General features: G+C 45.5%; 1 protein-coding gene across 1 annotated transcript; it reads right to left on the bottom strand.

The window, feature by feature from the left end:
• Positions 1 to 27,105: 27,105 nt before the first annotated feature.
• OSBP (oxysterol binding protein) lies at positions 27,106 to 140,379 on the bottom strand. The gene is made up of 14 exons (XM_073686137.1): positions 139,994 to 140,379; positions 128,973 to 129,181; positions 128,634 to 128,884; positions 125,333 to 125,525; positions 124,792 to 124,900; positions 103,057 to 103,108; positions 94,182 to 94,313; positions 56,526 to 56,771; positions 43,648 to 43,768; positions 43,453 to 43,556; positions 43,066 to 43,161; positions 42,730 to 42,899; positions 42,413 to 42,633; positions 27,106 to 28,039 (listed from the first exon to the last, which is right to left on the bottom strand). Exons 1-14 carry the CDS (start codon positions 140,281 to 140,283, stop codon positions 27,897 to 27,899), a joined length of 2,337 nt encoding a protein of 778 aa, XP_073542238.1. The 5' UTR covers positions 140,284 to 140,379; the 3' UTR covers positions 27,106 to 27,896.
• Between the last annotated feature and the right edge of the window lie 3,800 nt (positions 140,380 to 144,179).

The following is a 144,179-nucleotide window of genomic DNA, read 5'->3' as shown; positions in this document are numbered from 1 at the left end:
AATGATCCATGCTTAAGGTCTGTAGAAGAATTTTTTTCGGCTATGTGTCTATTATATGACAATCCTGATCGAATCTCATCTGCTGAGGCAGAACTCAGGCGTTTGAATCAGGGGTCAGGTGATGTTGAAAATTATTGCACACACTTTAAAAGATGGGCTTCAGAAGTCAAATGGAATGATCCTGCTCTGAAATGTCTATGTTACGGATCCGGGTGGTGGAACCTCTGTGCTGCGGTGCAAGGAGGAAACAGAGGGGTGTAACTAGGTATCAACTCGGACTGACCAAGGTCACACGGCGGCTCAATCGACTCCGTGAACCAGGGAAGGACCGAGCAGAGGGACCAGGTGCTACTCTGGGCCAGTCCTTGTATGAGAGCAGGTGACTCCCACGGGTCAGAAGGCAGGGACTGACCGGTACAGCAGATGAGCACGGCAGGCAGCCTGACGGGTGATCCGGGTAGACGGACTGGCAGACACCACGGGTAACTGGCAGGAGCCTCCAGGTAGGCAGGCTGGTAGGGACGGCAGGTAACAAGCAGGAGCCTCCAGGTAGGCTGGCTGGAGGACTGGACTGGTAGTCAGGCTGGCGGACTGGACTGGTAGTCAGGCTGGCGGACTGGACTGGTAGTCAGGCTGGCAGACTGGACTGGTAGTCAGGCTGGCAGACTGGACTGGTAGTCAAGCTGGCGGACTGGACTGGAAGTCAGACTAGCAGCGGGACCTGAGGGCTAAAGCAGAGTTTAGAACACAGAGCTACAACCTTGCATGGGCACCTCCATTTTGGAGGAGGTGCCTTTTATATGAGAAGTCCTCCGGCCATTGGCCGGGGACTCCTTAGGATGGCGCGCGCGGACCCTTTAAGAGGGAGGGAGCTCGCGCGCCCTAGAGCACAGTGCCCGGGAAGCTGCACGCGCCGGCAGCAGCAGCAGGAGAGCAGGAAGATGCTGGGACAGGAGCGCGGCGGTAAGGGGGATGGCGTCTCTGCCTGTCAGGGGGCAGAGACGCCGATGCTACAGTCTATTTCTTACTGGTCTGAGTGAAAGGGTTAAGGATTTGCTAATTGCATTCCCCGCACCTGAGACTCTGCAGGATGCCATGCAATTAGCTGTTTGTGAGGACAGGAGGCTGAGATTTAGACAGAATGAGGTAAAGACTCCTGTAATGCCAGGTCCTAGTCCCCAGAAAATCTGCTCTGACGGCGGAGAACCAATGGAGGTTGGGGCAAAGTCGCTCTCCTCTCAGGAAAGAGACCAGAGGTTCGCCGAGGGATTGTGTCTTTATTGTGGTAAAGCTGACCATTTGATTAAGAATTGTGAGCTTCGTTTAAGTAAAGAAAAAAAAAGAGGTCAGTCACGCCCGTATAGCTTGTTTACGCTCTGCAGGAGTATTTCTTTCAGGGAGTACTACTTTTCAGGAAAATATGACTGAATTTCAGGTATTTGTAGATTGTGTTCAACACTTAATGTGATTGATAAAGGGTTTTTGGAAAAACTTAATTGAGATCCAAACCTTTGTCACCACCTATTTCTGTGATTGCAATTGATAACACTCCCTTGAAATGTATTACTCACAAGGTTGCTGCATTTCCCCTCACTATCAATGGAGTTCACCAAGAAATTTTGGACATGGTTGTATTAGATAATTTACCCTCTCCGGTCGTTCTAAGTTTGCCTTGGTTAAAACTGCACAATCCTTTACTGGACTGGTCTACTAATGTGATTAAGTCTTGTAGTCCGAAGTGCTATGATAAATGTTGCAATGGTCGCATTGCAGCTGTGGAAAAAGGGGAATTACTGGTACCTATTCAAGATTTTTCGAGGTATTTTTCGGAGGAGTCGCAAGTTTTACTTCCTCACAGGGATTATGATTGCGCCATTGAATTTGTTCCGGGAGCTACTCTTCCCAAGAGTCGCTTGTTTAATCTGACTATCCCTGAAAGAAAGGCCTTGGAGGAGTACATACAGACTAGCCTGGCTCCTGGTCACATTAGACCTTCTGAGTCGCCTGTGGCAGTTGGATTGTTCTTTGTTAAAAAAAATGACGGGGGTTTACGTCCATGTCTGGATTTTCGTGAAATGAATAAGATTACCGTATGCAATTCCTGCATTGCCGTTAATTCCTAACTAATTGGTGGGGGCCAAGTGGTTCTCTAAAATTGATCTCCGGGGGGCATACAATTTGTTACGAGTGAAGGAGGGTGATGAATGGAAAACTGCTTTTAACACTCCGGAAGGTCATTTTGAGAATCTGGTGATGCCTTTTGGTCTTACCAATGCACCTGCATTTTTTCAGAACCTTATTAATGACATCTTGAGACCTTTGATTGGTAAGAATGTGATTGTGTATTTGGATGACATTTTGATTTATTCACCAGATCTAGAGTCCCATTGGCAGAGTGTACGTGAAGTTTTGCAGTTATTGAGTGATAATTCACTCTTTGCTAAGCTGGAGAAATGTGAGTTCGCTGTGCAGAAAATTAGTTTTTTGGGCTACATTGTCTCCAGCGAGGGCTTTGAGATAGACCCGGTGAAGGTTCAGGCTGTGCAGGAGTGGCCTAGGCCTATTGGTTTGAAATCTATACAGAGATTTTTGGGCTTTGCCAATTAATATAGGAAATTCATTAAGAATTTTTCTGTAATTGTTAAGCCTCTAACCGATCTCACCAGGAAAGGTGCGAATACGGTCCAGTGGACTACTGAGGCCATTGAAGCATTTAAGTATCTCAAAGAGCGGTTCAAGTTCTGCCCCTATCCTTATGCAGCCTGATGAGACCAAGCCTTTTTTGGTCGAGGTCGATGCTTCATCGGTGGAGGTCGGAGCAGTTTTGTCTCAGGAGAACAGGGATGGAGTACATTCTTGTGCCTTCTTTTCGAAAAAATTTTCGGAAACCGAACAGAATTATGATGTTGGAAATCAGGAGTTGCTGGCTATTAAACTTGCGTTTGAACATTGCCTTCATTTTTTTGGAAGGCGCTAGATTTCCTATTCAGGTGTTCACAGATCATAAGAATTTGATCTATCTGGATGCAGCCAAGCGCTTGAATGCCCGTCAAGCTAGGTGGCCACTTTTTTTTCTCGGTTTCATTTTTCTGTTACCTATATTCCTGGTACTAAGAATGTTAAAGCCGATGCTTTATCTCGCAGCTTCTCTCCTACGGTTGGTGCCGAGGAGGAGGAGAGCATTTTACAGAAAGGAGTTGTTGTGACGGCATTGGACTCCGCTTTGGAGAATGGGATTCTGAAAGCTCAAGATGATGCTCCATCTAACACTCCCCATGGGAGGTTGTTCGTGCCTAGAACCTTTAGGAGAGATTTGTTTGTGGAGTGTCGTGAGTCTCGGTTGGCAGGTCATCCAGGAATTTCGGAGACTAAAAGACTTATCAGTCGCAGTTTTTGGTGGCCTGGATGGCAGAAGGAAGTCATCAAGTGGGTGCGTCAATGTACGGTGTGTGCTAGTCAAAGGCTTCACATACTCACGCTGCGGGGTTGCTTTGCCCTCTGGAGGTTCCTAGTGCGCCTTGGATGCATCTCACAATGGATTTTATTACTGATCTTCCTGCGTCCGAGGGTTTTACTGTCATCTGGGTGGTCGTGGACCGTTTTAGTAAAATGTGTCATTTGGTTCCATTCATTATGTTGCCCTGCGCCAAAACACTCGCTAAAGCGTTTGTTAAAGAGATTGTCAAGCTTCATGGCGTTCCCACGGATATTGTTTCTGATAGAGGACCTCAGTTTGTGGCTCGCTTTTGGCGTGCTTTTTGTGACAGGTTGGGAGTCTATTTGTCATTTTCGTCTGGGTATTATCCTGAGTCTAATGGACAGACTGAAAGAAAGAACCAGGATGTTAAACAGTTTTTGCGTTGTTTTGTGGCAGACAATCAAGAGATGTGGTCTGAGTTTCTGCCTCTTGCAGAATTTGCTCTTAACAATCATCCTTCCTCCTCTGCTGGGTGTTCTCCTTTTTTTTGTTGTACTGGGAGACATCCGTCTTTTGGTTCGTTCTCCAAATTCGGGTCGGCGGTGCTGGAGGAGGAGAATTTTTCCGGTGATTTGGAGAGAGTTTGGACTAATGAACGTTGCAACCTTCAAGACGCTAACAAGAAGTTCAAGAAGTATTTTGACAAGAAACGTAAGGAGGTTTTGTTTACTGTGGGTGACATGGTTTGGTTGTCCTCGAAGAACCTGCGGTTGAGGATTCCCTCTAAAAAAATGGGTCCTAAGTTTGTGGGTCCATTTAAAGTGCTTCGGGTTGTTAACCCATCTGCAGTTAGGCTGGATGTCCCTACTTCCTGATAGATTAATCCTGTGTTTCATGTTTCCTTGTTGAAAAAGGCTGATGTATCAGATAGGGATTCCACTGTCACAGTTCCTCCTGTGGTGGTAGACGACGAATATGAAATTTCTCGTATCCTGAATTCTAGATGGCATAAAGGGAGATTACAGTATCTTGTCTCCTGGAAGGGTTTCGGTCCCGAAGATAGCTCCTGGGTAAGGGCAGATGATGTCTCTGCTCCTAGGCTTGTTAGAGCTTTCCACAGGAGGTTTCTGGATAGGCCTGGGCCTAGAGGATCCGGAGGTTCCTCATAAAAGAGGGGGTACTGTTAGAACCCTCCTGTTTGTTTTTTCCATCTTGTATTTTGCGGTCACGTGACCACCTGCCTTTATATTCCAGCTCCGCCCTTCTGGCTGTGCTGGACTTCAGTGTTGTTGACTGTTTTTCTATCCAGGTGCTTCTGTGCCTATCTCTGTCAGTTCGCTTGGTCCTTTCCCCTATCTTTCCTTAGTACATGTTGCAGATCATAACTGCTGTAGCGCACTTTCGGAAATGGGCACACACACGGCGTACTTTCACAAGCAGCTCAGGGTAGGTTTTGAGGAACTGCTGAACCACTAAGTTGAGCACATGAGCCAGGCATGGTACATTTGCAAGGTTGCCAAGCTTCAGAGCCTCCACTAGGTTACGGCCATTGTCACACATGACCATGTCTGGTTGTGGGATCAAGGGTGAGAGACACAGATCTGTCTTTTAACAACTCTGCAGTGGTTTGTCACCTAAGTAGATTAGCTTCAGCAGAGCCTGTTGCTGCAGTGCTTGATTGAATCAGGGCTCGCAATCCTCAGCGTCTGTAGCATGTGTTCCGTCCCAGGGTCCGACTGGGTTATGGCCTCCACAATATTCACCCAGCATGCCGTCAGTGAAATACAGTGTCCATGACCTCAAGCACTTGTCCACATGTCTGTGGTTAGGTGGACCTTCCCAGTAACTGCGTTGGTGAGGGCACGGGTAATGTTCTGGGACATGTGCTTGTGTAAGGTGGAGACTGCACACCAGGAGAAATAGTGGTAGCTGGGGACTGAGGGACAGCCGCCACCATGAGGTTGCAAAAAGCTTCAGTATCTACAAGCCTAAAAGGCAACATTTCCAGTGCAAGCAGTCTGGAAATGTGGCAGTTGAGTATTGTGGCCTGTGGGTGGGTGGCTGCGTATTTGCACTTGCGTTCTAAGGACAGGGGCAGGGACAACTGAAGGCTGCGATGGGACAAGGACATGGTTGCTGACTGTGGTGGTTGCAAGTGTGCAACGACAGGTGCAGGGTGGGAGGCATCTTTGCCTGCAGCATGGACAGGGGATTGGCATTCACAACAGTGGCACAGACAGTGGTGTCACCAGCAGAAACTGTTTCTGGACCCTGATGTTTGGCCCAGCTAGTCAGGTGCTTTGCTGTCATGTGCCTGAGCATGCTGGTGGTGGTCAGGCTGGTAGTTTTGCTGCCCCTGCTGATGCTGGCATGGCAAATGTTGCAAATGGCCTTTTTTGGGTTAACTGGACAGTCTTTAATAAAGAGCCAGACTTGGGAAGACCTAACAGTTGGACTGGCAGCTTCCCTCGTGTTGGTGTTCTGGGGAGCAGTTTCCCGCCTTGTGTCTGTGGCCACCTCACTGCTTCTTCCTGCCTGTTGAGGTACTAAGGCTCCCTCTCCCTTTGCGCTGCTGTCCTCGCTCTGCATGTCACCTCCCCGGGTTGGGTCAGTGACTTCATCGTCCACCACCTCATCTTCCACATAAGCACCCTAGTCCTCCTCCTGACTTTCTGGAAATTGTTTCTCATCATCATCATCATCCACCTCTTGCGACAGTAATTGCACTTTCCCACCATCGCCTACTTGTGACCATGGCTGCTCAAATATTTGGGCATCGCTACATGCAATCTCCTCATGTCCCACTTGAAGAGGGCAGGGCGAGAGGCCAGAATCTATAATTGGAAATGTGAACAGCTCTTCGGAGTATAAAAGTGTGGGATCACTTATCTCTGGGCACTTGGCATGGTGGAAGGAAGGAGGATGAGAGTGAGGATTATGTGGTCGAGATTCACGGCTACTGAGACTAGACAGTGTGGAAGACAGGGTGATGGTAGCAAACTGACTGGAAGCATTATCTACTATCCAACCAACAACCTTTTCACACTGATCTGGCTTCAAGAGTGGTGTTCCACGGCACTCCAGAAAGTGGGACAGGAAGCTAGGTCGACATGATATGGGTGTTTGTTGTGCTTCCGCAGCAGGCACAGTTTCACCATGCCCACGGCCTATGCATGCACCAACAGCATCATGTCCATTTCCCCTTCACTTACCACGCACTTTGCCCATTTTAAATGGAGTATAATATTTCACAACTTCCAAAATATTACAGCATTATTGCTGCAGTAATATTTGATCACTTCTTATAACCAAGTTTCTCTGCAATAGCAGTATAGCGATGCTATTGGTCAGTGGCCAAGTCTGGATATATGTTTTGAACGCACAACTGGCACACTTTAAATGGAGTATAATATTTCACAGCTTCCAAAAAATACAGGATTATTACCGCAGTAATATTTGACCACCTGAGATGATGGACAAGTTTCTCTGCTTGCACAACACAGCAATGCTTTTCAAATCAACCAAGTCTTGCCGTATGCGGTTAACAAGCAAATGGACCTGTATATGGTGTATTATATTGCTTTTCACAAAAATTATCAGAATTAACAGCAAAAAGATTATTATTAGCCGTGATATTTAGGGCTATTGATGTTAGAACCCTCCTGTTAGTTTTTGCTATCTTGTGTTTTGCGGTCACGTGACCACCTGCCTATATATTCCAGCTCCGCCCTTCTGGCTTTGCTGGACTTCAGTGTTGTTTAGACTGTCTCTCTAGCCAGGTGCTTCGGTGCCTATCTCTGTCAGTTCTTGGTCCTCTGGACCTTTAGTACTTTTTGTCCGTTTGTCTTTTTTGCTCTGCAACAACTTCTGTTTAGGAGGTGTCCCATTTTTGTCCCAGTCCTTAGTTCATTTAGGGACCCCTCCCTTGATTCTATAGGTCTCCGTTCAGACTAGCCGAGGACGAAGGCGGGTCTGTTCACAAGGAACAGGCAGCCCGCTACATCGTAGGGATTCAGCTTAGTCTTACTGTAGGGACAGCTTTCCCCTATCTTTCCTTAGTTTATGTTGCAGATCATAACAGTAAGTCCAGCCCAAAAAAAAATAAATAAAAGGAAAGAAATTCGGGGATCAGTATGGTTTCCATCCAGGAGTTGGCTCATCGCCTGCAGGGATTGTCTCTGGAGGTGGCCAAGCTTCAGCAACACGTGAGTAGCTGTCCTGGAGCGCATTTTGTCGAACCGAAGGTAGGACGGCCTGATGTTTTTTATGGTAAACAGCAAGATTTTTTTTCCTTTAAAAATGCTTGTTTGTTATATTTTCGTTTGAGACCAAGATCCTCTGGGAATGAATCACAGCGCATTGGTTTTATTATGTCACTGTTGCGCAATGAACCACAGGGGTGGGCCTTTTCTCTCCAACCTAATGATCCGTGTTTAAGTTCTGTTGAAGAATTTTTTTCTGCTATGGGGCTATTATATGACGATCCTGATCGAATCTCATCTGCTGAGTCAGAACTTAGACGTTTGAATCAGGGGTCAGATAATGTTGAAATTTATTGCACACACTTCAGAAGATGGGCCTCAGAAGTTAAATGGAATGATTCAGCGCTGAAATGTTTATTTCTTGCTGGTTTGAGTGAAAGGGTTAAGGATTTGCTAATTGCATTCCCTGCACCTGAGACTCTGCAGGAAGCTATGCAGTTAGCTGTTCGTGTTGACAGGAGACTGAGGTCCAGGGTCAATGATGTAAAAACTCCTGTAACTTCAGGTCCTAGTTCCCAGAAAATCTGCTCCTACAGCGGAGAACCAATGGAGGTTGGGGTGATGTCATTCCGCTCCCAGGAAAGAGATCGGAGATTCGCCGAAGGTTTGTGTCTTTATTGTGGAAAAAATGATCATTTGATTAAGTATTGCGAGCGTCGTTTAAGCAAAGAAAAAAAAAAGGAGAACACCCAGCAGAGGAGGATGTATGATTGTTAAGAGCAAATTTTGCGACAGGCAGAAACTCAGACCACACCTCTTGATTGTCTGCCACAAAACAACGCAAAAACTGTTCAACATCCTTGTGCCTTCTTTTCGAAAAAATTTTCGGAAACCGAACTGAATTGTGATGTTGGAAATCGGGAGTTGCTGGCTATTAAACTTGCGTTTGAACACTGGCGTCATTTTTTGGAAGGCGCTAGATTTCCTATTCAGGTTTTCACTGATCATAAGAATTTGATCTATCTGGATGCTGCCAAGCGCTTGAATATCCGTCAAGCTAGGTGGGCACTTTTTTTTTCTCGATTTCATTTTTCTGTTACCTATATCCCTGGTACTAAGAATGTTAAAGCCGATGCTTTATCTCGCAGCTTCTCTCCTACGGTTGGTGCCGAGGAGGAGGAGAGCATTTTGCAGAAAGGAGTTGTGGTGGCGGCATTGGACTCCGATTTGGAGAATGGGATTCTGAATGCTCAAGATGATGCTCCATCTAACACTCCCCATGGGAGGTTGTTCGTGCCTAGAGACTTTAGGAGAGATTTGTTTGTGCAGTGTCATGAGTCTCGGTTGGCAGGTCATCCAGGAGTTTCGGAGACTTAGAGACTTATCAGTCGCAGTTTTTGGTGGCCTGGATGGCAGAAGGAAGGCATCAAGTGGGTGCGTCAGTGTACTGTGTGTGCTAGGTCAAAGGCTTCACATACTCCTGCTGCGGGGTTGCTTTGCCCTCTGGAGGTTCCTAGTGCGCCTTGGACGCATCTCACTATGGATTTTATTACTGATCTTCCGGCGTCTGAGGGTTTTACTGTCATCTGGGTGGTCGTGGACCGTTTTAGTAAGATGTGTCTTTTGGTTCCATTCATTAAGTTGCCCTGCACCAAGACACTCGCTAAGGCGTTTGTTAAGGAGATTGTCAAACTCCATGGCGTTCCCATGGATATTGTTTCTCATAGAGGACCTCAGTTTGTGGCTCGCTTTTGGCGTGCTTTTTGTGACAGGTTGGGAGTTCATTTGTCATTTTCGTCTGGTTATCATCCTGAGTCTAATGGACAGACTGAAAGAAAGAACCAGGATGTTGAACAGTTTTTGCGTTGTTTTGTGGCAGACAATCAAGAGGTGTGGTCTGAGTTTCTGCCTCTCACAGAATTTGCTCTTAACAATCATACATCCTCCTCTGCTGGGTGTTCTCCTTTTTTTTGTTGTACTGGGAGACATCTGTCTTTTGGTTCGTTCTCCAAATTGGGGTTGGCGATGCCGGAGGAGGAGAATTTTTCCGGTGATTTGGAGAGAGTTTGGACTAATGTACGTTGCAACATGCAAGAGGCTAACAAGAAGTCCAAGAAGTATTTTGACAGGAAACGTAAAGAGGTTTTGTTTACTGTGGGTGACATGGTTTGGTTGTCCTCGAAGAACATGCGGTTGAGGATTCCCTCTAAAAAACTGGATCCTAAGTTTGTGGGTCCATTTAAAGTGCATCAGGTTGTTAACCTATCTGCTGTCAGGTTGGATGTCCCTACTTCCTGGAAGATTAATCCTGTGTTTCATGTTTCCTTGTTGAAAAAGGCTGATGTTTCTAATAGGGACGCCACTGTCACAGTTCCTCCTGTGGTGGAAGATGGCGAATATGAAATTTCTCGTATTTTGAATTCTAGATGGCATAGAGGGAAATTACAGTATTTTGTCTCCTGGAAGGGTTTCGGTCCCGAAGACAACTCCTGGGTAAGGAAGGATGATGTCTCTGCTCCTAGGCTTGTTAGAGCTTTCCACAGGAGGTTTCCTGATAGGCCTGGGCTTGGAGGATCCGGAGGATCCTCATAGAAGAGGGGGTACTGTTAGAACCCTCCTGTTAGTTTTTGCTATCTTGTGTTTTGCGGTCACGTGACCACCTGCCTATATATTCCAGCTCCGCCCTTCTGGCTTTGCTGGACTTCAGTGTTGTTTAGACTGTTTCTCTAGCCAGGTGCTTCGGTGCCTATCTCTGTCAGTTCTTGGTCCTCTGGACCTTTAGTACTTTTTGTCCGTTTGTCTTTTTTGCTCTGCAACAACTTCTGTTTAGGAGGTGTCCCATTTTTGTCCCAGTCCTTAGTTCATTTAGGGACCCCTCCCTTGATTCTATAGATCTCCGTTCAGACTAGCCGAGGACGAAGGCGGGTCTGTTCACAAGGAACAGGCAGCCCACTACATTGTAGGGATTCAGCTTAGTCTTACTGTAGGGACAGCTTTCCCCTATCTTTCCTTAGTTTATGTTGCAGATCATAACAATTGATACGCGTTCCAGCCGCTGAAAGAACATGCAATGAACCCTATTCTGTACTATACTAGCTCTGCACAAACTCTGCCTAACTACTGCTATCAGCAGTATTAATATTCATCAGAATGAGCCCTTACACGGACTGTTTGTGTAGATGAAATAAATAATAGTAGTGTAGAATCCCTGCCTAAACACAGCTAAAATTCTCTCCCTCGCTCAGAAGCAGCTCTCCCTACTATGCCTATTTCCGGGGTAGACTGTGATGAGTATAGGATCCCGGGTCTTATACAGATCAGATGATGCTATGCGGCCAGCCAATCACTGCAATGCCACTACCAACAAGGCTACGGCATTACAGTGACTGGCAGGCAATCCCTGCATGTTAACTGGCTGCCTAAAAAGTGCCAAACATGGGGGGCGGCGACTCAAGCTCCCGCCCGAACAGTCAAAAAATATTCGCCAGGTAACGAGTATCCCGAGCACTGTGATGCTCGGGCGAGTCACAAGTAGTGACGAGCATGCTCGCTCATCACTAGACATGAAAAGTTGTGACGGGAAGCAGTTCATTTAGTTTACTTATCGGGAACCCATCATCAGAAAATAAAGTATTGTTTAAACCAGGATTTTATATTCCATGTACTGTATTTTTTTATAATCATGCAATTTTCAGATGCCACTGAGTTTTTAAACTTATACAGGTGCATCTCACTAAATTGGAATATCATCAAAAAGTTAATTTGTTTCAGTTCTTCAATACAAAAAGTGAAACTCATATTATAGAGTCATTACAAACAGAGTGATCTATTTCAAGTGTTTATTTCTCATGACCAATACAATGCCAGAAGCGTCTTACCTGGGCCAAGTAGAAAAAGACCTGGACTGTTGCTCAGTTGTCCAAGGTGTTGTTTTCAGATGAAAGTAAATTTTGCATTTCATTTGGAAATCAAGGTCCCAGAGTCTGGAGGAAGAGTGGAGAGGCACACAATCCAAGCTGCTTGCGGTCTAGTGTGAAGTTTCCACAATCAGTGATGGTTTGGGGAGTCATGTCATCTGCTGGTGTAGGTCCACTGTGTTTTATCAAGACCAAAGTCAGCGCAGCCGTCTACCAGGAAATTTTAGAGCTCTTCATGCTTCCCTCTGCTGACAAGCTTTTTGGAGATGGAAATTTCATTCTCCAGCAGGACTTGGCACCTGTCCATACTGCCCAAAGTACCAATACCTGGTTTAAAAACAACAGTATCACTGTGCTTGATTGACCAGCAAACTCGCCTGACCTTAAACCCATAGAGAATCTATGGGGTATTGTCAAGAGGAAGATGAGAGACACCAGACTCAACAATGCAGATGAGCTGAAGGCTGCTATCAAAGCAACCTGGGCTTCCATAACACCTCAGCAGTGCCACAGGCTGATCGCCTCCATGCCGCACCGCATTGATGCAGTAATTGATGCAAAAGGAGCCCTGAGTACTGAGTGCATTTACTGAACATACAGTACAGACCAAAAGTTTGGACACACCTTCTCACTTAAAGATTTTTCTGTATTTTCATGACTTTGAAAATTGTACATTCACACTGAAGGCATCAAAACTATGAATTAACACATGTGGAATTATATACGTAACAAAAAAGTGTGAAACAACTGAAAATATGTTTTATATTCTAGGTTCTTCAAAGTAGCCACCTTTTGCTTTAATGACTGCTTTGCAGATGTGTGCACGTTGTGCGTTTGGAAGCCCAGGTACTGGATCTAAATGAGCAGCTGGCAACACTGAGATCCATTGACAATATGGAAAGGAGTCTCCTGCTCACTGAGCAGCTGCTCACTGGGGTAGATGTGGGGGAGGGTGGTAGTAGGGAGCTGCAGGACAGTGAGGCCGCTAGCTGGGTGACAGTTAGAAGGGGGGGTAGAGGGAAGAGTGCCAGGGAGGCTAGTCCTGATCTGGCACACCCCAATAAGTTTGCAAAGTTGGCAGATGAGGGGGATGGCGGTACAGGGGTAGCACTGCTGCAGCAAGTCATGTCTTCTGAAAGCCGGAGGCGTGTCAGCTCCAGTAAGGAGGGAAATAGGAGAGCACGGCAGGCCAGGCAGGTGCTGGTAGTGGGGGACTCAATTATTAGGGGAACAGATAGGGCAATCTGTCACAAAGACAGGGATCATCGAACAGTGTGCTGCCTACCTGGCGCTCGAGTCCGGCACATCGCTGATCGGGTTGACAGATTATTGGGAGGGGCTGGTGAGGACCCAGTGGTCATGGTGCACATTGGCACAAATGACAAAGTTAGAGGTAGGTGGAAGGTCCTTAAAGATGATTTCAGGAAATTAGGCTGCAAGCTGAAAGCAAGAACCTCCAAGGTGGTATTCTCTGAAATACTACCGGTACCATAAGCCACGCCAGAGAGGCAATGGGAGATTAGGGAGATAAATAAGTGGCTCAAGAACTGGTGTAGGAAGGAGGGATTTGGGTTCCTGGAGAACTGGGCCGACTTCTCAGTTGGCTACAGACTACGCTAGGGACCGGCTGCACCTCAATGGGGAGGGTGCAGCTGTGCTGGGGGAGAAAATGGCTAGAAGGTTGGAGGAGTGTTTAAACTAGGGATTGGGGGGGGAGGGTATTCATTTTATAGGTGGGGAAGATAGTGGAGATAGTGACCTGGGCACAAATAAAGAAATTGGGGGTGGGGTTAGAACAGTCAATAAAGTAAGAAGGAATAGAGGTACAGAGAGATACATAAAATGCATGTACACTAATGCCAGAAGCCTCACCAACAAAATGGAGGAATTAGAATTAATTTTGTTGGAAAATAATTATGACATGGTGGGGATATCTGAGACGTGGCTGGACGAGAGCCATGACTGGGCAGTTAATTTACAGGGCTATAGTCTGTTCAGAAATGACCGTACAAACAAGCGAGGGGGGGTGTGTGTTTATATGTAAAATCATCCTTAAAACCCATCTTGCGGGAGGATATATGTGAATCTAAAGGAAATGTAGAGTCCCTGTGGGTGGAGATAAGGGGAGGGGGAAAAAATAATAAATTACTGATAGGGGTTTGTTATAAGTCTCCAAAAAATAATGGAAGCAGCGGAGAATATCCTCGTAAAGCAAATAGATGAAGCAGCGACTCAAGGAGAAGTCATTATTATGGGGGACTTCAACTACCCTGAAATACATTGGGGGACAGAAACATGTAGTTCAAGCAAAGGTAAAAGGTTTTTGACAACTATGAGAGACAATTACCTTTCACAACTGGTTCAGGACCCAACAAGAAGGGGGGCTCTGCTAGACCTAATATTAACCAATAGGCCAGACCGCTTATCAAATATACGAGTTGGGGGTCACTTGGGTAATAGTGATCACAAAATAATACTTTTCATGTAACCTTTAATAAGATGTGTAGTAGAGGGGTAACAAGGACACTAAACTTCAGGAAGGCAAATTTCCAACGGTTGAGAGATGATCTTAGTGCAATAAACTGGGACGATATCCTGAGCCATAAAGCTACACAAAGCAAATGGGAGACATTTATTAGCATCCTGAATAGGACCTGTGCACAATATATACCCTATGGGAATAAACATGCTAGAAATAGGAGGAAACCACTATGGCTAAATAGAGCTGTAAGGGGTGCAATAAGTGACAAATAGAAAGCATTTAGAGAACTAAAGCAAGTAGGTAGTGATGAGGCATTAAATAAATATAGAAAATTAAATAAATTCTGTAAAAACCAAATCAAGGCAGCAAAGATTGAGGCAGAGAGAATCATTGCCAGAGAAAGTAAAAATAATCCCAAAATATTCTTTAACTACATAAATAGTAAAAAACTAAAAAATGATAGTGTTGGCCCCCTTAAAAAGAGTCTTGGTGAAATGGTGGATGAGGATGAGGAAAAAACAATATGCTAAATGATTTTTTTCAACCGTATTTATACAAGAAAATCGCATGACAGAAAACATGATCAGTGATAACAAAAATTCTCCATTAAATGTCACTTGCTTAACCCAGCAGGAAGTACGGCGGCGTCTAAAAATCACTAAAATTTACAAATCCCTGGGCCCGGATGGGATACACCCGCGAGTACTGCAGGAATTAAGTAATATATAGATAGACCATTATTTTTAATCTTAAAGATTCCAGCATAACAGGGTCTGTACCACACGACTGGCGTATAGCAAATGTGGTGCCAATATTTAAAAAGGGGACAAAAACTGAATTTGGAAATTATAGGCCAGTAAGCTTAACCTCTACTGTGGGTAAAATCCTGGAGGGTTTCCTAAGAGATGCTATACTAGAGTATATGAAGAAGAATAACCTCATGACCCAATATCAACATGGGTTTACGAGGGACCGTTCCTGTCAAACTAATCTGATCAGTTTTTATGAGGAGGCAAGTTCTGGACTGGACCAAGGAAATGCAGTGGATGTTGTGTATATGGACTTTTCAAAAGCTTTTGATATGGTTCCACACAAAAGGTTGATACATAAAATGAGAACAATGGGGATAGGGAAAATATATGTAAGTGGGTTAAGAATTGGCTCAGTGATAGGAAACAAAGGGTGGTTATTAATGGAAAACACTCAGACTGGGTCTCAGTTAATAGTGGGGTACCACAGGGGTCAGTATTGGGCCCCCTTCTTTTTAACATATTTATTAATGACCTTGTAGGGGGCATACAGAGTAATATTTCAATATTTGCAGATGACACTAAACTTTGCAGGGTAATCAATACAGAGGAGGACAATTTTATATTACAGGAGGACAATTTTATATTACAGGAGGATCTATGTAAACTAGAAGCTTGGGCTCATAAATGGCAAATAAGCTTTAATGGGGATAAATGTAAGGTAATGCACTTGGGCAGAGGAAATAAAATGTATAATTATATGCTTAATTGTAAAACACTGGGCAAAACTGTAACTGAAAAAGACCTGGGTGTATTGGTGGACGACAAGCTCACGTTTAGTGGCCAGTGTCAGCCAGCTGCTGCAAAGGCAAATAAAATAATAGGATGCATTAAAAGAGGCATAGATGCTCATGAGGAGAACATAATTTTACCTCTATACAAGTCATTAGTGCAACCACACTTAGAATACTGTGTACAGTTCTGGTCTCAGGTGTATAAGAAATACATAGCTGAACTAGAGCGGGTGCAGAGAAGAGCGACCAAGGTTACCAGAGGACTGGGGGGTCTGCAATACCAAGACAGGTTATTACACTTGGGGTTATTTACTGTCGAAAAATGAAGGCTTGGGGGTGATCTTATTACTATGTACAAGTATATGAGGGGACAGTACAGTCATGGCCAAAAGTTTTGAGAATGACACCAAAATTATATTTTCACATGATCTGCTGGCCTCTGGTTTTTATTAGTGTTTGTCTGATGTTTATATCACATACAGAAATATAATTGCAATCATATTATGAGTACCAATAGGTTATATTGACAGTTAGAATGAGTTAATGCAGCAAGTCAATATTTGCAGTGTTGCCCCTTCTTCTTCAAGACCTCTGTAATTCTCCCTGGCATGCTCTCAATCAACTTTTGGACCAAATCCTGACTGATAGCAGTCCATTCTTGCATAATCAATGCTTGCATTTTGCCAGAATTTGTTGGTTTTTGTTTGTCCACCCGTCTCTTGATGATTGACCACAAGTTCTCAATGGGATTAAGATCTGGGGAGTTTCCAGGCCATGGACCCAAAATCTCTGTTTTGTTCCATGAGCCATTTAGTTATCACCTTTGCTTTATGGCAAGCTAAACTGCTCTTGGACGGTTGGGAGAAGTTGCTCTTGGAAGACATTATGGTACCATTCTTTATTCATGGCTGGGTTTTTAGGCAAGACTGTGAGTGAGCCGATTCCCTTGGCTGAGAAGCAACCCCACACATGAATGGTTTCAGGATGCTTTACAGTTGGCATGAGACAAGACTGGTGGTAGCGCTCACCTCTTCTTCTCCGAATAAGCTGTTTTCCAGATGTCCCAAACAATCGAAAAGGGGATTCATCAGAGAAAATGACTTTGCCCCAGTCCTCAGCAGTCTACTCCCTGTACCTTTTGCAGAATATCAGTCGGTCCCTGATGTTTTTTCTGGAAAGAAGTGGCTTCTTTGCTGCCCTCCTTGAAACCAGCCCTTGCTCAAAGAGTCTCCACCTCACAGTGCGTGCAGAAGCACTCACACCAGCCTGCTGCCATTCCTGAGCAAGCTCGGCACTGCTGGTAGTCCGATCCCGCAGCTGAAACAGTTTTAAGATACGGTCCTGGTGCTTGCTGGTCTTTCTTGGGCGTCCTGGAGCCTTTTTGACAACAATGGAAGCTCTCTCCTTGAAGTTCTTGATGATGCGATAGATTGTTGACTGAGGTTCAATCTTTGTAGCTGCGATACTCTTCCCTGTTAGGCCATTTTTGTGCAGTGCAATGATGGCTGCACGTGTTTCTTTAGAGATAACCATGGTTAACTGAAGAGAAACAATGATACCAAGAACCAGCCTCCTTTTAAAGTGTCCAGTGATGTCATTCTTACTTAATCATACTTATTGATCGCCAACCCTGTCCTCATCAACACCAACACCTGTGTTAATGGATCAATCACTAAAACGATGTTAGCTGCTCCTTTTAAGGCAGGACTGCAATGATGTTGAAATGTGTTTTGGGGGTTAAAGTTCATTTTCTGGGCAAATATTGACTTTGCAAGTACAGTAATTGCTGTTAAGCTGATCACTCTTTGACATTCAGGAGTATATGCAAATTGCCATTACAAAAAATTAAGCAGTAAACTTTGGAAAAATTACTATTTGTCTCATTCTCAATACTTTTGGCCATGACTGTACAAAGACCTGTCTACTGATCTTTTTACTCTGAGGCTAGAGACGGGGACAAGGGGGCATCTTCTACATCTGGAGGAAAGAAGGTTTAATCATAATCACAGATGGGGATTCTTTACTGTAAGAGCAGTGAGACTATGGAACTCTCTGCCGCATGATGTTGTAATGAGTAATTCACTATTAAAATTTAAGAAGGGCATGGATGCCTTTCTTGAAAAGTATAATATTACAGGTTATATATACTAGATTCCTTGATAGGGCGTTGATCCAGGGAACTAGTCTGATTGTTGTATGGAGTCGGGAAGGAATTTTTTTCCCCAATGTGGAGCTTAGTGTTTGCCACATGGGGATTTTTTGCCTTCCTGTGGATCAACATGTTAGGCTATGGGTTGAACTAGATGGACTTAGTCTTCCTTCAACCTTCAAAACTATGTTACTATGTTACTTAAGCCGTTAACAATCCCCGGCAAGCATTAAAACGGCGATCTCTAAGAGGCCTTATCAAAAATAAGTAAATAGCGTCCTCAGGCACTGCAGTACACGAGTACTACAATGCAGGAGACCAGTGATCAAAGTAAAAAATATAGAAGTTCCACAGTGCGACTAATGGTGTTTTCTCATTGCATTCTAGACCCGTTCAGTGGCCCCGTTGGGGCTTAAGTCCAAAACCTCGCAAAAAGGTAGTTTGGACGTATGTGCCGATGAGGCCACAGACTACAATGGTGCCGGCGCTCTGATACACATCATTAAGGCGGACACTCAGACGGGGATTCGGAAGCACCCTAGGTGAAAGAGTAAAAAGAAATTATATAAAATATGTAAAACAAACAAAAAAAAAAGCGCACAAAAAAAATCATGAAAAGCCACTAAAATCGCAGCTTTTGCGCTAATAAAAAAACCAAAAAAACCCACATAGCTGGTATCACCACGTCCGGAAAGACCCGATCTATAAAATTGTGGTCTTAGTTATTTCGTACGGTGAACACCGTAAAAATTAAAAAAAAAAAAAAAAGAAGAAAGAGCGATCAAAAATTCATTAAAAAAAAAAAAAAAAAGCACTATAAATGAAAACGCCAAATCGACAAGCAAAAAAAAGGCTCTAATATGGCTCAATCAATTAATCGCTGTAATCAGGGCTCTGTAGTCGGTAAACCAAACCACAGACTGAGTCCTCAGTTTCCCTGACTTCTGACTCCACAGCACTGCCTCACTACTGAGCGTGTACATAAAGTGCAGCACAGATTCATCTCACCTAAAAGCAGAGATCCTTACATCAGGAACAGAACAGACATTTATAGGACATTTCATAACTTTCCCAAATTCTTATGAAAACATTTACAGTATATCCTGCATTGTACTACTGTACCAATTTATTATATATTTTAGGAGTCGTGTCGGTTCAGTTTATACCGACTTTAACTCCACCAAAATGGACACAGATTCCAACTCCACAGCCCTGGCTATAATGGTACTGGCCCGACAAACAAATCGGCCTTATCATTTTTACCACATGGTGAACCGAGCCAGTCTTTGTTAGGGGGAGGTCGGAATCGCATTTGTGGAATTTACATGGAAACCTCAAGGTAAGTGCTCAGTACTGAACACAAGAATGTGATCCCGGCCTTATGCTGGAAGCGATCAAAACTTATGTACCCTAAAACGCGGGCAACAAAAAAGCATAATTTATCCCGCACAAAAAGGTTTATCATCTATCACTGGAACTATAGGGGGTCTGAAGTTACTGGTAGAATAAAAACTATGGAAAAAAGGAACACCGCCTCAAATAAAATCCAGTGAAATCTGTGCTCCCAAATCCAGATGCACCCCCTCCTTGAGCCCTACTGTGCCTAAACCGCAGTAAGCGGACACACGTTTGGCATTATTGTAGTGGGAGAGAGCACTTCATTTACAGGGTGCATATCGCCAGAAACTGAAGGTGGGCACAATGTATGGGGGAAATACAATATATTGGGGTTCTACACTTTATAGGGGCACAATGTATGGGCTAAACTAAAATGTTATAGTTCCACATCCCAATGTTATAAAATTATGTGAGGCACTCCTGGGTTCAAAATACTCACTACAGATGAAATCCTTAAGCAGTGAAGTTTCCAATATGGGATCACTTGTGGAGGGTTTCTGTGATTTGGTATCTCAAGGGCTAAGGTAATAGAGCCTACAACCTATCCAAACGTAATCTGCGTTCTAAAAGCCAAGTAGTGCTCCTTCCCATCCGATCCCTGACGTTTATTCAAACATTAGTGTACAACCACATATGAGAAACCGCCACGTTCGGTAAAAATTGCATAACAAATTATGTGGTCCATTTTCTCTTATTACCTCTCATGTAAATTATAAATTGGGTGCTAAAACAGTATTTTAGTGGAAAAAATGCAACTTTCTGTTTTCATATCTAAATGTTATAAAGTTTTGTGAATCACCTGTAAGTTAAAAATGCTCAGTACACCCCTAGATGAATTCCTTGAGGGGGTCTAGTTTCCAAAATGGGGTCACTTTTTTGGGGGGGTTTCTGATGTTTTGGCATTTCAGGGGCTCAGCAAATGTGACATTGCATTCACAATCTATTTTAGACAAATCTACACTCCAAAAATCAAATAGCGCTCTTTCCTTTCCGAATCCTGCAGTGTGCCCAAACAGCAGTTTTTGATCACATATGGGTCATGTTCAGGAGAAATTGTGTAGCAAATTATGGGGACCTAAATTTACCACTAACAAAGTACAATGTGTCACGAAAAAATCTCAGAATCACTGGGATATGTTGAAGCGATCCAGGGTTACCATATGAAGTGACACTGGTCAGATTAAAAAAAATTGGCATTAAAAGGTCAAAATTGGCTCAGTCACTTAGAGGTTAAAGGGAAGTCTTCATAAGAAAATTATCTATTGTTCAAAAGATATATACAAGGACAAATACATATGCATAAAGTTTGGCGTGTCCCCTCTCTCCCAAATATCCTCGCTCACATCCACCGTCCTTACACACACTCTGTGTACTCCATCTACAGTTAGGTCCATATATATTTGGACAGACAACATTTTTCTAATTTTGGTTCTAGACATTACCACAATGAATTTTAAACAAAACAATTCAGATGCAGTTGAAGTTCAGACTTTCAGCTTTCATTTGAGGGTGTCCACATTAAAATTGGATGAAGGGTTTAGGAGTTTCAGCTCCTTAACATGTGCCACCCTGTTTTTTAAGGGACCAAAAGTAATTGGACAGATTAAATAATTGTAAATAAAATGTTCATTTCTAGTACTTGGTTGAAAACCCTTTGTTGGCAATGACTGCCTGAAGTCTTGAACTCATGGACATCACCAGACGCTGTGTTTCCTCCTTTTTGATGCTCTGCCAGGCCTTCACTGCGGTGGTTTTCAGTTAATGCTTGTTTGTGGGCCTTTCTGTCTGAAGTTTAGTCTTTAAAAAGTGAAATGCATGCTCAATTGGGTTGAGATCAGGTGACTGACTTGGCCATTCAAGAATATTCCACTTCTTTGCTTTAATAAACTCCTGGGTTGCTTTGGCTTTATGTTTTGGGTCATTGTCCATCTGTAGTATGAAACGACGACCAATCAGTTTGGCTGCATTTGGCTGGATCTGAGCACACAGTATGGCTCTGAATACATCAGAATTCATTCGGCTGCTTCTGTCCTGTGTCACATCATCAATAAACACTAGTGACCCAGTGCCACTGGCAGCCATGCATGCCCAAGCCATCACACTGCCTCCGCCGTGTTTTACAGATGATGTGGTATGCTTTGGATCATGAGCTGTACCACGCCTTCGCCATACTTTTCTCTTTCCATCATTCTGGTAGAGGTTGATCTTGGTTTCATCTGTCCAAAGAATGTTCTTCCAGAACTGTGCTGGCTTTTTTAGATGTTTTTTAGCAAAGTCCAGTCTAGCCTTTTTATTCTTGATGCTTATGAGTGGCTTGCACCATGCAGTGAACCCTCTGTATTTACTCTCATGCAGTCTTCTCTTTATGGTAGATTTGGATATTGGTACGCCTACCTCCTGGAGAGTGTTGTTCACTTGGTTGGCTGCTGTGAAGAGGTTTCTCTTCACTATGGAGATGATTCTGCGATCATCCACCACTGTGGTCTTCCGTGGGCGCCCAGGACTTTTTGCATTGATGAGTTCACCAGTGCTTTCTTTCTTTCTCAGGATGTACCAAACTGTAGATTTTGCCACTCCTAATATTGTAGCAATTTCTCGGATGTTTTTTTTCTGTTTTTGCAGCCTAAGGATGGCTTGTTTCACCTGCATGGAGAGCTCCTTTGACCGCATGTTTACTTCACAGCAAAACCTTCCAAATGCAAGCACCACACCTCAAATCAACTCCAGGCCTTTTATCTGCTTAATTAAGAATGACATAACGAAGGGATTGCCCACACCTGTCCATGAAATAGCCTTGGAGTCAATTGTCCAATTACTTTTGGTCCCTTTAAAAACAGGGTGGCACATGTTAAGGAGCTGAAACTCCTAAACCCTTCATCCAATTTTAATGTGGATACCCTCAAATGAAAGCTGAAAGTCTGAACTTCAACTGCATCTGAATTGTTTTGTTTAAAATTCATTGTGGTAATGTCTAGAACCAAAATTAGAAAAATGTTGTCTCTGTCCAAATATATATGGACCTAACTGTATATTGGCCCTTCTCTCCACGCCTCTCCTATGTATAGCACTCATGCTCTTTTCACTATCCTAAACTGCACAGATCCATTCACTCCTACCATACAACACAAGAAACGCTCTCACAAATCACTTAACCATCTGCTCACTCTCTCTGTCCTCCTTCTCCTAGTCGCAGGAGATATTTCTCCCAACCCTGGCCCTTCTATTAATAAGTTGAACTCCTCCCCTGCTTCACTCAGAAACCCTGCTAATCTCATTATTATTCCCTGCATGCCTTCTGTCTCCTTCAATTGTGCCCTTTGGAATGCTCGGTCAGTATGTAACAAACTCTCTTTCATCCATGACTTTTTCCTTTCAAACTCCCTGAACCTTCTGTCTCTTACTGAAACCTGGATCCAGCAGTTGGGCACCACCGCCGCCGCTGCTCTTTCATATAGTGGCCCACAGTTTTCACATAACCTGAGAGCAGACAAGGTGGAGGTGTCTGGCTGCTCCTATCAGCCAAATGTACTTTTCAGGTTATCTCCCCCAGTACCCTCACTTATCTTCCCTTCTTTTGAGGTCCACATTGTCAGACTCTACCAGCCCTTCTCCCTGCGTGTGCCAGTTGTGTATCGTCCTCCGGGCCCCTCCTGTAAGTTCTTGGATCACTTTTCCACCTGGCTTCCTCACTTTCTATCCTGTGACATCCCAACGCTCATCATGGGGGACTTCAACATCCCCATCAGTAACCCACTCTCTCCATCTGCCTCCCACCTTTTTTCTTTAACCTCTTCCTTCGGCCTTTCACAGCTTACTAACTCTCCTACTCACAAAGATAGAAATACGCTGGACTTGATCTTCTCCCGGCTCTGCTCAGTGCATGATCTTACTAGCTCCCCTCTCCCGCTCTCTGACCACAACCTTCTGTCATTCTCTATCAGTAACTGTCGCTCCACTCAGGACATCCCCACTTACCACACTTATAGAAATATAAGCGCCATTAACACCCAGAAACTTGTCAAGAAATTGCAGTCATCATTGGCCCCGATCTCCTCCCTCTCATGTACTGACTCTGCAATGAAACATTATAATGATACATTGCAGAGTGCCCTGGATGAAGCTACAAATCCTACACTTAGAACAACTCGGCACAGACGGCGACAACCCTGGCACACGCTGCAAACACGTCTTCTACAACGGTGCTCCAGGTGTGCTGAACGTCTGTGGAGAAAACCTAATCTGGTGGAAGACTTCATCCATTATAAATTTATGCTTAAAACATACAACTCCGCCCTTCACCTCTCCAAACAAACCTATTTCAATACCCTCATCACCTCACTTTCCAAAAATCCTAAACGCCTCTGACACTTTTCATTCTCGCCTCCAACCAAAACTGAAAGCCCCGACTACCGACCTCAGCGCTGACGATCTGGCTAATTATTTCAAAGAAAATATTGACTATATCAGACAGAAAAATTTCTTCCAACTCTCTAATACCATGCACGATCCTCCCTTTCCCATTATATCTAGCTCACGCTCTGTCTTTGAACCAGTCACAGAAGAAGAAGTGCTCAGGCTCCTTGCATCTTCTTGCTCTACCACCTGCACCAGTGACCCTATTCCCTCACATCTCCATCAGTCCTTTTCCCCGGCTGTCACCACTCACCTAACTAAAATATTTAACCTGTCTCTCTCATCCGGTATCTTTCCCTCCTCATTTAAACACTCCAGAATACATCCATTAATTAAAAAGCCATCCCTTGACCAAAACTGTGCTGCCAACTACAGACCTGTGTCTAATCTTCCCTTCATCTCTAAACTCCTGGAACGCTTGGTCTACGCCTGTCTAATCCGCCACCAAGCTCTCAGAAAATGCTTTTCTTGACTCTCTACAATCCGGTTTCCACCCTTTACACTCCACTGAAACTGCCCTCACTGAAGTCTCTAATGATCTACTAACAGCTAAATCTAATGGTCATTACTCCCTGATGATTCTCCTGGATCTCTGCAGCATTCGACACTGTGGATCACCAGCTCCTCCTTACTATGCTCTGCTCTATCGGGCTCAAGGACACTGTTCTATCCTGGTTCTCCTCCTACCTATCTGACCGCTCCTTCACCGTATCTTTTGCTGGCTCCTCTTCCTCCCCTTTCTGTTGGGGTTCCTCAAGGATCGGTCCTAGGCCCCCTCCTCTTCATCTTATATACCACCCCTATTGGACAAACAATGAGTAGATTTGGTTTTCAGTACCATCTCTATGCGGATGACACCCAATTATACACATCGTCTCCTGACCTCACTCCTAAATTATTATAAAACACCAGTGATTGTCTTTCCACCGTCTTTAACATCATGTCCTCCCTCTATCTGAAACTGAGCGTGTCAAAAACTGAACTTCTTGTGTTTCCTCCCTCCATTAATCTACCTATGCCCAATATTGCCATCTCTGTGTGTGGCTCCACCATTACTCCCCAACAACAAGCCCGCTGTCTCGGGGTTATACTTGATTCAGATCTTTCTTTCTCTCCCCATATCCAATCAATCGCCCGCTCATGTCGTCTACACCTCAAAAACATTTCTAGAATCCGACCTTACCTTTGACTCTGCAAAAACACTGACTGTCGCACTGATTCATTCTTGTCTGGACTACTGCAACTCTCTACTAATAGGTCTCCCTCTTACTAAACTTTCTCCTCTCCAATCTGTCCTAAATGAAGCCGCCAGGATCATATTCCTCGACAACAGCTACACCAATGCCTCTTCCCTGTGCCAGTCATTGCACTGGTTACCCATCCACTACAGAGTTCAATATAAACTCATCACCCTCACCCACAAAGTGCTCCATGCTTCAGCACCGACCTATATCTCCTCTCTAGTCTCAGTCTACCACCCTACCCGTGCCCTCCGTTCTGCTAATGACCTAAGATTAACATCCTCAATAATCCAGACCTTCCACTGCCGCTTCCAAAACTTCTCACATACTGCACCGATTCTTTGGAATGCACTACCCAGGACTCTTCGATTAATCCTCAATACTCACAGTTTAAGGGTGCCCTAAAAACGCATTTCTTTAGACTGGCCTATCACCTCACCTATGTAACTACCCCTTTTTCCCCCCATAAAAAACTTCCTTCCAAATCAGGTCCCTCGTATCTTCTGTAAACACACCCCATCACTTAGACTACTGTGCCTGTACTTGTTCAAATACTGGTTGGTGACTGGTTCATTTAGCACTATGTGATTACTTTTTCTTTTTTTTTTTTTTTTACATTGATGGCTGACTAGACTATACAAGCAATTGCTACCATCCACCTTTTGTGTCTCCCCTATTTCCTCATAGATTGTAAGCTTGCGAGCAGGGTCCTCACTCGTGGTATCTGTTGATTTATGTGATTATTGTTATTCTGTAATGTCTTTTATTGTCTGTACAAGTTCCCTCTAAAATGTAAAGTGCTGCGGAATATGTTGGCGCTATAGAAATAAAAATTATTATTATGTAGGCAGGATATATGGTTTAGTTTTAGAATACTATTTGTTTATTTGTTTGATATCTGATTTGATACCTTGTATGTTATGGTGATTGTAATCCACTTTATCCACCGCACCCAGTGGGGAAAAATAAGTATTTGATACACTGCCGATTTTGCAAGTTTTCCCACTTAAATATTAAAGACCTCTCCATTCTTTGTATCATAGGTACACTTCAACTATGAGAGACATAATCTAAAAATAAAGGTCAGGAATCAGCCCAGAACTACACGGAAGGACCTCGTCAATGACCTGAAGAAAGCGGAGACCAGTGTCTCAAACATTACCAATAGTAACACACTACGTCTTCATGGATTAAAATCCCGCAGCGCACACAAGCACATGTCCAGGGTCCATTTGAAGTTCGCCAATGATCCAGAGAAGGAATGGGAGAAGGTCATGTGGTCAGATGATAGCAAAATAGAACTTTTTGGTATCCACTCCACTTGCCGTGTTTGGAGGAGGAAGTAGGATGGTTACAACCTCAAGAACACCGTCCCAACCATGAAGTATTTGGGGATGTTTTTCTGCAAAGGGGACAGGACGACTGCACAGTATTGAAGGGAGGATGGATGGGGTCATGTATCGCAAGGTTTCGGCCAATAACCTCCTTCCCTCAGTAGGAGCATGGAAGATGGGTTGTGGTTGGGTCTTCCAGCATGACAATGACTCGAAAGACACAGCCAGGGCTCCGTAAGAAGCATTTCAAGGTCCTGGAGTGGCCTAGCCAGTCTCCAGACCTGAACCCAATAGAAAATCTTTGGAGGGAGCAGAAAATCAATGTTGCCTAGTGACAGCCCTGAAACCGGAGAAGATCTGTATGGAGGAGTGGGCCAAAATCCCTGCTGCAGTGTGTGCAAACTTGATCAAGAACTACAAGAAACATCTGACCTCTGTAATTGCAAACTTAGATCTCAGTATCAAACATAAAGTTCTGTTTTTCTATTGTATCAAATACTTATCTTATTTCATGAAATAAAATGCAAATAATTATGTAAAAATCATACAATGTGATTTTCTGGATTTTTTTTTTTTAAGATTCTGTCTCTCACAGTTGTAGTGTACGTACGATAAAAAATTACAGACCTCTACATTCTTTGTATGTGGGAAAACTTTCAAAATCAGCAGTGTATCAAATACTTATCTTCCTCACTGTATAATGCAGTAAAATTCCCCTGTATTCATGGTTAGGTGGGCCAAATTACTCACTTGAAATGTAAAATTTTACAGCATCTCTGGATCCAAATTCCTCCTCAGTGGGATTAGCAAAGTCAGGTCAAGAGAGAAGCTGGGGGCTTGCAGTTGCCCACCACTGAATCTGGCCATTTGTGTAGTAGCTAATGTAATGTATTGCACGTAATATGCAAAGGGATAAATGGTGGGATTAAGGCCAGTGTATAAATAAATCTAAAATCAATTCAAGCAATACTAGAACAATATATTCCCAAAAATTAAAATCCCACAAACTTGAGAAGAGTAATCTGATCTTTATTTAATTTAGTATTTGCACAGAAACAGAGAGAAAAAGGTGAGACTCACAGCGAGAGGTAGTGACGGGAGAGAAATGAAAAATATACATATATATATATATATTTATATCGGGGCAGAATAGAGCAAACCCTCAATTGTATACCCAAAATCGATACCAGAGGTCTGAGAAATTGTACCCTCCCCCACCTTCATCCTCACCCCTCATCAACAAAGGAAAAAACAAGAAAAAAAAAACACACGAATCAAACAGGAAAAAAACAAACCCAAAAATCACAGAGATTAACTCAAACATAAGGCAGAAAAGAGGCCCCCACCCACCCTAGTGCACAGGGCAGGGGCTGTGAGATGGTTCAAAGTTCCAAAGAAGGATTTTATCAAAGCAATGCTCTGCAGACTAGAAAGAGCCCCAACAAAAAAATCTAGGAAAGCAAAATATTTTGTGCGATAGCACTGTCACCTGTGCGGCTGATCGACGGCAACTGTACGTATGCATTAAGTTATGCCACCCCTGCAATGCATAAGTGCTACTGTAAAGGTTCTAGACAATGAATTGCTGGTGACATATGGGAAAGGGGAGAGCAGTAGATAAAAAATAAAAAGATAAAGCACTATATTATTCATTCACTGGGGATGATCTGCAGAGCATTGCTCTGTTCAGGGGTGCCAGAACTAGGGTCAGTAAGGCATTGCAGAAGGTAAAAGACATACAGAGCATGGGGTGGAAGAGGATGGGAGGGGATCGAGATGTTGCCATTTCCACTTGCTCCTCAGAAGATATCCGGACAGGCACTCCAATGTTGCTTTTCCTTGGCCTCCCAGTAAGTGCCTCGGTAAATATGCGTAACTTCTTTGATCACCGGATCCATTTTGCGTTCAAACCACAAAGGCTTGTATGAATCCACTGGGGAATCTGTGAGAAGAGATGGAAGGGTCACATATAGCACTCTGCCCATTTATGATGGTACACTTAAAATATATACAATACAGAGTGACAAACTCATTGAGATGATTGGAAGTGCTGTTATTAATATGCGGACCAACAAAACCAAGATCATGTTGGTTGTATGAACCGTTAAAAGGATTTTGATTATAGAGGTCTAATTGCCTGAACCCCTGTTGATCAGCTGATTGAACGGGCAATGGGTACAGCGTAGTACATTTAATAGTGGCTGGACCTTGTAGTGCAGTTAAGTGCCATTTACTTGAAAGGTACTGAGCTGAAATAGCAAAGACAGCCACTACAATGGTAACCATACTGGGGGAAGAATATCTTTGTGGGATTCTTACTCTGCAATAAATTGAGTAAAGAAGGTGAAGCAGTCCAATCATGTACTACAAGAATAGGCTATGATAGTCTGGAACAACCTCTAACTTAATATGAGCTATGGAAGTAATGGAGTTTGGATTCACCCACCTAATAGCTAAGCTAGGAGAACTGCTGAAGAAGTGATGCCTATCAAGTGTAACATTGGAAATAACTATGCATGGTCAATGAACAGATACTGGGTGTGGCACATCTCCGAGCAGAAATGAAGCTGCTGATAATATGTACATCATCACTCTGAAAAGAGGCTTTTATGTGGCAGAACTCCACATCTGTGCAGGGGTTAATCACAGTTTACTGTATTATTGAAGATTTGTGATGTAATATATGATTTGGCCAGAAGAAGGCAGCGGAGAGGCCAAAGTTGCAGCACAGGGGTTTGGAAGTTGGTGGCTGTTGCTAGAGGAGTTGAAGGAAGTGAAGCTACACATCATTGTAAAAAGGTCCGGATAGGGCAGTGAGACTCTGGGACACTTTGTTTGGCTTGACATGAGCCGACTGTGTGGACATCCAAGGATACAGCATCTTGGGCTAGGCCACATGAGGCCTTATTTATAAGGACTTAGAGATGCCCTGCATTACAGAGATCGGCATTCTTTAAGATTCAAGTCAGTGTTTCTGATTATTCGGCAATCAGCCCAGCGATATTTGTGTATCAGTCTCAGGACGTATATATGTGCGAGTATGTGATACACACAAATATCAGTAACAGAAGCAGCAGACAGAACTGAAATGGAGCCTCTTGTGCTGTATTATACATTGCAGCCTGCCACATACACCGCCTGCCTCTGATATTATATATATATATAAATATGTGTGTGTGTGTGTATATATATATATATATATATATATATATATATATATATATATATATATATATATATATATACACACACATACACAGTACAGACCAAAAGTTTGGACACGCCTCATTTAAAGATTGTTCTGCATTTTCATGACTATGAAAAGTGTACATTCACACTGAAGGCATCAAAACTATGAATTAACACATGTGGAATTATATACTTAACAAAAAAGTGTGAAACAACTGAAAATATGTCTTATATTCTAGGTTCTACAAAGTAGCCACCTTTTGCTTTGACTGCTTTGCACACTCTTGGCATTCTCTTGATGAGCTTCAAGAGGTAGTCACCGGAAATGGCTTTCACTTCACAGGTGTGCCCTGTCAGGTTTAATAAGTGGGATTTCTGGCCTTATAAATGGGGTTGGGACCATCAGTTGTGTTGTGCAGAAGTCTGGTGGAAACACAGCTGATAGTCCTACTGAATAGACTGTTAGCTGCTTTTTTCTTGCCATAATACAAATTCTAAGTAAAGAAAAACGAGTGGCCATCATTACTTTAAGAAATGAAGGTCAGCAAGTGCGAAAAATTGGGAAAACTTTGAAAGTGTCCCCAAGTGAAGTTGCAAAAACCATCAAGCGCTACAAAGAAACTGCCTCACATGAGGACCGCCCCAGGAAAGGAAGACCAAGAGTCACCTCTGCTTCTGAGGCTAAGTTTATCCGAGTCACCAGCCTCAGAAATCGCAGGTTAACAGCAGCTTAGATTAGAGACCAGGTCAATGCCACACAGAGTTCTAGCAGCAGACACATCTCTACAACAACTGTTAAGAGGAGACTTTGTGCAGCAGGCCTTCATGGTAAAATAGCTGCTAGGAAACCACTGCTAAGGACAGGCAACAAGCAGAAGAGACTTGTTTGGGCTAAAGAACACAAGGAATGGACATTAGACCAGTGGAAATCTGCTTTGGTCTGATGAGTCCAAATTTGAGATCTTTGGTTCCAACCACCGTGTCTTTGGGCGACGCAGAAAAGGTGAACGGATGGACTCGACATGCCTGGTTCGCACCGTGAAGCATGGAGGAGGAGGTGTGATGGTGTGGGGGTGCTTTACTGGTGACACTGTTGGGGATTTATTCAAAATTGAAGGCATACTGAACCAGCATGGCTACCACAGCATCTTGCAGCGGCATGCTTTTCCATCCGGTTTGCGTTTAGTTGGACCATCATTTATTTTTCAACAGGACAATGACCCCAAACACACCTCCAGGCTGTGTAAGGGCTATTTGACCAAGAAGGAGAGTGATGGGGTGCTACGCCAGATGACCTGGCCTCCACAGTCACCAGACCTGAACCCAATCGAGATGGTTTGGGGTGAGCTGGACCGCAGAGTGAAGGCAAAAGGGCCAACAAGTGCTAAGCATCTCTGGGAACTCCTTCAAGATTGTTGGAAGACCATTTCCGGTGACTACCTCTTGAAGCTCATCAAGAGAATGCCAAGTGTGCGCAAAGCAGTCATCAAAACAAAAGGTGATACCTTGAAGAACCTAGAATATAAGACATATTTTCAGTTGTTTCACACTTTTTTGCTAACTATATAATTCCACATGTGTTAATTCATAGTTTTGATGCCTTCAGTGTGAATGTACAATTTTTGTAGTCCTGAAAATACAGAGAAATCTTTAAATGAGAAGGTGTGTCCAAACTTTTGGTCTGTACTGTATATATATATATATATATATATATATATATATATATATATATATATATATATATATATATATATATATATATATATATATATATATATACATATACACACACATATACATATATATATACACACATATAGATATGTATATAGATTATATATACATACATACATATATATCTATAATATAATCGTACAAGCATCTCTCTGTCTGAAGCCTCTATAGACTGCGCAAGCGAGACACGCCTGTGTAGTCTGGCTCCAGACAGAAGAACGCATGGAGCCATTACAGGTAAGAGGAGTGTGTATGGCGCCGGGGATCGCGGTAAGCGCAGACACTCCTCCGGCGCCTCATGGTGGATAAGAGGGCCACACATACCAGGATTGGGGATGAGGGGTGCCATGCATACCAGGATAGGGATCTGGGTGGGGCCATGCATACCAGGATTCGGATGAGGGGTGCCATGTATACCAGGATAGGGATGAGGTGCCATGCATACTAGGATTGGGTATGGGGGGGCCATGCATAGCAGGATAGGGGGGCCATGTGACGCGCCCCCTGGGACATATTCCTTTTTGAGGGGAATACCCGGCACCGGATCAGATGGGGGGTTGTAGTCTCCGAGCGGCTGCGACCCGGCCCGTGCCCAGGGCGTCAAACTCAGAGTTATGTGGCAGTCCTACAGATGTTATTAAGAGTTCTTTTGTGTCGACTACGCCACCCGTTGTGATGCGGTCACTGTGGCCGCCGCTGCAGCAGGGTCCGCTGAGGCTGATGATGGGTGCGCAGCTTGGTGGGATAACCCCCAACGGGAGGGGTATAGCCTCAGGGGGGACAGGTGCAGAGGATGGGGGTTGTGGTGGTGCAGTGCAGACGGCAGTGAAGACAGAGTCGGGTTGTGCAGTTAAGGGTGTTTACTTACTGCAGATGTTGTACTGGTCACTCCAGCTTCGAGTGACCACCCGAGCCGTGCTGCGTCCACCAGGTCCTGGATCCAGCCAACCCCCAAACAAGTCCGGAGCGTGGCCCTGAGCTCTCCTTCTGTCCCGTTCTCTGGCCGTCCCCACCAGTGATCCACCTAGGTCCAGCTCCCTCGGGCCTTCTGTTGGGACACCCTTGGCCTTGGGTTCCCTGACCCTTCATGTGGTGTGCCTTCGGGGTGGATGTGGTGGGTGACCGTGGCAAACGCTGCCCACGGTCTCCGGTCTCTGGCTGGGGAGTGTTTTTACCCCCACCAGCTTGGGTTCCGGTACCCTGTGCCGACTCTTCACCCGGGGATTTAAGTTGGGATCTTGGAGTCCTTTTCTTCTGTGCCTCTGGGTCTCTCTCTCTCTCCTCTCTCACTCTGGGTCTCTCTTCTCCTCTGCTCCTGACTTTCTCTCTGCAACTGACCCTGTTCTTAGTTGGTGCCCACCTTATATACACCCTCTATGTGTGAGCTCAGGTGACCAGCACCCAATGAGCTCCTAACTTTACCCAGGCAGCTCCCCCTATCTGCCCCTACACTACTTGGGATGTACCACCCCCCTCCCACTCCAGCCAGGAACAGACTCGGTCGTACCTGCACATTTCTAAGTGGGAGTACCGTCGGTCTGCTCCTCGGAAATGGGATGTGTGTAGTGCATGCAGCCTACCGAGCTCAGTTCCACACTCCATCCTTACCCGGGAGTGGAATATCACACCTCTGGGTTGAGGTGCAATACCCCTGTAGCAGCCGAATCCTCAGGGTGCTACATTCCCCCCTGGTAAATCACAGCACGTCCTCGGGCTGTAAGACAAAACACCAAAACATACAAAATTTTTCATAAACATATAAAACATATAAAAACATTATATATATATATAAAACATTCTCGTCGCCTCTGGCTCCTCCTCCGGTCACTGTGCAACGTGTGTCCGGGAAAAGTGCGACAGTCTCTTAGAAAAACTGGTTTTCTATAAAACCGGTAGGGGGCGCTTTAGGAAGCGCAACTATATACAGGGGAAGTTGGCCGCTCTCAGTCCTCGGCCAGGTAAAGGGAAGGGAATGGCTGCTCACAGTCCTCAGCCTGTGGGATTAAGGGTAAACGGGTAAACAGTTCACTCATGCTGGTCCCAACGGGGACTATATATATGTAGCAACAGTTTCTTTGGTACCCGGTCGGGTAACTATTTACATCTACTGCTCTGCCGCACTCAACGGCGTCTTCCTCCTGCTCTTTGCTTGTAGCGGGTTGTAACTTCAGACCCGTCCGGGTCCTCTTGCTCTTCCTCCTCACATCGCAGCTCCTCCTCCGTCAGGCGATGCACATGGAGGGCGTAAGGTCCTTTGGCACACTTGTGCCGGGTAAAGGTGACCTCGTCTCCGATGTAGAGGTCACGACCTCTGTGACCCTCCGGCAGATGGGACTCCACATCTCTGCGCGTGACAAAGACGTCGCCGGGGGTGTTGTTGTCTCTGATGAAGCCCCACCCATGCTGCAGGTTAAACTTTATTACAGTCCCGGTGGTACGGGGACTGTGCGCTGCACGGGGGTCCCTCCTGGTCCGGCTCTTCTGCTCGGCGCTCCGTACTTGGGCCTGTTGCTCCCGGACCCGCCTCTCTCTCCGCTCCCTCGCAAACTCTTCGAGCTGCTGTCGGCAACACTCAGCACGTTCCGCTGCAGCTGCCCTGGTTTCCTGAGTGAACCCCATTAGGTCTTCTCCGGTGGGGTCCCACTCAAATTGGGCTTCTTCCAGAGGAGGCGAGACCCGTGCCACGGGCTTCGGAGCCGGAATCAGGGGCTCACACAAGGGCCCTAGTCTCTGCTGCCGTTCCAGCTCATGGAATTCTTCGGGCCAGATGAAGGGCCGCCCGTCCGGCCATGTGAGCTGGCTGAACAAGTCCTCCCCCAGGTGTGGCACCCTTGGTTTTACGGGCGCGGGCGCGGTGGTGGTGGCGCCCGGGTTGCCCAGGCCTTGCGGCCAGGCCTGGGGCACCTGGAAGGTGAAGGGCACCGTTAGGACGGCGGCGCCCTGGGCTACCTGGCCTTGCGATCAGGCCGGAGGCTCCGCGGAGGTAGGGGGCGCTGTTGGTGATGCGGCGCCCGGGGGTACTAGGCCTTGCGACCAGGCTGGTGGTATTTCCTGCTTTGTCACGCTCCGGGTCGAGGCGCGTGACGTCACAGGGGTCGCTGCGGCGGCTTCCGGTCGGGGCCTAGTCCATAGCGGTGACATGGCGGCTACGGGCACAGCAGGGGGACTTTCGGGCTCTGCGACGGGGAGCTGGGGCAGGTGGGCGGTTTCCCGGCTTGGGGTATAGGCGTCCCCTTTACCTGCCTCCTTGCGTCCGGCTCCCTTCTCGGCGCCGTCTCCGGCCTTTGGTCCTCCCGCGCCATCCTCAGAGGCGGTCTGTTTCCTCTTCCAGGGTAGCGTGCTCCGTTGACTGGTCTCAGCTTGCTGGGCCATCTCCCGGCTCCATTCCGCCAATATCTCGCGCTGTACCCGGGCCATCCTCCGTGCGAGGCCCTCCAGGGCAGTCTGTGCACACTCCCGGTCTCGGGGGAGCTGTGCAAGGACCTCCACTAGGCCTAGTGGGGTCGTGGTGTCTAGCAGGCTCCTGACCAACGGGTCGGTGCTGCTCTGCTCTTCTTCCAGCAGGCTCCTGGCCAGCGGGCCGGTGCTGCTCCGCTCTCCTTCCTCGGTCTCTAGCAGACTCCTGGCCAGCGGGCCGGTGCTGTTCTGCTTTCTCTCCATCTCCGGGTAAGCTCCTCCGCTACTCCTCTCCAGGCTTCTTGCCTCCGGGTGCGCTCGCTCCAGACTGCTCCAGGCGGCACCCATCTTCGTTCTTTTCTTTCGTCTCCTCCCACTTCGAGGGCGGCCCCGGGGCCACTTGGTGACTGTCAGCTCCAGGGGCTGTTCTTTCACGCTGACAGACACCTCTAGCATCACAGTCTCTGTTGGTGGGGGCGGTTTCCACTTTTGGCGCCATTTTCTGTCCCGGCCCACGATGGGAGGCGGCCTCTTGCCCTCCTTTGGCACGCCCATAATGGCGTCCGCTGCTCTTCCAAGGCGGGAAATCTTCGGATTTGGCGGGAAGCGTCGCCCAGTGGCGGGAAACTCTGCAGATGGCGGGAACAAGCTGGAAATGGCGGACAATCGGCGGGAAACGACCTGTGATGGGGTCCGATGGCGTGGACCCTCCGGAACCGGCGGGAGACTTCTTTCTGAGGTAAACTTGCACTTTTCTTCAGGCACGCAGTACCCGGGTGTTGCGGGCACGTAATCCTGCCGACTACGCCAAAGTTGACGCGCCCCCTGGGACATATTCCTTTTTGAGGGGAATACCCGGCACCGGATCAGATGGGGGGTTGTAGTCTCCGAGCGGCTGCGACCCGGCCCGTGCCCAGGGCGTCAAACTCAGAGTTATGTGGCAGTCCTACAGATGTTATTAAGAGTTCTTTTGTGTCGACTACGCCACCCGTTGTGATGCGGTCACTGTGGCCGCCGCTGCAGCAGGGTCCGCTGAGGCTGATGATGGGTGCGCAGCTTGGTGGGATAACCCCCAACGGGAGGGGTATAGCCTCAGGGGGGACAGGTGCAGAGGATGGGGGTTGTGGTGGTGCAGTGCAGACGGCAGTGAAGACAGAGTCGGGTTGTGCAGTTAAGGGTGTTTACTTACTGCAGATGTTGTACTGGTCACTCCAGCTTCGAGTGACCACCCGAGCCGTGCTGCGTCCACCAGGTCCTGGATCCAGCCAACCCCCAAACAAGTCCGGAGCGTGGCCCTGAGCTCTCCTTCTGTCCCGTTCTCTGGCCGTCCCCACCAGTGATCCACCTAGGTCCAGCTCCCTCGGGCCTTCTGTTGGGACACCCTTGGCCTTGGGTTCCCTGACCCTTCATGTGGTGTGCCTTCGGGGTGGATGTGGTGGGTGACCGTGGCAAACGCTGCCCACGGTCTCCGGTCTCTGGCTGGGGAGTGTTTTTACCCCCACCAGCTTGGGTTCCGGTACCCTGTGCCGACTCTTCACCCGGGGATTTAAGTTGGGATCTTGGAGTCCTTTTCTTCTGTGCCTCTGGGTCTCTCTCTCTCTCCTCTCTCACTCTGGGTCTCTCTTCTCCTCTGCTCCTGACTTTCTCTCTGCAACTGACCCTGTTCTTAGTTGGTGCCCACCTTATATACACCCTCTATGTGTGAGCTCAGGTGACCAGCACCCAATGAGCTCCTAACTTTACCCAGGCAGCTCCCCCTATCTGCCCCTACACTACTTGGGATGTACCACCCCCCTCCCACTCCAGCCAGGAACAGACTCGGTCGTACCTGCACATTTCTAAGTGGGAGTACCGTCGGTCTGCTCCTCGGAAATGGGATGTGTGTAGTGCATGCAGCCTACCGAGCTCAGTTCCACACTCCATCCTTACCCGGGAGTGGAATATCACACCTCTGGGTTGAGGTGCAATACCCCTGTAGCAGCCGAATCCTCAGGGTGCTACATTCCCCCCTGGTAAATCACAGCACGTCCTCGGGCTGTAAGACAAAACACCAAAACATACAAAATTTTTCATAAACATATAAAACATATAAAAACATTATATATATATATAAAACATTCTCGTCGCCTCTGGCTCCTCCTCCGGTCACTGTGCAACGTGTGTCCGGGAAAAGTGCGACAGTCTCTTAGAAAAACTGGTTTTCTATAAAACCGGTAGGGGGCGCTTTAGGAAGCGCAACTATATACAGGGGAAGTTGGCCGCTCTCAGTCCTCGGCCAGGTAAAGGGAAGGGAATGGCTGCTCACAGTCCTCAGCCTGTGGGATTAAGGGTAAACGGGTAAACAGTTCACTCATGCTGGTCCCAACGGGGACTATATATATGTAGCAACAGTTTCTTTGGTACCCGGTCGGGTAACTATTTACATCTACTGCTCTGCCGCACTCAACGGCGTCTTCCTCCTGCTCTTTGCTTGTAGCGGGTTGTAACTTCAGACCCGTCCGGGTCCTCTTGCTCTTCCTCCTCACATCGCAGCTCCTCCTCCGTCAGGCGATGCACATGGAGGGCGTAAGGTCCTTTGGCACACTTGTGCCGGGTAAAGGTGACCTCGTCTCCGATGTAGAGGTCACGACCTCTGTGACCCTCCGGCAGATGGGACTCCACATCTCTGCGCGTGACAAAGACGTCGCCGGGGGTGTTGTTGTCTCTGATGAAGCCCCACCCATGCTGCAGGTTAAACTTTATTACAGTCCCGGTGGTACGGGGACTGTGCGCTGCACGGGGGTCCCTCCTGGTCCGGCTCTTCTGCTCGGCGCTCCGTACTTGGGCCTGTTGCTCCCGGACCCGCCTCTCTCTCCGCTCCCTCGCAAACTCTTCGAGCTGCTGTCGGCAACACTCAGCACGTTCCGCTGCAGCTGCCCTGGTTTCCTGAGTGAACCCCATTAGGTCTTCTCCGGTGGGGTCCCACTCAAATTGGGCTTCTTCCAGAGGAGGCGAGACCCGTGCCACGGGCTTCGGAGCCGGAATCAGGGGCTCACACAAGGGCCCTAGTCTCTGCTGCCGTTCCAGCTCATGGAATTCTTCGGGCCAGATGAAGGGCCGCCCGTCCGGCCATGTGAGCTGGCTGAACAAGTCCTCCCCCAGGTGTGGCACCCTTGGTTTTACGGGCGCGGGCGCGGTGGTGGTGGCGCCCGGGTTGCCCAGGCCTTGCGGCCAGGCCTGGGGCACCTGGAAGGTGAAGGGCACCGTTAGGACGGCGGCGCCCTGGGCTACCTGGCCTTGCGATCAGGCCGGAGGCTCCGCGGAGGTAGGGGGCGCTGTTGGTGATGCGGCGCCCGGGGGTACTAGGCCTTGCGACCAGGCTGGTGGTATTTCCTGCTTTGTCACGCTCCGGGTCGAGGCGCGTGACGTCACAGGGGTCGCTGCGGCGGCTTCCGGTCGGGGCCTAGTCCATAGCGGTGACATGGCGGCTACGGGCACAGCAGGGGGACTTTCGGGCTCTGCGACGGGGAGCTGGGGCAGGTGGGCGGTTTCCCGGCTTGGGGTATAGGCGTCCCCTTTACCTGCCTCCTTGCGTCCGGCTCCCTTCTCGGCGCCGTCTCCGGCCTTTGGTCCTCCCGCGCCATCCTCAGAGGCGGTCTGTTTCCTCTTCCAGGGTAGCGTGCTCCGTTGACTGGTCTCAGCTTGCTGGGCCATCTCCCGGCTCCATTCCGCCAATATCTCGCGCTGTACCCGGGCCATCCTCCGTGCGAGGCCCTCCAGGGCAGTCTGTGCACACTCCCGGTCTCGGGGGAGCTGTGCAAGGACCTCCACTAGGCCTAGTGGGGTCGTGGTGTCTAGCAGGCTCCTGACCAACGGGTCGGTGCTGCTCTGCTCTTCTTCCAGCAGGCTCCTGGCCAGCGGGCCGGTGCTGCTCCGCTCTCCTTCCTCGGTCTCTAGCAGACTCCTGGCCAGCGGGCCGGTGCTGTTCTGCTTTCTCTCCATCTCCGGGTAAGCTCCTCCGCTACTCCTCTCCAGGCTTCTTGCCTCCGGGTGCGCTCGCTCCAGACTGCTCCAGGCGGCACCCATCTTCGTTCTTTTCTTTCGTCTCCTCCCACTTCGAGGGCGGCCCCGGGGCCACTTGGTGACTGTCAGCTCCAGGGGCTGTTCTTTCACGCTGACAGACACCTCTAGCATCACAGTCTCTGTTGGTGGGGGCGGTTTCCACTTTTGGCGCCATTTTCTGTCCCGGCCCACGATGGGAGGCGGCCTCTTGCCCTCCTTTGGCACGCCCATAATGGCGTCCGCTGCTCTTCCAAGGCGGGAAATCTTCGGATTTGGCGGGAAGCGTCGCCCAGTGGCGGGAAACTCTGCAGATGGCGGGAACAAGCTGGAAATGGCGGACAATCGGCGGGAAACGACCTGTGATGGGGTCCGATGGCGTGGACCCTCCGGAACCGGCGGGAGACTTCTTTCTGAGGTAAACTTGCACTTTTCTTCAGGCACGCAGTACCCGGGTGTTGCGGGCACGTAATCCTGCCGACTACGCCAAAGTTGACGCGCCCCCTGGGACATATTCCTTTTTGAGGGGAATACCCGGCACCGGATCAGATGGGGGGTTGTAGTCTCCGAGCGGCTGCGACCCGGCCCGTGCCCAGGGCGTCAAACTCAGAGTTATGTGGCAGTCCTACAGATGTTATTAAGAGTTCTTTTGTGTCGACTACGCCACCCGTTGTGATGCGGTCACTGTGGCCGCCGCTGCAGCAGGGTCCGCTGAGGCTGATGATGGGTGCGCAGCTTGGTGGGATAACCCCCAACGGGAGGGGTATAGCCTCAGGGGGGACAGGTGCAGAGGATGGGGGTTGTGGTGGTGCAGTGCAGACGGCAGTGAAGACAGAGTCGGGTTGTGCAGTTAAGGGTGTTTACTTACTGCAGATGTTGTACTGGTCACTCCAGCTTCGAGTGACCACCCGAGCCGTGCTGCGTCCACCAAGTCCTGGATCCAGCCAACCCCCAAACAAGTCCGGAGCGTGGCCCTGAGCTCTCCTTCTGTCCCGTTCTCTGGCCGTCCCCACCAGTGATCCACCTAGGTCCAGCTCCCTCGGGCCTTCTGTTGGGACACCCTTGGCCTTGGGTTCCCTGACCCTTCATGTGGTGTGCCTTCGGGGTGGATGTGGTGGGTGACCGTGGCAAACGCTGCCCACGGTCTCCGGTCTCTGGCTGGGGAGTGTTTTTACCCCCACCAGCTTGGGTTCCAGTACCCTGTGCCGACTCTTCACCCGGGGATTTAAGTTGGGATCTTGGAGTCCTTTTCTTCTGTGCCTCTGGGTCTCTCTCTCTCTCCTCTCTCACTCTGGGTCTCTCTTCTCCTCTGCTCCTGACTTTCTCTCTGCAACTGACCCTGTTCTTAGTTGGTGCCCACCTTATATACACCCTCTATGTGTGAGCTCAGGTGACCAGCACCCAATGAGCTCCTAACTTTACCCAGGCTGCTCCCCCTATCTGCCCCTACACTACTTGGGATGTACCACCCCCCTCCCACTCCAGCCAGGAACAGACTCGGTCGTACCTGCACATTTCTAAGTGGGAGTACCGTCGGTCTGCTCCTCGGAAATGGGATGTGTGTAGTGCATGCAGCCTACCGAGCTCAGTTCCACACTCCATCCTTACCCGGGAGTGGAATATCACACCTCTGGGTTGAGGTGCAATACCCCTGTAGCAGCCGAATCCTCAGGGTGCTACACATGCATACCAGGATAGGGGGGCCATGCATACCTGGATAGGGGGGCCATGCATACCTGGATAGGGGGGCCATGCACACCAGGATAGGGGGGCCATGCACACCAGGATAGGGGGGCCATGCACACCAGGATAGGGGGGCCATACACACCAGGATAGGGGGGCCATACATACCAGGATTGGGGGTGAGGGGTGCTATGCATACCAGGACTGGGGGTGAGGTGTGCCATGCATACCAGGATTGGGGGTGAGGTGTGCCATGCATACCAGGATTGGAGATAAGGGGTGCCATGCATACCAGGATTAGGATTGGGGGTGAGGGGTGCCTTGCATACCAGGATTGGGGGTGAGGGGTGCCATGCATACCAGGAAAGGGATGAGGGCAGCACATAACAGGATGGGGACAGCACAAATACCAGGATGGGAGCAGCACAAATACCAGGATGGGAGACCATATACCAATATACACATATATATATAAATACACTGCTCAAAAAAATAAAGGGAACACTTAAACAACAGAATATAACTTCAAGTAAATCAAACTTCTGTGAAATCAAACTGTCCACTTAGGAAGCAACAATGATTAACAATTAATTTCACATACTGTTGTGCAAATGGAATAGACAATAGATGGAAATTATTGGCAATTATCAAGTCACACTCAATAAAGGAGTGATTCTGCAGGTGGGGACCACAGACCACATCTCAGGACCAATGCTTTCTGGCTGATGTTTTGGTCACTTTTGAATGTTGGTTGTGCTTTCACACTCGTGGTAGCATGAGACGGACTCTTCAACCACAGAAGTGGCTCAGTTAGTGCAGCTCATCCAGATGGCACATCAATGCAAGCTGTGGCAAGAAGGTTTGCTGTGTCTGTCAGCGTAGTGTCCAGAGGCTGGAGGCGCTACCAGGAGACAGGCCAGTACACCAGGAGACGTGGAGGGGGCCGTAGGAGGGCTACCTCCGTCTTTGTGCAAGGAGGAACAGAAGGAGCACTGCCAGAACCCTGCAAAATGACCTCCAGCAGGCCACAAATGTGCATGTGTCTGCACAAACGGTTAGAAACCGATTCCATGAGGGTTGTATGAGGGCCCGACGTCCACAGATGGGGGTTGTGCTCACAGCCCAACACCGTGCAGGACGCTTTGCATTTGCCACAGAACACCAGGATTGGCAAAGTTGCCACTGGCGCCCTGTGCTCTTCACAGATGAAAGCAGGTTCATACTGAGCACATGTGATAGATGTGACAGAGTCTGGAGACACCGTGGAGAGTGATCTGCTGCCTGCAACATCCTTCAGCATGACCGGTTTGGCAGTGGGTCAGTAATGGTGTGGGGTGGCATTTCTTTGGAGGGCCGCACAGCCCTCCATGTGATCGCCAGAGGTAGCCTGACTGCCATTAGGTACCGAGATGAGATCCTCAGACCCCTTGAGGCACCATTTGCTGGTGCGGTTGGCCCTGGGTTCCTCCTAGTGCAGGACAATGCCAGACCTCATGTGGCTGGAGTCAGCAGTTCCTGAAAGATGAAGGCATTGAAGCTATGGACTGGCCCGCCCGTTCCCCAGACCTGAATCCGATTGAGCACATCTGGGACATCATGTCTCACTCCATCCACCAACATCACGTTGCACCACAGACTGTCCAGGAGTTGGCGGATGCTTTAGTCCAGGTCTGGGAGGAGATCCCACAGGAGACCATCCGCAACCTCATCAGGAGCAAGTGTGATTTTGTTGTCAGCACATTCAACTTTGTACAGAACAAAGTATTCAATGAGAATATTTCATTCATTCAGATATAGGATGTGTTATTTGAATGTTCCCTTTATTTTTTTGAGCAGTGTATAAGCTCATATATAAATGACTTTATGGAGGTCTAGTAGTTAGTTTGGAGAAAAGGCCTCTTCTGTAAGAGACACTTCAAAAACTGGTCCAAGTTGGCGATTAGTAGAGTACCAGCACAACACTGTCGTTTTATGGCTTTATGCATACGAAGTGTTAATCACATGTATTTTTGCTGGCATAAAACTTAATTCTGTTAACTCTACCCGTCTATACTCTTATTTGCCGTTATCGTATTTGTCATTTACTCACTGTTTACCTACCATCCTTTCCTTTATTTTTTTTTTATAAACTATTTAGTAAATATTTATAACATATTATTTAATATTTGTGCGTGTCTGCTGATAGCTGTTGCATCCCTCGTTCTGTGGCCGTCCATCGTCCAAGTTTCATCTGCCAAAATCTTTTACTGGCATTTCTTTCATAAATGCTTCTTACCATCATCCCCAACTTTCTCTCGCTCTGCTTCTCTTCTTCGTCTCGCAGTTCTTTGCTTTTCTTCAAGTCTCTGCTTCTCAACATTGGCTTCATCCCAGTTGCCATTCTCCATCAGCCTCTGATCAGGCCGCAAACGGCTGTCCGTAGGGGCCATCCCCTCTTCTAGGGCATTAAGAGTTAATGCCAGTTCAGAAAAGTAATACATGTATTCTGCATTCTTCCTGCATATTAAGGGAAAACAATACAAAGTCAAAACTATACAGTTAACTCTACAGCCAAAAGACAGAACACAGAGGAAACCTTGTACAGAAACATACGGCAAAGGGTGTCTTCTCCACAGAAGAGTCTTGTTTTCTGGAGCCTTATCAGCACCATTCTCAAAGCCACTACCAGGTGGAGACACAGGAGAACACTCCATCCGCTCATCCCACGTCCCCATCAATGTGTAATGTACGCGCCCACTTACATCCAACACCTCTCCCGTCACCTGTGAGACAGGAGGAGCATTAAAATTACCAATATTAACTGAAGTCGGTGTATGAGTAAAAACCATGGGACACTGATTACATTTGATGATCAATCTGCGTAAATGGATCTTCAGCTAAGGGTATTGTTCGAATTATCAGGTGAATTTGGAATGGATACAGACTCACCTTGCGGGCCACATCACGAGAGAAGTAGCTGTAAGGGGAAAATTTAAGTTTACACTTGTCTCCAGTCCTGTGATTGACAATTTCTATTTCTCCAGACTGAAAGAAGAATAATGTTTTAATACATAAGGATAATCATTGTATTTCCATAAAATTAACAATTCACATCGAGTGGGGTATGATAGACATGCATGATGTATGACTATTTATACAGCATGTTACATATGGAGGAGAAAATGGCCAGAGTCTATTTCTCCAGAGAATGTGACGCACTTCTCTACAACCATTGAAATAACTAAAGTTTTGCTGCAAACAATGGTGCAACGAAGTAGAGGGCAGGGCAGGAAGAAGAGGGGAGAAGAAGCCTGGAGCCAATGCGTCATCCCTTACCTGGTCAATCCATAATTTTCCTACAATGATGTTGTGCACAGTTGTGGTCACTTTCTTCCATGTGTAATGGTTCCCAGAGTTATTAAATATACAGTGAATGGTACCTAGGACGATTAGGAGAATAAGTCAGCATAAAATGATAATGACGCTGCATCTAGTTCTTAACTGGCTCATCATATTCTCCTAGTCCCTCACCAAGGGGCATGATAGAGAGATATTTCCCTCGGAACTTGCTAGTAATCTTTATCTCCTGCCGCAGGGTCCAGCCATTACGGGATTCAGCATGATGGGCTGCTGCAGGGGGGTGATGGCTGACCTAGAGAGACAGAAAAAACAAATAGAAGGCAAAAATCAAAAGGGATGTTTAAAATTATTGGTCTGCTTAGTCACAAGACCCTATAGAAAACAGACATCAGCAGCACCCAACAGGGTGTCAACACTCCCTGATGAAGCAGGAGTGAAACGGCGTTGGAGTGGTGTGAGGGGGTTGTAGTATGTCCCTAATTTATTATAGGACTGTTTATGCCTGCACTGCACTTTTGTAAGCCTTCATCTGAATATGCAAATCCTGATATATGGAGTAATATCATCGTAGGACTGTTTACGCCTGCACTGCACTTTTACATGCCCTTATATGAATGAGCAGATGGATGCATTGCACTCCTGTCATGTGGAATAATATTGTAACTATGGCATTATGCCACTTATATATTCGATTTATTTGGTTTATATTTGAAAGCAATATACCACATTTGAGGAATTTGGCGTAAATTATGGCACTATATCATTTATAATACATCTTGATTAATTCATTCAATGATTACGGTATATCGAACAGCATTTCACTATATGGTGTAGGATTCAGTGCATTTGATATTTTAACTTGCAAATTTAATTACATATATTATATTTCCCATATTCTGGACGATTTATGATGAATTTAATATTATATATTTAATTTGGTAACACTGGTTTCATGTGTTTAGTGCATTCATTTCCAGTTTGGTTTTTACAATATGATAATGAATTATTTGTGAACTGATCTGGAACATACCCATCCCCCTCTCGCATCTTTTTTTTATATGTATATACAGTACAGACCAAAAGTTTGGACACACCTCATTTAAAGATTTTTCTGTATTTTCATGACTATGAAAATTGTACATTCACACTGAAGGCATCAAAACTATGAATTAACACATGTGGAATTATATACTTAACAAAAAAGTGTGAAACAACTGAAAAATGCCTTATATTCTAGGTTCTTCAAAGTAGCCACCTTTTGCTTTGATGACTGCTGTGCACACTCTTGGCATTCTCTTGATGAGCTTCAAGAGGTAGTCACCGGAAATGATCTTCCAACAATCTTGAAGGAGTTCCCAGAGATGCTTAGCACTTGTTGGCCCTTTTGCCTTCACTCTGCGGTCCAGCTCACCCCAAACCATCTCGAATGGGTTCAGGTCTGGTGACTGGAGGCCAGGTCATCTGGCGTAGCACCCCATCACTCTCCTTCTTGGTCAAATAGCCCTTACACAGCCTAGAGGTGTGTTTGGGGTCATTGTCCTGTTGAAAAATAAATTATGGTCCAACTAAACACAAACCGGATGGAATAGCATGCCGCTGCAAGATGCTGTGGTAGCCATGCTGGTTCAGTATGCCTTCAATTTTGAAAAAATCCCCAACAGTGTCACCAGCAAAGCACCCCCACACCTCCTCCTCCATGCTTCATGGTGGGAACCAGGCATGTAGAGTCCATCCGTTCACCTTTTCTGTGTCGCACAAAGACACGGTGGTTGGAACCAAAGATCTAAAATTTGGACTCATCAGACCAAAGCACAGATTTCCACTGGTCTAATGTCCATTCCTTGTGTTCTTTAGCCCAAACAAGTCTCTTCGGCTTGTTGCCTGTCCATAGCAGTGGTTTCCTAGCAGCTATTTTACCATGAAGGCCTGCTGCACAAAGTCTCCTCTTAACAGTTGTTGATGAGATGTGTCTGCTGCTAGAACTCTGTGTGGCATTGACCTGGTCTCTAATCTGAGCTGCTGTTAACCTGCGATTTCTGAGGCTGGTGACTCGGATAAACTTATCCTCAGAAGCAGAGGTGACTCTTGGTCTTCCTTTCCTGTGGCGGTCCTCATGTGAGCCAGTTTGTAGCGCTTGATGGTTTTTGCAACTGCACTTGGGGACACTTTCAAAGTTCGCCCAATTTTTCGGACTGACTGACCTTAATTTCTTAAAGTAATGATGACCACTCGTTTTTCTTTACTTAGCTGCTTTTTTCTTCCCATAATACAAATTCTAACAGTCTATTCAGTAGGACTATCAGCTGTGTATCCACCAGACTTCTGCACAACACAACTGATGGTCCCATCCCCATTTATAAGGCAAGAGATCCCACTTATTAAACCTGACAGGGCACACCTGTGAAGTGAAAACCATTTCCGGTGACTACCTCTTGAAGCTCATCAAGAGAATGCCAAGAGTGTGCAAAGCAGTCATCAAAGCAAAAGGTGGCTACTTTGAAGAACCTAGAATATAAGACATATTTTCAGTTGTTTCACACTTTTTTGTTAAGTATATAATTCCACATGTGTTAATTCATAGTTTTGATGCCTTCAGTGTGAATGTACAATTTTCATAGTCATGAAAATACAGAAAAATCTTTAAATGAGAAGGTGTGTCCAAACTTTTGGTCTGTACTGTAAGTGTATTTTTAAATGTCCTTGTGTTTATGAGTGTATGTATTTTTATTTTCATCTTCTCTAATAAAGATTGCAATATATAATAAAGGCCCATTGTACTTTCGTAGTTTGTTTGTTTGTTTTTACCAGAGTCTAGTCTGAGCTTTAGAAGCTACAGTCAACCCACCTTGGGAATGATTAACCGTCCTAGCATTACTCCCATCTGTTCATTCTTGGCTGGTGAGAATACATGAGCAGTACAGCGAATGAGTCAAATCAGGGAGATGTCTGGCCTCAGCACCTGCAGTCACAAGTCTAAGTACCTAGCCGTGCAGTTCCAGGTTTATATGCATGCAGCAAATATTGTATAAAACAAAGACATGATTTTGAAGGGAATCTGTCACCAGGCTTTTGCTATGTAATCTGAGAGCAGCACGTTGAAGAGGCAGAGACCCAGATTCAAGTGACATAATACTTACTGGGCTGCTTGCTGTCATTTTTACAACGTTTTCTCTGCTGCAGATCCTGCAGATCTCCGAATGCCGAGACCTGTGTATAACCCAGCCCAAAGCACTCATCAGCAGCTGTTAATTTACAGTGTACAGAGAAAGCTGCCAATCAGTGGTTGAGACGGGGTTACACAAAGCAGTTGACTAGGAGGCAGGAGACACCTAGTCCTGTAGTGATAATCTCCTGCTAATAAAACACTGATTTTATTCAAACAGCAACACCCCCCCCCCCCCACACACTAAATGACTAGTTACTAATCAGCACCTACATAAAGGCTGCCCACGGATTATACTGCAAAACCGGCGGACTCCCTTCAACCCCTTTAAACCCAAAGGTGGTTTGCACGTTAATGACCAGGCCAATTTTTACAATTCTGACCACTGTCACTTTATGAGGTAATTACTCTGGAACTCTTCAACGGATCCCCCTGATTCTGAGATTGTATTTCCGTGACCTATTGTACTTCATGATTGTGGTAAAATTTATTCAATATGACTTGCACTTATTTGTGAAAAAATGTAAAATTTGGGGAAAAAATTCGCAATTTCAAAATTTGAATTTTCATGCCCTTAAAGAGATATGTCACACAAAATGGTTAATAAATAACATTTCCCACATGTGCGGATATAAAGTAGACAATATTGGAACCAAATTTTTATTTTGTTAGGAAGTTACAAGGGTTAAAAGTTGAGCAGTGATTTCTCATTTTTCCAATAAAATTTACAAAACCCTTTTTTTTTCTTTTTTTTTTTTAGGGACCACATCACATTTGAACTGACTTTTGGGTATTTTCTGTCATAAAGGCCCCTCAAAGTGACACCATTCTAAAAACTGCACCCCTCAAGGTGTCAATACCACATTCAAGAAGCTTATTAACCTTTCAGGTGCTTCACAGGAATTTTATAACGTAGAGCCAGAAAAAAAAAAAAAAAAAAAAAAAATCAAACTTTTTCCACAAAAATTATCTTTTAGCCCCAATAGGGTAAGAGGAGAAAATGGACCCCAAAAACTGTTGTGCAATTTCTCCTGAGTACGCAGATACCCCATATGTGGGGGAAAAAACAGTTTGGGCGCACGGCAGAGTTCAGAAGGGAAGGAGCACTGTGTGACTTTTTGAACGCAAAATTGGCTGGAATAGAGAGTGGACGCCATGTCGTGTTTGGAGAGCCCCTGATGTGCCTAAATAGTGGAAACCCCCCACAAGTGACCCCATTTTGGAAACTAGACCCTCAAGGATTTTATCAAGGGGTATAGTGAACACAGAATTTAATAACTTATTCAATATAATGACCTAATGTTATCATTAGCATGTCACTCGAGCACCCGCGATACATGGTGCGTACCCAATGCAAACTCAAGTAGCGAGCACTTGCGCTCAAGACTAGTCGCCATATTATCATCATCATTTTTTTTTTACTTTTGAAAATATCCCAACCCTAGAGTTTATTTTTTACGCCGTTCCTCGTGCGGTATAAGTGATTAGACGACTTTATTCTTCGGGTCGGTGCAATTACAGCGATACCAGATTTATATCGGGTTTTTATGTTTGGCAGCTGTCACACACTAAAAGACGCATTTTTTTTTTGCAAAGACTAGTTTTTGCAATCATTTTTCCATATTTCGGCCGACACTCATGTAAGGGCTTGTTTTTTGCGGGACAAGTTGATGTTTTTATTGGTACCATTTTCGGGCATGTGACATTTTTTGATCGCTTTCTGTTCTGATTTTTGGGAGGCAGAATAAACAAAAACCAACAATTCAGGAATTAATTTTTTTTGCCGTTCTGCATTTGGTAAAATTGATAAGGCAGCTTTATTCTTCGGGTCAGTACGTTTATATATACGGTTATAGCGATACTACATTTATATTGTTTTTTTATGTTTTGGCGCTTTTTACACAAACTATTTTATAAAAAAAAAATAATTTTTTTCCATCACTTTATTCTGAGAGCTATAACTTTTTTATTTTTCGGCTGATGGAGCTGTATGGCGGCTTGTTTTTTGCGGGACAAGATGACGTTTTCAGCGGTAACATTTTTATTTACATTTGCCTTTTTGATCATGTCTTATTCCATTTTTTGTTTGGCAGTATGATAAAGCATTCTTTTTTGCTTGGTTTATTTTATTTTTTTACTATGTTCACTAAAGAGGTTAACTAGTGGGACAGTTTTATAGGTCAGGTCGTTCTGGATGCGGCAGTACCAAATAGGTGTAGTAATATTTTTTTTTAACTTTGTCCCACTTTCATTTTTTGCAGGCTGATCGCTTGTACAGCATAGGGATGCAGCAGCGTCCTAAAAAAATATTGTTCAGAATAAAAGACAAACCAGCTAAGATAAAGGATTTCTGGCTAGGAGATAACCGCATATATCGCCAGATATGATATATTCAACGCACATTAGTATAACGTCGACATCAATATTGGTATATAGGGAGTTCACATCCAAACTTAAAAAAATTAAGTATGGAAAAAATCTTAAAAAAAAAAAAAAGTAAGATTTTTTCCATACTTAATTTTTTTAAGTTTGGATGTGAACTCCCTATATACCATCACAAGAAAAGAATAGGGACTTTGAACACACACAAAAGGAATATGTAATTATAGTACCATGTTATTTGATACTAATTTTGTTCTCATTTTTACTGTGTTAATAATTTTGCATTTATTATTACGCTTTTAACCCAGTCAGGTCATGATAATAGTATTAAGGAGTGTGTGTCACAATCGTGCAAATGTTGGTTAGACCTCAAAAGATTTTTTGAACTGAGGAGACCTTTACCTCCTTGGTGCCAGGGGATCCTTTGGCGGTCTTTTTCTCATCACATGTGCTAACATGTGTATATATAGACATCCTTGTTATAGTCAACATTAGCTATGTACCTAAGGAAGCGGATGGGATGTCTGTGAAACGCGTAGTGTTCTAGCTTTCTAATAAATTCTGATATTAATTAATCTGGCTGATTCATGCTGGAGGAAGCGCGGCTCCCACTGGCATCATCTTTATCCACTTACCGACATTCTCACGAAGAGTCCCGAGGGATTTGTGCCTGCTGCAGCACCTCGTCTAATGCCTTTCCCATGAGTTGTGCATGTCACAACCCATAAAGGTGAGCAATTTTCATTTCTTACCTTCACATGGTTATCGGATAACAGCACTATCTTGCGCCCCTTTCTGCACTTTTTTCAATCACTAAAATATATAATCCATTGCAAGGTTGGCATCTCTGTAATCAAACTTTGTGAATTATCACTTTGCCAGGTCATTCACATAAGGAATGCCCAAAAAAATAGAACCAAAAAACTACTACGCTGGACATTTGTTTTATTTGTTTACATCTCTTCAGCCCAGGTGCTCAGCTTAAGTGATAGCTGATATCAATCTGTTTAACCCTCTAAATGCTGCGATCAATAGAATTTGCAGCATTTAGAAGGTTAGGGGAGGGAAAAGGCTCCCTCTCTCTCCCACTATCAGCACCCCCACGATGCAATCACGGGGACCCCGATGCTTGCCATGACAACAGTAGGTCAAATATTGACCTCCTCATCTGTCAGCTGCAGGGGCCTGTTAGACCATGCCAGGAGCATAGTTTATACAGGCATTTTATCAGTGTAAGGCTGTGTGCCCAAGGTGTGTTTTTTTTAGCGTTTCTGCAGCGGCAATTCCGCTGCAGAAACGCTTAAAAAACGCTTGGTAGAAGGCCTGCCATGTTCTCCAATGATAATCCGCATGTGCTGTGCACATGCTGCCGAAATTTCCGCTGCGGATTATCATTGCGGAAAAAAAACGCAGCACTACCGATTATGTTGCGGAAGCGCGGCGTTTTCGCAGCCATTGACTTGCATCGGAACACATGGAATCCGCATCACTGCATCTGTACATGCGGATTCCATGCGTTTCATTGTGCGGATGGTACCCGGGTGTGGAGGACAGGAGACTCTCCTCCGGACCCAGGTACCATAGAACCTGTAAAAAAAAAAAGAATAAAATAAAAAAGAAATATATTATACTTACCTTCTGATGGCCCCCGGTGTGCTTGTCTTGGCTTGCCGGCAGATCGCAGTGGACTGAAGGACCTACGCTGACGTCACTTAGTCATGTGACGGCAGGTCCTTCAGTGTACCGCGAGCTGCCGGCAGCCAGGACGGATCGAATAAAGACACCGGGGGCCATCAGAAGGTAAGTATAGATTTAATTTTTACCATTCTTTACGGTCACAGTATATAAATCCATGCCGTTTGCATGGATTTATATAGTGTGACCAAGTTGTCGAGCACTTCCCAAGTGATGCTAAAATCGCTTGACAACCCGCATGCGGAAATGCATGTGAAGAACGCTTCACTTCCGCTTGTCCCTGGCAGGAAAAACGCATGTACAATCCGCATGTACAATCCGCATGTGTTTTTTCTGCCAGGGAGATGCAGAAACGCTCAGGAAAAAATCCGGAGCATTTCTGCATTGTGGGCACATAGCCTTACACTGACAGATAATGCATTTCAGTACATGTGCACTGCAATGCATTATAAATAGTGATCAGTGTTATACAAGTTGGAGTCCCATAGAGAAACTAAGTAACAAAAAAAATCTCTAAAATATTATTATAATATATATATATAATAAAAAAATAAAATATTTTTCCAAAAATACGTTTTTATGTAACAAAAAAAAAGCACACAGTTCGTAATGTTTCCAAAACAACCATATCAATAAAACTCAGTATTTAACTCCTTCCAATAAACACCATAAAAAAAAACAACTGTCAAAAAACTATGCTTTTTCATCATATCGAACTAAAAGGGGAATAAAACGCGATCGAAAAGTCGAATGTAAATAAAAATTATATAGCTGAAAATGCTATCCTGTCCCGCAAAAAACAAGCTGCCATGCAGCAAAGAAATAAAAATGTTACAGCTACAGCTCTCACAATATAGCGATGCAAAAAAAAAAAATTATAAAAGTTTTTTTTAATTTTAGAAATAGCGGCAAAACAATGATATCATTTAAATAAAAAAAATATTTTAATGTGGAATCGCTGTAATCATACTGACTCAAAAGAATATTCTTATTACTTTTACCACACATCATAAAATTAAACCCCCCAAAAAACAATTCTTGAATTGCTGGTTTTTCCTCATTCTGCCTCCTAAAAATGAGCATAGAAAGCGATAAAAAAAAAAAAAATCATGTGCCTAAATGGTACCAATAAAAACATCAACTCATTCTGCAAAAAACAAGCCATCACATGACTGTCGGCAGAAATATAGAAAGATTATAGCTCTCAAATAAAGCGGTGCAAATTTTTATTTATTTATACAAAAAAAGGGACCTTGTTTTTTTTACTGAGTGACAGCAGCTAAACAAAAAACTTTATAAATCTAGTATTGCTGTAATCGCATTGACGTGAAGAATAAAAAAGAAAGTCGTCTAATCACTTATACCGCACAAGGAATAACGCGTAAAAAATACATAAAACCAATTCTTCATCTGCTGTTGATTTGTTCATTCTGCCTCGCAAAGATCGCAGTATTGCTTGGCTCACGTTTATCCTGCACTTTACACTGAGCACTTACATCGGGGTTTCTGTGTAAAGCTCTGAAATATGTGATTCAGACGGAACCCCCGAAGGAAGATTCCTTATAATGAGGCAGACTGAGTCACTTTAGACGCTGTCTGACCTATGATCCGGTGCTGTCCGTCTTTTTAAGCGTGCATAAAAGCGCAGTCAACTACAGTTTTGTGCACTTCTGAAAAAGGACACTGCTGAACAGAGGCCAGACGAACTAGATGCCTCAGGCGTTTCATCTGAATCACGTCATTCAGAGATTTAGATAGAAACCCCAGATGTAAGTGCTCAGGATAACCGTGATCTAAAATTTTACGCAAAATGTTCCCAATAAAAGCTTCAATTCAATCCACAAAACACCAAGTGCCCACTCAGGTTCATCATCCGTTAATGGAAATCTACTGGGATTAAGCATTACTGGTAGTAAGTTCTGAAAAAGTGACATTGCACTGCTGTTCTTGCACCTAAGGGGCTATGCCAATGTGACATGGCACCCACAAACCATAACAGTAAAATCTACACTGCAATATGGGGCTCTTTCCCTTCTGAGCTTTGTATTGTGGCTGAAAAGTATTTCCCGATCATATGTAGGGTATTGGCGCACTCAGGAGAAATTGCACAACAAACAGAGATCCTTTTTTTCCTATTAGCCCTTATAAAAATTAAAAATATGGAGCTAAAACAACATTTTAGTGTTAAAAATGTTATCATTCTTTCTCTACCACCCAATGGTATAAAATTCTGTGAGGCACATGTGGTTTCAATATTCTCACTACACCCCTATATGAATTCATTGAGTGTTATTGTTTGTAAAGTGGGGTCACTTATGGGGGGGGGTTTGCTTTCTTGGCACGTCAGAGGCTCTGCCAATGTCCTCAAACCATTCAAGGAAAATCTGAACTCCAATATGGCGCTTCTTCCCTTCTGAGCTTGCACTGTACATCAAAAGTAGTTTTCCACCACATATATGGTATTGGCACACTCAAGAGAAATTGCTTAATGAATTATACTGTTCGTTTTCACCTATTACTTCTTCGGGAAATTAAAAACTTGAGGCCAAAGCAACATTTGTGTTAAAAAAAAAAAAGGTCATTTTCCATTTACTCAGCCCAATATTCAACAATTGTGTGAATAGCCTTATGTCTAAAAATGCTCACTGCGTCCCAAGATGAATTCCTCGAGAGGTGCAGTTTCCAAAATGGGGTAACTTGTGGGGGTTTCTGCTGTTTCGGCTCATCAGGGGCTCTTCAAATTGTGACATGGTGTCCGCAATCTATTTCAGCCAAAATCGCGCTCCAAAATTCAAATAGCGCTCCCTCCCTTCCGAGCCATGCCATGCACCAAAACAGTAGTTTTCCATTAAATGCATGGTATCTGTGTACTCTAAAGAAATTGCACAACAAATTTTGGTGTCAATTTTATCCTCTTACCCTTGTGAAAATGAAAAATTTGCGGCTAAGAGATATATTTTTCAAACAAAAATGTATTTTTCCATTTTAACGGCTCAACGTTAGAATGCTGTGAAACACCTGTGGGTTAAAGGCACCCAACACAGATAAATTCCTTGAAGGGACTAGTTTCATAAATAAAGTCAACTTGTGGAGGGGGTTCTATTTTATAGGCACACCCGGGACTCTCCAATCGCGACATGACATCAATTATCTATTCCAGCCTATTTTGGCTCCAAAAGTCAAATGGTGCACCTAAGCAGTAGTTTTCCCCCACATATGATGTATCGGCGTACACTTGTGAAAATTGTCAAGAAAAACAAAATGACGCCTCATCTGTGTCTGAAATGTGTTTCATTTTTTGTCCTTTCCTTTTTTTTTTCCCCCGCTTGGGATATGTAATTTTTAAGGAATCATGAATAAATTAATTCTGGAAAACTCGTATGTCTTTTTTAAAATGGTATCACTTTCGGATACTTGTCACATAGGCCCCCTCAAAGTCACTTCAAATGTGATGTGGCACCTAAAAAAAATTGTAAATTTTGTTGGGGAAAGAAAAAGAAATAAATTACTGATAAAGTTTTAACACTTCTGACTGCTTAGCAAAATAAATAAATGTTTCAAAAATTATGCTGATGTAAAATAGACATGTGACAAAAAATTATTTTTTAGTAGTACAACCATTGTTTAAAATGGCATAAAAAAGTTTGAAAATTGCGAATTGTTCAAAATGTATCAACTTTCCAAATTTTTTCAATAAAACTAAAAACGCAAATCATATGAACCTAAGTTTACCACTAATATGAAGTAAAATGTGTCAGTAGAAAAAAAAAAATAACCGCAGAATCACTGGGATACGTTCCACTGGTCAGAATTAAAAAATTTGGCCAGATCACGAAGGTGAAAACAGGATTGGTAGTGAAAGGGTTAAGTTTTCTATAATACGGATGGTTTGAAATGATCGTGATGTCTACAACTGACAACAATGTCAGGCGTTTTCATTGTTCTACAAAAATGAGAATTTTTTTTTTTAATGCCACCTGGTTAGTTTTTGGCATTTTGTAAAACATGGTCTATAAAAGTTCTCGAAAATTTGGTCATTTGAATATAGTTTTCAGCACAGAACATAGGAGGCTTCATTAAAGAAACTGCACTGAAAGACCTTAAGACTCACTACCCAAAATGTGGAGACCTGCTTGAAAAAACACACGTATGCATACATAGGCAACCAAAAGTTTTGCATCGCATTGACTGATTACTTCTGTCTGTCTGGTTATTGTGAAGCCATTTTCCGGGTAATTTTAGTAAACCAGAAGCAAATGGTTGTCAGCTATAAGAACGAAAATTGTGCTTGACATTATTTTAGCTCTGTGTTAGTTTTCAACATTTGCTGGGCCAAATATTTTTCATATTTTGTCATGGGTAGTCGAATTTTGCCTAAAATTCTTAATTTATTTTTTTTTGTGTGAGTTTTTAGGTTAAAACATGGCAAAGACAAATTTATCACCAGATGTCAGGAAACGTATTATTCTGAGAGTGAACTCCAGTAAAAGCCAAAAAGAGGTAGATATGGAATTCAACTGTTCTCAGAGCCAAGTGTCATGTATATTAAAGAAAGAAAAAAGAAGGTTACGGAACAGCTGACAAACCTAGAAGTGGACGACCACGGAAAACTTCCTCCAGAGTGGATCACATTATTAACAAAAAGTCAGTATTGGATGTCCATAAAAGTGCTATGCAGAAATCAATGAAGAGTATGGGGTCACAGTGAGTCGCCAAACTGTGGTGCGATGGCTAAGAGTAGTAGGGTTGAATGCACGAGTTCCATTCAATAAGTCTTTCACCTCTGCAAAGAACCGGAAGGTCCAACTTGAGTTTGCCAGAGAACACAGCCAATGGAAAGACAGATTGGTCTAAGGTGTTGCGGTTGGATGAATCCAAGTTCAATCTGCTTGGTAGTGATGGCAAGCACTATATATACACTGTGCAATTAGAAAACGTAATGGTACCAAACTTCTACAGTGAAACATGGTGGTGGCAATGTCATGGTTTGGGGCTGCTTTTCTGCATCTGCCATTGGCTCTCTGCATAGAATTGATGGAAATATGAATGCTACCATGTACAATATACTGGGGAATATAATGCTGCCACACGGTAAAACCAAAGTAGGCAGATGATGGAAATTCCAGTAAGACAATGATCCTAAGTACACATCCAATTTAGTCAAAAATTGGTTAGCTAAGAAAAATGTTTGCCTGTTGCAATGGCCAAGCCAATCATCCGATTTAAACCCTATACAGCACCTCTGGGATGAGTTAGGGTGATGAGTTGGGGGCCTGTACCCATAGCAATAAAGATGAATTGTTTGCAAATCTGCAAATGGAATGGAGCAAGATCCCTCAAGATGTCTTGAATACCCTAGTGGCTTCAATGCCCCGTCACTGTGGTGCAGTAATTAAAGCAAGAGGTTATGCTACAAAATACCAAGTTATAGCATTGTAAACAATGAATTACTCTCCATGATCTTATCAGTAAATATTATATGCAAAACATTTTGGCAGTCAGTTTTCTTTAATTAAATGACCAGACCTCTTTATTCAAAAGCATTTTGGTTAAAATTAAGGTCTTGCAGGAGGACATACTGATAAGGAATCTAGATTGACAGCACCAATGGGACAGTGCCGATAATGTCTGTAAAGCACTGTGGAATTAGTGGTGCTATATAAGTGAGTAAAATAAATAAATAAATGAATGACAACAACTTCATGCACTTTCAATTCATCACCAGGGAAATGGCATCACAACAACCAGACAGAAGTAATTGGTTGCCACTGTAGATGCATACTATATTTAGTATGTAAGCATGACAGACCTGCTCACATAGCGAGCGATAGCCACAATCCTCCATTCGATCCAGCTCAAATGTCTCTCCTAGAAGCGGATTAAAAGGTTTGCTGGCACGGAAGACTGTGGTGGAGTATGAAGATACAGTGAAGGCAGCGACTAGACACAGCTGCTCAAGAGAACTCTCACACTGAGCTCCCCGGTCCAGCAGGGTGTAGTATTCCATGTCCTCGGTCAGACGCTGAAGCATTGAGAGTGGTTCGTTGAAATTCACCTAGTAATGGTAAAGTAAGAAAGTGAAAATTAGGCAGTAAATATTTATTATAAATCAATAAGACAATTCTGTTCACATATAGTGTTTTACATCAAAGGTCCTAATGTCAACTTTAACTACAATTAAAAGGGATGCTGTGTGTACAAAGAACTGGGCACAATTTTTTTTTTAAATTTCTCTGCCCTTTTCACTAACTGGTTTCAGTCAATAAAAACTTGCATAAAAAAGGAGCAGAATAATAGTAAATGCTTCTCAATTACAGCAACTTGCATCAGCCTAAGCTGATGCAAATCTTAGGACATTTTGGTTAGGTGACAACTTTATCCAAGCAGTGAATGTCTTGATCCTATGAGCCACCGGAGCAGAAGAGCAAGACCAGGAATGAAACAAGCATTCCCAGAAGCCAGGGCAGGTGTCGGCTGCACAAATATATTCAATATCTGCTGAGTATAGCAATTGAACCTTGGAGAAAGAAAACAAAGGAGGACAGTTGAAATAAGTAGCCTACCATCTCCTACAATTTGCCAATCACACTAAGGCCACGGCCCCACTTATCAGTATTTGGTCAGTATTTTTCTCAGGAGTGGGAGCCAAAACCAGGTGAGGAACAATCAGAGAAAAGGTAGAATAGAAACAAGTCACCAATTCTGCATTTATCACCCACTCCTGGTTTTGGCTCCCACTCCTGAGAAAAAATACTGACCGAATACTGACCAAATACTGATAATGGGGCCATGGCCTAACTCACAGAGAGGGTGCCATTAAAGAATGCACTGCTAATGGCAACCCAAGAAAGGATTCCTGAACAAGGGCAGCAAGCTTTGCTACCTTTATTTGCTATATTGTCTCCTACAACAGTGTTATCACTCAATAAAGGGGAAAATAAAGGGATAACACAAAACAGTGTAATGCGGGTAGCACTTTTTCAAAATACTGCAATCATATCAGCACTCCCTGCAAAGCAACTACAGAGTGCCATGACCGTCAGGAGAAAAGAATTGCCCCCAATCTGCCAAACACTCGAGCCTCCTAGGCGGAGTAAAACAAGAACCAATAGACTGGTCACCACTGCTTCATTCATTAGGCAACTAGGCCCAAAGTAAAAAAAAAACAAAAACATCACAATTGGCACTACCGCATCTGTAACCCGAATTATAAAATGAAAATAGTTATTCCACACAATAAAGTAAACCAAAAAGCAAAAGACGAATATAAGTGTTCGGTTTCTCTTGCTTTACAAAATTTTAACTTCTCCCTCTTACTGTACGTACCCAATGAAAACAAGTTTGGGGTATTTAGGCTATGTTCACACTTTGTGCTTTTGATGCGTTTTTTTTGCAGCAAAACCTGCTCTCTTGGCAGTAAAGAAGCTGCGTCAAAAAAGCAGGTTTTCCTGAAATTTTGCTGAATTTTTTACAGCGTTTATGTCAGGGTACACTTGTTTCTTGCGCATGCTGATAAAGTTTAGCACAAATAAAAAATAACCTGTTTCAACTTCCTCAGGTTTTTGCACCAAAAATGCAGCAAAACCTGATACCTGCGTTTTTTCAGTGTTTTTTTGCACTACCCATTTCTTTCATTTGGTGAAAAAAGCTGAAAGAAGTGACATGCTGCATTTTGCAAAAACCAAGGTATTTGACAAAACACTAAAAACAAAAAATACAAGCTATGTGCATGAGATTTCTGAAATCTCAGACTTTGCAGGTACTGTAAAACGCAGGTAAAAATTGGCATAAAACACGCAGAAAAAAACATAACATGTCAACATAGCCTTAAAGACAATCTGTCAACATACAAATGCAGTCCAACCAGCAGGCACCATTTTATAGAGCAGGGGGAGAAGAGCAGATTGATATGTAGTTTTTGTGAGAAAACCTTCAGTATAATCTGGGTATTCATCATTTAAACCTCTGCTCTGGTTGGGGATTGTTGGTCCTATCAGTGACTGACAGCTATGTATGTATGGACACATAGAACGGAAACAGTCATTCAATGATAGGACCACCCACTGGTCTGGAAATTTCAGAAAGAGCAGAGGATTAAATGATGAAAACCCAAGTTCTGCTCATAAAACTATACATCGTTCAATATAACTTGGGTTTTCATCAGGCACACTCCTACACAAAAAAATAGAAACAAAAACCACACACGTTACTCAAATTATATATAAACCAGGATGGTAAGAATAAAAGTTACAATGCATTCTGTGGTTACAATAAAGGCAAACATCCCAACTGTCTCGTTTTCAGCGGGACTGTCCCGATTTGAGGGCTCAGTCCCGCGTCCCGTCACGGCTCAGCTGTTCTCCAGGGTTCTATTTATACTCACCTCTCCGATGTCGCTCCGTAGCTCCTCCTCCTCAGGGTGCGGGGCAGCTCACTGGTTAGTGAATAAATTACTCACCTCTTTCTCCTGTGATCGCATCTCCCCGGGATTCGAGCCGGGAACTCACGCGGCTTCACATCTGCACCAAAACGCATCAAATAAAGGGGAGAGGATTGTTCTTGTGTAGCTTGGCACGGACATCCGCAGGACGCACAGATGACGTCACGCTGCCCGGGAAGTTCAGAGATTTGCGGCCTCCTTGTCCAGCAGCCAGGTAGCACTGATCTGGACGCTGGACCAGAGACCCAGGAATCCATCCGCTCATCTCTAGTCCCCTCTGTCTGGGATACAGCAGACACTCCCAGATTTGGGTCTATACCCTGCAGTCTCGAGCATCTGCTGAATTTTCCTCACTACCAGTGCTCCTCTGACAACTCCTCCTGCCAGGGAAGAAAGATAATGGGCGTGGATTGAGGTGTGGCACGCCGCATGATTTGTACCTCTTTCTATTCTTCAAAAGTTGGGAGGTATAATAAAGGGGGGGTTGCATGGGGAGCTATGACTACTTGAACACAATAGGAATAAGGTTTTGTTTTTTTTACACTAGTTCTGTTATAGTCAGAGGGATAAAAAGGTATTTGGAAGAATTGATTAGACTGCTTTGCCATTGAGGTGCCAGAGGCGGGAAGGCCAAGCAATAATATAAAGCTTACCCTTCCAGAGAGATAGGGTCTGCACTGGATCTGCAGCATTTGGAAATATACTTCATTTTAGGGCAATGCTCTTCTGACATTTATTTGACCTGGAGACAGACTTCAAAAGAAATATTTATCATTTAGTGGTAGGTGCTCTTTAAAAAGGCACCAGAGCTATGTGCCGTGCCAACTATATTTTTTTAAATGGAACCTGTTATTACAAACCATGGGCAGCATGAATCTGAGCCTGGCTGAGCGAATTCAGCCAGATGTGTTTTACTCAGAATCACTGTGGTATTTCAGAGAAAACAGCCTGATTCATCAAAGCTTTCATGCCGTAATTGTGGCGTAAAAGCTTTGAAAAGTCTCAAAATTAAGGCACAACGCAGAGCTGCATTTAAATTTTGCGACTTGTAGAGTCTTCAAGCCAACTTCTCCTAGCTTTGCCAAAACGGCCGAATCTGGAGCTGGTCGTCAAATTCATGAAGAGCAGCAGCGTTTCGTAAGCCACAAATCAGACGCTGAAGTAGGATTTGTGGCGAGGTGCAAGCCACTCTTGGGGCACTCCTGATTTATAAAGAAATGTATGGTTTCATGAATCAGGAGTACCTGACTCCAGCATGCCCACTCATCAAAACAGTGATAAATAACGCTGGTCTTGATGAATCAGACCCATAACATGAAAAGCTAGTCAGGGAGTGTAGAAATATGAGTAGTCTGGCTTCACTCCTCATCGCTCCAGTTGACTGACTGACTGACTGACTCACACACACACACACACACGTTCTCAATCAACTGGAGAGAAATAGGAAGAAGCCAGCAAGTGACTTCACCTGGTCTCTCCTGTTGATCCCTTTGTTTTTAATAATTCTATCTTTGAAGTTCACAACCTTAGCATTGTTAGTATATCTCCAGTGGGGCTCATCACCAAACAAAAATATGCCCGAGGTGTTAAACTGTTCTGCAGCCTCCCAGACGACCCAATTTGATGTAATTAGAAGGGTGGTTTTTTAGCAAAAAGGGCCATGGTCTTCAAGCAGAACACAAGCGCAGGAGTTGCTCCCGGGCGCCAGAACGAGCGCCTATTGGTATTACATGCTCACATACACTCCCTTCCCAAGTCGGTACAGACTTGGGTTGCCCAGGGCGATCTCCAGAAAGCAGACGACCTCGTCGGCCTAGTAGAGGAGGTACCTGGTGGTTGAGAAATCCCTCGGGAAACCGGATAGTGTCACTTCCCCGTACTGGGATGAGAGTTCACCACGGAAGGGGTTTCGAGCCACAAATGGGGGGCGTCCCACTTCCACTGAAGGTGCCGCAAGGACTGTTAAGGATGTGGTCTGTTGGCAGTGTCACAATCCAGGAGACGTACCTGCCCAGTGTCATATGTCCGCAGAGTCAATGGACTGCAGCCAAGACAGACGGTGTTCCTATTATGCTTATCCATCCTGCAGTGTGGACTGTCAATCCAGCGAGGGGCCGCAGGTGTGTGCTATGTCCATTAAGGAAGTAAAGGTGCTTGGACTGTTAGACTCTGGTAGTCTAGTGACCCTAATCAGAGATACCCTTCCCCACCAGTTGGCCCCTACCAAAACCGTAGGTGTTCGGTGCATTCATGGGGACGCCAAGGACTACTCTGTGGCCACCATGACAGTGGGAACAGACTGTGGTGCCCAGACCCACGAGGTCAGGGTCGTCAAGGAAGATCCCTAGGGAAGAACACCCGTTGAAATCTCAATTGGATGAGTTCTCACTGTGTTCTTGCCAGCGACGAAGATGAGACTGTGACCGAGGAGGCCGATCTTCCCGAGTTAGATGTGTCCGGAGAGAACTTTGGGACTGCTCATGTTCAGGACCTGACCTTAAAGGGGCAGTTTGACCAAGTTACTGTATGTAATGGGGATGCTCAAGAGCCGGGGGCAGACACCAGATTCTCCCACTTTGCAGTTCAGGGGGAGTTGTTATATTGGATGACTAAACTAAGGGGCTGTGAGAAGGTGGAACAGCTGTTCGTTCCAGGGCCATACAGAAGGAGGGTATTCGATATGGCCCAATCACATACTCTGGGGGGGAAGAGGGGACACCTGGGAGTCAAGAAAATGAGGAGAGGATATTGAGGTTTTACTGACCAGGGTGTTACAGGGAAATCCTACACAATTGTAGGTCCTGCCCCACCTGCCAAATAACTGCTCCCTCTTCCCACTTCCGTAGTCCACTAATCCCACTATCGGTGATAGAAATCCCCTTTGAGAGGATCGCTATGGACCTAGTAGGGCCCTTAGTGAAATCAGCACGGGGCCACCAATACATTCTGGTGGTCATGGACTATGCAACCAGGTATCCAGAAGCGGTAACGGCAAAGGAACTCATCGAGTAAGAGCATAGCTCGGGAACTAGTCCATATATTTGCCAGGACCGGTCTGCCGAAGGAGATACTAACTGATCAAGGGACCCTGTTCATGAGCAAGGTAATGAAGGAGCTGTGTAGGGTCCTCCAGACTGCCCAGCTGCGAACCTCCGTTTACCATCCGCAGACAGACAGCCTAGTAGAGCGCTGTAATAAAACCTTAAAAGCGATGCTCAAGAAAGTCGTAGAGAAGGATGGACATGATTGGGACTACTTGCTACCGTTCCTGCTCTTTTCGGTAAGGGAGGTTCTGCAAGTCTCCACTGGCTTCTCTCCATTTGAGCTACTGTATGGACAACAGCTGCGAGGGCTCCTGGATATCGCTAAAGAAACCTGAGAAGCCAAGGTTACGCCACAACGGAGCATCATTTTACATGTCGCCCAGATGCAGGAGACAATGGCGAAAGTGATGCCTATCGTGAAGGAGCATCTCCTCCAGGCATAGGAGGTCGGCGAGGCTGAGGCTGTTCCAGCCTGGGGACAGTGTTCTTCTGCTAATCCCCAGAGTCGAGAGCAAGATCCTATTCAAATGGCAAGGCCCATATGAGGTGGTGGAGAAAGTCAGCGAAGTTAATTATAAAGTCCACCAGCCTGTCTGAAGAAAGCTGCATCAAGTGGATCATGTAAACCTGCTCAAGCCGTGGCGAGATCGGGAACCCGTGGAAGCTCCTTGCCTGGGAGCCGCACCTGAAGGCAAGGTGGAAGATGTTACTATAGCAGAGACTATTGCCAGCCCAGAAGCAACAGTGTTGAGAACTGCTACAGCAGAATCGTGACCTGTTCTCAGAGTTGCCTTGGCAGACTCAGGTGGTAGAGCATGATGTGCTAACAGAGCCACATATAAGTGTAAACCTGAAGCCGTACAGGATTCCTGAAGCACGCCTGGAGGTGATATCAACCGAGGTGAAAAGGATGTTAGACCTCAGTGTGATAGAGGAGTCAAAGAGTGGATGGTCGAGTCCCATCGTCCTCATGCCAAAACCCAATGGGGAGTGGAGGTTTTGTAACGACTACCGCCGGCTGAATGAGGTGTCAAAGTGTGACGCATACCTGATGCCCCACGTCGACGAACTCATCAAGAGGCTTGGACCGGCAAGGTATATTACCAGACCTAACGAAGGGCTACTGGCAGATCCAATATCCCAGACGGTCAAGAAGAAGACGGCTTTCGACACCTGATGGGTGTTTCCAATACACTCGGATGCCGTTCGGACTGCAGGGGGCCCCAGCCACCTTCCGGAGGGCTATGGATCAGATCCTAGCCCCACATAAGTAGTATGACGCAGCCTACCTTGACAACATTGTGGGCTAGTCATCTACCTAAGGTACAGGCGATTCTGGATGCTCTGAGGAAGGCGGGATTTACAATAAATCCGAGAAAATGTGCCGTTGGAAAGGAGGCCAAGTACTTGGGCTATGTCGTCGGGAGGGGCGAAATAAAGCCACAAGTCAATAAAGTGGAGGCAATCCTGAAATGGCCGCAACGGCTCTCTTAGAAGCAAGTGACGGCGCTCCTTGGAATTGTGGGATATTACTGGCGGTTTATCCAAAATTTTGCCATGATGCCACTTCCGGATCTCCTAAAAGGCACCAGATCAACGATGGTGAAATGGACGGAGGAAACAGAGACTGCGTTCCAACAGTTGAAGCTAGCACTGTGTAAGCAGCTGGTCTTCGTCGCACCAGACTTTAAAAATTTGTGGTCCAGACAGATGCTTCAGAAGTTGGCCTGGGAGCTGTACTCTCTCAAGAGATAAATGGGGAGGAACATCCCATTCTCTATCTGAGCCGGAAGCTCTCATCCTGCGAGAAAAATTATGCGATAGTAGAAACAGAGTGCTTAGCCATAAAATGGGCCATAGATACACTGAAATCTTATCTACTAGGTCGGAAGTTTAAGCTGGTGTCAGACCATGTCCCTTTGAGGTGGTTGAGGGAAAAGCGGAGTAAAAAAGCCCGGGTAACTAGATGGTTCTTAGGTCTCAAGGACTTTAATTTTCACATGGAGCATAGGCCCGGGAAGTTAGACTGAAACGCTGATGTACTCTCTAGAATTCCCTGTCTGGTGCCTGAAGGTGCCCAAACCCTCAGCTTTGGGCAGAAAGTGGGGAATATGTGATAGGGTCACTGGCGTTATATGTGAGGGGAGGTATGGGTCACTACGTCTTCTAGCCTGTGTGAACTGAACCTACAACTTTTCCCCAGCATGTTATATGTTGGGAATGTAATCACCATTGTTAAGGGAGTGGTTTTGTGTGAATTGCATAGAGATCGGGTGGGAAGTCATTCACCCTGCCTCCCCCATCAGGGTGTGGCTGAGCAAGGTTAAATGCTCAGTCACTATTTTTTTTTCTCTAGTGTGGTCTGGAGAGTGCAGTCTCCAGGCTGTGTGTGGTGAAGCCAGAGAGCAACACCGAAGGACAGGCGTTTGGTGGGACTTCACTGTGCTACCCGGAGTGGGCGAAGCCTCACTTGCATATGGACTCTGCTATACTTTATCTTTTGTTTTTCCGTTATCCCGGAGAGGGCTTGTTTATTTTTGTGGAACGCTGCTGGAGTTTATGCCATACAATAAACCAGCAGGAAGTTAACCCGAGACGTGTGTCCTGTGTCTGCCTCTCTGAGAGCCGAACAAGTCGCTTTACCAAAATGTGTAATTGTAATAGTTTTCTGGGAGAAATATGTCATTCTCTGGAACAATTTCAAAAGTACCAACATTTCGGTCATGACTGTAGGTATATACCCCAGACCTACACCTCATTGACTTGTCCTCTTCCAGTATGCATTTATTCACTTGTATACTCTGAATGTACTTTGCACATGCACTTGTTTGATGCATCTGGAGAGGCAGTTTCCACTGTGATATATTTAACAAAATACAATTTCCACAGGTTGTAGCAATAGACACATTATAGTGGGGCGGTATCAGAGGTGCAAAATACAGATTTACATGAGCTCATACACCTATTCTTCATGAAGGGGTGGATGCTAAATATTTTGAATGTCAACTGGTACTAATAATGAAGTTTCAGTGTGGAAAATAAGTATTTGATACACTGCCGATTTTGCAAGTTTTCCCACCTACAAAGAATGGAGAGGTCTGTAATTTTTATCGTAGGTACGCTTCAACTGTGAGACACAATCTAAAAATAAAAACCAGAAAATTACAGTATGATTTTTGCATACTTACATTGTGTGCAGAATTATTAGGCAAGTTGTATTTTAGAGGATTATTTTTATTATTGATCAACAACTATGTTCTCAATCAACCCAAAAGACTCAAATATCCAAGCTTAATATTTTTGGAAGTTGGAGTGTTTTTTTTTTTTAGATTTGGCTATCTTAGGAGGATATCTGTTTGTGCAGGTAACTATTACTGTGCAGAATTATTAGGCAACTTAACAAAAACCAAATATAATCCCATCTCACTTGTTTTCACGAGGTAAACCAATATCAGTGCACAAAATTTAGAAATAAACATTTCTGACATGCAAAAACAAAAATCAAAAAAATTAGTGATCAATATAGCCACCTTTCTTTATGATGACACTCAACAGCCTTCCATCCATAGATTCTGTCAGTTGCTTGATCTGTTTTTGATCAACATTGCGTGCAGCAGCTACCACAGCCTCCCAGATACTGTTCCGAGAGGTGTACTGTTTTCCCTCCCTGTAGATCTCACATTTTATGATGGACCACAGGTTTTCTATTAAGTTCAGATCAGGTGAACAAGGGCGCCATGTCATTATTTTTTCTTCTTTTATACCTTCACTGGCCAGCCAAGCTGTGGAGTAGTTGGATGCATGTGATGGAGCATTGTCCTGCATGAAAATCATGTTTTTCTTGAACGATACCGACTTCTTCCTGTACCAATGCTTGAAGAAGTTGTCTTTCAGAAACTGGCAGTAGGTCTGGGAGTTGAGCTTCACTCAATCCTCAACCCGAAAATGTCCCACAAGTTCATCTTTGATGATACCAGCCCATACCAGTACCCCACCTCCACCTTGCTGGCGTGTGAGTCGGAGTGGAGCTCTCTGCCCTTTATAGATCCAGCCTCTAGCCCCTCCATCTGGCCTATCAAGAGTCACGCTCATTTCATCAGTCCATAAAACCTTTGAAAAATCAGTCTTAAGATATTTCTTGACCCATTCTTGACATTTTATCTTGTGTTTCTTGTTCAAAGGTGGTCGTTTTTCAGCCTTCCTTACCTTGGCCATGTCACTGAGTAGCGCACACCTTGTGCTTTTTTGATACTCCAGTAATGTTGTAGCTCTGAAATATGGCAAAACTGGTGGCGAATGGCATCTTGGCAGCTTCATGCTTGATTTTCCTCAATTCATGGGCAGTTATTTTGCACTTTTTGGCCAACACGCTTCTTGCGACCCTGTTGTCTATTTGCCATGAAACGCTTGATTGTTCGGTGATCACGCTTCAAAAGCTTGGAAATTTCAAGACTGCTGCATCCCTCTGCAAGACATCTCACAATTTTGGACTTTTCAGAGCCCGTCAAATCTCTCTTCTGACCCATTTTGCCAAAGGAAAGGAAGCTGCCTAATAATTAAGCACACCTTATATAGGGTGTTGATGTCATTAGTCAAAACCCTGCTCATTACAGAGATGCACATCACCAGATTTACTTAATTGGTAGTTGGCTCTCAAGCCTATGCAGCTTGGAGTAGGACAACATGTATAAAAAGTATCAAAGTGATCAAAATACGCATTTGCCTAATAATTCTGCACGCGGTGTATTTCAAGCAGTAAAATGCAAATTAATTATTTGATACAACAGAAAAACAGAACTTCATATTTGGTGCAGAAACCTTTGTTTGCAATTAAAGAGGTCAGATGTTTTCTGTAGTTCTTGACCAACTGCAGAAGGGATTTTGGCCCACTCCTCCATACAGATCTTCTCCAGATCTTTCAGGTTTCGGGGCTGTTGCTGGGCAACATCGAGTGCTCCTGCCAAAGATTTTCTATTGGGTTCAGGACACTAGCTAGGCCACTCAAGTACCTTGAAATGCTTCTTATGGAGCCACTCCTATGTTGCCTTGGCTGTGTGTTTGTGTCTTCGAGCATGACAATAACCCGAGACACGACCCATCTTCAATGTTCTTACTGAGGGAAGGAGGTTGTTGGCCAAAATCTCAAGATACATAACCCCATCCATCCTCCGTTCAATACGGTGCAGTCGTCCTTTACCCTTTGCAGAAAAGCACCCCCCAAAAGTATGAGATTTCCCCCACCAGGCTTCATGGTTGGGAAGGTGTTCTTGAGGCTGCAATCATCCTTCTTCCTCCAAAGACTGTGTGCAGTGGATACCAAAAAGTTCTACTTTGGTCTCATTTGACCACATGACATTCTCCCATGCCTCCTCTGGATCATCCAGATGGTCATTGGCAAACTTCAAATGGGCCTGAACATGTGCTGGCGTGAGCAGGGGGACCTTGTGTGTCCTGCAGGATTTTAATCTATGATGGCGTAGTGTGTTACGAACAGTAATGTTTGTTGAGACTGTGGTCCCAGCTCTCTTCAGGTCATTAACCAGATCCTCTTGTGTAGTTCTGGGCTGATTCCTGACCTCTCTCAGAATCCTCCTTACACCCCCACAAGGCGAGATCTTGCATGGAGCCCCAGACCGAGGGAAACTGACAGTCATCTAATTGTGCCAACAGTTGTTGCTTTCTCACCAAGCTGCTTGTCTATTGTCCTTGTAGCCCATTCCAGCCTTGTGCAGGTCTACAACTTTGTCCCTGGTCTACTTAGACAGCTCTTTGGTCTTGGCCATAGTTGAGAGGTTATTGTGTGTGTGGAAAGGAGTCTTTTATACAGGTAACGAGCTCAAACAGGTGCAATATAGGTAATGAATGCAAAGTATGAGGGCTTCTTAAAAAAAAAAAAAAAAAAAAGCTAACAAGTCTGTGAGCCAGAATTCTCAATAAAATTCACATTTTATGATTTTTAAATGGGTTTTTATTTTTAGATTCTGTCTCACAGTTGAAGTGTACCTAAAATAAAAATTACAGACCTCCCCATTCTTTGTAGGTGGGAAAACTTGCAAAATCGGCAGTGTATATGCTTATTTTCCCCACTAAACAAGCAAGGCACCCAGCTGGCTAAGAGTAGAAGTAGATCAACAGGTATCAGATTAGATTAACTCAAAACAAATGATAAATATTTATAGACTAAAAAGGGTATTGACTGGAGAGCATATAAATCTGACGTGTGCGGTCTGATTTTTGATCGGATAGTACACGCACAGCACACTGACCCATGTTGTTCAGTAAGGCTTTTCAACAATTTTTCTCTGACTGTCTGAGGAAAAAGGAAAAAAAAAACCCTGCAGCATGCACCATTTCTTTGCAGAGGCTTAGATTAAACTCAGCCATTCAAGTCTATGGGTGCATTTAATAAAGAGGGATTTTTGGTACTTACCGTAAAATCTCTTTCTTGAAGCCTTCATTGGGGGACACAGGTAACTATGGGTGTATGTTGCTGTCACTATTGAGGCACTTGGAAACAGACAGACATGGGTGCATAGGGAGCATGCTGTGTCCCCCAATGAAGGCTCCAACAGAGATTTTACGGTAACTACCAAAATCCTTCTTTCTTTATCCCTTCATTGGGGGACACGGGTAACTATGGGACGACCAAAAGCAGTCCCACAAGGCGGGGAGGGGGGACATGGATTCTGTGCTTACTGGGTTGCGCAGTCGGCGACCGCTGCCTACAGCACTTTTCTACCTAGGCCGGCATCCACCAAGGCGTAGGTATGGATCGTCGAGCGGATCTATCGAGAGATCGTGGATTTGGAAGCAGCTAGCCCTTTGTGGCAGCCTTCAGGGACGACGAACAGAGTCAGAGCGCCTGAAGGGAGCTGACCTTGCGAGGTAGCAATGTAAGGCCCTGACCAGGTCCAGGCTGTGCCGGGCAGAAGGAAGGGAGAACGATGTCCTCGTTTAGGTGGAAGGCGGAGACCACCTTAGGTAAGAAGAAGAACGGTACGGGTCAAAGAACCACCTTGTCCTGGTGAATGACAAGGAACGGAGCGCGACAGGAGAGGGCTGCCAGCTCGGAGACCCTCCTAATGGATGTGTTGGCTATTAGGAATATGACCTTCCAGTAGAGGAAGGATGTTGTGATTTGTTGGATAGGTTCGAATGGGGGTACTTGGAGGGCTCCTAACACTAGGTTGAGGTCCCAAGGATCTACTGGGTGGCAGTATGGTGGGGCTAGGTGGGCCACCTCTTGTAGGAATGTCTTGACTTGTGGTTTTGATGCAAAGTAACGTTGGCACAGTATTGAGAAGCCAGAAACCTGCCCCTTGAGGGTGCTGAGGGAAAGGCCGGTGCGGAGACCAGCTGGTAGGAAGGCCAAGATGGTAGGTAGAAAGGAAGACATTGAGGCTAATTGTTTTTCTTTGTATTACCTGAAGAAAGCCTTCCAGGTCCGATGATAGATGCGAGATGAGGCAGGTTTTGTTGCGCTGATTATGGTTTGTATGACCTGAGGAAAGAAACCTGCTTTCTTTAGTACCGTGGCTTCAATGGCCATATCGTTAAATTGAGATACCGAGAATTCGGGTGGCAGAGTGGACCTTGAAAGAGCAGATCTGCGCATTCTGGAAGCTTTCAGGGGAAGTCTGGCAGTAGATTGACGAGTTCAGGATACCAGGCTCTCCTGGGCCAGTCTGGGGCGACGAGGAGAACTGGAACACTTTCCAGTTTGATTTTCTTGATAATCCTGGGGATCAGCGGAAGGGGTGGGAAGAGGTATGGCAGGCAGAACTGAGCCCACGGAATGACTAGGGCATCGCAAGCGATCGCTTGAGGGTATTGGGCCCTGCTCACGAAAAGAGGAACCTTGCGGTTTGCCCCTGACGCCATTAGGTTGACATCGGGGGTGCCCCACTTCTGACAGATCTGGTTGAACACTGCTGGGTGGAGAGACCACTAGCCTGAGGACAGGTTCTGTCGGCTTAGGAAGTCTGCGGCCCAGTTTTCTACCCCTGATCTGTGGACTGCTGATATTGCAGACACATGGCGTTCGGCCCAGAGGAGGACCCGCAACACTTCTGAGTGGATGGGCCTGCTTCATGTGCCACCCTGAAGATTTATGTACGCCATGGCCGTGGCGTTGTCGGACTGGATAAGAACTGGTTGACAAGCGAGAAGGTTCTGCCAATGCAGGAGAGATAAATTGCCCTAATTTCCAGCAGGTTGATGGGAAAGGATGTCTCTTGGGCTTTCCAGCAGCCTTGCGCCATGTGGTGATGGAATACCGCTCCCCATCCGAGGAGGCTGGCGTCTGTGGTGACTACCGGCCACCTGAGGGGGAGAAAGGATCTCCCCTGACAGATGGAGGGTGAGAGGGTCCACCAAGTCAGGGAATGTCTGACGCGTGAAGGCAGACGAATGGGATGGTCTTGGGAGGATGTTTTTCTGTCCCATGCTGAGAGGAGGGCTAGTTTAAGACGGCGGGTGTGAAACTTGCCAAATGGAACGGCTTCCATGGCAGCGACCATTTTTCCCAGGACTCGCATGCAGAGTCGCAGAGGGGGAAGTGCTTGTTAAGGCACAGATGACTCGTCTGAGATCTTGACCTCTGGAAGTAGGATCTTGGCTCGTGAGGTGTCGAACACCATGCCTATGAAGGTCAGGCGTTGGGAGGGGTCAGGGAGGACTTGTCCTTGTGCACGATGCAGCCGAGTCACGAGAGAGTATCGAGTGTGATCTGGAGGCTCTGGTAGCAGTCCTTGTAGGACGGCCCCTTGATCAATAGATCGCCCAGACAGGGAATGATGATGATTCCCTTGGAGAGGAGGATGGCCATGAAGGTGGCCATGACCTTGGTGAATACCCTGGGAGCCGTGGCTAAGCCGAACGAAAGGGCTGTGAACTGGTAGTGATTGTTTAGGGTCGCAAACCGAAGGAATCTCTGATGGGACTTGCAAACAGGGATGTGAAGGTAGGCATCCTGGATGTCCACTGAGGAAAGGAACTCTTCGTGTTCCATGGAAGAGATCACGGATCGGAAGGAATCCATCCTGAAATGACAGAGTCGCACTTGGAGGTTTAGTAGCTTGAGGTACAAGATGGGACGAAAGGATCCATCATTCTTTAGGACTACGAATAGGATGGAATAGAAACCCTTGAAGAGTTGCTCTGAGGGTAAGGGGATAACGACTTCTGATGCCAGGAGGGAATCGATGGCCCCGAAAAAAACAAACTTGGGCTGAGTCTCTTGGGGAACAGGACAAGAAGAAAAGGTTTTGTGGAAGCGTAGAGAATTATATCTTGTATCCTGTGGAGACTCCCACTCAGACCCAGGCGTCGTCGATTGCCACTAGCCAGGCCTCCTGGAAGAGGAGGAGGCGGCCGCCCACCCTGGGGGTTGTCCCGGGTGGTTGTGGCAAGTCACGCGGAGGAAAATTTGTTGGCTCGGGATTCTGAGTTCTTGTTAGGTGGACTCTGTCTGCACCAGGCCGGGGCAGGTTTGAAAGAAAGTTTTCTTCTTTCTCTTTGGGTCGAGTGACGGTCCTGTTGGGCTGGGACCTTGGGAGGATGTGAAGGGGCGAAACTGAGGGGTCCGTCTAGGACTGAATGAACGTTTGGGCTTAGGCTGGGGGAGGGAGGTGTTTTTCCCCCCGCTGCATCAGCGATGAGCTGATCTAACTTAGCCCCAAACAGACGAGAGCCGTGGAAGGGGAGATTGGTGAGGGATATTTTGGATTGGGGGTCCGCGTTCCAGGCCTTGAGTCACAGGATCCTACGAATGGCTATAGTATTACTGCTGGCCCGGGCTGAGCAGTTGGCTGCGTCTAGGGAAGATGTTAAGGGGTACTTTCTGGCGTGCGCAATTTGGTATGCTAGGTCCGCCATATCCTCTGTGGGGGCTGAGGCGTTAATGCCCTGGCAGAAATGGATTCGGCTACCCATGCGGAGGTGAAGAGGAGACAAAGGGAAGCCCCTAAGGCCTCAAATGCGGACTTAGCTAGTGATTCCAACTACCGGTCTGTGTTGTCTTTAAGGGATGACCCGTCGGGCAGCGATAGGATGGTTTTGGAGGAAAGGCCAGATACTGGAGGATCGACGGAAGGGGATTCTGACCACTGATTGACTAGGTCGGAGTTGAAGGGATATAAGATGTTAAGCTGCTTCCTTCCGGGGAAGTGCTTGTCAGGGTGCTCCCAGTGTTTTGTGAGAACTCCTTCAAATTCCTTGGGACTGGAGAACGTCCGAGGGGGACGTTTTGTCTTCTTTAAGGAGACTGAGTGGTCTTGGGAAATGTACAAGTCTTCCTTGATATTGTGGGTCTGGTTGACGGCAGAGATTAGGCTGTCAACCATGTCCTGCATTTGTGGTCTATGGTCTGTGTCAGAGTCGGATTCTGAGTCAGACTCGGGAATGGACACGGGTGAGTTTATTGGGGAAGATAGGGCTGAGGGCAGCATGGGGGACGCGGATGGCGACAGGGACCTGGAGGAAGGGGGAGAGAGTAAGCTTCCTGTGCATGGTTCGTGTTCTGTCCGTGCAAGCACGCTGGTTGGGTGCCTGTGGGTCATGTTGAGTGTATATATTGTGCAAACGTATATATTGTGGTAGATCGGCACACTTGGTTACACACAGACTTACACCGGAACACTGTCTCTTTAAATCTTCTGCTGAGTTTATTAAGAGCATTGAATAAACTACAGCAATGTTAGCAAAAACAAACACAGCCTTCCTGGCCTAACAGGAAAAACAAAACATAACCATAACGTATGGAACAGTCCTTGTTGCTACGGGTAACCCCCCCACTTCAGGAACAAACAAGCCCAGATTTGTCTTTCCTTCATTTGACCAAAACAGCTCAGAGCTGTCACCTCCAGGCCCTCCCCACAACAAATGCTCTGAAAGGCTGTGATTTTATCCTCAGAGTTCCTCCCTTTCTACAGGCGTTTAATCACCCTAGCACTAAGATGGCTGATTAACCCACTCGTGTGCTGTAACCTTTTTCCTATATATAATTACTGCACTTAATCTCAGTGCTACATATCTCCCCTCTAGTACTTTGTCACTATAATATTATATATATATATATATATATATATATATATATATATATATATATATACATACACACACACACACACACATATATGTACACATACACACACAGTATTTTTTGGACTATAAGATGGACTTTTTATGTCCGATAGAAATATATAGTGGGTGTGGGGAATCGGCAGAGGACCGGGGCAGAGAAGGCAGCAGCCGCCTGCTGCAGCCTACACTGTGCCCGCTACTAAAGAAAATGAATATTCATTTCGCTTAATAGCACGCACACTGTACCTGCAGCACAGCTAATGGTAAGTATGGCACACCTCATCCCTCTTCCTGGTATGTATGCTACCCTTCATCCTAGTATGTATGGTTCCCCTCATCTCTTCCTGGTATGCTCGGCACCCCTCATCATGGTATGCTTGGCACCCCCTGATCCCCATCACGCTGCACACAAAAAAAGAAACAATTATACTCACCTCCTCACTCCTCCAGCGTTGCGTCCTGCTCTGCTGCCGACAGGGATCTCACTGTCTGAGCCGCACATGGCGTTACTGCCATGCACTTTCACCCTGTGACATGCTGTGCCAGAATAGTCACTGCTCCCCATGCCGGGACTGTGTGCGACCATTCACTCACCTTAATAGCACGCACACTGTAGCCGCAGCACGGCTCCTGCTGCCGCTCTGCGGGCTGTGTGCCCGCCATTAATCCCTTTACCCCGAGGGTGGTTTGCACGTTAATGACCGGGCCAATTTTTACAATTCTGACCACTGTCACTTTATGAGGCAATACCTCTGGAACGCTTCAACCGATCCCGCTGATTCGGAGACTTTTTTTGTGACATATTGTACTTCATGATAGTGGTAAAATTTCTTCGATATCACTTGTGTTTATTTGTGAAAAAAACAAATTTGGTGAACATTTAAAAAATTCAGCAATTTTCAAAATTTTAATTTTTATGCCCTTAAATCAGAGAGACATATCTCACAAAATAGTTAATAAATAACATTTCTCACATGTCTACTTTACATCAGCACAATTTTGGAACCCAAATTTTTTTTTTTTTTTTATTAGGGAGCTATAAGGGTTAAAAGTTGACCAGCGAGTTCTCATATTTACAACAAAATTTACAAAACCATTTTTTTTTTTGGGGACCACATCACATTTGAAATGACTTTGAGGGGCCTTTATGGCAGAAAATACCCAAAAGTGACACCATTCTAAAAACTGCACCCCTTAAGGTGCTCAAAACCACATTCAAGAAGTTTAATAACCCTTCAGGTGTTTCACAGGAATTTTTGGAATGGGGAAGAAAAAAAAATGAACATTTAACTTTTTTCACAAAAATGTTACTTTAAACCTCAATTTTTTTATTTTTGCAGGGGGTAACAGGAAAAAATGGACCCCAAAATTTGTAGTACAATTTCCCCTGAGCACACAGATACCCCATACTTGGGGAAAAAACATTGGGCGCATGGCAGGGCTCAGAAGGGAAGGAGCGCCATTTGACTTTTTGAATGTAAAATTTGCTTGAATAATTAGCGGACGCCATGTTGCGTTTTGAAAGCCCCTGATGTACCTAAACAGTGGAAACCCCCCACAAGTGACACTATTTTGTAAACTAGACCCCTCAGGGAACTTATCTAGATGTGTGGTGAACACCTTGAACCCCCAGGTGCTTCACAGAAGTTTATAACATGGAGCCGTGAAAATAAAATTTTCATATTTTTCCCAAAAAAATGTTTTTTCAGCCCCCAGTTCTGCATTTTCTAAAGGAGAAATTGCAACATGCAACTTGTTGTGCAATCTCTCCTGAGTAAGCCGATACCCCATTTGTGTGGAAAGTACACTGTTTGGGCGCACGTCAGGGTTCAGAAGGGAAGGAGCACTGTGTGACTTTTTGAATGCAAAATTGTCTGGAATCAAGAACGGACACCATGTCGCATTCCGGGAGCCCCTGATGTGCCTAAATAGTGGAAACTCCCCACAACTGACTCCATTTTGGAAACTAGACCCCTCAAGGATTTTATCAAGGGGTATAGTGTACATTTTGAACCCATACATTTTGAACCCAGAGGTACGACAGAATTTGATAACATTAGGTCATCATATTGAATAAGTTGTCATTAGTCTTGAGCGCAAGTGCTTGCTACTTCTGTTTGCATCGGGTACTCGGGTATGCACCAAGGCAGCTTTATTCTTCGGGTCATTAAGCTTATAGCGGTACCGCATTTATATAGTTTTTTTTGTGTGTGTTTTGGCGCTTTTACACAAAAACTATTTTCTAGAAAAAATAATTTTTTTACATCGCTTTATTCTGAACTATAACTTTTTTATTTTTCAGGTGATGAAGCTGTATGGCGGCTTGTGTTTTGTGGGACGAGATGATGTTTTCAGCGGTAACATTTTTATTTACATTCATCCTTGATCGTGTGTTATTCCATTTTTCGTTTGGCGGTATGATAAAGCATTGCTTTTTGCTTCGTTTTTTTTTTTTTTTTTACAGTGTTCAATAAGGGGTTAACTAGTGGGACAGTTTTATAGGTCAGGTCGTTCCGGACGATACAATACCAAATATGTTTAATTTTTCTTTCATAAATATTGTGGGCACAAAATATTTTTATTTTTTGGGGATGATTATCTATTTTTTTTTTTTTTATTCACTTTGGCATTTTTATTACTTTTACACCATGTCCCACTATGGGACTTTCACTTTTTGCAGCCTGATCGGCAGCATAGCATAGAGAGCAGCAGCTCCCTATGCGATGCAGCCTGTCAGCTCTGCACGCATGGGAGACATTACTTTGATCATGCCCTAACCTTCCTTATCACTGCTGGAAGCAGGGATAATGGGGGAAAGGCATATGCTAGACTGAACATCCATGGAATTAAGAGAGAGTCCACACCCAATGGATTTTCCCTGGGATTTAAGGAGCAGAATTCCTTTACTTTTTGATTTTGCTTGGTGGCAAATAGGTCCACCACTGGAAGACCCCACATCTGGGTCATCCAGGAGAAGAGTTGTTGATTCTGAACCTATTCTCCCTCCTTTAAAGTACTGTGGCTCAGGAAATCTGTCATGGTGTTTTCGCTTGCTTTTATGTGCAAAGCAGTAAGGGAAAGTAGATGTTTTTCTGCCGTCTGCAACAGCTTGTCTGCCACTTTCATTAGGTATTTTGACAATGTACCCCCTTGGTGGTTTATATAGGCCACGGCTACATGGTTGTCCGAGAACACCCAGACGTTCTGGTCCTGCAAGGATACAAGGAATTTGTTTACCGCTTTATCAATCACCAATAACTCTTTGGTATTAGAGGAGAAGCTTTTCTCTTCTTCTGACCAAATCCCCTGGACTAGTTCTTCTTCTAGATGGGCTCCCCAACCCGATGGACTTGCATCAGTGACCAGTACCCGGGAAGGACTCATCCCTGGACAGGTTTCTGTCATCTAACCACCACCCAAGGGACTGTGCCGAGCGGGGGTATAACATTAGCTTACCTTCCAGCTGCCCCCCTAGAACTGACTCATTATATAAACACATCCCACTGTAAAGCCCTAGTGTGGAATTGAGCACATAGGACTGCGGGAAAACAGGATGTCAAGGCACCCATCAGGGACATGGCACTTCTAAGTGACAGAGGGGACATCAATGGCTCTCTCTACTTGAATAGTTGAAATCAAGTAGATGTGGATATGTTGAATAGTTTTAATTTTTTGGGCCGGTGGGCAAGATTCTTGCTTTTTTGAATCTAACCTGATTCGCAGGAATAGTTGGACTTTTGAAGGAACTAGTTTAGATTTTTGCAAGTTTAACAACCAAACCAGGTTTTATATGGTAGACATCACTTCCTTCAAGTGATGTTCACAATCATGGAATGATTTCCCTACTACAAGGAAATCATCCAGACAGGGGAAGTAGATTAAGTCCTCAACCTCCTGCTGGAGTGATAGCTGCTGCTCCGCAGAGGAGCGAGAGGGAGCAACAATAAATCTACCCCGGGGTAGAGAAGAAAATTCCAACTTCAGTCCCTACTTCACCAGACCGAGGATTCATCTGCTTGCAGTGATGCGCTCCCAGGCTGGGAAAAAGGAGGAAAGCCTTCCCCCCACCTGGGCTAAACGTCATTGCCCTGAATTTCGGGCTCCCTGGGAGGAGGATCCAAATAGCAGTCCTCTACCTCTTGGATTGTGCTCCTTGTATTTGTCCTGGTCCTTCACTGGTCTCCTGCGGATAAACTTTCAGAATTTCCTGCCTTCTCCAGTATGTCATCCATCGTAGGACCGAACAGATATTCTCCCTCGCAAGTGATGGAACACAACCTGGATCTGGCCTGAATGTCCTATGGCCAAGACTTTTCCCACAAGGCGGCTGATCTTGCTGCCAGCCTTAAAAACAGTCCGCTGATGCATCGCCAAGAAAGGCTGCAGCACCTTGAACAAGGGGTATCGAGGACAAGATTTGACTTCTTGCTACTCCCTCCTTTAACTGTGACTAACTGATCCAGCCAAATCTAAAAAGTCCTGAAGTGCAGGTAGCTGCGACTGCAGGCTTTAAGGCCCCTGCGCTGCAGTATACCATGTGCCTTTTAGGAAGGTATCCGCCCTTCTATCAAGCGAATCCTTCAACGCCCCCATGTCGTCAAAGGGTAGAGAGGACTTCCTGGAGGCTTTGGTTATGGCCACATCTAGTTTAGAGGATTTTGACCATGAGAAACATGACGCTTCCTCAAAGGGATACTTCCTCTTAAATGAAGGAGGAAGAGAGCCTTTTCTTAATGGCTTCTTCCATTCTCTCTGGATTAACTCTTGAATTTAACTATTTAAGGGAAAACACTTTCTTCATGTCTAGACCCCCAAACATCCTATCTTCAACAGACTTCTCTGTCTTAAGAGTCCACGATACCCATTGTGGTACGGACGGCGTTAACCAAGGCGTCAACCTCGTTCAGGGGAAAACAGTAACAGCCTGAGTCGCTATCTGAAAAGGATGTGGAAAAGGAAGATTCATCCAAGTTTTCAGGGTAAATAGGAACTGAGGAGTCTTCTGATGCCAGAGAAGGATTCTTTCCTCGCTGCGCTGCTGTTTCTTTTGGAGGGGGCCTTGCCTAGCTCTTCCTTGATCAAGGATCTTAATCAGGAGGAGAAATCGGGGGTCTCTTCAGCCACAGTTCCCCCCGCGTCACCCGGCTGCGCGCCACGTCCCCCCACTGCACCCACAGAGTCACCAGGGCTGTGGAGTCGGAGTCATGAAGTCGGTGTCCATTTTGGTGGAGTCAGTATAAAATGGACAGACTCCAAATCCTAAAATATATAATAAATTGGTACAGTAGTTCAATGCAGTTTGTGGGGAATATTGTTTCCTAACAATTTGGGAAAGTTATGAAATGTCCTATAAATGTCTGTCCTATTCCTGATCTAAGGGTCTAGGCTTTTAGCGGAGATGAATCTGTGCTACAGTAAATTTATCACTTAAACATGAGCCATGTATGAGGGAGTCTGTGTCACGGAAATTGAGGAGTCGGAGGTTTGGCTTACCGACTCCACAGCCCTGTGAGTCACGCGGCCTCACTGTCCATGCGACCGTGCCCCCATCATGTCCGTCATCCAGCCGCGTCATCCGGCCGTGCATACCGCGTCACTCACCGGCGAGGCCCTACTTACTGCTTACCTTACCAGGGAGCTGCGGAATGCAGGAGTTTCCCTGCCATCCGAGCCACGCTTGAGCGGTCCATCCCTAGGCTGGAGAGGCCAGCTCATCTCTGCACCACTCACAGAGCAGGCCCCCTTGAGCCCACCATGGCGCCTCCAAGGATCCCGCACTGGCCGAGGCAGAGAATGAATCCCTGCCTGAACCGGCCAGCCGGGTCTGGGACAGGAAGGTCTTCTCAGGTAAGCCTGAAAGGTTCCCCCATCAAGGACAGGAAACCAATCAGAGGCGAGAGAGAGGTGCCACCCTTTTAAGCCTGTAGGTTTCCTGTCCTTGGTGGGCGGATCCCCTCTCTCGTGGTGCTGTCATGGGTGAACGAATAAACTAATTTTTTGGGTGGGGAAAGAAAAATAAAAAACTAAAATAATTTGGTTACACATATGCACTACCTTAAAATAATACTTACACTGAATACGGTCATAAATTGAAAGGGTATTTCATTAATCAGTATTGCCCATTCGTCCTTGAAGTAGCGCTCCAAATCTGTCAGATTGCACCCTCTTACAGCTCTCTTCAGGTCAACCCACAGATTTTCTATTGGATTCAGGTCTGGGCTCTGGCTGGGCCATTCCAAAACGGTGATCCTTTTCTGGCAAAGCTATTGATTTGATGGTATTCTTAGGTTCGTTGTCGTGCCGAAAGGTCAAATTCCACTTCATCATCAGCATTTTAGCAAAAGCCTGAAGGTTTTGGATTTTGTCACAAAATTGACTGATTTGGAACTTTTCAGAACTCCCTCCATATTGTCCAAAGCCACAGTTCCAGCTACAGAAAAACAGCACCAAAGCATAATGCTGTCTTCACCATTTTTCACTGTGGGTACGGTGTTCTTTTGTCAGATTTGATGCAGGTTTTGTGAAAATATGGCTGGGCTTTGCAGTTTTTCTTTGCTAGGCTTTCGACTTGCCACCCTACCCCACAGAAGAGACAAGAGTACTCAACAATACGGGAGATTGTTGTCACAAGCAGTACTTGTCAGAAATTCTATCAGCAGGCCTCTTGGCAGTCTCCTGGAGCAACTTTCTTCATTTCATAAATTTTTGAGGGTCGTCCAGTTCTAGGTAATGTTACAATTGTGCCAAATAGTGTTGCATGGTATATCTAGTGACGATGAAACTTTTTGTACCCTTCTCCTGATTGATAATTTTCAACAATGAAATCCCTTTAGCTTTGTTGTAAGCAGCTTATGGACCATGGCTTTTACTGTTGAATGCAACAAAATGTCAAGAAAACCCTACTAGAACAGTTAAACTTTATATGGGGTTAATCAGAATCCCTTTAAATGATAGCAGCTGTGTGATGGCTACTAGGTAGTGTTAGTTTAAGGGCTCGCTCTCAGTGCCGTAGAACACAGCTGAGTGGTATGCGATGTTTTATCAGATAGCACTCGGCCCAACGTTATACTATGGGCCAGTGCAGATCAGCGTTTATTTTCTCTTCTTGTCAATTCGGCATGAAAAAAACAAATCAAAGCATGCTTTGAGTGCATCCGTGAATTCGATTGCACGCACCCATGGAAGTCTATGGGTGCATGTGAAACATCAGAATGAACTCCCTCTTACTACAGATTCTCTCATCTCTTGGCATCACAGACGTGGCCCCATGTGGGATCTCTTCATACCTAACAGACTGGACATTCAGAGTCTCCCACTCACACAACACCTCCTCATCTCACCCCCTAGCTGTTGGGTGTCCCTCAAGGTTCAGTTCTGGGACCCCTACTCTTCTCCATCTACACCTTCGGCCTGGGACAGCTCATTGAGTCCCATGGCTTTCAGTATCATCTCTATGCTGATGACACACAGGTCTAACTCTCTGGACCTGATATCATCTCCTTACTAACCAGAATCCCACAATGCCTGTCTGGTATCTCATCCTTCTCTGCTAGATTTCTAAAACTTTAACATGGACAAAACAGAATTCATCATCTTTCTCCCATCTCACTCAACACCCCCCCCCCAACTGACCTATTGATCAAAGTCAATGGCTGCTCACTTTCCCCAGTTTTGCAAGCTCGATGCCTCGGGGTAACCCTTGACTCTGACCTCTCCTTCAAACCACATATACAAGCCCTTTTCACTTCCTGCTGACTCAAACTCAAAAATATTTACCAGATCCGTATAATTTATTAACCAAGAATCTGTGAAAACCCTAGTGCATGCCCTCATCTCCCACCTCAGCTACTCAACCCTCCTGCTCTGTGGCCTCCCTTCTAACACTCTCGCACTCCTCCAATCTATCCTAAACTCTGCTGGTCGACTAATCCACCTGTCACCCTGGTATTCCCCGGCCTCTCCCTACTACCTAGAGACTGGAGTTCAAAACCTGAACCTTGGCATACAAAGCCATCCACAACCTGTCTCCTCCATACATCTGTGACCTAATCCCCCGGTACTTACTTGCACGCAACTTCCGATCCTCACAAGATCTCCTTTTCTACTGCCCTCGTCCCACAATCGCATACAAGATTTCTTCCGTGCATCTCCCCTACTATGGAACTCTCTACACCAATACATTAGACTCTCGCCTACCATGGAAACCTTAAAAAGAAACCTAAAGACCTCTCTTCAGTCAAGCCTACACTCTCGCTCCGCCATACCGCTGCACGACCACCAGTACTCTCACCCATCCCTTTGAGTGTCCTCTTGGGCAGGGTCCTCTCCTCCTGTACCAGTTGTTGACTTGTTTTGTTCAAGATTATTGTACTTGTTTTTTTTTTTAATCATGTACACCCCTTTTCACATGTAAGTGCCGTGGAATAAATGGCACTATAAAAATAAACTCTGATATGTCATAGAAGTGCAGTTCGATTACCACGGACGCCGGCATTGGAGGAGATTGAGAAATTACTTTCTCTGTCTCCTCTGCACCTGTTCTGCAATTCTTTCATGAGAGATGATCGAAGCATGGTCATGGTGCACTGACACTCAGATCAAACTGACAGTTTCAGCTGAGTATCATTTGCATAAATCGGCCAGGTTCAGTTCCCATGAAAGAATCTACGACCACGCGACCCCGGTGTAAATGTAATTGGCTAATTCTGAACACAACCACATCCCCAATTGAAAGAGGGGGTACTCATAAGCAACCACATTATTTTAGTTTTGTTATTTTCATTTCTCCCATCAAAATGATTTCAGTTTGTTTCTCTGATTTATACAGATTATAGGTGAAATTACAGATGGAAAAAGTTCTGAAGTACCGTATTTTTCGGACTATAAGACGCACTTTTTTCCTCCAAAATTTTGGAGTGAATATTCATGCTCCTTAATAGCGGCACACAGAGTAGCCGCGCTGCGGCTCCTGCTGCTGCCGGAATCGCCTGTGGCCGCTGTTAAAGGGCATGAATATTCAACCTCTCTCCACACCCATGGGCGTAGGGAGGGGGAGAATATTCATGCCCTTTAATAAACGGGCACACATGATAGCCCGGCAGCAGCAGCGCGGTTACACTGTGTGCCGGCTATGAAGGAGAGTGAAGTCACTGCTCCCCGCGCACACAGTCAAGGCGTGGGGAGCAGTGACTTCTGGCTGCTGATCTCTCCTTGTGAGCCGCGCATGGCAATGACATCATGCGCAGCTCACATGGAGAGATCAGTACGGGCAGACAGGACGCAGCGCTGGAGGAGAGAGAATTAAAGGTGAGTATGAGTGTTTATTTATTTTTTTATGTGCAGCCTGATGGGGATAAGGGGGACCATGCATACCAGAATAGAGATTAGGGGTGCCATACATACCAGGGTAACGCTGAGGGGGCCATACATACCAGGATAGGGATGAGGGGTGCCTTGCATACCAGGACGGGGATGAGGGGTGCCCTGCATACCAGGACGGGGATGAGGGGTGCCCTGCATACCAGGACGGGGATGAGGGGTGCCCTGCATACCAGGACGGGGATGAGGGGTGCCCTGCATACCAGGACGGGGATGAGGGGTGCCCTGCATACCAGGACGGGGATGAGGGGTGCCCTGCATACCAGGACGGGGATGAGGGGTGCCCTGCATACCAGGACGGGGATGAGGGGTGCCCTGCATACCAGGACGGGGATGAGGGGTGCCCTGCATACCAGGACGGGGATGAGGGGTGCCCTGCATACCAGGACGGGGATGAGGGGTGCCCTGCATACCAGGACGGGGATGAGGGGTGCCCTGCATACCAGGACGGGGATGAGGGGTGCCCTGCATACCAGGACGGGGATGAGGGGTGCCCTGCATACCAGGACGGGGATGAGGGGTGCCCTGCATACCAGGACGGGGATGAGGGGTGCCCTGCATACCAGGACGGGGATGAGGGGTGCCCTGCATACCAGGACGGGGATGAGGGGTGCCCTGCATACCAGGACGGGGATGAGGGGTGCCCTGCATACCAGGACGGGGATGAGGGGTGCCCTGCATACCAGGACGGGGATGAGGGGTGCCCTGCATACCAGGACGGGGATGAGGGGTGCCCTGCATACCAGGACGGGGATGAGGGGTGCCCTGCATACCAGGACGGGGGTGAGGGGTGCCCTGCATACCAGGACGGGGGTGAGGGGTGCCCTGCATACCAGGACGGGGATGATGGGTGCCCTGCATACCAGGACGGGGATGAGGGGTGCCCTGCATACCAGGACGGGGATGAGGGGTGCCCTGCATACCAGGACGGGGATGAGGGGTGCCCTGCATACCAGGACGGGGATGAGGGGTGCCCTGCATACCAGGACGGGGATGAGGGGTGCCCTGCATACCAGGACGGGGATGAGGGGTGCCCTGCATACCAGGACGGGGATGAGGGGTGCCCTGCATACCAGGACGGGGATGAGGGGTGCCCTGCATACCAGGACGGGGATGAGGGGTGCCCTGCATACCAGGACGGGGATGAGGGGTGCCATGCATACCAGGACGGGGATGAGGGGTGCCATGCATACCAGGACGGGGATGAGGGGTGCCATGCATACCAGGACGGGGATGAGGGGTGCCATGCATACCAGGACGGGGATGAGGGGTGCCATGCATACCAGGACGGGAATGAGGGGTGCCATGCATACCAGGACGGGAATGAGGGGTGCCATGCATACCAGGACGGGAATGAGGGGTGCCATGCATACCAGGACGGGGATGAGGGGTGCCATGCATACCAGGATGGGGATGAGGGGTGCCATGCATACCAGGACGGGGATGAGGGGTGCCATGCATACCCCGTCCTGGACAGGCGAGTATAAGTTTTTTTTTTCTTCTTATTTTTACACCAGGACACAGCAGGAGCAGAATACTACTCTCAACACTGTTCCTTGACCACAGCGCAAGCAGGGGACAATGATGGGGGCAGCATTCAGCACCCAGCGCTTGGGAATAGCGCTAATTGTATGCAGATTCCCAGGTGCTGGTACGTGTCACACTGATGACGCACAGAGGTCATCCATGTGTCATCAGTGTGGGGACGTTTTGCGGCGCGAAAAAAAAAAAGAAGACATGTCAGCATATTTTGCCCACGGACATACGGTCCGTGAAAACACTGACATACACACGCAGACCCATTCATTTGAATGGGTCTGCGTGTGTATGTGTCTCCGGCAGGTGTGTACCGGACACACTGACGTGTGAAAGAGGCCCAACTCTGCTGCCTCATTATAGTTAATGGATCCCTCAGGGGTTTCATCTGAATCACGTCACTCGGAGATTTAAATGGAAACCCCAATATCAGTCCTCAGAGTAGAGCACAGGATAAATGGGAACATTTTGGATCACAATAAAAGCTTTGACTCAATCCACAAAAAAAGCCAGTCATCTGTTAACGGAAATATAGGGGGCTTCCACGTTACTAGGAGCAAAGGCTCTGGAAAAGCGAAATGGCCCTTGCCCCCAAAAAGAAATTCAGCAAATTCTGTGCTCTCAAATACAAAGGCCCCCCTCCCTTTTGAGCCCCACCGTGTGCGTAAACTTAAGTTAGCGTCCACATGTTTGAAATTTCTACAAGCAGCAAAATGAGCATAAACCCTGCTGTAAATAAATAAAAATCAAGTACATTTAAATAAAATCGGGTTCTTAGTAACACTGTTTTTGATCAAAAATAGTATATAAGCCATCCCATGTGTAGGACTGTCCCGAAGGGTTCACCTAGTCGATGGTAGGAGGGCTTATATACTATTTTTAATCAAAAACAGTGTTACCAAGAACCCGATTTTATTTATATGCACTTGCTTTTTATTTAGTTACAGCAGGGTTTATGCTCATTTTGCTTCTTGTAGGTTTTTCTGATTCATGGCCATTGTGAAACATGCATTAATGTGCTGCATGTATAACAATTTAAACCAAGCTCAAATTTAATGTTTTTTTTTTATGTTTGACATTTCTGTAGCGATGAGAGCCCGCCTAATTTACGGGTGCATGTCTCCAGAAGCACGAGCTGGGCATTATGTACTGGTCACTACAACGGCAGTTCGCTATTTTCACTCAGCAACATCCACTGCTGCTTGTTTCTGGAAAAGACCCATGGAGTCAAAATAGTCACTACACCTGTAGATAAATTCCCAAAGGGGTATAATTTCCAAAATGGAGTCCATTGAGGGGAGATTCTGCTCTTCTAGCACTTAGGAGCTGTGTATATGGAGTCTGCAAGCTATTCTAGGAAAATCTGTGATCCAGGAGACAAATAGTGCTCTGTCCTTCCGGAGTCTGGATGTGTGGCTAAGCAGTACTGTACAGCCACATATGGGGTATTACTATATTCAGCAAAAATTGTGTGACAAATTTTGGTGGAATTTTTACCCATTTCCCAGTGTGAAAATGTAAAAGTCTGAAGCTAAAACAAAACTCTGGTGGTAAAAAAAAGTTATTCTTTCTTCACCGCCCAATGGTGTAAATTTATGCGAGGCACATGTGGTGTCAACATGCTCACTGCACCCCTAGAGGAATTCGTTGAAAGGTGTGGTTTATAAAATGTGGTCTCTTATGGGAAGGGGGGAGGGGGGGGTGGAGGTGTTCCGCTGTTCTTGCACCTTAGGGGCTCTGTCAATGTGACATGGTAGAGTCAAACCAGTCCAGCAAAATATGAACTCCTCCAATATGGCGCTACTTCTCTTCTGAGCTTTGCACTGTGCCTCAAAAGTAGTTTTCGACAACATATGGGATATCTGTGTGCTCAGGAGAAATTGCACAACAAATTTTGGGGTCCACTTTCTCCTGTTACCCTTGTGAAAATATTTTTTGGGCTAAAATAACATTTTTTTATTTTTTTTTCCAAGTCAGTTATTTTCTGTAAAACACCTGGGGGTTCAAGGTGATCACCACACATCTAGATAAATTCATTGGGGGGGTTAATTTCCAAAAAGGGGGTACTTGTTGGACATTTCCACTGTTTAGGCACATTAGGGGCTCTGCAAACATGACATGACGCCCACAGACCATTCCATCAGAGTCTGCATTCAAAAAACGTCACTCCTTCCCTTCCCATCCCATCCCTGACGTGTGCCCAAACAGTGGTTTTCCCCCACATATGGAGTATCAGTGTATTCAGGAGAAATTTCACAACAACTTATGTGGTTTCATTTCTCCTGTTACCCTTGTGAAAAAAAAAAAAATGAATGACTTACCGGTAATTCGGTCTCTAATGACCCATCACAACAGCACCACAGGAGGAGGTCACCCCACTCTAATAGGGACAGGAAACACAAAGAGGTCAAATAGCCCCTTCCTCATCACCCCTCCAATGTTTTTGTAAAGGACCACACAAGTATGGATGCTTCAAATTATATTTATTCTTATTCAAATTAAAGTAATTTTAGGCAAGTCGAGCAACGGAGGGAATTACCTGTGCTGTCGTGGTGGGTTATTAGAAATCAAATTACCGGTAAGTCCAATTCTATTTTCTCTAATAACCCCCACGACAGCACAACAAGAGGCGTACCAAAGACTTATGTTAGGGAGGGAGAATAGCCTGGAGAACTTCTCGTCTTTAAAAGCCATTACGTTCAGCTTATTATGCTTGGTGAAAGAATGGACCGAGGACCAAGTGGCTGCTTTGCAGATCTGCTCGATGGAACAGCTGGCTTTCTCTGCCCAGGAGACGGATACGGCCCTAGTAGAGTGTGCCTTAAGTTTTTCTGGAGGTGAGAGATCTTGGATCGGATATGTTTTTGTAATTCCTTTTTGATCCAATGTGTTCATCACCCTGTGTATACATAGAGGCGCCCCATGTATAAGGGAGCAGTGATACTCCTTGGTGCAGTGCATTTTCCCAACAAGTACATCCCCTGAAGATATCCCGTTATTGGGAAGAGAAACGCGTCGGGAGGTTCTCTTTGGGTTAGTTAAAATGACACTTGGGTACTGCTCTTGTTAGGGCGGGAGCAATTGTAGGGGGCACAACAGGGCATTTAGGTCACATTTGCGGTCCAGTGATATCCGTGGAAGTCAGCCAAATATGGTGGACCGCTGCATCTGAATTGGGTGAGATCTAATCTAAGCACTTTTCTTTGCACTTGTCACTTTCTTCTGTGTGTATTTGTATGGTACTGATGATATGAGCTATGTATATATATATTTTTTATTTTATTTAAGTGCCATAAGGAACATGCGGGTCTATGTTATTTAACTGGACCCGCATTGGATACCTAGTTAATTTGTCTTGTTGGACCTATTTAGGTTAGTACATCCAGGGATAAACTGTTTTTTTATACTTTAATTAAATATCATGTTTTAAAGTATCTTTCCTGCTATATGTTTGTTCAGATCTATTGAAGACAATGGTTCAAATGGTCGTAATGTTAGGCCTTTAAGGAAGATATTAAGGTTCCAGGTGGCGTCATGAACCTTTTTATCCAACAATGTTTAGCCAGGCTCTGGTCAAAGTATGAACTTAAGGCTGCAATCTGAACCTTGAGTGTGCTAGGTCTGAGACCTTTTTCCAGTCCTTCTTGCCGAAAGCATAACATTTGAGCCGCATTGGGATGATGGAGGTTTGGTGAATTTGACTTACATCAGGTCAGAAAAGTCTTCCATATTTTGAAGTATATGGAATTTGTCACCTGTTTCCTACTTTTTTGTAGGGTTTGTATGACTTTGTCCGAGATGCCTTTTGCTTTTAAGATCGTGAACTCAGAAGCCAGGCCGCTAGATGTAGACTCCCAGGATTCGGATGGAATATTGGAGCTTGGTAGAGAAGGTTTCTGATTGTTGGTAGAATCAGGGGACCCTCTATGCTTAGGCTGTTTAGTGTGCCAAACCAGCTACTCTTCGGCCATAGTGGAGCAATCAGGATTATTTTGACTCCGTTCTCATTTTTTGTAGCGTTCTGGGTAGAACATGAATAGGGGGAAAGGAGAAGCTAGTTTGAACCTCCAAACATGGGCGAGCGCATTTACACCTAAGTAGGCATCGTCTGGATTCAGGAATAAGTATTGATCCACTTTGGTATTTTGGAGTCTTGCAAAGAGATCTATTTCTACATAACCCACCGTCTGACTAGCATCTGAAAGATGTCCGAGTTCAGTTCCCATTCTCCTGGATGATTATGTATCCTGCTCAGGAAATCTGCCTGGATGTTGACTGAGCCTTTTATATGTAGAGATGATAGGGAGAGAAGATGTTCTTCTGCCCAGGAGAATATTCTCACCAAGATACCTTTTAGGTTCTCGTACCTTGTGTTCCCTGATAGCAGAGGTGGGCAACCGTAGTCATATTGTCTGAATAGACTTTCACGTGTGCCCCCTATCATTGTTGTTGATGCTTTGAGTACTTCCTCCACTGCTTTTAGTTCCCTGAAATTGGAGGATTGTTGGCGGATTTCTTTTGTCCAGAGTCCTTGGAAGGAAGTTTGGGTGACCATAGCTCCCCATCCTCTCTTGCTGGCATCCACGATAACAGTCACTAGAGGATTTTGGATCCAAGGAACTCCCGTCTTTATGTTCTCTGGGCTGAGTCACCAGATTAATGATATTTTTACATGAGAGGGTATTAGAATCTTCTTGTTTAAGGACTCTGGGGATCCATCCCAGTGTGAGAGGATATAGGCCTGCAGGACTCTGGTGTGTGCTTGGGCCCAAGCTACTGATTGTATGCAGGCTGTCATGGAGCCAAAACAGACATTGCAAATCTTAGTGATACTTTTTTCTGTGACCATAGGACAGCTACAGGTGCTTCTCACTAAATTGGAATATCATCAAAAAGTTAATTTATTTCAGTTCTTCAATACAAAAAGTGAAACTCATTATATAGAGTCATTACAAAGTGATCTATTTCAAGTGTTTATTTCTGTTAAATGTTGATTAAGGCTTACAGCCAATGAAAACACAAAAGTCATTATCTCAGTAAATTAGAATAATTAAGAAAAAACACCTACAAAGGCTTCCTAAGCGTTTAAAAAGGTCCCTTAGTCTGTTTCTGTAGGCTCCACAATCATGGGGAAGACAGCTGGCTTGACAGATGTCCAAAAGGCAGTCATTGACACTCCACAAGGAGGGTAAGCCACAAAATGTCATTGCTAAAGAAGATAGCAGTTCACAGAGTGCTGTAGCCAAGCATATTAATGGAAAGTTCAGTGGAAGGAAAAAGTGTGGTAGAAAAAGGTGCACAAGCAACCGGGATAACCGCAGCCTTGAAATGATTAAGAAAAGGCCATTCAAAAATTTGGGGGAGATTCACAAGGAGTGGACTGCTGCTGGAGTCATTGCTTCAAGAGCCACCACGCACAGACGTATCCAGGACATGGGCTACAAGTGTCGCATTCCTTGTGTCAAACCACTCATGACCAATAGACAACACTAGAAGCGTCTCACCTGGGCCAAGGAGAAAAAGACCTGGACTGTTGCTCAGTGGTTCCAGGTGTTTTTTTCAGATGAAAGCAGATTTTGCATTTCATTTGGAAATCAAGGTCTGGAGGAAGAGTGGAGAGGCCACAATCCAAGCTTCTTGAGGTCTAGTGTGAAGTTTCCACAATCAGTGATGGTTTAGTGAGCCATGTCATCTGCTGGTGTAGGTCCACTGTGTTTTATCAACACCAAAGTCAGCGCAGCCGTCTACCAGGAAATTTTAGAGCACTTCATGCTTCCCTCTGCCTACAAGCTTTTTGTAGATGGAAATTTCATTCTCCAGCAGGACTTGGCACCTGTCCACACTGCCAAAAGTACCAATACCTGGTTTACACACAACAGTATCACTGTGCTTGATTGGCCAGCAAACTCGCCTGACATAACACATCTAAGAATCTATGGGGTATTGTCAAGAGAAAGATGAGACACCAGATCCAACAAGGCAGAGGAGCTGAAGGCTGCTATCAAAGCAACCTGGGCTTCCATAACACCTCAGCAGTGCCACAGGCTGATCGCCTCCATGCCACGCCGCATTGATGCAGTAATTGATGGAAAAGGAGCCTGACCAAGTATTGAGTGCATTTACTGAACATACATTTCAGTAGGCCAACATTTTTCAAGCTGTTGTTCTAAAGTATTCTAATTTACTGATAATGACTTTGTGTTTTCATTGGCTGTAAGCCATAATCATCAACATTAACAGAAATAAACACTTGAAATAGATCACTCTGTTTGTAATGACACTATATGATATACGAGGTTCACTTTTTGTATTGAAGAACTGAAATAGAGGGATTTTTGGTACATACTGTAAAATCTTTCTTGGAGCCTTCATTGGGGGACACAGGTAACCATGGGTGTGTGCTGCTGTCGCTAGGAGGCCGACGCTATGCTACAAAAAAAGCGTTAGCTCCTCCTCAGCAGTATACACCCACCGACTGGCACTAAGCTCGTCAGTTTAAGCTTAGTGTCGGTAGGAGGCGGACCTGGATCTAACCCCAGATCAGAAGCGATAAAGAAAAATTAACTTTTTGATGATATTCTAATTTAGTGAGATGCACCTGTATATTCTCCCCGAAAGGGAATAGAACAGAGTTTTATTTTTGAAGTTCCATCTCCACTCCAGGATTTCAGCAAAAGTGCGCGTCTTGTGGAATTGGACAGGACTGATGACCTAGCTGCTACCCTCACGGATTCTACTGACGCATCTGCTAGAAAGTCCGTGACCTTCTGGAGGATAGGCAAGGATGCTAGTATATCCTCTCTAGGGGTGCCCATACTAAGATGTTCTTCAAGCTTGTTAAGCCATCTGGACATAGAGCGTGCCACACATGTGGAGACCACATTTGTTTTTATAAGGACTGCTGACGTCTCCCAGGATTTCTTTAGAAGACTGTCCATCTTACGGTCCACTGGATCTTTCAGCTGTTAGGAGTCCTCGAATGGTAGCGTTGTTTTCTTGGCAACTCTTGCTACCTGGATGTCAACCTTTGGTACTTCGGTCCAACATTTCGAAGTCTCTTCATCCACCGGGAATCTGTCTTTTAGTTCCGCGGGTATATTTAGTCGTTTCTATGGTTATTCCCATTCTTCCAAGATTAAATCTTGAATATTCTTATATATGGGAAAGACCATCTTTTTCTTTGATGGGAAACCACCAAACATTTCCTCCTGAACTGTTCTGATGTTTTTTTCTTCCTCCACCTCCATCGTCCTCCTTACAGCTGTAAGGAGTTCCTCCATATACTAAGAAGAAAAATAATATTTTTTTATTTTCTTGGCCTTCTTCTGTTGGGCTTACTTCACCTTCCTCTAGGATGTTTTCAGGTAAGGACATCTCATCCTGAGAATCTGAATCCTTCTCTTCCTGGGAAATTTTCCTTTTCTTAGCCCTTGTAGGTGTACTGGAGGTGGACAGGGAAAAAGAGGCCATGGAAAATTGAACTTCCTGGCGGACTATACCCTTAATTTCTTATATTAGAGATGGCTGTTCTTCTGTAACGATTTTCTCGGTACATTTCTGGCACAAAGGTTTCTGATTTCATGATGACCGCTTTTTTGTGCCTATAGCGCACTTGCGGTTAACTTTACTCCTTGGTGCAGGAGCCTTGTCCCCCTAAAAAAGAGGGAGAAGGAATATGATAGTATATATGTCACCTGCACCTAGGAAAGGACCCCCAATGTCAGAAACTTACTGGGACTGGAACAGCAGTGGGCTCTGCAGACGCGGAGGGGGAAGAACTTAACCCCTCCATGTGTATATCACAAAAAGGTTTGGTCCTACCTTAGGGTGTCTTCTGTCCAGGGCTTTATATAGGTGACCGGATCCAGCGCCTTCCCTCTTTCTGGAGGAAACTCCTCCCCTTTGTTCAGGAGTGAGGCAGGGTAATACCTGCGATCACTGGCAGTCATATCCCCGCCAATTTCTTTCATTTCCCAACGTTTACTTGATTATGTGTTCCAGCGTGGGACGCATGCCGGAAGTGACACCATGGCCTTTAGTTCGGCGTTCCACGTCACCAACCGGCCTTTAGTTTGATTTTGCGTTCCAGCGTGGAACACTGGCCGGAAGCAACGTCACCGCTCTGAGATCGGCATCCGATGTTATTTCCGGCGCCCAGGGAGCGCGTCTCTAATGGTGAGGGGAAGTGGAGGGTACCGCATCTCTCGGCATCCCGCACTGCTCCGGAGGCCACATGAGGAGGGGGAGGAGGTGGCTGGAGAGCTCCAGGAGGCCGCCAGCCTGATACCCACAAAACCTTACCCTTGGGTGCAGACTGGATGGCAAGTCCTAAGTCCCTGAGGAGACTGGAGCAGCTTCAGGGAGGAGAGACCCCAATCGTTCCCAGCTGCCGGGCTTTAAAGGTGAGGAGTAGTGTCTGCCGCCGACATCGAGCACCACAGGATGACCTCATCATCCCAATAGGGACAGGAAAACACACTGGAGGGGTGGATGAGGGAGGAGCTATTTGACCTCTTTGTGTTTCCTGTCCCTATTAGGGTGGAGTGACATCCTCCTGTGGTGCTGTCGTGGTGGGTTATTAGAGAAATTGGGGCTAAAATTTTGTGTAGAAAAAAAGTGATTTTTTTTATTTTCACTTGGGGGTTCAAAGTGCTCACCACACATCTAGATAAGTTCCTTAAGGGGTCTAGTTTCCAAAATGGGGTCACTTGTGGGGAGTTTCCACTGTTTAGGCACATCAGGGGCTCTCTAAACGTGACATGGCGTCTGCTAATTCAAGCAAATTTTACATTCAAAAAGTCAAATGGCGCTCCTTTTTGAATGTAAATTGTACAACAAATTTTGGGGTTTATTTTTTCCTGTTACCCTTGAAAAAAAAAAAAATTGAGTCTAAAGTAACATTTTTGTGAAAAAAAGTTAAAATGTTCATTGTTTTCTTCCACATTACAAAAATTCCAGTGAAGCATCTGAAGGGTTAATAAACTTCTTGAATGTGGTTTTGAGCATCTTGAGCGGTGCAGTTTTTAGAATGGTGTCACTTTGGACATTTTAGGTCATAAAGGCCCCTCAGTCACTTCAAATGTGATTTGTAAATGTTGTTTGAAAAATGAGAAGTCGCTGGTCTGCTTTTAACCCTTATAACTTCCTAAGAAAAAAAAAATTTGGTTTCAAAATTGTGCTGATGTAAAGTAGGCATGTGGGAAATGTTATTTATTAACCAGTGTGTGTGACATATCTCTCTGATTTAAGGGCATGAAAATTCAAAGTTTGAAAATTGCGCAATTTTAAATTTTTTACCAAATTTCCTTTTTTTTTTTCACAAATAAACACAAGTGATATCGAATAAATGTTACCACAATCATGAAGTATAATATGTCACGAAAAACAATCTTATAATCAGGGGGATCTGTTGAAGCGTTCCAGAGTAATTACCTCATAAAGTGACAGTGGTCAGAATTGTAAAAATTGCCCTGGTCAATAACGTGCAAACCACCCTCGGGGGTAAACAATGTTTTACCTCAAAGAAAGAATAATTTGTAATCCCTGCTGTAATGTCTGTATACTCTTTTGCTTCCTCCCCTGCCCAGGAGCTGTGGTATGATCAGACCATGTTACTGTACGGTCAGACACGGCCATTACACAGTACACAGCAGGGGCACATTTATAAGATTATCTCAGCACAGGGACATTTTATTTAAACACATCCAATTGTGGGAATTATTTTTTTCCCCAGATTTATTGATTAAAATGAACTTTGAAGTCTGCTTAAAGAGGTTTTCACATGAACAGTCTCCCTAGAATTTTTAGCTTTTCTTGTGTGTCTTAAAGAAATAAATTTAAATTTTAGGAGGAGACAGGTCCCCTTTAAATTTCAGGATCGGCTAGCACATTTAAAAAGGATAATTTGCAAGTCTGTCACACGTCGAACGATATTCTCACAGGTGAATCTCAGTAAGGAGGGAGAATAGCATAAGAGCATACTTACAGGCATTGGGATCTTGCTCAGCTCTTTCCCAATGCAATTCTTCATAACACTCCACAAGTTGAGGCTGTAGTTTGGTTTATACGGAATTCTTGTGCGCCTCTCCTTCCTTGTGTCCTCCGATTGTGGACGTACCTGTAGTTTAAATAGAAAAAAAAAGTTGCATTAAAAAGGTCATGTGGTCCTGGTCTACATTTTCAGAAAAAAAACTCAAAATTCTGCAGCTATGTCCAGGTGATTGCCCTGTATTCAGAAAGGAAGATGTGACATACTTGCAGCTATGTATTAAAGGCGCACCCGTCAGCAGGATTGTGCTTAGTAAACCACATACACTGTCAAGTGGGCGCCATTACATTGAGTAAAATGATACCTTTGTTGAAGAAATCCGTCCTGTTCTTTTCTAATCTTGATTTTCATTTCTGCCATAATGATATGCTCGTATTTCGGGGTGCGCCTTTGAGGAGGGGCTGTAACTGGTGCTCTGCTTATGCATTCATATTTCTCCCTTCTGATAGGTCACTGTGATTTCAACGACCTGCCTACTATTTTAAATACTGCCTGTGTAATGTGTGTGCCAAACCTGAAATTTACATGCACCAGACGCGACTGCACAAGATCCGCTAGCGGCGCCATTTTGCTGGAGGAAGAAGAAATTTGCCTGCAGCAATACGGCACCGCCGGCCGAGCTTGCGAAGTAGCATCTCTCGGCAACCGAGAAATGCTACCGCGCATGCGCCATTTTGGTGCATGTAAATTTCATGTTTGGCACACAAATTACACAGGCAGTATTTAAAATAGTAGGCAGGTCACTGAAAGCACAGAGACCTGTCAGAAGGAAGAAATATAAATACATAAGCAGAGCATCAGTTACAGCCCCTCCTCAAAGGCCCGCCCCGAAGCACGAGAATCTCATTATGTCAGAAATGAAAATGAAGATTATAAAAGAACAACAGGACGGATTTTCATCAACAAAAGGTATCATTTTACTCAGTGTAACGGCATCCACCTGACAATGTATGTGGTTTACTAAGCACAATCCTGCTGACAGATGAGCTTTAAAAGGGAACCTGTCAAGTCCCCCCTACCCCCAGAACCACAAGCAGTTGTTTCTGCATATCTAAATACCCTGCTTAACTGTCCCTTTATTACATTAAAACACAAACAGATCTTTAGAAAAAGTATTTCTAAAGTCCATTTCTGATGTGTAAATGAAGCCTTTGACTACTCGATGGGGCATTGGTGTCACCAGACTAGTCGGCCCACTTAGCACCCCTACGGGTGTGATAACATGACTTACAAGCACCAGAGTCATTGCTATACAAACCTCTCTTTCTCTCACATCATTGAGCCTCTGAAGCCAGGTGTACGCGTTCCGGCTGCAGAGAGGCACACTGTGCATGATCAGAACTGCAAAAGACTATTCATACTACAAAAATGTATTTTCCAAGAGTCAGTTTATGGACTCCATATACAGAGCCCCCAAGTGACAGAAGAACAGAATCCCCCTCAATTGAGCCCAGTTTGGACGTTATACCCCTCTGGGATTTATCTACATGTGTAGTGATGATTTTGACTCCATCGGTGCTTTCCAGAAACGAGCAGTAATGGAAGTTGCTAAGTTAACCCCTTAGTGACCAATAGATGTCTTTTTACTGACCTGCGATATCAGAGACTAGCATTCCCCCGACAAGTGACAATCCTGTAACGGTCACGTCTACATTATAGGTGACAACTTGCTGCATCAGCCACGATCAGAGTTGGCACCGACCATGCACGCTTAACCCCTTAGAATCTGCTGTCAATAGTGACTATAGAATCTAAATAGTTAACAGTGTGGGGGCTCCTTTTTTAACCTCATCGGCACCCTGAGATCTGGATTATGTGGTCCTGATGTTGCCATGGCAGTTCATGGCCAAATAACGGCCTTAGAGACTGCTGGCTATAGCGGCCTGTTCAGAAGTTATCAAAATTTAGGTGGCAAAAAGTTTTTTCCATTCTTGTCATGCCACTTTCCATTAATTCCTGAAAAGAATGAACCAGAAGGGTTAACCAACTGCCTGAAAGCAATTTTAAATACGTTGAGAGGCACAGAATTTAAAATGTTATGACTTTTGGGTGGTTTCCCCAAAGTCACTTCAAAACTGAACAGGTCCCTATAAAAACAAGTTTTGTAAATTTCCTTGAAGAAATGAAAAATGACTGCTACATTGTTAAACCATCTAAAATGCTACCAAAATAAAACACTTTACAAATGGTGCTGATGTAAAGCAGACGTGAGAGAAATGTTATTTATTAATGATTTTGTGTGGTAGGACGATTGGGATTAAAGGGATAGCCATTCAAAGTTTGAAAATTGCAATTTTTAAAATAGTCAAATTTCTGATATTTTTAGAAATAAACACAAAACATATCAACCTAAATGTACCATTATTATAAGGTATCATGTGTCACACAAAAAACAGTCTTAAAATCAATGGGATATGATGAAGCATTCCAGAGTTATTACTACATAAAGTGACACTGGTCAGATTTCAAAAAATAGGTCCCTTCACTAAGAGGTTAAAATGCAAAACTGTCATTGTAGTATCCAGTATATTGCAGTGCCTGTACATTGTGTCCAGCTCCTGCTTCTGGAGACATGGACCTTGTAAATTAAGAGGGCTCTCCTCGCTACAGTAATGGCAAAGATGTGGAAGCTAACCGTGGCACACTGAGGTGGACAGGGCATTTGGATTTGGGAGAACAGATTTCGCTGAATTTATTTTGGTGGGAGCCACGTCACTTTCTAGAGCCTTTGTGCTACCAGTAATGTGAACACCCCCTACATTTCTGTTAACAGATGACAAACCTGTGGGGACTGAAGAGGGAACTAGGTTTTTTGTGGGTTAAATATAAGCTTTTATTGAGGGCATTTGGGGGTACAGAACATTTTGTATCAGTTAACATTTGTCCTGTGCTCTATGCTGAGCACTTAGATGGGGGTTTCCATCTAAATCTACAAATTCTGTGAATCGGATGAAACCCTAGAGGGATCCATTCACTAATGAGGCAGCAGAGTTACTCTGGACTCCGTCTGGCTTCTGTTCGGCGGTGTGAGGCTTTTCAGAGGTGCACAAGACTGTGGCCAACGGCGCTTTTGTGCACATTTAAAAAGACAGACTCTGGCAGATCATAGGCCAGACAGTGTCCACAGTGCCTCAACCAGCCTCATTATAGGGAGTCTTCCGTCATGGGTTCTGTCTGAATCATGAGATTTACATGGAAAACCTGGTTTAAGCACTGTATGTAGAAAGCAGAATAAGTGTGCAACGAGACTTACTGCGATTAACAAACAAATCAACAGTATGTGAAAAATTAGTTTTATTTTTTATGTTTGGCTGCCATAACACACTAAGATACGCTTTTTTTTCATCGCCATATTTCGATAGTAATAAGTTTTTCATATTTCAGCTGACTGTCATGTAAGGGCTTGTTTCTTGTAGGACGAGTTGACGTTTTTATTGGTACCATTTTCAGGCACATGACATTTTTTGATCACTTTCTATTCCAATTTTTGGGAAGCAGAATGAACAAAAACCAGCAATTGAGGATTATTTTTTTTTTATGCTATTCATTCTTCGAGTCAGTACGATTACATCAATACTACATTGTTCTCGTGTTTTGTCACTTCTATACAATAAAAACTAATTTATAGAAAAAAAATATTGTTTTTGCATAGCTATATTCTGAGAGCTATAGATTTTTTATTTTTCCACTGATGGAGCTGTATGGCAGCTTGTTTTTTGCAGGACAAGGTGACATTTTCAGAAATACTATTTTTAATTTATATTCGTCTTTTTGATCACTTTTTATTCCATTTTTTCCAGCGGCATTCTGAAAAAAACAGTTTTTTGCCATATCTGTGTTTTTTTTCAACGGCATTCGCTGTAGGGGTTAAACATTGTCAAAGTTTTATTGATCGGGTTGTTCTGGACGCAGGGATACTAAATATACAGTGGGTACTGAAAGCATTCAGACCCCTTTAAATTTTTCACTCTTTGTTTCATTGCAGCCATTTGGTAAATTCTAAAAAGCTCATTTTTTTTCTCAAAGTACACTCTGCACCCCATCTTGACTGAAAAACAAATGTATTAAAAAAGAAAAAAAACTGAAATATCACATGGTCACAAGTATTCAGACCCTTTGCTCAGACACTCATATTTAAGTCTCATGCTGTCCATTTCCTTGTGATCCTCCTTGAGATGGTTCTGCTCCTTCATTGGAGTCCAGCTGTGTTTAATTAAACTGATAGGACTTGATTTGGAAAGGCACACACCTGTCTATATGAGACCTCACAGGTCACAGTGCATGTCAGACCAAATGAGAATCATGAGCTCAAAGGAACTGCCGAAGGAGCTCAGAGACAGAATTGTGGCAATTCACAGATCTGGCCAAGGTTACAAAAGAATTTCTGCATTACCCAAGGTTCCTAACAGCACTGTGGCCTCCATAATCCTTAAATGGAAGAAGTTTGGGACCATAAGAACTCTTCCTAGACCTGGCCATCCAGCCAAACTGAGCAATCGTGGGAGAAGAGCCTTGGTGAGAGACGCAAAGAACCCCAAGGTCACTGTGGCTGAGCTCCAGAGATGCAGTAGGAAGATGGGAGAAAGTTCCACAAAGTCAACTATCACTGCAGCCCCCCATCAGTCGGGCCTTTATGGCAGAGTAGCCCGATGGAAGCCTCTCCTCAGAGCAAGACATATGAAAGCCTGAATAGAGTTTGCTAAAAAAAAAAAAACACACATTAAGGACTCCCAGACTATGAGAAATAAGATTTTCTGGTCTGATGAGACGAAGATAGAACTTTTTGGTGATAATTCTAAGCGGTATGTGTGGAGAAAACCAGGCACAGCTCATCGCCTGCCCAATACAATCCCAACAGTGAAACATGGTGGTGGCAGCATCATGCTATGGGGGTGTTTTTCAGCTGCAGGGACAAGACGACTGGTTGCAATTGAACGAAACATGAATGCGGCCAAGTACAGAGATATCCTGGATGAAAACCTCTTCCAGAGTGCTCTGGACCTCAGACTTGGCTAAAGGTTCACCTTCCAACAAGACAATGACCCTAAGCACACAGCTAAAATAACAAAGAAGTGGCTTCAGAACAACTCTGTAACCATTCTTGACTGGCCCAGCCAGAGCCCTGACCTAAACCCAATTGAGCATCTCTGGAGAGACCTGAAAATGGCTGTCCACCAACATTCACCATCCAACCTGATGGAACTGGAGAGGCTCTGCAAGGAAGAATGGCAGAGGATCCCCAAATCCAGGTGTGAAAAACTTGTTGCATCATTCCCAAGAAGACTCATGGCTGTACTAGCTCAAAAGGGTGCTTCTACTCAATACTGAGCAAAGGGTCTGAATACTTATGACCATGTGATATTTCAGTTTTTCTTTAACAAATTTACAAAAATTTCTACATTTCGGTTTCTTTTTCAGTCAAGATGGAGTGCAGAGTGTACTTTAATGAGAAAAAAAATGAACTTTTTAGAATTTACCAAATGGCTGCAATGAAACAGTGAAAAATGTAAAGGGGTCTGAATACTTTCCGTACTTTTTGTTTTAACAAATGTATTTATTGGTGTAATATTTTTTGTTTTTTCAATCAATCTTAAAGAAAAAAAAAAGTTTTTTTTTTAACTTAGTCCCTCTATGGGACTTTACCTTTTATTAATCTTATCACTGGTCTCATGCATTGCAATACACGAGACTGGGAGTGAGAGCGCGCCCACTCCCTCGCACAACCTTCCAAATGTCGCGATCGCGGCATCTGGAGGATTTATTAGCCAGGGGCGATGTGGGCACTGTCCCTGGCTGTTACTGCAGGAGCTCAACTGTTCGCTGAGCAGAGCCCCTACAGTGATCGTGACGGAGGTGGTGATATTTCAGACTGACTTATCTGAGTGCAAGGTCCGATGAAATGGGTATCCGCACCTCTACCCGTGCGCCGCTAAGCTATCAGCGACAGCTGTCGGCTGGAACTGTCACTGTGTGTTTACACTAAGTGACAGTTTTAATTCATGAGACATAGCACGTCATGTTGCAGAAACTGACACCCACTCATGACGTGCTATGTCTGTCATTCGTCGTAAAGGGGTTAAAGTAGACCTCCAGAAGAAACAAAATTTTCTATCCCAGCACCCCTCACCTGTACACAGTCGGAGAGGCTAAACTGTCGTATTCGTTTTCACTTTATAACTATTCTTTCTTATTGTTTGTATCTAACCTAAGGATGGGGAGTTGAACCCTTCTCAGCGCTAGAGCCCGAATGTTTCCCTGCATATAACAGCTGATCTGATCAGCTGTCACGTGCCTCTAACAGCCGCAGGTGGATCCACGATCCATCCACAGCTGTTAACTTAAATGACGCTGTCTCTCTTACACAGAGACCCCCATGCCTGTCATTGATCTCATATGACCCCCATTCATAGGAGATATGATTTCTGCTATACATAACAGGGCTGAAGGACAGCTATACACATTTGTTACTGCGGTGTTCAGAAATGTCCGATCAAAATATAAAGTAAATTAATCATATCGGTAAATGGTGAAACAAGAAAAAAAAAAAAGGCAGAATTACGTTTTTTAGCTGCCGCAACATTGCAATAACAGGCGATCAAAACATCGAGTCTACGCCAAAATTGTATCAAAAACGTCAGCTTGGCGCACAAAAATAAGCTCTCATCCAGCCCCGGAGTATGAAAAATGGAGACGTGATAAGTCCCGGAAAATGGAGACATAAGCAATTTATTTATTTATTTATTTTACAAAATTTCAGAATTTTTTTTCACCACTTAAATAAAAAAGAACCTATACATATTTGGTATCTGCGTACTCGTACTGACCTGGAGAATCATTGTCAGGTCAGTTTCAGCATTTAGTGAACATTGTAAGTATATAAAAAAAAAAAAAAAAAAAAAAGCTAAAATCGGGGAATTGCACTTTTTTTGCAATTTCACCAGACTTGGAATTTTTTGCCCATTTTCCAGTACACTATGAGATAAAATCAATGGTGTCAATCAAAAGTACATCTCGTCTTGCAAAAAACAAGCCCTCGTATGGCTATATTGACAGAAAAATAAAAAAAGTTAAGGCTCTTGGGGAAAAAAGGGAGGAAAAAAAAAAAATGAAAAATTGCCCAGGGTTAAGGGGTTAAAGGGAATCTGTCAGCAGGCTTTTGCTACCTCACCTGAGAGCAGCCTGATTTACGTAAAGAAAAGCTGAATCCAACGATGTATCACTTAGTTTACTGGGTGCCACCATTCCGACACAATCAGAGCTTTAGATTTAGAACATACACGTCAAACTCTGGCCCGCAGGGTGGTTTATTTGGCCCACGAGACCAGAACCACCACCCCTACGTGGGGCCCATTATACTGTACCGAGGACCGGACCATGCGGGGCCCATTATACTGTACCGAGGACCGGACCATGCGGGGCCCATTATACTGTACCGAGGACCGGACCATGCGGGGCCCATTATACTGTACCGAGGACCGGACCATGCGGGGCCCATTATACTGTACCGAGGACCGGACCATGCGGGGCCCATTATACTGTACCGAGGACCGGACCATGCGGGGCCCATTATACTGTACCGAGGACCGGACCATGCGGGGCCCATTATACTGTACCGAGGACCGGACCATGCGGGGCCCATTATACTGTACCGAGGACCGGACCATGCGGGGCCCATTATACTGTACCGAGGACCGGACCATGCGGGGCCCATTATACTGTACCGAGGACCGGACCATGCGGGGCCCATTATACTGTACCGAGGACCGGACCATGCGGGGCCCATTATACTGTACCGAGGACCGGACCATGCGGGGCCCATTATACTGTACCGAGGACCGGACCATGCGGGGCCCCATTATACTGTACCGAGGACCGGACCATGCGGGGCCCCATTATACTGTACTGAGGACCGGACCATGCGGGGCCCCATTATACTGTACCGAGGACCGGACCATGCGGGGCCCATTATACTGTACCGAGGACCGGACCATGCGGGGCCCATTATACTGTACAGAGGACCGGACCATGCGGGGCCCATTATACTGTACAGAGGACCGGACCATGCGGGGCCCATTATACTATACTGAGGACCATGCGGGGCCCATTATACTATACTGAGGACCATGCGGGGCCCATTATACTATACTGAGGACCATGCGGGGCCCATTATACTGTACCAAGGACCGGACCATAAGGGGCCCATTATACTGTACCGAGGACCGGACCATGCGGGGCCCATTATACTGTACAGAGGACCGGACCATGCGGGGCCCATTATACTATGCGGAGGACCATGCGGAGCCCATTATACTATACAGAGGACCATGCGGGGCTCATTATACTATACAGAGGACCATGCGGGGCTCATTATACTGTACGGAGGACTATGTGGGGCCCATTATACTGTATACTGATTGGCCCGCGACTTTGTCCAAGTTTTATTTATTTTGGCCCTCTGTGTGTTTGAGTTTGACATCTCTGATTTAAAATGAAGCACAGCTGAGAAAGCTTCCCCTGCCCAAACCAGGCTCTCAGTGTACAAAATCCATAGACAGTGAGGTGCTTATCACAGGAGGAGGCATTGCAAGACTAGTGACAATCTTAATATCTTAGTGATAAATCCTTCACAGTAGGTAAAAAAAACAGTACTGGCAAGTGACACAACCCTGAATTCTGTGTTTCAGCCTCTATCTCCTGCTGTCTTCAGATTACAGAGCAAAAACCTGCAGACAGATCCCCTTTAATAAAACATCAGAAAATTCACTTTCTTATAAAGTTCAAATTTTTACTGATAGTAGATAGTGCTTCTTACCTGTTCCTCCATAATGTCACAGCTTGCGGCACTGATGTTGCTACCAGATCGTCTAGAAAAGAAGAGATGAAAAAAATTATAGAAAGACATGTCTACATAAATTTCATAAAAATACTAAGGCAGGTATTAAATCCCTACAATAGTGTTTCAATTAATTTATGGTACCAAATTAGTTTTCATAAGTTTACTGACACTTTACGGAATTCTTTGGCTCTCAAGGTATGTTCATGGCATTTTTATGCATACTTTGGAAAGTAATGTAGCATTTAACTTTTAAACCTATAAGTCCTTCTGGACCAGAGGATTTTTGGTTTTTTTTCTTTTCACTATCATTTTTTCCTCCTCCTTTTCCAAGAGCCATAACTTATTTTTCCTCTTTGTAGCAGTCTAAGGGCTTGCTTTTTGTTGGATGGTTGTACTTTTGAATGACCCCATCCATTTTATTATGTGAAGTACTGGAAAAAGAAGGGAAAAAAAATGTAGTGCTGCGACGAAGAAAAAAAAAGTAAAAAGGAAAAATTGCACACTTTTTTTTTTATTTTTATTAGATTATACAGTTAAAAATAACCTGGGACCATGATTCTGGTCGATGGGGCTGTGCAAGGGATTGTTTTTTTGCACCCTAAGCCGATTTTTGTTTAGTTATATCATTTTGGGGTAGAAAGGATGATTTGACTGCATTTCTCTGTGCTGTTGCAGCGGCAAAAATTGATTTTTTTCTCTGGTTACACTGCTTACCTATCTAATTAATCTCATTTTGATAGATCGTAATTTTACAAACATGGAGTGTATATTTTACTTTTTTTTAATGGGACAGAGTGGAGATTAAACCTTTTAAAAAAAAAACAACAACTTGTGTTTCCAGTTTTTATTGCATTTGTTAGTCCCAGTAGGCGACCTGAATCTGAGATCATCCAATCGCTTGTGTTATATACAGTGGGGAAAATAAGTATTTCATACACTGCCAATTTTGCAAGTTTTCCCAGCTACAAAGAATGGGGAGTTCACCTGTCACCTGTGAGACAAAATCTTTAAAAAAAAAACAAAAAAAAAAAAAACAGAAAATCACATTGTATGATTTTTACGTAATTTGCATTTTATTGCATGAAATAAGTATATGACACAATAGAAAAACAGAACTTAATATTTGGTACAGAAACCTTTGTTTGCAATTACAGAGGTCAGACGTTTCCTGTAGTTCTTGACCAGGTTTGCACACAATGCAGCAGGGATTTTGGCCCACTCCTCCATACAGATCTTCTCCATATTTTTCAGGCTTCGGAACTGTCGCTGGGAAACATTGAGTTTCAGCTCCCTACAAAGATTTTCTATTTGGTTCAGGTCTGGACATTGGATAGGCCACTCCAAGACCTTGAAAGGCTTCTTACGAAGCCACTCCTTAGTTGACCTGGCTGTGTGTTTCTGGTCATTGTCATGCTGGAAGACCCATCCACGACCCATCTTCAATGCTCTTACTGAGGGAAGGAGATTGTGGGACAAAATCTTGCGATACATGACCCGATTCAACCTCCCTTTAATGCAGTTTAGTTGTCCTGTCCCCTTTGCAGAAAAGCAACCCTAAGTATGAGGTTTCCCCGATCACGCTTCATGGTTGGGACGGTGTTCTTGGGGTTGTGCTGATTCTTCTTCATCCTCCAAACACAGCGAGTGGAGCGGATACCAAAAAGTTCTATTTTGGTCTTATCTGACCTTCTCCCAAGCCTTCTCTCTGATCATCCAGATGGTCATTGGTGAACTTCAAAGGGGCCTGGACATGTGCTGGCGTGAGCAGGGGGACCTTGCGTGCCCTGCAGGATTTTAATCCATGATGGTGTAGTGTGTGGACAGGTCTCTCTTATACAGGTAAAGAGTTCAAACAGGTGCAATTAATACAGGCAATGAGTACAGAGTAGGAAGGCTTCTTAAACAAAAACTAACAGGTCTGTGAGAGCCAGAATTCTTGCTGGTTGGTAGGTGATCAAATACTTATTTAATGCAAATTATGTAAAAAGAAGGATTTTTGGTACTCACCGTAAAATCTCTTGGAGTCTTCATTGGGGGACACAGGTAACTAAGGTGTGTGCTGCTGTCGCTAGGAGGCTGACACTATGCTAGAAAAAAAGCATAAGCAGTATACACCCACCAACTGGCACGAAGCTCGTCAGTTAGTGAGAAAGCAGTAGAAGCATACAAGTAGGATATGGTAGAGAACCAAACATAGGCCTATGGGCCGGCACTAGGCACGTTTGGCAAACTTAAGGCACCAAGAAACAGACATACGCACAGAAATATGGAGGGTGCCATGTCCCCCCAATGAAGACTCCAGGAAAGATTTTACGGTAAGTACCAAAAATCCCTCTCTTTCTTTATCACTTCATTGGGGGACATAGGTCACTATAGGACGTCCAAAAGCAGTCCCAAAGGGGGTGGTATGGTGGGGAGAATGGAAAAAACTAGGCGTTTATCAGGTCTGCAGCACCTTTCCACCTAGTCCGGCGTCCGCCGAGAAGTAGGTATAGACATTGTAGAATTTTGTAAAGGCATGCAGAGACGACCAGGTCGCCGCCCTGCACACCTGCGCGGCCGAGACCTGGTGTCGATAGGCCCAGGATGCAGTTTGCCCTTTATTCGTTAGGCCTCCAGGATAGTCCGAGTGAATCCAGAGAGTGATGAGTGGATTTAGAGGCAAAGGAAGCCCTTTGCGAAGGCCCTCAGATGATGAATAGGGAGTCAGAGAGCCTGAAGGAAGCTGATCTTGAGAGGTAGCAGCGCAAGGCTCTTACCAGATCGAGGCAATGGAGAGCCTTTTCGAGGGGATGTGTGGGAGAAGAGCAAAAGGACGGCAGGACAATGTCCTAGTTTAGGTGAAAGGCAGAGAACACTTTGGGTAGGAAGAAAGGTACTGTTCTAAGAACAACCTTATCTTGATGGAGGACGAGGAAGGGGGAACGACAGGGCAGAGCTGCTAACTCTGAGACTCTTCTAATGGAAGTCTAATGGCTGTTAGGAATGCAATTTTCAGAAAAGGAAGGCCATGGTAAGTTCTTGGATAGGTTCAAAAAGGGGGGGGGCGCCTGAAGGGTTCCCAACACCAGATTAAGATCCCAATGGTCTAGTGGTTGGCGGTACGGTGGGGCTAGGTGAGCCACGCCTTGGAGAAAGGTCTTAACCTGAGTTCTGGAGGCTAGATTACACTGGAACAATATGGAGAATGCGGAAACCTGGCCTTTGAGCGTGCTGAGTGATAAGCCGGCACCAAGACCTTCTTGAAGAAAGGCTAAGATGGTAGGTAGAGAAAAATACATGGGGGCCGATTGGTTGACTTCACACCATCGAAAGAAGGTTTTCCACGAGCAATATATACAAGAGGAAGCGGGTTTTCTTGCGCTGATCATGGTCTGTATTACCTGAGGGGAGAAGCCTGCGTCTTTTAGTACTGTGGCTTCGATGGCCATACCGTTAAATTGAGATAGCGAGAATTTGAGTGGAAGCGTGGGCCCGGAGAGAGCAGATCTGCAAGCTCTGGGAGCTTCCAAGGGACGTCTGACAGTAGATTGATTAGTTCTGGATACCAGGCCCTTCTGGGCCAGTCTGGGGCCACGAGGACAACTGGAACTCCCTCCAGTTTGACCTTTTTGATGAATCAGGGAATCATGAGAGGGGCGGAAAGAGATACAAAAGGTCAAATTGCGACCACGGAATGACTAGCGCATCGCAAGCGATTGCCTGCGGGTCTCGAGCCCTGGCTACGAAGTGAGGAACCTTTCGATTGACACGTGATGCCATTAAATAGACGTCGGGGGTGCCCCACTTTTGACAAGTCTGGTCGAATACTTTTGGGTGGAGAGATCACTCGCCTGAGGACAGGCTCTGACGACTTAGGAAGTCTGCAGCCCAGTTCTCTACCCCTGCTATGTGAACTGCTGATATCGCTGACACATGGTGAGGGAGAGGGAGAGGGAGGGGGGAGAGGGAGGGGGGAGAGGGAGGGGGGAGAGGGAGGGGGGAGAGGGAGGGGGGAGAGGGAGGGGGGAGAGGGAGGGGGGAGAGGGAGGGGGGAGAGGGAGGGGGGAGAGGGAGGGGGGAGAGGGAGGGGGGAGAGGGAGGGGGGAGAGGGAGGGGGGAGAGGGAGGGGGGAGAGGGAGGGGGGAGAGGGAGGGGGGAAAGGGAGAGGGGAAAGGGAGAGGGGAAAGGGAGAGGGGAAAGGGAGAGGGGAAAGGGAGAGGGGAAAGGGAGAGGGGAAAGGGAGAGGGGAAAGGGAGAGGGGAAAGGGAGAGGGGAAAGGGAGAGGGGAAAGGGAGAGGGGAAAGGGAGAGGGGAAAGGGAGAGGGGAAAGGGAGAGGGGAAAGGGAGAGGGGAAAGGGAGAGGGGAAAGGGAGAGGGGAAAGGGAGAGGGGAAAGGGAGAGGGGAAAGGGAGAGGGGAAAGGGAGAGGGGAAAGGGAGAGGGGAAAGGGAGAGGGGAAAGGGAGAGGGGAAAGGGAGAGGGGAAAGGGAGAGGGGAAAGGGAGAGGGGAAAGGGAGAGGGGAAAGGGAGAGGGGAAAGGGAGAGGGGAAAGGGAGAGGGGAAAGGGAGAGGGGAAAGGGAGAGGGGAAAGGGAGAGGGGAAAGGGAGAGGGGAAAGGGAGAGGGGAAAGGGAGAGGGGAAAGGGAGAGGGGAAAGGGAGAGGGGAAAGGGAGAGGGGAAAGGGAGAGGGGAAAGGGAGAGGGGAAAGGGAGAGGGGAAAGGGAGAGGGAAAGGGAGAGGGAAATCAAGGTGATCTGGTGGCTGTGATAGCAGTCCTGGTAGGACGGTCCCTTGATCAATAGGTCGTCCAAATAGGGAAGGATGAGAATTCCCTTGGAAAGGAGGATGGCCATGACGGATGCCATTACCTTGGTGAACGCTTTGGGGGCTGTGGCTAAATAGAATGGGAGAGCTGAGAAGAGCTGAGAATTGGTAATGATTGTTGTGGGTTGCAAATCGGAGGAACCTCTGATGCGCCTTGCAAATTGGAATGTGGAGGTAGGCATCTTGAATGTCGACCGTGGAGAGAACTCCTGAGGTTACAGGGAAGATAGCCAAGCGGAGTGCTTCCATTCTGAAGTGAAGGAGTCGTACCTGACTAGATTGAGGTCCAAGATTGGACGGAGAGATCCATCTTTCTTTGGAACTAAGAATAGGTTTGAATAAAGCCCCTTGAAGCGCTCTTCTGCAGGATCGGGGATAATGACTCCTGATGACAGAATAGAATCAATGGCATGGAAGAAACCGGAAATGTGGGTCAGGTCTCTTGGAGAACGGGACAAATGAAAATTCTAATTTTGTAGCCTGTGGAAACGATTTCTTTGACCCAGGCGTCGTCGATCACCGCTAGCCATGTGTCCCGTTAAAGAAGGAGACGGCCGCTCACCCTGGGATGAATCCCCGGTGGAAGAGACCCGTCATGCTGAGGAGAATTTGCTAGGTCGGGATCTTGAAGCTCTGTTAGGGGGTTCCCTGCCTGCGCCAGGATGTGGCGGGTTTGAATGAAGGTTTTCTTCTTTCCCTTTGGGCCGGATGTCAGTCATGTTGGGGTGGAGCCCTGGAAGTTGAGAAGGGACCAAAGGAGCGAAACAGAGGGGTCCGTCTGGGATTGAACAGACGTTTAGGCTTAGGCTGTGGAAGGGGGGTGCTTTTTCCTCCGGTGGCATCTGAAATAAGCTAATCTAGTTTAGCCCCAAACAGACGAGAGCCCTGAAAGGGGAGATTGGTGAGACTTTTTGGAATGTGGGTCAGCATTCCAGGCCTTAAGCCACAGGATCCTATGGATAGCTATGATGTTGCTGTTTGCTCAAGCTGAGCAGTCGGTTGCGTCTAGGGAAGCGGATAAAAGATACTTCCCCGCGTGGGCGATTTGGTCTGCTAGGTCCGACATGTCCTCTGGAGGGGTTGAAGCATTGAGACCCTGACGTAGGATCTTTGCCTAGGCAGAGATGGACTTAGCCACCCATGTGGAAGTGAAGAGAGGGCAGAGGGAAGCTCCTGATGCCTCGTAAGCTAACTTTATAAGGCATTCCACTAGTCTGTCTGTGGTATCCTTAAGGGACGAACCGTCGGCCAGTGGGAGAATGGTCTTAGAGGAAAGTCGAGATACTGGTGGATCTACCGAAGGAGACTCTGACGACCGATTGACCAATTCTGAGATGAACGGATAAAGGATGCCAAGCTGTCTTCTTCCAGAGAAACGCTTGTCAGGACGCTCCTAGTTTTTGGAAAGGATTTCTTCGAATTCCTTATTACTGGAAAAGGTCCGAGGGGGACGTTTCGTTTTTTTGAAGGAGATGGAGGGTCCAGAGGAGAGCACTCGCTTTCCTTGATGTTGAGTGTCTGGTTGACAGCCGTGATGAGGCTGTCAACCACGTCCTGCATTTTTGATTTCTGGTCTGTGTCGGAATCAGAATCTGAGTCGGACTCTGAAACTGATCTAGGTGAGGTCTCAGGGGAGGACAGAGCAGAGTGCAGCTTGGGAGACATGGATGGCGATCTGGAGGATGATGAAGGAGAGAGCGCCCGTTTCCAGGTTCTGGCCCCTCTTTTGTCTATGTGGGCCTGGCGGCTGGGCGCCTGCGAATCCTGCTGAGGAACGCTCACAGAGGAGGCGGTAGCTGTTAAGTGGGTGAGCGTTCCATGACCTGGACCACGGATTGTGAAACCTTGGTGAGGTCTGACACGGAATGAGTGAGGGCAACAGCCCACTCCGGGGGAGGGGGTGAGTTGTTGTTCCGGGAAGCAGGGGGTTCCTGAGAGGCAGACATGTTGTAAGGGCTGCAGGTTGGGCAGAACGCTGAGGCCTGACCCGTTGACCACTTTCTATTACAAAGGGCGCAGGCGTAGTGAGTTATATTGGGAGAGGGACGGGAGAGGCGCTGCCAGGGCCTGAGCATATGTATGTGTCTGAGTGCCTGTGTGGAATACTGCTGAGGGGAGTATTTCACACACTAGTGCAGTGTGTGGATTACTGCTGAGGTGAGCTAATGCTGTTAATATAGCCTGGACAGAGCCTACCCGGTCAGATGAGGTGTCCGCACACAGATGAAAATGGCGTGATTGGGATGATTGATGCGTCCTGGAGCCATGAGGTTGTTTCCCTTCAGGGTCGGCTACGTTCAGCTGGGGAGTATGGTGATGAAGAGGAAGAGTGGTTCTAGGTAAAACATGCGCTCAGAATGAGGCGTTCCCGGGGGAAACAAGTGTTCTGCCCTCATTCCTCTCCTCCCTCTAGTGAACTGTGCTTGTAAGGCAGAGGGGATGCGAAGGCCGCATTCATGCAGGGAAGGAAAGGGGTGGGCATTACATGGGTGTTCCGGTCTGTGATGTGCAGAGACCAGGGCGTGGTAGCGGCTGGCCGTGGGGGTGACTGGTGACGCGGGGCTCGGCTGAGACCGGGGACAGGAGAGGTGAGGAGGAGCTTACACTTTTTTTTCTAGCATAGTGTCAGCCTCCTAGCGACAGCAGCCCACACCATAGTGTGGCACCCCTGCGGGGGATTACCACAGGATCCAAAGGTCCAGGGAAAGATGTACACTGGGGCACACACAACACCTTCCACCCCAGGTCTGAGGGGAGGAGTCAGTTTCCAGGGAGACAGCAAAGCGGCAGTTAGTCTAGAGACGGGTGAAGGAGGAGAGAGACACGGAGAGCTGTTGGCGGAGGACCAGTTAAGCCCTGAACTAGGAAACTGGTCTGTGTTGTGAAGCGCCCTAGAGAGAGGGACGGAGGCTAGAAGGAGAAAGAAAGAGATAAAACTATTATCCCTTTAGCTCCTCCAGACACCGGAGACCAAGACTGCCATTAATTCAGGAATAGCATAGAAAACCCGGACAGATCAGGAGGATCTACTCCCCCTGAAGAAGAAGGGGAAAGAGTTGCCAAACTTGACCAAGTATAGGACCAGGGGCTCAAAAAGAGAATTGGTAGCCCCAAGGAAAGGTCCTCATTGTCAGTTGTGGAGAAGGACCCCAAAGAAAGTAAAAGGTGGCAGGCTCAGCTTAAGGCAGGACTGATCCTAAACAACGCACACATTGTTAGAGGAGGCCTCACAAATCTCCAGGGTGAATAGCTCTACCTGCACCGAAAACCTGGTTACCCTCCTGAACTGTACCTGTTACCGGACATCAGTAAAAGAAAGGTACGGAAACAAAGTCTTAATGTGTGTGTGTGCCTACTTTGACATTACTGCCTATAGCGTTCATACAAGCCGTATGCCGATCACCTCAGCGACCATTCACAGCGCTGGTAACCGATTTTAACAGCTACCACAGGAGGCGTCAGGACACAATACTCTCATCATCCTGACCCCCATCCCTTTACTGACGGTCCAGGGCACGGAACCGGGAACCGACCAACCGTGATCCCCACAGAAGTAACCCATCCATCCCGGTATCCGAGCACCCCTACTCCTGTTCGTGACGCCACAGTTTGGCGTCACGAACAGGATTCGAGCCTGGTAGAACCGGGTACTGTGTGCTTAAATTGGACTTTATTGGAAGTTTGTGTACTGTAAAACGGGCCGTCATTACTGCGTCATAGAGAAATTAAACTGCGTCACAGAGCGGAGAGAGTCGCGGGGGCGTGGCTAAAGGAGCGCGAGGATAGCCCCGCCGTTTGTTTGTTTTTTTGAGTCACCGGTTACTGAACGAGTTAATCGTAGCGGTTGGCAAAGGTTAACTAGGGGGGCACCGTCATGAGTGAAGCAAACAATATCCGAGACCTTGAGGGAGGGGATGCCCAAGACGCAGCAGCAGCCGATTCCTCAGCTGGTGAGGGAGCCGCAGCATCTGGAGCGATGGCCCCGATAATGCCAATTGCCTTGCCGTATGTACCGGGGGCCAAATGGTTACCGACGTATGAAGGTAAACCCGGTACCTTAGCAGCTTTCAAACGTAAAATTTGTGCGGTGTTGGACATGTATGCAATGACAGGAAAGCAGCGAGCCTCCATTGTGCAGGGACAATTAATAGGTGCAACGGAGCTAGAAGCTGAGACTTGGAGCGATGCTGATGGAGACTCTATAGAAAATGTGTTTGATAAGCTCAAAGCTGCTTTTGAAAAACGCACACAGTCTGAACTAAGGATGCTATTCTACCAATGCAAGCAAAGACCGCAAGATACCATCAGAGACTTTGCCCTACGCTTACAAGCGGCACTCTGGTCCATAAAACAGGTAGATCCAGCAAGTGTGTAAGATGAAGATAAATTGCTTGCAGAACAGTTTATGAATGGGTTGAGATCAGACTTTCACCGTCAGCAGGTGCACATGTGGGTCCTAGATCATCCAGATGTGGATTTTAATGCCTTAAAGGACCGTGCTATAACTGTACTATGAGACCCATTACCTGCAAAACCTGCAATTCCATCCTGGCAGGTTAATACCTCTCACATGAACTTAGAGCCTACCCCTAAAAACTCTGTAAAAGCGGTAGGACAAGAAGTCGCACCCGAATCTGCTGATGACCTACGTAATCAAGTGTTACAACTAACCAAAAACATGGACTACGTGCTAAAACTCTTGTAAACCAGACCGGAGGCACAACCACCAAGCAAAATCCAGTTAGCTGAATCCCCTGAGGATGTTCCGTGGATGAGGAGAAAGCTCATGTCGCCCGTGCATTGGACCAATGCACCATTCCAACGCAGAGCCATGTCGCCCGTGGAGGGGGATCAACAAGTCGCCCATTCAGGGGACAAACGCACCATTCCGACGCAGAGCCACCGACCACACGGATTCTTCAGGACAACCTGTTTGCCTTCGTTGCAACAAACCGGGCCACTTTGCAAGAGGATGTCGTTTAAACCCGAGATTCCTGGGTCCGCGGGCCAATGCCCAGGAATAAAACGGCAGGGCCCATATGACTGGAGTAGTCGGTATGTGGGAGGCCACCCATACCTCAACATTACGCTAGAAGGAATCCCCACATTGGCCCTATTGGACACTGGGTCACAAGTCACCACCATCCCACATATCCTTTACAAGCAATTTTGGTCTGATGCTGATCTTAGCCCCCCAGACTCTAGTCTTGTCATTTTAGCAGCTAATGGTCGACCACTGAATCAGGTGGGATTTAGAGAAGTGACAATAAAGCTGGGGAGGGTGGAGTTGAGAGGCCAAGGGTTATGTGTGGTAGAAGATGACCCCAATAACAAATGTCCTTACATGGTGCTTGGTACTAATGTGATTGAAAACTGCCTTGAAGAAGTGCTGTTTTTACTCCAACAGATTACAGAGACTGCTGGCATTGGACGGAGGAGAGTCCTTCAAAGAGAAATCAGTGCCTTAATTCACAAGCAACAGGTAAATCTGTCTGGGGGGGGGGGGGGGGGGATTGGCAGTGCGCGGGTAACGGACCCGTTTCCCATTGTATTACTACCAAACAGTGAAATGATGATATGGTGTCGAGCAGCTATGGGTATCAGAAGAAAGGAATACCAGGCAATTGTAGAACCGGTATATTCAGAGCATAGACCTACACTGCTGACAGCTAGAGGGGTGGTGGATGTACGCAGAGGAAGAGTACCAATCCGTGTGTTGAATTGTGGTGAGGAAGAAGTGAAACTACCCCGGTATGCTACTGTAGCAAAGCTGTACACTGTTAGTAATAACAACATACAGACATTAGAGCCCATGCCCCCGTCAAGTCAGGGGGAGGACAACAACCCCAAGGGACAGCTGGAGGAGTGGTGTCAGCAGTTGCACATAGGGACTGATGCCACTCCCGACCACCAGAAGCAAGGAGTTTACCGGGTAGTACAAGAGTTTAGCCAAGTATTCAGTAAGCATCCATTAGATTTTGGCAGGATAAAAGGGGTACGCCATCACATACCCACAGGAGATCATCCCCCGATTAAAGTGAGACATAGACCCATCCCACCAAACCACTACCAGTGTGCTAAAGAGATGCTGCAGGACATGAAGGAGGCCGGGGTTATAAAAGATAGCTGTAGTCCCTGGGCAGCCCCCTTAGTCTTAATCAGAAAGAAGGATGGCACTATGAGGATGTGTGTGGATTACAGGGAGGTCAATAAGATCACTCACAAAGATGCTTACCCATTACCCCGGATAGAGGAGTCTCTTGCTGCATTAAAGACTGCTAAGCATTTCTCCACATTAGATCTCACTAGTGGGTATTGGCAGGTCTCCGTTGCAGAAGAAGACTGGGAGAAAACAGCATTCACAACACCAATGGGCCTATGCGAATTCAATAGCATGCCATTTGGGCTATACAATGCACCGGGGACGTTTCAGAGACTCATGGAGTGCTGCCTGGCACACCGGAATTTTGAGACGGTACTTTTATACCTGGATGACGTCCTAGTGTATTCCAAAACCTATGAAGAACATCTGGAACACCTGGTGGAGGTATTTACAGCTCTTAACAAAGTATGGAATGAAGCTCAAACCATCTAAATGTTACCTGCTGAAGCCAAAAGTCCAATACCTAGGGCATGTGGTCAGCGCGGATGGCGTAGCACCAGATCCAGAAAAAGTGACGGCTATCCAGGACTGGCAGAGGCCGACCACCATCAGAGAGGTACGTCAGTTCTTAGGTTTGGTTGGGTATTACAGAAGATTTATTAAGGGCTACACGAAGATGGCAGCGCCCCTACAACATCTTCTAGTAGGCCAAGCTAAGAAGAGAAGGTCTGCAGAGCCGCCGTTGGAATGGGGAAAGAAACAAGACGACTCCTTCCAACAAATGAAACAGGCCCTGACCGGTGAGGAAATCTTGGCATACTCAGATTATAACCTACCATTTGTCCTCTACACGGATGCAAGTAATGTAGGCCTGGGAGCAGTACTGTCCCAAATACAAGGCGGCAAGGAAAGAGTGATTGCCTATGCCAGTAGAAGACTTCGACCTACCGAGAGGAACACGGAAAATTACAGTTCCTTTAAGTTGGAGTTCCTGGCCTTGGTCTGGGCAGTAACTGAGAGATTCAAGCATTACTTAGCAGCTTCAAAATTTACCATCTTTACGGACAATAATCCGCTAACACACTTGGATACTGCAAAGCTTGGTGCATTGGAGCAGCCCTGGATGGCCCGGCTATCGAACTATGACTTTACCATCAAGTACCAAACAGGCCGTGGAAATGCAAATGCTGATGCCCTCTCCAGAAACCCTCAAGTACATTTGCAAGGGCTTGAAGAAGAAACAGATGACTTGGAGGAAATAGAACTTCCAGCTTTCCATAAAAGTAGAAAATGGAAAATGACAGAAACCCATATCTACCAGAACCGTCAGGATGTTGCACTAAACCCGCTGCCTCATTATGGATGGAAAGAAACCCAAGACAGCGATCCGGCAGTGAGCCTAGTGAAGAGGCTGGTAACCCAACCGGATTCTAAAATTGAGAAGAATGCTCCCCCAGAGGCCCAATACCTGTGGAAAGCCTTAGTTACTTACCGGTAACGAGATTTTTCGGAGCCCATGACAGCACCAGGAGAGAGAGGATCCGCCCATCAAGGACAGGAAACCTACAGGTTAAAAAGGGCGGCACCTCTCTCTCACCTCAGTTTAGTTAACAGAGCATGAGAGGACCGCCAAGGTTAGTTACAATAAACACATTATTACATTAAGTACATTACTTTCACCAACTTCTCCCAAAGGTGCACAAAACAAAGGAAAGCCAACTCTACGGGAGTGCAAAACACCAGTGAAGGGAGGGAATATACGGGTGCTGTCATGGGCTCCGAAAAATCCCGTTACCTGTAAGTAACTAAGGCTTTATTCGTTCTCCCATGACAGCACCACGAGAGAATTACAGAGACGAAAGGAAATTAGGGAGGGACCACCGCTTGAAGCACCCTTCTCCCAAAGGTGAGATCGGCAGAGACACCCAGGTCCAATCTATAATGCCTATAAAAGGTAGAAGGAGAAGACCAAGTGGCAGCCTTACATATCTCTTCGATGGAAAGCCCCGTCTTCTCCGCCCAGGAGGTAGCTATCGCTCTGGTGGAATGAGCTCTCAACCCCTCCGGAACCTCCTTATTCCCTGAGGAGTAGGCGAGGGATATGGCCTCTCTAATCCATGTTGCAATAGTAGACTTTGAGGCCTTACAACCCTTTCTAGCCCCCTGATGGCATATAAATAGGGAATTATCCTTCCTAAAACTGCGTGAAATCTGTAGGTATTTGAGTACGCACCTCCTCACGTCTAAAGTGTGTAGCCTCTCTTCTTTTTGATTTTTGGGGGGGAAAGCAAAAAGTTGGGAGAATTACCTCCTGAGTTCTATGGAACCGAGTGACTACTTTTGGAAGAAAGGATTGTATTAAAACCTGACCCAGCCTATCATCCAGAATCTGAGTAAATGGCGGACATATGGAAAGAGCCTGTATGTCACTCACTCTTCTGGCTGAAGTCAGGGCCACTAACAGGGCTGTTTTAAGGAAAATAATTTTTTGGGGAGGCTAAATCTAGGGGCTCGAAGGGAGGATTAGTTAAGGCATCTAGGACCAAATTCAAATCCCAGAGAGGATTTTGCTTTGATAATGGGTCTACACCTAAAGGAAGCTTTCATAAATCGTGCTATCCAATAATTAGCTGCAATATCGGAAGAAAACAAAGCTCCCAAAGCCGACACCTGTACTTTTAAGGTACTAGTGGTAAGCCCCAACTCTAAGCCGAGCTGCAGAACCTCTAGTATTTTCCCAATAGGGGGCCCCTCCTCTGGTTTAAATTCAGTAAATGATAAAAACTTCCTCCAGGTCCTAGCATAAATGCGGGTGGTAACGGGTTTTCTGCTAGACAAGAGAGTATTTACTACATTTGCGGGGAATCCCTTGTTGGTTATCAGCACCCTCTCAAATTCCACGCCGTCAAATGGAGACTCGAGGCTGGAGGATGGGAAACCGGACCCTGAGTGAGAAGGTCAGGAATCTCCGGAACGATCCAGGGATCTGATATGGACATTTTTCGGAGACAAGGGAACCACGGTCTTTTGGGCCAAAAGGGGCATAGGAGTATTACTCTGGCCTTGTCTGCCCTGATCTTTCTTATAACTGCTGGAAGCAGGATCATGGGAGGAAATGCATATGCCAGAGGGAATTTCCAGGGAACCATAAAGGCGTCCACTGTCAGGGGTTCTTCTCTGGGGTTTAGGGAACAGAATGTTGTCACCTTCCAGTTGGATTTTGTCGCAAATAAGTCCACTGTCGGAAGACCTCACATTGCCACAATTCTGGAGAAGATTTGAGGATTCAAGGACCATTCTCCCTCTTTTATGGAAGTACGGCTTAGGAAATCCGCTGTGACGTTTTCTTTCCCTTTTAGATGAATAGCCGAAAGGGAGAGACAATGATCTTCTGCCTTCTGAAGAAGTCTGTCCACTACCCTCATTAAGTCTCTTGAGCGGGTTCCCCCTTGGTGATTTATAGAAGCTACCGAGACTTGATTGTCCGAGAGTATACGGACATGCTGGCCCTGTAAATATATAAGGAACTTGTTGAACGCATAATCCACCGCCAAAAGCTCCTTAACATTTGATGACAACTGTACCTCACTCCTTGACCAGGTCCCCTGAACTAAGTTTCCTTCGAAGTGAGCTCCCCAACCAGCAGCACTCGCATCTGTAGTTAAGACTGCCGTTGCCTTAGACTCCCAGGGGACTCCCCTAGAAAGATTATCGTGTCGTAACCACCAATGAAGGGAATGTATGGCCCGAGGACACAGGGTAAACTCACGGTCTAAATGTCCCTCTAGGACCGAGTTGTTATACAATACATCCCACTGAAGAGCCCTTGAATGAAATTGTGACCAACGAACTGTGGAAAAACTCGAGGTTAAGATCCCTAATAGCGACATGGCTTTAGTGAGTGACAGAGGGTTTATCCATACACTGTCTTACCAAACCCTGGATTCGTGTAATTTTTTCTTCAGATAAATAACATAACTGTTTTTTAGAATCTAAAATGACCCCCAGATACTGCTGAGCTTTGAGTGGAGTTAATCTAGATTTTCCCAAATTTAGAAACCACCCCAAGCCCTCCAAGACAGACATGGTCACCCGAAGGTGGGCCTCGCATTGAACAAAAGAGTTTCCCACTATCAGGAGATCATCCAGGTAAGGGATTATTAGAATGTCTCTTTCTCTTATGTGGGCCATAACCTCTGCCATTAATTTGGTGAAAATTCGCAGGGCTATTGCTAACCCAAAGGGAAGTGCAGTGTACTGAAAGTGTTTAACCACCCCCTCAATTTCAATGGCCAGCCTCAGGTATTTCTGATAGTAACTATGAATGGGAATATGGTAATATGCATCCTTGAGATCGAGAACTACCATATAACAGTGGGGAAAAAGCAATTTTATTACTGTTTTCAAGGATTCCATTTTGAAAGTGTCTACTTTAAGGAAGCTATTTAAAGATTTTAGATTTATAATTGTCCTGAAACTCCCATCCGGTTTCGGGACCAAGAAGAGCGGGGAGTAGAATCCGAGACCCTTTTCTGAATCCGGAACCTCAATCAGGACGTTTTTCCTTATTAAGACATGAATTTCCGATACGAGGGCAGTCTGGCGTTCTGGGGAGGAACTAGAGGGAACAATCATGAATCTCTTGTGAGGAAAAGCTTGAAATTGAAATTTTAGACCATATTTAATCAGGCTCAAAATCCAATTACGATGAGAAATCTGTTCCCAAGCTGGGAAAAATAATGACAATCTCCCTCCCACCTGGGCTGATTGTGCATTCCCTGGCTTCTGCTCATTTTTTGGAGATGAACCAAAGAGAAGGCCTCTACCTTTTCGACCTCTTTCTTCGGACTTGTCCGGTTCCCTGAAGAATCTTCTTCGTTTCGGAAAAGAAAATTCATCCGATCTCTTAAAGGAGGGTAGAGGTACCGATGGAAAACCCTTCTTAGGATCTCCGGCCTTCTCCAACAATTCGTCCATAGTCTGGCCAAAGAGATATTCCCCTTCGCAAGGGATTGTCTACAGTCTGGACTTTGTCTGTACATCCCCAGGCCAGCATTTAATCCATAACGCTCGTCGAGCCGCATTTGACAGAGCTGATGACTTTGCTGCCAATCTGACTAAGTCCGCAGACACATCAGCAAGAAAGGCCGCTGCACCCTGAACTAGTGGAAGGGAAGAAATAATCTCCTTCCTAGAGACACCATCCCTTAGCTGACTGTTTAACTGTTCCAGCCAAACCATCAGGGCTCTAGATGTGCAGGTGGCTGCTACTGCTGGTCTCAGTGCTCCTGCAGCTGTCTCCCATGCACCTTTTAAGAAGGTATCGGCTCGTCTGTCCAGGGGGTCTTTTAATGCTCCCATGTCATCAAACGGGAGGGAAGTCTTTTTTGCCGCTTTAGCGACAGCAACGTCCAGCTTTGGTGCTCTTGACCAAGAGGAACCTATGGCATCCTCAAATGGGTATCTCCTCTTGAAAGATGGAGGAACACTGCCTTTCCTGTCGGGTTTCTTCCACTCTCTATCAATGAGGTCTTTAACTTTTGTATTCACGGGAAAACCTTTTCTCTTTTTCTGACCTAATACACAAAACATTACGTCCCCCACAGATTTTTCTGCCCTCATGTCTACAATACCCATGTTAGACCGGACAGCTTTTACCAAGGCATCAACCTCCTGCAGAGGAAAACACTGTCTATCGGATTCACTATCAGAAGGAGAGAGAGCGGAGGAGGAAACGTCAGATATGTCAGTCTGAACCCGGCTGAGGTTCCCGAGAAATATGAGTAGATTCTGAGCCTTGCAAAGCCTTGCCTATTTCCTCTCTAATTAAAGTCTTTAGGCCCAGGGAAAACTCCGGGGTTTCCTCCATCATTACTTTGTTAATACACAGCTGACACAATTTCTTAATATATGCATCTGGGAGCGGATTGCTGCATAAGGCACATTCTTTATGTTTAGATTTAGCTGAACATTTCTTGCTCTGAAAGAGGAGTTTATAGAAAGAAAAAGGAGGAGGAAACCATTAGTAGAACTTCCACGAAGATTCCACTTACCCCACAGAATATCTGGTACCGTAGAAGCAGAAGAATCCATCATAACCGGCGGGGAATCACGCTGAACCGGACCATTTTTTCTGCTCTTAGTGGTGAACTTCCTAGCTGAACGACTAGACCCAGACCGGGTCTAGCGGCTCCACACATGGCGGACATCTACCTCCCGTGAGGGGATGTCACGCCTGCCGCAACGCACACGGAGGTGCCCCAATGAGCCCTGCCGTGGCGTCTCCAGAGGCCCAGGACCGACAGCTCCATCCCAGCGCCCTGTGGCTCCCTCTGGGGCAAGAGACCATCTTCTGCAAGTAAGCCTGCGAGGTCTCCCATCATGGACAGGAAACCTAAACTGAGGCGAGAGAGGTGCCACCCTTTTTAACCTGTAGGTTTCCTGTCCTTGATGGGCGGATCCTCTCTCTCGTGGTGCTGTCATGGGAGAACGAATAAAGAAAGAAGCAGGTTATTTATCTATAAAAAACAATTGTGCAGACGGTATATCAATCCAAGGACGCATGAAATGGTATGGCAAGTTGTGGTTCCAAAGAGAGACGTGCAAATGGTATTGGAAGCGTACCATAATGGAGCAGGACACTTTGGATGGAGAAAACTGGAAATACTGTTACGTGAGAGGTTTTATTGGATTGGCATGAGGTCTTCCATAGAAAAATGGTGTAAAAATTGTGGCGCATGCTCATTAAGAAGAGGAGATCGTAACAACCAGAAAGCACCACTCCAGCCTATCATAACCAAACAGCCCTTGGAACTAGTAGCCTTAGATCATGTCAAACTCACACCCAGTAGATCAGGCTATACTTATGCTCTTACCATGGTGGACCACTATTCCAGATTCCTAGTGGTAGCTCCTGTGAAGGATTTGACAGCTCAGACAGCAGCAAGAACCTTTCAAGCTTATTTCTGCAGGCCACATGGATATCCAGAACAGGTATTGACAGATCAGGGTCCTGCCTTTGAAGCGGAAATATTTCAAGAGTTCTGTAGCTTGTATGGATGCAAGAAAATTCGTACCACGCCTTACCATCCCCAAACTAACGGAATGTGCGAAAAAATGAATCACGTGGTAATAGAACTGCTGAAGACTCTGCCCTTGGAAGACAGAAACAGATGGCCAGAGAAATTACCAGATCTTATTGACATCTATAACAACATCCCAGTAAGCTCAACTAATTGTACCCCGGCATACTTGATGAGAGCAAGACCAGGAAAATTGCCAGTGGACTTTGAAATGGGCATTGTAGTTCCTGAGGAAGACCCCTCAAGTGCAGATTGGGATACTAGAAGAACAGAACAATACAAGAAAATACAGGAGTGTGTTGAGAAAAGTCTAGCAAAAGTCAGAGAAACACAAGAAACCAATTTCAATAAAAACGCACAAGGAATCCCGTTAACCCCCCCAGAATTGGTTTTGAAAAGGAAAAAGAGACTTCATAAGCTAGATAATCAATGGGAAGAAGAACCATACACTGTATTACCATCCAATTTTGACAACCAGAAAACTTGTCTAATCAGCAAGGATGACGGAAAAACAACAGCAACAGTGTCCCGAGACCACTTAAAGAAGTGTCCTCAACCCTTACAACAAAAAGAATATATCCCTTGTCCCATACCAGAAGAAGAGACGCCAAGGACAATTAAGACAATCTTAGGAGAGTTACCCGCAGATTGGCCTCAAATAGAAGGAGCATATTTAATTCCCATGTTGACATTCCCACAACCAGTAGAAGGACCAAGAGAGAAGAAGAACCACCCGGTGTAGCCGAGCTAGGGAATCCTGCAATTGGTGTACCTGCCATTCCCACCAGGGGAGTGGGAAGACACTACGGCATACCTGTGCTAAGTAGACCAACACATGAGTCAGTAAGTAGTGTTACGCCCCAGTGGGATACCAGTTTTACGGAGGTCATCACATATTAATTTTGGACACCCACCACTCAGATACAGGGAGTAACAAGTGGGAAATGTAAATAGGTTCAAAAATGTAAATATGTAGTTAAAGTCAGTATATAGAAGGGTGACGAGTAGACCAAAACAGGTTACACCAGGTACACAACATAAAAAAAAAAAGGGTGAGTAGAGTTGGTGTAAGAAGCTGTCTAGGGAGAGCAAAATCTTGGCCAATAGGTGACCCCAGGGCCAAAGGGCCTACAGTGCTTATGACCAGGAGAGGCCCCTGCAGTACCTAGGACCCTTGCGCCGAGGCACACATAGTAAATGTTTTGTTGTGTATTGTGAATTATTAAGTCTATTTGAATCTTTAAGCCTACAGAGACTTTACCTGTTTGGACGTCTGAAACTTTTTGCAAATTTTTAAAAATGGACCGAAGCCACAGGATTGGTGGTGGCAAAAAGACTTTCCCTTTAACAGCTTGCAGCAGATTGACTAGCGTTGTATGGACTGGTTATCCATCTTTCCCATTATCCATGGTTTTTGTAAATTTTATTTTTGAGACTCTGTTCAAATTACAAATATAAATGTTAATGTTATGTTATCTTTGTTAAAAACAAAAAAAAAAATGTTTCAGTCCCGGAGGACTGAAGTTAACTAGGGAGGAATGTGGCACCCCTGCGGGGGATTACCACAGGATCCAAAGGTCCAGGGAAAGATGTACACTGGGGCACACACAACACCTTCCACCCCAGGTCTGAGGGGAGGAGTCAGTTTCCAGGGAGACAGCAAAGCGGCAGTTAGTCTAGAGACGGGTGAAGGAGGAGAGAGACACGGAGAGCTGTTGGCTGAGGACCAGTGAAGCCCTGAACTAGGAAACAGGTCTGTGTTGTGAAGCGCCCTAGAGAGAGGGACGGAGGCTAGAAGGAGAAAGAAAGAGATAAAACGATTATCCCTTTAGCTCCTCTGGACACCGGAGACCAAGATTGCTATTAATTCAGGAATAGCATAGAAAACCCAGACAGATCAGGAGGATCTACCCCCCCGAAGAAGAAGGGGAAAGAGATGCCAAACTTGACCAAGTATAGGACCAGGGGCTCAAAAAGAGAATTGGTAGCCCCAAGGAAAGGTCCTCATTGTCAGTTGTGGAGAAGGACCCCAAAGAAAGTAAAAGGTGGCAGGCTCAGCTTAAGGCAGGACTGATCCCAAACAACGCACACATTGTTAAAGGAGGCCTCACAAATCTCCAGGGTGAATAGCTCTACCTGCACCGAAAACCTGGTTACCCTCCTGAACTGTACCTGTTACCGGACATCAGTAAAAGAAAGGTACTGAAACAAAGTCTTAATGTGTGTGTGTGCCTATTTTGATATTACTGCCTATAGCGTTCATACAAGCCGTATGCCGATCACCTCAGCGACCATTCACAGCGATGGTAACCGATTTTACCAGTTACCACAGGAGGCGTCAGGACACAATACTCCCATCATCCTCACCCCCATCCCTTTACTGACGGTCCAGGGCACAGAACCGGGAATCGACCAACCGTGATCCCCACAGAAGTAACTCATCCATCCCAGTATCCGAGTACCCCTACCCCTGTCGACAGACTCAATAGTTGTGTCCCCCAATGAAGCAATAAAGAAATCAAGATTTTCTGGTTTTTATTTTTAGATTGTGTCTCTCACAGTTGAAGTGACCTACAATAAAAAGTACAGATCTCTCTATTCTTTGTAAATGGTAAAACATGCAAAATCGGCCGTGTATCAAATACTTATTTTCCCCACAGTATATAGCAATACCACAATATTACCATATATAGCAAAAATCACAATCTCTTATGGACATTAGCCACAGGCTGGCTTTCACAAGATTACAATCGTGACAAGCACGGTGATGCTCAGCAGACCTCAAACTGTCATGGCAACCCAAAAGTGCCCCACAATCAAGCTGATGGGCAGCAAGAACAGCAAGCTCTCCTGGATGTTAGCCGTTAATGCCACAGTCACAGATTAACAGCAGCAGTTAACAGGTTAACTGCTGCATGCGTAGCCCTGCCCCACTTGTGGCTGGCAGACTACAACCATTATCATATTAATGATATATTCCTTTACGGATATTAGTCTTTTTGCAGCCAGGGTAAAATTTATGAATTTAAGCATTTTATAAGTTATTCCTTTGTACCTTACTCTATTAACCGTTTAGAGGCGGCTGATATGCCTTTTTACCGTGGTTATTAAGCTGCCTTAATCCTCAGCACTGTATATAAATAAAAAAAAAAATAGCACGACTGAAAACTAAGTAAATCGCAGCCCACGAGTGAAAATGCGGTTGGCGTCAGCAGTATATTATAGCTGGCATCCTGATGCATCAGCCACAATGGGTTTTAGCTCCGGACGTTTAACCCCCTAGATGCCGCTGTCAGTCATGACAGCAGGAAGTAGATAGATGGTTAACAGCCCTATTGTGACCCCACAATCACGAGTCTCAATAGTTGTCATGACACCCCAAATCTAACATGCCTATAAGGTCCAACGGTGAAGAAAAACAAGCACAAGATTGTGACAAATGCCCTGATAAGTGTTTCTTTTTACAGCATGTGCATTTAAGGCCAATTCAAGTCTCTGCACAGTCCATCAATAGAGGACTAGAGCAGCTTCTTTTTGCTGATTGATGGTGGTCTCATGGTCTAAGGTCTGGTACTCCCAGTAATAAATAATATATGTCTCTAGCTGTTGGTTCACTTTGATGGTCACAGAAGTTTTGAATAAAAAAAATAAACAAATAAACAAGTTTTGCCGACTTAAATGAAAGAATGAACATATCCTTTAAACCTTCCACCTCACTTACTTGTGCCCCAAGCCATCTTGGGAAGGACTGCTAATTATTTCAGGAGCATCAAAGAATTCATTCTCATCATCTTCATCACTAAGGTCTCCCTTGCCGGCCCCGCATGGGTCTAAAGATACAAAGGGAACTTGACATCATACATATACCTTGCACCCACGTGGACAACTTGTGATAATAGTGTGCCTGGAAGAGGATGTGCTACATTTTGAACCAAGGACAGATTGGATGGATGATCCACATATCCTAGATACTAGGTAGCCAACAGCCTAATACAAAACTACTACATAACCAACACAGTTATACTTGATTACAAGAAGACATGAGGCATGAGAAAGGATACACACACACACACACACACACACACACACACACACCACTTGTACTGTTAGATTTGCAGATGCAAATCAATATTTTAGTTGGCTTTGAATCCATGACCTCAGTAACGCATAGCAACAGTACTAAACCATTGTGCTACATTTACAATTTCTGTCATTTTCATTAAGGCCTCTCTTCGGGTACAGAGAAGCTCGCAGCATCTCACCTTTAGAGACCCCAGAACGAGTCTCTGCAGGCAGCACAGTGGCTCCACGGAAAACCCGCTCCAGGTGGTTGTGCTGCTTTGCTAACTGTTCCAATGTCTCTTCCAAGCGCAACCTCTGATCTCGCTCGTATTGCAAAGCTCTCTGCCAGCGCTTACTGTGACTCTCTGCGAGAGACATGAAATCTCGACATGCCTGAATAGAAAAAAAGAACAGGAGATAATTAATTCAGCATTCTCAAATCAGTCTACTTTTCCTGCATAGAAAAACAACGGATCAAAGAAACAGAAGTTTACATTGTTGGTTTTGCAGTATCTCTGCCTTGGCAAATAAAGTACTGAGCAGAATATCGCCATCTGAAATCCAAATTCCAGGACAGTAAGGACAACCTCATTAGACCAGGATTAAGGTGCGGGGGGAGAGGATGGGGGTGTAAAGATGCCTTTTTTGAGGTTCCAGTTTCCCACTTAAAATTATTTAGACCCACTAATGAGATGAGATTGCAACACAAATAATTTTAGGTATTATTTACACTTCACCAAAATGCATTACAGTGTTGTATATAGATTGTATTATTTTGCATTCCTGTCCTCTTAAATTTAACTATAAAGATAGAAAAATAGATTGGAAGCAACACTCCAAGTGGACTTTATTCACACAGATACAGTTGAAACCAAAATATTACATACACTACATAAAGAGACACATCTGCATGTTTTTCTCAATATCTGACATGAAATCAGAATAAACCTTTCCCATTTTAGGTCAATTAAGATTACCATCATTTTTAATATTTGCCAAATGCCAGAATAATGAGAGGGAGAATGTTTTCAGGTATTTTAATTACTTACTGCAAAGTCAAAAGTCTACATACACTAAGATTACTATGCCTTTCAACAATTCTGGACTGCCTATATGATGATGTCATGTGTTTAGAAGAGTGATAGGTTTTTTTGGCAACATCTGAGTTAGAGACACACCTGTGGATGTATTTTAATGCACACCTGAAACACACTGCTTATTTGTGTAGCATCAAATCTAAAGAAATCAGCCAAGATATCAGTAAGAGAATTGTGGATTTACACAAGTCTGGCTCATCCTTGGGTACAATTTCAAGATACCAGAAGGTGCCTTATTCTTCTGTACAAACAATTATACACAAGTACAAACAAGATGGCAATGTCCAGCCATCATACCGCTCAGGAAGGAGACGGGTTTTGTGTCCCAGAGATGGACGTGCTTTGGTCCGACATGTGCATATCAACCCAAGGACAAAAGCAAAAGACCTTGTGAAGATGATGGCGGAAGCTGGTAAGATTGTGTCAATATCCACAGTGAAACGACCGTATCAACATGGGCTGAAAGGCCACTCTGCCAGGAAGAAGCGATTACTCCAAAAGAAACATTTAAAAGCCAGATTAAGGTTTGCAAATGCACACAGGAACAAAGACCTTAATTTTTGGAGACGTGTCCTGTGGTCTAATGAAACTAAAATTTAACTTTTTGGGCATAATGACCATCGCTACATTTGGAGGAAAAAGGGAGAAGCTTGGAAGCCTAAGAACACCATCCCAACTGTGAAACACGGGGGTGGCAGCATCATGTTGTGAGGTTGTTTTGCTGAAGGAGGGACAGGTGCACTTCACAAAATAAATGGCATCATGAGAAAAGAAGATTATGTGGCAATACTGAAGCAACATCTCAAGACATCAGCCAGGAAGATAAAGGTTGGGCGGAAATGGGTCTTCCAAATGGACAACGACCCGAAATGTATTTATTTTACTCACTTATATAGCGCCATTAATTCCACAGAGTTTTACAGACATTATGGGCACAGTCCCCATTGGGGCTCACAATCTACATTCTCAGTATGTCAGTATTATCAGTATGTCTTTGGAATGTGGGAGGAAACCGGAGAACCCAGAGGAAACCCACGAAAACACGGAGAGAATATACAAACTCCTTGCACATGTTGTCCTTGGTGGAATTTGAACCCAGGACCCCAGTGCTGAAAGGCTGCAGTGCTAACCACTGAGCCACCATGCTGCCCAAATGGTAAAGTGGCTTAAGGATAACAAAGTCAATGTTTTGGAGTGGCCATCACAAAGCCCAGATCTCAATCCTATTAAAAATTTATGGGCAGAGCTGAAAAGGCAGGCACGGGCAAGGAGACCTACAAACCTGGATCAGTTACACCAGCTTTGTCAGGAGGAATGGGCCCAAATTCTGACCAACTATTGTGAGAAGCTTGTGGAAGGATATCCTGAACGTCTGACCCAAGTGATTCAGTTTAAGGGCAATGGCACCAAATGCTAATGAGATGTATGTAAAGTTTTGACTTTGCAGTAAGTAATAAAAATGCCTTAAAACATTCTCTCTCTCTCTCTCTCTCTCTCATTATTCTGGCATTTGGCAAATATTAAAATTTATGGTAATCCTAATTGACCTAAAACGGGAAAGGTTTATTCAGATTTCATATCAGATATTGAAAAAAAAACATGAATATGTGTCTTTTTATGTAGTGTATGTAAACTTCTGGTTTCAACTGTACATGTGATGCTTGAGAAGGGCGTCAAATGAGGAGCTAAAACGTCGCATGCATCTGTGTGAATAAAGTCCACTTTTTCCATCAATTTCCATTATAGTAAGGCTTCCAGTCTATTTTTTTTCTACATTTCCACATTAGGACTGTGCTGCCATTTTTCTTGTAATGATAAAGCAAAATATTGCATTAACAGCTCAGCCGAATTATAAAAAAAAAAACACACATCATACTTGTGAGGGGCTTCAGCACAATCTGCAGAGGAACTGAGCCAATCCTAGAGTCAAGCATGAAGCTTTTTTTATTTTATTTTTCGGTTTAGAAAAACAGTAAGGCTGTTAATAGGAGGTTAAGAATGCAATATCTAACAGGTTGACTGTCTCAAAACTTCATACTTCGCTCCAGGACTAGAAAAAAAAAAAAAAAAAAAAACACACACAATTGTGGAATTGCACTTTTTTTTTTGCAAATTCACTGCACTTGGAATTTTTTTCCCCGTTTTCCAGTACATGATATGGTAAAACCAATGGTGTCGTTCAAAAGTACAACTCGTCCTGCAAAAAACATGCCCTCACATAGCCATATTGACCAAAAACTAAAGAAAAGAAAAAAAAAAAAAAGTTATGGCTCTGGGAAGGAGTAAAAAACAAAAGTGTGAAAAGGCCCTGGGGTGAAGGGGTTAACAGATTCATATGCTGCTAAAATAAAGTTGTGTGATTTGTTTTTTGACCACCAAGAGTTGTATAATTCTTCTCACTCACATTTATCATAGCATTAGAGGTGATCCTGAAAAGTGTTGCTCTCTCGTTGACCTGCTTGATCTTTTCGGAGCTGTCTTGAGGGAGGCGCAGACTCTCTAACTCACTCAGAGATCGTTGCAGTGCGGTTCCATGTTTTGCAATAAGGTCATTGCATGTACCCAGATCTTCAACCTTTCCTGAAAGCGCACGCAGCGTGTTGTGAACTTCTGCTTTATCTGTCTGAGAGGTGGGATCATCATCTCCAGAATCATCTGCAAGAGACAACCAGTATATTTATCATATTCAGTAGCAATAAGTCAGCAAGGAGTATGAATTCTGACAGCTTGAAGTCTGGCTTACCCGATTCTGCCTGCATCTTGACAGCTCGCGCCTTGGCAAGCTCTAAGGCTGTAATCCATCGTTGACGCTCCACTTCTGAGCTTGCTTTCAGGTGATATGTCTGAGCTCCCCCATTGGAAATCACAAAATTACAGGAATCCTCCACAGAAATATTGGCAGTGGCCAGATTGATCGTGCCCCGACAGGTATGCCGCATCTCTGCTTTCGATCTGCAGAAAAACAATGTAGAATGCAACTTTATTATTTACATAAAGTTCTGCCAATCGTTTGCGGGTTCTCTTACTGTCAGCAATAGCACGTTAAGTGTTTGTTAACACGATGTCAGGGCCCAAAATTGATGCATAAAAAAAAAAATAAAAACAAATATACTGTATTGTTGTCATAAGTATCTACTGAGTAATCGCAAAATAGAGAAAAGTTTCCTTTAATAAAGCAGTTGTAGACAACATTCTAATTTTTCCATTATTTCCCCTTTGGTAAACTGAAATGATAAAATTAAACAAGAGATTATCGTTATTTATTCCTGAGGCTTAAACATTTCTGCCCCTTTGTAGAGGACATGAGGAAGAGGATTCTGCAACAATTCATTGTTTTTCGGTCAGACTCAGAGCAATGAGTACAAAGGGGAGCAGATGGTTAAATGGGTTTGAACACATAATTATACTTTGAAAATCATTTCAACTGCAAATATTGCACCATCTAACAGATAAATAACTACCTTTAGCCCTCAAAATGCTATCTTGTTCCTGGTCGAGGCTGCACAGTATGCTCTCCTTTCTGGTCAGTGCAGCTTCTCATGAAATTGAAGTCAAAAGGAGCCCAAACAAGTCTATGTACATGGTTCTGGAAATCAATTTACTCAACCATCTTTATCAAGGTGCAGCAGCCGCATATGATAAGTAGGCCCAGCACAATGACATGCGTACATCATGCCTGACCTACTAATCAGAAGAGGGTCAGAGATGCCAGCATGTAAAAGGAGGTTAGCAGGGTCTGGTAGCCATGGACTACAGACATGGATGCTGGATCAGAATTGGGCCCAACTCTAATAGTACAGTCTCTCTCAGAGTGCCAGCATAGCTCTGGGTGGTGTTTAGAATGGTGAGGGCTTCTGTGAGGGATAATGTCCTTCATTAGAGTGCAGAGCTCAAACCAGGAAGCAGTGGTGTGCATGTGTTCCAATAACTACTGGGGTACAATGTACTGCTGGTTTGGGTTGTATATAGAAGGGCTCAAACGATATGGCTTGAGTTTGTTGTCTGCTGCTGAGAGATCAGTGATGCAACACTACAAATGCTTTTCTGTGGACGCATATGACAGAAGATAATCTTCTGCCATATGCATCAACAAAGCAGCATTTGCAGTTTCACATCACTGATCTGCCAGCAGCAGGCAACAATCCAGATATGCACTGTCTAGTTATTCCAAGCTTAGCAGTGGAGGGGGACTGGAGAAACTAGCTAACAATGTAAAAATACAAAGAAAATTATACTGATGTATATGGCAGAAGATAAAAATTCTTCAGGCTGGGTACTGTACAGGAGCAGAGAGCATAGACGCATGAGGTGCATTCTACAACTAGTTTAGCTTGATAATGCTTCATTCAGATGTCAGAGAAACGGTACCGCTGAGAAAAGTCGTTTTAGCAGTGTAAGAATAGGACTGCCCATTCAGCTATGTAAAGCTAGAGGCAGATAGTGATAAAAACCAATCTGTATGTAGGGCTTAGTCTGTATATTAATAATAATTATTTATTTGCTTGTAGAACACTAAGTACAACAGATTTATGGGGCAGTCATCACAAAGAATTTATCAACAAAAAGCTTTCCTCTGTCAGCAAGTCACAATTTCAACCTGATCTTTCGGCTCCCCAGTAATGAGAGCACATAGCATTCATTCATCTGGAACAAAACACATCACTGGCAGAAAAAGTGTTAAACACAATACAATTACTCTGCAGCTTAGAGATATCAAAGACTAAGAGAAAAAAAAAAAAAAAAGTGAATGAAAAATGTTAATACAGAAGGCGTTTCCAGGGAATCCTGTCAATTCTTAGTGACATGCTGTGATCTCTCCAATGTGATAAACCTGGGTCAGCTGTGGTGTCACAATGCACAGCGTGCCAATCAGGAGGTGTGCACGGGGAACAATCTGCCTTCTGACACTTATCTCTCAACTCTGCACCATCAGAACACTAGATTATAGAAAAGGAAATTATTAAGTCACTTTGAGCAATAAAAAAATGGTTGAAAAGGTTTTCATATACTTGGAGTTATCCACTTTCCTAAAAGTGGATCCCAAACTGTAAAATACCTGACCGCTCCCACCAGGGTCCAGCATCGGCTCTCCGTGGCAGCTCCAGTCTTGATATTTTGGCTGCAGTAGTTACATCATGTGTCATCCCTCTAGGCAGTTACTGAACTCCATGGCTCATGCACAGAGCACAGCGGTAGTGCTGTAGTAGACTGTCTACAGCAGCGATACGCCCTGATGATGCAATATGCCCACAGCAGTGGCAAGAAGCCAGAGCTGGACACAGGGAAGGAGAGTACCTCTTGAGTCTATTAATTAGGCATTTTTACACAGTCTGGGGCCCATGTTCATGAAAACGGACAACCCCTTTAAAGCAACTTTATAAATCTTGTTTAAGGCCAAGTGCCCACGATGCAGAAATTCTGCACATTTTTTACGCTTCTCCCTGGCAGGAAAAACGCATGCGGATTTTACATGCGTTTTTCCCACCAGGTAGAAGCGTTTGTCAAGCGTTCTTCACATGCATTTCTGCATGCGGGTTATCAAGCGCTTTTCCAAGCGATTTTAGCATCACTTGGAAAGTGCTTGACAACTTGTTCACACTATATAAATCCATGCAACCGGCATGGATTTATAGTAGTGTGACCAAGTTAGTTAAAAAAAAAAAGAATAAGAATGGTGAAAAATAAAAAAAATAAAGTTTATACTCACCTACCGATGTCTTCCCGGTGTTTTGTCTGCTCCGTCCGGTGTCTTGCACTGCTTGCGGGGGTGTGAAGGACCTGCGGTAACGTCATTGAGCCATGTGATGGGTCACATGACTCAGTGACGTTATGGCAGGTCCTTCACATCAACGCGAACATTGCAAGACACCGGACGGAGCAGACAAAACACCGGGAAGACGTCGGTAGGTGAGTATAAACTTTATTTTTTATTTTAAATTCTTTTTTTTACAGTTTCTATGGTACCCAGGTCTGGATGAGAGTCTTCTCTCCTCCAGACTTGGGTACCATCCGCACATTGAACAGTGGGATATCCGCATGTGCAAATGCAGTGATGCGGATGTCACGCGGTCCAATGCAAGTCAATGGTGGCGATTACGCTGCGTGTCCACAAAATTAATGGACATGCTGCGGATTTTTGAGCGTAGCATAAACGCTGCGGAAAAATCCGCAACATGGGCATTGAAAGTGCGGCTTGTCATTGGGGACCATGGGGGGGCGGATTACCAAGCGTTTCCCAAGCGTTTATGCTGCGGAAATTCCACAGCATAAACGCTTGTAAAACGCTACGTGGGCACCCAGCCTTAGGCTATGTGCCCACTTTGCAGAAATGCTCCAGATTTTCCTGAGCGTTTCTGCATCTCCTGGCAGAAAAAATGCATGCGGAATTTACGTTTTTTTCCTGCCAGGGACATGCGGAAGTGAAGCGTTCTTCACATGCATTTCCGCATGCGAGTTGTCAAGCGCTTTTAGCATCACTTGGAAAGTGCTTGACAACTTGGTCACACTATATAAATCCATGCAACCGGCATGGGTTTATATAGTGTGACCGTAAAAGAATGGTACCCGGGTTTGGAGAAGAGGAGACTATCCTCCGGACCCGGGTACCATAGTACCTATAAAAAAAAAAAAAAAGAATAAAATAAAAAATATACATTATACTTACCTTCTGATGGCCCCCGGTGTCCTTATCCGATGCGTCTTGGTTTGCAGGCAGCTAGCGGTGGACTAAAAAGGACCTGCCATGATGTCATTTAGTTATGTGAAGGGTCACGCGACCGCCGACATCAGCGGTCACGTGACACGTCACATGGCCATTTTTTTTTTTTTTTTTTAAACAGGTACTATGGCATCCGGGTACCATCCGCACATTGAAACGCATGGAATCTGCATCTGCAGATGCAATTATGCGGATGTCATGCGATTCAATTCAAGTCAATGGCGGCGAAAACGCCGCAATTCCACAAAATAATTGGTAGTGCTGCGGATTTCTCCGCAATGATAATCCGCAGCGGAAATTTCCGCAGCATGTGCACAGCACATGCAGATTATCATTAGGGAACATGGCAGGCCTTCTACCAAGCGTTTTTTAAGCGTTTCTGCAGCGGAATTGCTGCTTCGGAAAAGCTTAAAAAACGCATAGTGGGCACACAGCCTTACAGTTGCTATGCAGATCATAGTGTCTCCAGGATTACAGATTACAAATAGACACTACAGTTTTCCCCTGCACTCATAAAAGAGCCCACGCACAGACTAAAGTTGATGAATATGGACAACTTCAACCAGTTTGGGGGAAGGAGAAAAAATATAAATAAAGTTGATCAAGTTTGAATTTTTAAGATCTTTCATTCCCTGACAATGTTCCTAGAAATAGATTTCACTCTTCGCTTGTTGTCACTGAAAATGTATGGTCGAAGACTAAACTCAAGAATATGGCACTACTGAGAACACTGACACACTTGGCTGAGCGTGTACATGTACCCCTGATGGAGGGCTATGAGGCTATGAAGGATTGGTGAGGAACTTTTAGTGATGCGTCTTCAGCTCAAAGACCTGAGGAAGGAGGGGAGAAGCGTGTTGAATATGAGGGTTCAGGGCAGAAGCTGGTACTATATATGAAAGTCACAAGTTACATAACCTGATAAATTGTAGCTCTGTGTGGATCACTGTATTTGCAGCCTGTAGCTGGCAATCTTGAGGGGAGAAAGGCAGCGCAGCCGTTAAGTCAACCAGCCAAAAAATAAGTGTAGTGCAATCATGATAGCTGTCAACTATACCCCTTCACCTGTGCCTTTCACCAATCTGAAGCTGCCTTTTTTATTTAAAGAGTGGGCAGCCCCAGACTGATGATTTTAACAAACACAGTGTCAAAATTGCCCCTAATGTTCCCTTAAAAGCCTATAATTGTCAGTCCGAAGTTCCAGGTTGTGAGATTCCGGCGTGCAGAAAATAATCCCACAACCCTTTGCGGCCATACTCACAGTGAAAGAGAGAGATCACTCTCTACAGAAAAGAAGCACTGACTTGTGCTTTACCAAACAGTCACCGAACGGTAACATCATTAGAGCAGTAACTGGTAGGTAACAGCTTCGTAAAGTACACAGCCGCGCTGGGTTAGTACAAGGAGCGAGAGCTCCCGAGATCATACCCTTAACCTGCGGGAGGGTCCAATCAGTGCTGTGAGATCCAACACCCCTAACGTCCTCAACTTGCATACAGAGTACTTTTAGTTCAGCGAGCGTTCACCTGTTAATGTAGACGTGATAAGTTAGCAGCTCTACAAGGACATTGCAGCAGCGCTCCGTGTCAGTCAGGCCTCCTCACTGGCTCCTGTCTGCAGTACAGTACCGAGGAAGGGCCACAGACAGGAGCCAGCGATGACACTATGTGAGGCTGCAGTGTACAGAGGGTCTGAATCACCAATTACAGAACATGGTCTGATCATACCATATCTCCTGGGCAGGGGATCGCAGGGGATTCTGTGAGGTAAAATAGTTCCTTTTCTGTTTTAAAAACAATGTTTTATCTTACTGAAATACAGTTATCAGCTGTGATCCCCTGCTGTCCTGTCTGTATTGTCTTCTGCTTCCTCCCCTGCCCAGGAGATGTGGTATGATCAGACCATGTTCCTGTACGGTCAGACACAGCCATTACACAGTACACAGCAGGGGAGCATTTATAAGATTATCTCAGCACAGGAACATTATATTTAACACATCCAATTGTGGAAGTTATTATTATTCCAAGAGGTATTTATTTGTACTATGTGGGAAAGCCCCTTTAAGTTACCGATTATGCTTTGTGTCTTTGCGAGACAGTATCCAATGCCTTTGCAAAGTCCAAAAAAAAAAATCTCTATATCCACTGCTACCCCTCTGTCCATTCTTCTACTCACCTCTTCACAAAAACTTATCAGGGTTTTTTTTTTTTTACCCCTTTGGAAAACATGCCCCTCAAATATTTCTCCCTCAATAAGTGTTATGCTTAATTACCTAGGAAAAGCTTGGAGCCCTCTTTGAAAATGGGTACCACAGTCGCTTGGCACGATAGCATTCATGTGTCTCTAAAAACTATGCACAGGGGCCCATCAAAAACAAACCTCTTGAATGCAGCTCATGTGGACCTGGGGCCTTGTTCACACTGATTTTATTTAGCTTTGCTCGGACCATATCTAGTGGTTTAGTTGCCAGAGATAAAAAAAATTGTTTAGTACTGTCATATTGTGTCCATGCAAAAGTGCAAGAGCCACTGATTACGTACTGTGCTGTTAATCAAGATATGGTTACCATACCATATACCATAATGGTATGGACCTGGAAAATCAATCACTCTGTCAAAGTTAGGAAAGAAAAAAAAATGTGACCATAGCAGGAAAGGGCAATAGGGTGTTTCCTTTAACAATCAAGAAAGAAAGAATTGTGCAGTGTTAGGGAAGCGCTAAAACAACTAGACAGGGAGGGGATTAAGGTTATAACACACAAACCTTTCATTGTTTAATACGCTCTCTAACGTCACGACGCATTTCGATAGCAGAAGCTATCTTCCTCAGGTAGATTAGAGAGCAAATGAAATATCAACCATTATATAGGGTAGGTGCACCAATTGTTTCCTTTAACAATGGCTGCCAATGTACAAGTGAGCGGCACCATAGAAGCCCAGTAAACTGGATTAACAAAAATCACACAGCCTCACAAATTTTTGCTTTCATTTAAATCTTTTCCCAAAGATTAAATTAAAGAATCCCAGACTGGATGCCAGAAAATTTTAGTAGTGTGGCTTCACAAACTAAGGTTATGATTACATGAGAAGATGACACCTGTTAAACAACCGTCAACTGGCTACATAGAAACCTATTAACGGTCGTTTTATAGCCTGTATAGTCTGAACGTGCATGCACACAAAACGATCGTTAACACAATCGTTCTGCACATATAGAATGATCATTAACACAATTGATCTGTGCGCAAAGAATATCATGAGACAGGCTGCCACAAAGAGTTTTCACAAGAACAAAGATTTTTATGCAAGCTTAAGAATAATTTCATTTGACTACCGAGCAGTTTTCGAAAACCAGCATTCCTCAGATTACTTGTTCCCGATAATCAGCCAATGTATAATACCCTTACAGCACTCAAAAAAATTGTATAAACACTTCAACAGAAGCCATTACAACATCTTACCAGATCTAGGTAATTCACATAAAAGACTGAGGATATGGGAAAGCAGTAAAAGATCAGAAGTAAGATGAACATTCTATATACAGGAAAGTGGGAACAGTTCAGAAAAAAGTACAAAGTCAGCTGGGTAAGGGTGATCAGTGAGAAAAATGTAGAAACCGAACAGTAGTGGAGGCACGCAACAAGGGGAAAGCGGGAGATGATATACAGGATAAGCTGAGGACAAGAAATGAGTAAGGAGAACAGTGTACACACTGGTCAGGATAACAGTGTCAGGTAAGGATAACAGCATACACCCACAGCACAGGATGGTGGTGGTGACAGGTAATGAATAAAAAGAACAGCATACACACTGTTCAGGACGGTGGTGTCAGGTAACAAGTAAGGAGAAGAGCGTAGAAACAGGACAGTGGCGTCCGGTAACGTCAAAGGAGAACAGCGAACACACAGGACAGGACGGTGGTGTCAGGTAACGAGTAAGGACAACAGCATACACACACTTGTCAGGACGGTGGTGTCAGGTAACAAGTAAGGAGAAGAGCGTAGAACAGGACAGGACAGTGGTATCAGGTATCGAGTAAAGAGAACAGCGAACACACAGGACAAGGAAGTGGTGTCCACACACGAGAAAGGAGAACAGCGTACAAAAAGGGACAGTGGTGTCAGGTAACGAGTAAGAAGAAGAGCATACACACACAGGACAGGATGGTGGAATCAGGTAATGAGTAAGAAGAACAGCGTATACACTGGATAGGGTGGTTATGTCAGGTCATGAGAAAGGAGAAGAGCGTACACACAGGACAGCATAGTGGTTCAGGTAACAAGTAAGAAGAACAGCGTACATATAGGATAAGAAGGTGGTGTCCAGTAATGGGTAATAATAGCGTACACACTGGTCAGTACGGTGGTGTCAGATAACAAGTAAGAAGAAGAGCGTACACACAAGACAGGAAGGTGGTGTCAGGTAACTAATAATGAGAAGAGCGCAGACACAGGACAGGACAGTGGTGTCAGGTATCGAGTAAGGACAAGAGAGTAGAAACAGGACAGTGGTGTGGTGTCCGGTGACGAGAAAAGAGAACAGCGAACAGACAGGACAATGAAGTGGTGTCCAGACACGAGAAAGGAGAACAACATACACAGGACTGGACGGTGGTGTCCAGACACGAGAAAGGAGAACAACATATATAGGACTGGACGGTGGTGTCCAGACACGAGAAAGGAGAAGAACGTACACAGGACTGGACGGTGGTGTCCAGACACGAGAAAGGAGAAGAACATACACAGGACTGGACGGTGGTGTCCAGACACGAGAAAGGAGAACATACATACACAGGACTGGACGGTGGTGTCCAGACACGAGAAAGGAGAACATACATACACAGGACTGGACGGTGGTGTCCAGACACGAGAAAGGAGAACATACATACACAGGACTGGACGGTGGTGTCCAGACACGAGAAAGGAGAACAACATACACAGGACTGGACGGTGGTGTCCAGACACGAGAAAGGAGAACAGGGTACAAAAAGGACAGTGGTGTCAGATAACGAGTAAGAAAAAGAGCATACACACACAGGACAGGACAGTGGCGTCAGGTAATGAGTAAGAATAAGAGCGTAGACACAGGACAGTGGTGTCAGGTAACGAATAAGAAGAACAGCATATACACTGGACAGGAAGGTGGTGTCAGGTAACTGGTAAGGAAAACAGTGTACACAGATCAGGATGGTTGACGAAGGCAATAGGCAAGTAAAGTGTAGGTATAGGACAGGACAGTGGCAACTAAAAGGTGAGAAGAACAGTGTAGATTCAGCATGCTGTAGATTACAAGTATCACATTGTAGAAATAGGACAGTGACACAGCAGTTTAAAACAGGGGCTGACAAACCAGAAGTGATATGCTGTATATACAGAACAGGACAGAGATGACAGGTCAAGACTACAACAGCTGGGTATGAGTGCCAAGTACTCTGCAGATACAAGATGGTGGTGATATGTCAGAGGTGAAGTACAGTGAACATATATTGCTACAGCATGTGTAAGGCCACGGCCCCACTATCAGTATTTGGTCAGTATTCGGTCAGTATTTTTTCTCAGGAGTGGGAGCCAAAACCAGGTGAGGAACAATCAGAGAAAAGGTATAATAGAAACAAGTCACCAATTCTGCATTTATCACCCACTCCTGGTTTTGATTCCCACTCCTGAGGAAAAAATACTGACCGAATACTGACCAAATACTGGTAGTGGAGCCGTGGCCTAAGGGTTAACATGGCATGGCAACAGGTGTGAAGGTAAATATTACACTGTCAGTATAGAGCAGGGCATGGCAGATTATAGGAAGGACAGAAGGGGTCCTCTGAGTGAACAGTATGGCAGATTATAGGAAGGACAGAAGGGGGTCCTCTGAGTGAACAATATGGCAGATTATAGGAAGGACAGAAGGGGTCCTCTGAGTGAACAGTATGCAGATAATTACAGAACATTGGGTGACGACTTAAGGGTTTAGGAGAAAGGGCAATGGAGACAGTCTGCCTCTCATCACATGACTGAACATTCAGATTGTCTGCTCTGTTTTAGAAACAAAATGAATAAGTGATCTGGTGCTTCAGTTTGCAGATGGAAGCAGAGAGGTCACATTTGTTATTATGGTTCCACATTTTAAAACAGAAGAAAAAGTTCTGCATGGAGGACGGTTTCCTTCTTAAAAATGCACAGAAAACAAACCCCAGAGTAAATGGGCCCTGCTGCATCCAATTTAATTACTTATTCAACAGATGACTGTCCGCATGGAAGAAGAAACCAATCCACATGTGAATGGAGGTCTAGAGGTAAACTGTAGTCAGTGTAAGGATAGTGTAGATACAAGAGAAAGCTGACAAGCCAGGTCAGCGGCAACAGGAGCCCACAGCAGAAGGCCTGGGTCCGTGGCGACAGGGCAGAGGTGAGGGGTACACTGAAGTAGGCACGGGCCAGGGGCGACGGCTCAGGGGTGCCCCGCAGGCATGGGCCAGGGACGACAGCTCAGAGGTGCCCCACAGGCACGGGCCAGGGACGACGGCTCAGGGGTGCCCCGCAGGCACGGGTCAGAGGTGAAAGCTCAGGGGTGCCCCGCAGGCACGGGTCAGAGGTGACGGCTCAGGGGTGCCCCGCAGGCACGGGTCAGAGGTGACGGCTCAGGGGTGCCCCGCAGGCACGGGTCAGAGGTGACGGCTCAGGGGTGCCCCGCAGGCACGGGTCAGAGGTGACGGCTCAGGGGTGCCCCGCAGGCACGGGTCAGAGGTGACGGCTCAGGGGTGCCCCGCAGGCACGGGTCAGAGGTGACGGCTCAGGGGTGCCCCGCAGGCACGGGTCAGAGGTGACGGCTCAGGGGTGCCCCGCAGGCACGGGTCAGAGGTGACGGCTCAGGGGTGCCCTGCAGGCACGGGTCAGGGGTGACAGGTCAGAGGTGACAGCTCAGGGGTGCCCCGCAGGCACGGGTCAGAGGTGACAGATCAGGGGTGCCCCGCAGGCACGTGTCAGGAGGTACACTGTCACTAATCCATGTACAGAGCTGTAGACATAGTGATGACACGGAGCAATACATTACCGGTAATAGGACAGGAGGCCATTACTGAGGACGAACCACCTCCGCTGGTAGCCCTTGATATAGTTGGTCCACTTGAAAAGCCAGCCTTCCCGAGCTGAGCCAGAAGCGGAGCCCGAGGAGCTGCTGGAGCTTTCCCGGGGCGGCGCAGGGCCGGAGCCTGGTGGTGGCGGGGCAGGCGGAAGCGGAGGTATAGCTCCTGGAGCCGGTCCGGCAGGGGGCGGAGGAGGAGGGGGTAACAGAGACGGGGAGACTGAACCGGAAGCGGCGGCACCCGCGCGCACCTCCGCCATCAGGAGACACCGAGGCGGACGAGCCGGAACCGGGCTGCCGGAACCAGAAGAAACGTCATGGACGGATGGGTGTGCATGATGGAGGCGGGGCCTCGGGAGGACGTCCGGTTAGAGGGCAGGTCTGAGTAGTACGGCTCGTCTGTCCTGCCGGCTTCGCCTATAACATCAGGCTTGTTTACCTCATAGGCTCCTCCCCGCAGGAAATAGACCCCTGTGGGCAGATACTGGTCTGACGCTGGGACCCCCGGCTGCGGCTGTAGGAGCGGTGCTGACCCTTGGACTGAGCCTTGTAGTCACAGCCTATGGCAGTCGTTGTGAATGCAGAGCCGCTTCCCGTTTTCATTCCATGTGCTGAATGGGGGCTGTAAAAAGTCACAGGGGTCGTAAACCCCCACATGCACAGAAGTTCATCCTATGTTGGTCGATAGCTTTTGTAAACTAACACATTTCTTTATTTTTAAAGAGGGGAAATGGGGGGGTTCTAATTTTCCATCGTTTCCTTTACTTTGTAGTCTTAGGAGCCTACGATCGTCTGCTCGCTTGTGCTGTGCACGCACCATGCTGAAGTTGGGTTCTTATTCGGCCAGTTTCTTATTCGGGGTTGAAGTTGGTTTCTTATTGGCCAATTTCTTTTTTTTTTCAGTTTTTTTACAGGTTTAATTACAAAAATAAAAGACTACAATAAAAAATTCAATGCAGGGAGGTGCCCTGATGTGAATACGCTTAAAAGCAGCTACAAAAATGGGCCTCAAAGTGGGCACTGAAGGATGTTACTGAAAGGGTTAAATGACTGCGCCACTGATCTCACACCATAATTACATATATAGTGATGGCATACATCACATTCAGGTTACTGGGCATCAAAACGGGCAAATAGCCACTTTTTACAGATTTGAATAAGTAACTGGTGTTTTTCATGGGTTAAATGACGTTGGGCCACTGATCTCACACCACCATTTCATACATAGTGATGGCCCGCATCGAATTCAGGTCACTAGCCTGGCCCAAATGGGTTCTGGGCATGAGAATTGGCATCAAAGCGGGCAAATAGCCACTTTTTACAGATTTGAATAAGTGGCGTTTTTAAGGGGTTAAATGACATTAGTCCTCTGATCTCACACCTGCATATCACACATAGTGATCGCCTGCATCAAATTCAGGTCACTCCGGCCTGGCCCAAGTGGGTTCTGGGCATGAGAACGGGCATCAAAGTGGGCAAATAGCCACGTTTCACAGATTTGAATAAGTAACTGGTGTTTTTTAGCTGTTGAATGACATTGGGCCACTGATCTCACACCGCCATTATATACATAGTGATGGTCCACATGAAATTCAGGTCACTCCAGCCTGGCCCAAATGGGTTCTGGGCATCATAGCGGGCAAATAGCCACTTTTCACAGATTTAAATGAGTAACTGGTGTTTTTAGGGGTTAAATGACTTTGGGGCACTGATCTCACACCACCATTACACAGATAGTGATGGCCTTCATCAAACTAAGGTCACTGCACCCTGGCCTAAGTGAGTTCTGAGCATCAAAGCGGGCAAATAGCCAACTTTTCACAGATTTGAATAAGTGGTGTTTTTCAGGGGTTAAATGACTTTGGGCCACTGATCTCACACCACCATTACATACATAGTGATGGCCCGCATCAAATTCAGGTAATTCCAGCCTGGACCAAATGGGTTCTGGGCATCAGAACGGGTATCAAAGCGGGCAAATAGACACTTTTTACAGCTTTGATTAAGTAACTGGTGTTTGTGACGGGGTTTGAGATGGAGCAGGCAGAGAGACCAGGCCGATGAACAATCCAACAACCTTTTTTGAGACTGGGAGAATATAACACCAAATAAAGATATGTATCCTTAGAGTCTTCATGGTAGCCTCACAAAAAAGGACAAATCCGGGGGCGCCACTTGATAATCCAACGCTAAGGAGAATGCAACAACAGTCTCAGACTAAGTCCTCAAATCCGGAAGGGTGGTAAAACATCACAATCCCACATGGAAACTGATCTCCAGTAGTCCATACACGGCACCAGTATCTGACCAAGGCAACAGATCCTAGCCCTTCACACAGCACAGCAACAACTAACTCCAAACATGTGGCTTATAGTTCGCTTTCTCTTGGCATCACCCCCCTGGTTGGGTAGAGATACTCACACCCCACCCCCTTAAACATTTACTACAGGTAACTCAATGAATGAAGAATCTAGAACTCCAGTCAGTCTGCAGAGTAGAGTATTTAAGGGAAGCCCCCTGCAGAGAGGAACAAAGACACATGCCCTCACCAGATACAGGACAGAAAATGCTAATATAGGCCTGATTACAGTATGGTCCATGAAAACAGGCTGAGGGAGGTGTACTCTGTCACAGTTTTTTTCAGGGGTTAAATGACTTTGAGCCACTGATCTCACACCAGCATTTCATACACAGTGATGGCCCGCATCAAATTCAGGTTACTGAAGTCGGGCCCAAATGGGTTCTGGGCATCAGAGCGGGCAAATAGCCACTTTTCACAGATTTGAATAAGTGTTACTTAGGGGCCACTGATCTTACGAGTGCTGTGTGTGGTATATGGCCAGCGTGAGTGCTGAGTGCGGTATATGGCCAGCGTGAGTGCTGAGTGCGGTATATGGCCAGCGTGAGTGCGGTATATGGCCAGCGTGAGTGCTGAGTGCGGTATATGGCCAGCGTGAGTGCTGAGTGTGGTATATGGCCAGTGGCATGGTTGAGGGTGGTATATGGCCAGTGGGAGGGCTGTGTGTGGTGTATAGCCAGCGGGAGTGCTGTGTACGGTTTATGGCCAGTGTGAGTGCTGTGTGCGGTATATGGCCAGGGTGAGTGCTGTGTGCGGTATATGGCCAGCGTCAGTGCTGAGTGTGGTATATGTCCAATGGGAGTGCTGTGTGTGGTGTATGGCCAGCGGGAGGGCTGTGTACGGTATATGGCCAGGGTGAGTGCTGTGTGCGGTATATTGCCAGTGGGAGTGCGGTATATGGCCAGTGGCAGGGCTGAGGGTGGTATATGGCCAGTGGGAGGGCTGTGTGTGGTGTATAGCCAGCGGGAGGGCTGTGTACGGTATATGGCCAGGGTGAGTGCTGTGTGCAGTATATATCCAGGTTGAGTGCTGTGTGCGGTATATTGCCAGTGGGAGTGCGGTATATGGCCAGTGGCAGGGCTGAGGGTGGTATATGTCCAATGGGAGTGCTGTGTGTGGTGTATGGCCAGCTGGAGGGCTGTGTACGGTATATGGCCAGGGTGAGTGCTGCGTGCAGTATATATCCAGGTTGAGTGCTGTGTGCGGTATATTGCCAGTGGGAGTGCGGTATATGGCCAGTGGCAGGGCTGAGTGAGGGTGGTATATGTCCAATGGGAGTGCTGTGTGTGGTGTATGGCCAGCGGGAGGGCTGTGTACGGTATATGGCCAGGGTGAGTGCTGCGTGCAGTATATATCCAGGCTGAGTGCGGTATATTGCCAGTGGGAGTGCGGTATATGGCCAGTGGCAGGGCTGAGGGTGGTATATGGCCAGTGGGAGGGCTGTGTGTTGTGTATAGCCAGCGGGAGGGCTGTGTACGGTTTATGGCCAGCGTGAGTGCTGCGTGCGCTATATGGCCAGCATGAGTGCTGCGTGCGCTATATGGCCAGCGTGAGTGCTGCGTGCGCTATATGGCCAGCGTGAGTGCTGCGTGCGCTATATGGCCAGCGTGAGTGCTGCGTGCGCTATATGGCCAGCGTGAGTGCTGCGTGCGCTATATGGCCAGCGTGAGTGCTGCGTGCGCTATATGGCCAGCGTGAGTGCTGTATGCGGTATATGGCCAGCGAGAATGCTGTGTGCGGTATGTTTGTAGTGTGGAGTAAGTGAGGAGTGGCTATGCCCACTCAGTAGGTTCATAA

Source organism: Phyllobates terribilis, unplaced genomic scaffold (assembly GCF_046119375.1).
Source record: "Phyllobates terribilis strain yellow unplaced genomic scaffold, ASM4611937v1 Scaffold_5__5_contigs__length_657084704, whole genome shotgun sequence".
NCBI classification, from domain to species: domain Eukaryota; kingdom Metazoa; phylum Chordata; class Amphibia; order Anura; family Dendrobatidae; genus Phyllobates; species Phyllobates terribilis.
Note: the sequence above shows the minus strand (reverse complement) of the source record. Positions and strands in the feature narration are given on the sequence as shown.

Coding starts and splice junctions, on each gene's coding strand:
- OSBP (XM_073686137.1), bottom strand. CDS start 140,283: ATGGCGGAGGTGCGCGCGGGTGCCGCCGCTTCCGGTTCAGTCTCCCCG. Junction 43,557..43,647: donor TCTCTCTATCATGCCCCTTG/GTGAGGGACTAG, acceptor TAATCGTCCTAG/GTACCATTCACTGTATATTT. Junction 43,162..43,452: donor GAAAATTATGGATTGACCAG/GTAAGGGATGAC, acceptor TTCTTCTTTCAG/TCTGGAGAAATAGAAATTGT.